The sequence below is a fragment of the Amblyomma mixtum genome, chromosome 2, assembly GCF_055824585.1.
Source record: "Amblyomma mixtum isolate Tamu chromosome 2, ASM5582458v1, whole genome shotgun sequence".
NCBI classification, from domain to species: Eukaryota; Metazoa; Arthropoda; class Arachnida; order Ixodida; family Ixodidae; genus Amblyomma; species Amblyomma mixtum.
In genome coordinates this window covers 235,598,408-235,742,586 of record NC_143013.1, presented here as the reverse complement: position 1 = coordinate 235,742,586, position 144,179 = coordinate 235,598,408, and the positions used below count along the sequence as shown (strand labels likewise).

Sequence of the window (144,179 nt, the reverse complement as noted above, 5' to 3'; positions counted from 1 at the left end):
GCTGGACGTGGAGGGGAAGGAAAGTCAGAGAGGTTAACCGGAAGAAGAAACTGATATGCAATCCTGTACGAGGGGAAAAGTATGAGGGGATCTAATGATTTAGGAGAAAATTCTTCACTAAATTTGTGTGTATTTGCCGTAAGCGAGTGCAAAATATGGCTTTTGTGTCGCTAACTAAATGCACGCAGCGTTTTATTTTTGTCGTAAACCACTGAGTCACCTCACTTGCCTGTCTTTTTAAGTACAAACCACGGGCGGTACGTTTCAGCAGGAATCTGAAATTCAACGGAGTTTCAAACCAAAAATTTTTTCACCCCTTCAGTAAGAGCCGGAAACGTGAAAAAGAAAAGAGGCTAGCTGCATTATTATGCTCTTCTCGTATCATTTCTGCGGCTCACAACTGATATATAGAAAGGCTTTGACACTAACATATATTGTATTACGGATTAGATGCCCGCAAGAGATAACGTGCCCTCGGTAATTTTCGCAACCAGCCAAAAATAAGAAAAACGGTTTAGAAAAGAGGCTCTAATCAGCGCACACCAAGATAACAATAGAACGAGCACACGAGCCTAGAACGTTTTGCTTAGCGAAACGAGTTTGAACATGAAAACACGGTCTTTTTCAATTTTTTGTAATTAAGGAGCGGTAGAAAGAAAGCAATGACTGCGAGAAAAACTCCAAAGCCAACATCGTTGTGTGGCGCCGACGGAAAGCAAAATTTTCAAGTTATGTAAAAGTCAGCAGTCGGTCACATTCCACGTGTAAGCCCGCAGTTCAGGGCCACTGGGCCCATTTTCTGCTTCACTTCAGCAAGCTTATTGCCCCGCGTTTGCTGCCGCAATAAATACGTTACAAATAAACCGTGGCCTTGGCAAGTGGTTCCCGACCTTTGCACTTTTCAGCTCAATGCCTGATTCGTACCAAATTTGGCAATAACTGAAAAACTAGACCGTTTTAAATTAAGCTCTTGCTGAGAGTACGAAAACTTGAATTAGTAAATGTTCTGCTGTCCGCTCTGTTAAACGAAGGTCTCTCGCAAACGATGCTTAGTTTCCGAGGGGTGTAGTTTATGCGGTATTAGGGCATCCGTGACGAACCCTGACCTTGAGGAACCGTTTCAAGTCGGGTCCAGTGATGATTGGACAGAATCTATGGGGCGCTGACACTGCGTCTGTCAGACGGACACGAGGCAAGAATCGAGAGAATTGCAAAACACATTTATTACTTTGGTAAACATGCCCAACTTCACATACACATAAGTTGGACTCCACAGACACAAGGATAGACGACAATGACGCACATTCGGTTGAACGAAATAATATAAAAACAAATAATGGCGCCTAGACCGCACACAGGACAAATACAGCCCAAAACTTCTTGTACATCCCAAAACTAAATCCGCGGAATGCGTGCTTGCTTAGCACCGCTTAATCAGTAGTTGCTTTCCGGAATGCTCACAATTTCTTCCAGGAAGGCGTCAGGTGGGGCCAGTGGGGAGAGCACAGAAGCCGGCATCCCATTTCCACCATCCATTTCAGTCTTTACATGAGAGGGAACTAATAAGCCTTCTACAAATTTTTATGCTCTTACAATGAAAAACAGAAACATGAAAAGAAACAACCCTCGCACGAACTGTCAGGCTATTACAATAGAAAAAACAAATTTATGGCGAAGAACGTCAGCGGAGGTATTTTGATCACTAATAGAGCGGCATTTCTGCGTTTGGACTATACGGGCCCAACAGCAGGATTACAACCACTCCAAAACACCTTAACACCAATGATATGTGTTCTGAGAGTGTCGGTTCACACATAAAACACCGCTCCACGCGTAGTTAAGCTAGTGCACCCCACCTACGAAAAAAACTGCTGACAGAAATAAAATAATCCCTATGCCTAAGTCATTTTGCGATTGCGGCTGCAAGTGATCTGCGGCCTTTGTCACTTTCGGTTCATTTCGGTCGCTTTAGGCTAATCGGTTCAATAACTGAAACATTAGTACGTTCGGATTAGAGCCGCCACTGAGAGCACGAAAAGTCAAATCTAAAAAAGCTCAGTTGTCGGCCCCGGTACACGTGGGAATCTCTAAATGATCCCCTATTTTCCAGCGGTGCAATTTCAGCACTTCAGGAAATCCATCGGAAACACGGTAAGAAATTCATCGCAAACAGGCAGGTCGGGTCCAGCCAGGAGGACAGGACCGAATCTGCGGGACGCGAACACTGCTTCTGTCAGACGTATGTGAGATACAAGGCAGGGAATGCCCGACTGGGCACACAAAAACTGACATCCAAAACGAGAAATGAACACGACAAGAACATTGCCTACATGAGATACAAGGCAGGGAATGCTCGAGTGGGCACACAAAACTGACATCCAAAACGCGAAATGAACACGACAAGCACATTGCCTACATGAGATACAAGGCAGGGAATGCTCGACTGGGCACACAAAAACTGACATCCAAAACGCGATATGAACACGACCAGAACGTTGCCTACATGAGATACAAGGCAGGGAATGCTCGACTGGGCACACAAAAACTGACATCCAAAACGCGATATGAACACGACCAGAACATTGCCTACATGAGATACAAGGCAGGGAAAGCCCGACTGGGCACACAAAAACTGACATCCAAAACACAAAAATAAGCACGACTAGAACATAGACATTGAAAGACACTCCAAAACTCCTTGACGGTCTCAAAACTTGCTCAGTGAAACGGGTGCTGGCTTAGCACTTCCTTTCACTCACAAGTCGCCCTCCGCAACGTAGAAAGTTTCGCCTAGGGAGGCGTCAGGTCAACTCAGTGGGGACTCCTGAACTGTCAGCATTCGTGTTCCATAGCCTTCAGCAGTTCGTCCATGAAGCCATCAGGTGAAGTCGTGGGGCACGGTTCGGCGCCGCTGTCCGGGCTAGGGGCGCTGGGGTCAGAGGGTGACTGGAGTGTTCCACACGAACGGGGATCGGTGGATACCAATGGCGCTTGTGTTATGGGTCCGGAGAGAAGGCTTTCTACGTTGATGGAGCGTATTCTCTTGAAGCGCCGGAGGGGGAAGCCTGCGAGAAAAAAGGGCGGAAAACTTCCGGTCAGTACTCTGAGCTTTCACTCTATGCTTGCTAACATTACTGGGCGAGGACAAGCACTGCATGAAAATAAACAGAAAAACTTACCGCCTTTGATGACCACCTTCTGTCGATCTCCCGGTTCTAGCACAGAGTTGTCGCCTTCTTCTACTCCGACGGCCCCTCCACATAGCCGGAGTTGGGGTTCACGCACGGCCACTTCCACTCTCCGCGGGCAGACGATATCGCCACTCGGGAGCGTGAACCGAACACGCCGGCGTCTCCGTGTCGTGGTGACATCAACGGGGCGAGGCTGGTTAGCGTCCGGGGCGGTCTTCATGACGATGGCTAGGCAGCAGGAATACGACCTCGCGAGCACGTCCGATTGATGTGACAGCTGAACGTCGTCTGGTGTCTGGTTAGCGCGCCGAGGTTGGCAACCCCCTCTCACTCGCGAAAACCTCCTCTCCCGGTAGTCCGGTCACTAGCTCCACAACCTGCTTCCGTCAGCTTTCCCTTCCCCTCCACCGCTGGCACAAAGACGCTATCGCCAGAATTGACTCATCGGTGTACAGATTAAGCCGCTCCCAGTAGAGTAGCTTCCAGACTTATTTCCGGCCATTGCTTACCGGTTTTCTGTCTTCTGTTACTTCCCCAGAAGCTAGCCCCCTTTTTGCCTCTCCCTAAACAAAGTGCAGCTCGGGAATAAACCTTCTAATGTCATTTTTCTAGGATCCATAAATGGCAGATTAAGCATGTTATTGTCTTCTTAATCTATTTTCTTTCCTCTTTTCAAGTATTCCTGACCGCGGGATCAAAGAAACATCACGTTCAAGTTCCCCTATACTTCAGATTCCAGTGGCACCCACATATTTTGAGGAATGTTCGCATCTCGTTTCTGCTGTTGTGTTCGACAATACTGATGCACAAAAAGTATACCACAACCTCCTACTATAAAATTTCCGCTTTCCTTCTCGACGTGGCCAAAACGTTATCACATTTTCTTGACCATTGTCCGAATTAAGCTTTCCTATGAACTTGTCCGACCAAGATGAAGGCTGGGCTGCGTTCCGGCTCCCAGGTCCTGCTCCTGGAACTCGCTCCCGCTTAACGCCCTACCCCACACACCCTATAGACACGTGCTGGCGGTGCTTCGTCTACTTCTAACCACGTGGAAAATATGTTATCACCACGTTCTTGCGACTGATGCCCTGAATACTCCGTTCCTCCTAACAGTTCTATGCTTCAATAATGACGAAGGGAGCACTGTTAATTGTGGTCAGAGCCTTTTTTTTTCTTCGTCGTTTTGGAATTTTCCTGAAGGCGATCAGACAATTTCCATGTTAACTTTGGTCTGCAACATGTCGGTATGTTGCCCACTTGCTGCTATTTGCTATCAGCAGTCTAAGTTCGACAACAAAACAAGCCGTACTTGTGTCGTGTGGTTTCGATCGCACCTGTGATGTCTGCACGCAGGTGGCCTGCACGGTTGCAAGCGGCACCGCGGATCGATGTGGTGCTGCTACGTAACATGGCTTCTAAAGAAAGCTTCCCAGTCTTTAGCGCCCCATTTGGTCTCAGTTGTATCATACTGCGGCATAACGAATGTCAGTTCTTGAGGGTACTTTTGTATTCCATTTATTTTCTCATTTCTTCGGACCCTACAGGGCGACAGGATTAGTGTCCCTGACACGTGCACTACATGCTGTTCGCAACATGTCATTTAAAATACCCGATGCAAGAAATGAAAGCGTTTCCGAACACATAAAGCTAAGTAACCCATAAATGCTAGCAGAACAGACCATGATATTTGCGGTAAACGCAAATACATGTACATAAACTTATAGTCAAAGAAAAAAAGAGAAACTCCTTATGAGAGTTGAGTCTCATGAATCCAATAAATTTTTTCCTCTCGTAGTATCAGAATAAAAAAATTGAATACAACAATCCTAAAAGAGCAGTGCTGTAAAATTTCAAAAATTTTCTCAAGGAAAAGAACTTAAATGCGTAAATATAAACCGAATTGTTTCAGCGCAAAAAATAACAATAAAACAGCACAAGTGAAGCAAATAATGCGCAAAATAGAATAGAAAAATATTCGATGAGTTAAATGTTTCTGCAGGTCAAAAACAGAGGTAATGGAGAGGTAGTTTTGATCAGGACGACTCCTTCCGCTTATAGTGGCAAAGTATTGCAATTTATTGCAGGATCAGGCAGCAGAACACAAGACAAGCCTAGCATGCTTGTGGTTCACTCTCGGGCAGCCATACTGAATTTTCATTGAAGCCCCCTGTAGACCTTGAATGTCGCAAGGTAAAAGGCGCGTTCACACTCACCCAAAAATCCGGCGAGTGAAGCGCAAAGCGGCGCGGCGAGGCCGATCGGTTCAGTCCGATTTCCGCCGCGCGGCGCCCTTCGATTGCGAGTTCCTCGCTTCAGACTGAATTCTCGTTGTTACTGCCTTTTTCAGCGCTTTCACTGGCCGTAAATGGAGCACTGGTCTTTAGCTTCGTCTGACCTCGCCTCTAACATAACGAATGAATGATATTGTATGCTTTCTTTCTTTTATTCAGAGAGGCGATTTTGCCGCTTCTCAACTTAATAAAAGGGTCGGTTTGTTGACAGTAATTGTTTCCGTCCTGACAACCAGATGGCGGCTCTATTGGCTGAGTTTATTTTTTGCGTCAACGCTAGCATACGCTGAACTAAAAGTGGCGATGCGCCTGCGTTTAACGTACGTAAGTATGCTGGCGCCTATTGTACGTAGACGGGGCAAATTTATGTTCTTTTCTCTTATATATGTGTATGCCGCCAACAGCGACGTGGGGTGGAAAAGCGAGAAACAGCAGCGGCACGGCAGTTCCGCCTCGGTCGTGCGTCAACAGATGGGAACAGGTCACAGTGTTTGCGGCGACCGCGTTCGCTTCCCTCGCCGGACTTTTGGGCTAGTGTGCATGCGCCTTGCGCCTCCTGCCCTCGACCCTCCTCCCCTCCCTACCCCCCGGGCTGCACCACCCATTCTCCCAACCCTTTTGCGGGCCCGTTTGGTTAGTCACAGTCGAGGGTCCAGTGAACTATAACTTGCTGCTATGTCAGCACGCAGCCGCGTTTCTAGAACGAACACCTTCCAGTCAGTTGCCTTGGCCGATTCTCCCGACCCTGCTTGTGTGACTAAGCAGGGAGTGGTAGTTGATTCGGGGTTATTCCTTGGTCAAGGTTAGACCTCTCCGGCTATTGTGGCGCCTATCCCTGCAGTCTAACATTATCAGGGCCACAGGAATCGCCCGACACCAATGGCTGGAAGGGGCACCCTTTGAAAGGAAAAAGCGGCGGCCTTTTTGATCAGCATCCTACTATAGTGGGCTTGGCATTTATCACATTGCCGTTTTCTGGTGGTTTCGCAGATCTTCGGGTTCGATAATGTACTGCTTCCTCCTTCGCCGCGTGTCAAAAATTCGAGTTGGGACTAAACCTGCTCTGGCTAGAAACGCTCCCCATAGTAACGAGTTGTTGGCCGGGGTGCCGGCGCCGCATTCGCTGGAACAGATGGCTAATCAGCTTTCGCGTTTCTGTCTCTTCGAAGGCCAGGTACGAAATACATATTCTGCAATGCATGAAGTGGGCGCACCGCCGGCGAAAGTTGCTACTTAATTGGTTGGCACCACTGAACTGAAGCCAAATATTTTTCAAAACTTCTCGGAGTAGAGCTACGGTAGTGAGTGTGGTAGAAAATTGCTATGGAATCGGGAACGAAAAAGAAATCACCGTCCAAAGCAGCGCGCGGGAACTCGCAGCTCTCTGAAGACAACCTCTTCTTGTGTGTATTCCTCCTCGCTCGAATAGGTTCTCTTTTATTTGCCAACAAGAGCAGTGTTTACGCAAGCCAAGCAGGATGATGATATTGCTGGCTGTCCGTCGTGCACTTTGCGTCTATATTACCGTCAACAGAAATTTGGAAACGACGCCTTTTTTTTTTGCAATGTTGACGAAGTTATAAAAATGAAGGAACATACGCAGCCGGCTGCTACACTGGCCAAGTATCCGCTGTTCATAAAGCGTCAGTGCGCACATGAGAGCAGATCATATGGTCATCAGGCGGCTAAAAATATGCCGATGTGAAAGGAAAGGGAAAACACATTTTCGAACAGTTTGTGTTCAGTGTCCAGTATTTCATTTCTGGCCTTACAAAATTAGCACACAAATAAATAAGTAAAGATAAAATAAACAAAAGCATTTTCTTTTGCCGCGAGGCGAGCGCATGTAGATCCACCCACTTGACAAGCGTGCAGAATTCAAATCAACTGTCGGTGCAGGTTCCCGTAAAAAGAAAAACACACTGGAGCCGCTGAGCTCACGCCCTTTCTTCATGTCTGCATTTTATCCTTCCACTTGTGCCGTAGCTTTGCATTTAGAAATAGTGATTTTTTAGTTTGGGGTAGCGACATTACTTGTTAACAACAAGCAGTACGCTTTTAAAGCGTCGCAGACTAATAAAGTATTGAAAGGCGTAAGCACTGAAAAGAAGCAGCTAATCCATAAAATTCATTCTTGTCGATATGCTGCTAAAGCGGTTCTTTCTGCAGATGCCAAACGCGTTTAAACGTACAGGCGCGGACAAAAGTAAACGGAGCACGTAACTGTCTTTTAATATGTTTCATGCGTCACCTAATTGAAATTTCCACAAGTGGTACGCGCATGCTAGTAGCGGAGGTTGGTGGGCTTTCTTGTAGACATACAGTGTTTCTTCATTTCCAATGGAGAAGGCGTGATTGCAATTTCAACGAAATAGCGTGCTCCGTTTACTTATGTCCGCGCCTGTACATTGTTGTCACGAGGCATGCCCTCAGGATGCCGCGCAAGACGGGACGGATGAGAAGACACGGACAAGCATTATCTTGAAACTCAAGGGAACTGAATCACTTTAACCCTTCAAGTGAAACTTGTCCGTGCCTCTCGTTCGTCCCATCTTCTTTTGTGCGCCACTATTTCTTTTTCAGTTCATATTGTTACTTGGCGGCCAGCAGAAGAATGAGACGAGGTGACTGATGGCAATATTTTTTAATGACCACTGGCCTAGTGCCAGCGCTCCGTACCGCGCAACTGCGAGCTTTGTCTTCTTCGTCACGTTACGAGGGGCCTGCGAGCGATCGTCCAGTTCGTAAATAGCAGAAGACATCGACGAAGGGACCGCGATATGGTGATGGGCTTCAAGGGCAGAACAGAAGTGGCGGGGTGGTGAAGTGCTGGCCGCCACGATGAGAGATATGAGCAAATGAAATCCCGGTCTACGAAGCATCCGGGCCGCAGGTTGCCAGGAGCCGACGACCGAGGCCCTTGGACGCGCAGATCATCGGCATGGACAGGGGAAAAGTGTATTTACTTGTCAGTGACGACTCAGGTCGGTCGGGTCACTGGTCCCCGGCGCGGCAGCGTCGTGAGTTCATCGTGTCTTGTGGTCGGGGCGGAGGACGGGGCTGTGATGAGGTTAACCGGAAAAAGAAATTGATATGCAATCCTGTAGGAGGGGAAAAGGTTGAGGGGATGCAATGATTTAGGAGAAAATGCTACTCCAAATTTGTGTGTATTTGCTTTAAACGACTGCAAAATATGGCGTCTGTTTCGCGAACTAAAAGCACGCATTGTTTTTTTTTTTTGTCGTAAACCATTGAGTCAACTCACTTGCCTTTTCAAGTACAAAAAAGGCGCGGTAAGTTTCGGCACGAATCTGAAATTCAACGGAGTTTGAAACCCAAAATTCTTTCACCCCTTCAGTAACAGCTGGAAACGAAAAAAGAAAAGAGGCTGGCTACAATATTATGCTCTCCTCGTATCATTTATGCCGCTATGCACCCTGGCCAATCCCCCGCCGTGGGTATGTGCTATTCAGCCCGAGGACATCATCATCATCATTTCTGCGGCTCACAACTGGCATATTGAAAGACTTTGACACAAACACATCTTGTATTACGGATTAGATGCCCGCGAGAGATAAAGTGCCCTTGGTAATTTTCTCAACCAGCCAAAAATAAGATAAACGGTTTCGAAAAGAGGCGGTAACCAGCACACCAAGATAAGCGTAGAACGAGCACACATGCCTACAAAGTTTTGTTTCGCGAAACGAGACTGAATAAGAAAACACGGCCTGTTTCATATTTTTTAAATAAGGAGCTGCTGAAAGAAAGCAATGACTGCGAGAAAAATTCCTAAGGCAACATCGGTCTGTGGCGCTGACGGAAAACAATATATCAAGGTATGTAAAAGTCAGCAGTCGGTCACATTCGACGTGTACGCCCACAGCCACTGGGCCCATTTTCTGTTTACCTCAGCAAGCATGTTGCCTCGGTTAGCTGCCACAATAAATAGGTAAGAAAAAACCGTGGCTTAGGCAAGTGGTTCCCGACCTTTGTACTTTTCAGCTCAAGGCCTGATTGGTACCGAATTTGGCAATGACTGAAAAACTGGACCGTTTGAAATAAAGCCCCCGCTGAGAGTACAAGAAGTTTGTCCATAAATGTTCAGTTGCCGCCTCTATTAAACGACCGTCTGTCGTAAAGGGTGCCCAGTTTCCAAGCGATGCAATTTCTGCGCTTTAGGGCATCCGTGACCAAGCCTGACCTTAAGGAACCGTTTGAAGTCGGGTCCAGTCGCCACTGAACAAAATCTATTTGACGGTGACACTGCGTCTGTCAAACGGACACGAGACAAAAATCGAGAGAACTGGAAAACACATTTATTACTTTGGTAAAAGTGCCCAACTTCACATACACATAAGTTCAACCCCACAGACACAAGGATAGACGACAATGACGCACATTCGGTTGAACGAAATAATATAAAAACAAATAATGCCGCCTTGACCGCACACAGGACAAAGAGTGCCCAAAAGTTCTTTTACATCCCAAAACAAAATCCGTGGACTGGATGCTTGCTTAGCACATCTTTTCAATCAGTTGTTGCTCTCCGCAATATTCAGAATTTCCTGCAGGAAGGCGTCAGGTGAGGCCAGCGGGGAGACCACAGACGCCGGCGTTCCATTTCAACCATCTATTTCGGTCTTTACATGAGAGAGAACTAATAAGCCTTCTACAAATTTCTATGCTCTTAATTGAAAAACAGAAACATGAAAAAAAAAACAACCCTCGCACGAACTGTCAGGCTGTTACAATAGAAAAAACACATTTATGGCGAAGAACGTCAGCGGAGGTATTTTGATCACTAATAGAGCGGCATTTCTGCGTTTGGACTATACGGGCCCAACAGCAGGATTAAATCCACTCCAAACCACCTTAACACCAATGATATGTGTTCTGAGAATGTCGGCTCACACATAAAACACCGCTCCACGTGTAGTTAAGCTAGTGCACCCCACCTACGAAAAAAACTGCTGACAGAAATAAAATAATCCCTATGCCTAAGTCATTTTGCGATTACGGCTGCAATTGATCTGCGGCCTTTGTCGCTTTCGGTTCATTTCGGTCGCTTTAGGCTCATCGGTTCAATAACTGAAACATTAGTACGTTCGGATTAGAGCCGCCACTGAGAGCACGAAAAGTCAAATCTATAAAAGCTCAGTTGTCGGTCCCGGTACACGTGGGAATCTCTAAATGATCCCCTATCTTCTAGCGGTGCAATTTCAGCACTTCAGGAAATCCATCGGAAACACGGTAAGAAATTCATCGCAAACAGGCAGGTCGGGTCCAGCCAGGAGGACAGGACCGAATCTGCGGGATATAACACTGCTTCTGTCAGACGTATGTGAGATACAAGGCAGGGAATGCCCAACTGGGCACACAAAAACTGACATCCAAAACGAGAAATGAACACGAGAAGAACATTGCCTACATGAGATACAAGGCAGGGAATGCTCGACTGGGCACACAAAAACTGACATCCAAAACACAAAAATAAGCACGACTAGAACATTGACATTGAAAGAGATTCCAAAACTCCTTGACGGTCTCAAAACTTGCTCAGTGAAACGGGTGCGAGCTTAGCACTTCCTTTCACCCACAAGTCGCTTTCCGCAACGTAGAAAGTTTCGCCTAGGGAGGCGTCAGGTCAACTCAGTGGGGACTCCTGAACTGTCAGCATTCGTGTTCCATAGCCTTCAGCACTTCGTCCATGAAGCCATCAGGTGAAGTCGTGGGGCACGGTTCGGCGCCGCTGTCCGGGCTAGGGGCGCTGGGATCAGAGGGCGACTGGAGTGTTCCACACGAACGGGGATCGGTGGATACCAATGGCGCTTGTGTTATGGGTCCGGAGAGAAGGCTTGCTACTTTGATGGAGCGTATTCTCTTGAAGCGCCGGAGGGGGAAGCCTGCAAGAAAAAAAAAGGGCGGAAAACTTCCGGTCAGTACTCTGAGCTTTCACTCTATGCTTGCTAACATTACTGGGCGAGGACAAGCACTGCATGAAAATAAACAGAAAAACTTACCGCCTTTGATGACCACCTTCTGTCGATCTCCCGGTTCTAACACAGAGTTGTCGCCTTCTTCTACTCCGACGGCCCCTCCACATAGCCGGAGTTGGGGTTCACGCACGGCCACTTCCACTCTCCGCGGGCAGACGATATCGCCACTCGGGAGCGTGAACCGAACACGCCGGCGTCTCCGTGTCGTGGTGACATCAACGGGGCGAGGCTGGTTAGCGTCCGGGGCGGTCTTCATGACGACGGCTAGGCAGCAGGAATACGACCTCGCGAGCACGTCCGATTGATGTGACAGCTTAACGTCGTCTGGTGTGTGGTTAGCGCGCCGAGGTTGTCAACCCCCTCTCACTCGCGAAAACCTCCTCTCCCGGTAGTCCGGTCACTAGCTCCACAACCTGCTTCCGTCAGCTTTCCCTTCCCCTCCACCGCTGGCACAAAGACACTATCGCCAGAATTGACTCATCGGTGTACAGATTAAGCCGCTCCCAGTAGAGTAGCTTCCAGACTTATTTCCGGCCATTGCTTACCGGTTTTCTGTCTTCTGTTACTTCCCCAGAAGCTAGCCCCCTTTTTGCCTCTCCCTAAACAAAGTGCAGCTCGGGAATAAACCTTCTAATGTCATTTTTCTCGGATCCATAAATGGCAGATTAAGCAGGTTATTGTCTTCTTAATCTATTTTCTTTCCTCTTTTCAAGTATTCCTGACTTCGGGATCAAAGAAACACCACTTTCAAGTTCCCCTATACTTCAGATTCCTGTGGCACCCACATATTTTGAGGAATGTTCGCATCTCGTTTCTGCTGTTGTGTTCGACAATACTGATGCACAAAAAGTATACCACAACCTCCTTCTGTAAAATTTCCGCTTCCCTTCTCGACGTGGCCAAAACGTTATCACATTTTTTTTACCATTGTCCGAATTAAGCTTTCCTAGGAACTTGTCCGACCAAGGTGAAGGCTGGGCTGCGCTCCGGCTCTCAGGCCCTGCTCCTGGAACTCGCTCCCGCTTAACCTACCCCACACACCCTATAGACACGTGCTGGCGGTGCTTCGTCTACTTCTAACCACGTGGAAGATATGTTATCACCACGTTCTTGCGACTGATGCCCTGAATACGCCGTTCCTCCTAACAGTTCTATGCGTCAATAATGAGGAAGGGAGCACTGTTAATTGCGGTGAGAGCCTTTTTTTTTCGTCCTTTTGGAAAGTTCCTGAAGGCGATCAGACAATTTCCATGTTAACTTTGGTCTGAAACATGTCGGTATGTTGCCCACTTGCTGCTATTCGCTATCAGCAGTCTAAGTTCGTCAACAAAACAAGCCGTACTTGTGTCGTGTGGTTTCGATCGCACCTGTGATGTCTGCACGCAGGTGGCCTGCACGGTTGCAAGCGGCACCGCGGATCGATGTGGTGCTGCTATGTAACAAGGCTTCTAAAGAAAGCTTCCCAGTCTTTAGCGCCCCATTTGGTCTCAGTTGTATCATACTGCGGCATAACGAATGTCAGTTCTTGAGGGTACTTTTGTATTCCACTTATTTTCTCATTTCTTCGGACCCTACAGGCCGACAGGATTAGTGTCCCTAACACGTGCACTACATGCTGTTCGCAACATGTCATTTAAAATACCCGATGCAAGAAATGAAGGCGTTTTCGAACACATAAAGCTAAGTAACCCTTGAATGCTAGCAGAACAGACCATGATATTTGCGGTAAACGCAAATACATGTACATAAACTTATAGTAGTCAAAGAAAAAAAGAGAAACTCCTTATCAGAGTTGAGTCTCATGAATCCAATAAATTTTTTCCTCTCGTAGTATCAGAATAAAAAAATTGAATACAACAATCCTAAAAGACCAGTGCTGTAAAATTTCAAAAATTTTCTCAAGGAAAAGAACTAAAATGCGTAAATATAAACCGAATTGTTTCAGCGCAAAAAATAACAATAAAACAGCACAAGTGAAGCAAATAATGCGCAAAATAGAATAGAAAAATATTCGATGAGTTAAATGTTTCTGCAGGTCAAAAACAGAGGTAATGGAGAGGTAGTTTTGATCAGGACGACTTCTTCCGCTTATAGTGGCAAAGTATTGCAATTTATTGCAGGATCAGGCAGAAGAACACAAGACAAGCCTAGCATGCTTGTGGTTCACTCTCGGGCCGCCATACTGAATTTTCATTGAAGCCCCCTGTAGACCTTGAATGTCGCAAGGTAAAAGGCGCGTTCACGCTCACAAAATAATCCGGCGAGTGAAGCGGAAAGCGGCGCGGCGAGGCCGATCGGTTCAGTCCGATTTCCGCCGTGCGGCGCCCTTCGATTGCGAGTTCCTCGCTTCAGACTGAATTCTCGTTGTTACTGCCTTTTTCAGCGCTTTCACTGGCCGTAAATGGAGCACTGGTCTTTAGATTCGTCTGACCTCGCCTCTAACATAACGAATGAATGATATTGTATGCTTTCTTTCTTTTATTCGGAGAGGCGATTTTGCCGCTTCTCAACTTAATAAAAGGGTCGGTTTGTTGACAGTACTGGTTTCCGTCCTGACAACCAGATGGCGCCTCTATTGGCTGAGTTTATTTTTTGCGTCTACGCTAGCATACGCTGAACTAAACGTGGGGATGCGCCTGCGTTTAACGTACGTAAGCATGCTGGCGCCTATTGTACGTAGACGCGGCAAATTTATGTTCTTTTCTCTTATATCTGTGTATGCCGCCAACAGCGACGTGGTGTGGAAAAGCGAGAAACAGCAGCGGCACGGCAGTTCCGCCTCGGTCGTGTGTCAACAGATGGGAACAGGTCACAGTGTTTGCGGCGACCGCGTTCGCTTCCCTCGCCGGATTTTTGGGCTAGTGTGAACGCGCCTTGCGCCTCCTGCCCTCGACCCTCCTCCCCTCCCTACCCCCCGTGCTGCACCACCCATTCTCCCAACCCTTTTGCGGGCCCGTTTGGTTAGTCACAGTCGAGGGTCCAGTGAACTATAACTTGCTGCTATGTCAGCACGCAGCCGCATTTCTCGAACGAACACCTTCCGGTCAGTTGCCTTGGCCGATTCTCCCGACCCTGCTTGTGTGACTAAGCAGGGAGTGGTAGTTGATTGGGGGTTATTCCTTGGTCAAGGATAGACCTCTCCCGCTATTGTGGCGCCTATCCCTGCATTCTAACATTATCAGGGCCACAGGAATCGCCCGACACCAATGGCTGAAAGGGGTACCCTTTGAAAAGAAAAAGCGGCGGCCTTTTTGATCAGCATCCTACTATAGTGGGCTTGGCATTTATCACATTGCCGTTTTCTGGTGGTTTCGCAGATCTTCGGATTCGATAATGTACTGCTTGCTCCTTCGCCGCGTTTCAAAAATTCGAGTTGGGACTAAACCTGCTCTGGATAGAAACGCTCCCCATAGTAACGACTTGTTGGCCGGGGTGCCGGCGCCGCATTCGCTGGCACAGGTGGCTAATCAGCTTTCGCGTTTCTGTCTCTTCGAAGGCCAGGTACGAAATACATATTCTGCAATGCATGAAGTGGGCGCAGCGCCGGCGAAAGTTGCTACTTAATTGGTTGGCACCACTGAACTGAAGCCAAAAATTTTTCAAAACTTCTCGGAGTGGAGCTACGGTAGAGAGTATGGTAGGAAATTGCTATGGAATCGGCAACGAAAAAGAAATCACCGTCCAAAGCGGCGCGCGGGAACTCGCAGCTCTCTGAAGACAACCTCTTCTTGTGTGTATGGCTCCTCGCTCGAATAGGTTCTCTTTTATTTGCCAACAAGAGCAGTGTTAGCGCAAGCCAAGCAGGATGATGATACTGCTGGCTGTCCGTCGTGCACTTTGCGTGTATATTACCGTCAACAGAAATTTGAAAACGACGCCTTTTTTTTGCGATGTTGACGAAGTTATAAAAATGAAGGAACATACGCAGCCGGCTGCTACACTGGCCAAGTATCCGCTGTTCATAAAGCGTCAGTGCGCACATGCGAGCAGATCATATGGTCATCAGGCGGTTAAAAATATGCCGATGTGAAAGGAAAGGGAAAACACATTTTCGAACAATTTGTGTTCAGTGTATTTCATTTCTGGCCTTACAAAATTAGCACACAAATAAATAAGTAAAGATAAAATAAACAAAAGCATTTTCTTTTGCCGCGAGGCGAGCGCATGTAGATCCACCCACTTGACAAGCGTGCAGAATTCAAATCAACTGTCGGTGCAGGTTCCCGTAAAAAGAAAAACACACTGGAGCCGCTGATCTCACGCCCTTTCTTCATGTCTGCATTTTATCCTTCCACTTGTGCCGTAGCTTTGCATTTAGAAATAGTGATTTTTTAGTTTGGGGTAGCGACATTACTTGTTAACAACAAGCAGTACGCTTTTAAAGCGTCGCAGACTAATAAAGTATTGAAAGGCGTTAGCACTGAAAAGAAGCATCTAATCCATAAAATTCATTCTTGTCGATATGCTGCTAAAGCGGTTCTTTCTGCAGATGCCAAACGCGTTTAAACGTACAGGCGCGGACAAAAGTAAACGGAGCACGCAACTGTCTTCGAATATGTTTCATGCGTCACCTAATTGAAATTTCCACAAGTGGTACGCGCATGCTGGTAGCGGAGGTTGGTGGGCTTTCTTGTAGACATATAGTGTTTCTTCATTTCCAATGGAGAAGGCGTGATTGCAATTTCAACGAAATAGCGTGCTCCGTTTACTTATGTCCGCGCCTGTACATTGTTGTCACGAGGCATGCCCTCAGGATGCCGCGCAAGACGGGACGGATGAGAAGACACGGACAAGCATTATTTTGAAACTCAAGGGAACTGAATCACTTTAACCCTTCAAGTGAAACTTGCCCGTGCCTCTCGTTTGTCCCATCTTCTTTTGTGCGCCACTATTTCTTTTTGAGTTCATATTGTTACTTGGCGGCCAGCAGAAGAATGAGACGAGGTGACTGATGGCAATATTTTTTAATGACCACTGGCCTAGTGCCAGCGCTCCGTCCCGCGCAACTGCCAGCTTCGTCTTCTTCGTCACGTTACGAGGGGCCTGCGAGCGATCGTCCAGTTCGTAAATAGCAGAAGACATCGACGAAGGGACCGCGATATGGTGATGGGCTTCAAGGGCAGAACAGAAGTGGCGAGGTGGTGAAGTGCTGGCCGCCACGATGAGAGATATGAGCAAATGAAATCCCGGTCTACGAAGCATCCGGGCCGCAGGTTGCCAGGAGCCGACGACCGAGGCCCTTGGACGCACTGGTCATCGGCATGGACAGGGGAACAGTGTATTTACTTGTCAGTGACGACTCAGGTCGGTCGGGTCACTGGTCGCCGGCGCGGCAGCGTCGTGAGTTCATCGTGTTTTGTGGTCGGGGCGGAGGACGGGGCTGGGATGAGCGGCGAGGGCGGTTCAGGTCTGGCGGGCAGTGCGGACCAGGTACACACGGCCGATGACCGCGGCAGGCGCAGGACGCCGACGCTCCGTGACCAGGGTGGCGATGATACCCCAGCACTTCCAACAAATGTTGCTTGCTGACCAGCAGAAGAATCAGACGTGATGACTTATGGCAATGAGATGATTTAATGGCCGCTGGCCTAGCGAGGGCGCTTCGTTCCGATCCACTGTCAGCTTCGTCTTCTTCGTCACAATATTATCTCTACCGCTATATTGGGGAACTCTTTGCAACTATTAAACGAGGCTGGAGGAGAAGGAAAGGCAAGGAGGTTAACCGGAAGAAGAAATTGATATGCAATTTGTATGAGGGGAAAAGGTTGAGGGGATGTAATGATTTAGGAGAAAATTCTACGCCAAATTTGTGTGTATTTGCTGTAAACGACTGCAAAATATGGCGTCTGTTTCGCGAACTAAAAGCACGCATTGTTTTTTTTTTGTCGTAAACCATTGAGTCAACTCACTTGCCTTTTCAAGTACAAAAAAGGCGCGGTACGTTTCGGCAGGAATCTGAAATTCAACGGAGTTTGAAACCGAAAATTCCTTCACCCCTTCAGTAACAGCCGGAAACGAAAAAAGAAAAGAGGCTGGCTACAATATTATGCTCTCCTCGTATCATTTCTGCGGCTCACAACTGCTATATTGAAAGACTTTGGCACAAACACATCTTGTATTACGGATTAGATGCCCGCGAGAGATAAAGTGCCCTTGGTAATTTTCTCAACCAGATTGATTGTAAAACATTTTATTCGCCGGGAAGAGCTTGGCAAGAGGTCGCGTTAAGTGGTCGAGAGTACATAGCCCTCGACGACTTTGTCAGCCCACTCCACCGCCAAAACTTGCGTTCTGGGGTCAGAGCTAGCCAGCACGGTCTCCCACCGCTCGAGAGAAGGAGCTGTAACTAGATCACCCGGAGGTGGCTCTATTTTGCAGTCCCACACGATGTGATCGTAGGTAGCACGGTGGCCACAGTGTTTGCAGTTTGGGTTGTAAAGATCTGGATAAATGTGCGCGAGGAGTGATGGGGTGCGTATCGATCTCGTCTGTAGACGAGGCCAAAAATAAGATAAACGGTTTCGAAAAGAGGCGGTAACCGGCACACCAAGATAAGCGTAGAACGAGCACACATGCCTACAAAGTTTTGTTTCGCGAAACGAGACTGAATAGGAAAACTCGGCCTGTTTCATTTTTTTTTAATTAAAGAGCTGCAGAAAGAAAGCAATGACTGCGAGAAAAATTCCAAAGGCAACATCGCTCTGTGGCGCTGACGGAAAATAATATTTCAAGGTATGTAAAAGTCAGCAGTCGGTCACATTCGACGTGTACGCCCACAGCCACTGGGCCCATTTTCTGGTGGTGGTGGTGGTGAAAAACTTTAATCAAGAGAGCTTGAGGGTTAAAAAATAAATAACCCTGCTGCATGGTCGGTATCCTTAGTCCGGGACACCGCATGACGAGGCCCCGTCTCGCGCCCGCTTGACCAGAGCCCTTTGGGACTCCAGTGTGGAGCAGTTGAGGAGGGCAGTCTCCCATGCCTCTCGGGTGGGGGTGGGGGAGGGGGGAAGGTGAGGATTCTGAGTACATGCCCACACCATGTGAAAGATATCGCAGATCTCTCCACAGTGCGGGCAGCGCCCATCTGTGTTCGGATCGAAGTGTTTTGCTATTGCAGGACAGAGAAGGGTTCCTGTCTGCAGGCGCCGCAGAGTTCGCTCCTCCGCCTTACTCAGCCCCTTGGCAGGTGCCGGGTAGAGACGGTGGCTGTCGCAATAATAAATTAGGATTTCGCGGAACCGCAGAAGCGGTTTATGAGCTTCTGAGCCATGAGAGCTAGGATGAGGAGCCCGGTGTGTGAGCGCTCGGGCGGCCGCATCAGCGGCCTCATTGCCTCGTAGACCCTGGTGGCCAGGAGCCCAGATCACTTTTGTGCGAGTTGGATCGGCGAGAGCGCGTCTTAGAATTTGCGAGGCCAGAGGTGATATTTCGCCTGCAAGATAATGTTCACAGGCCCGGCGAGAGTCCGTAATAACCGTTTTCGATTTTGGATCGGCGGCAGCGAGAGCTATTGCGACTTCCTCCGCTCGTGTTGAATTTGGGGCCCGAAAAGATAGCCCATCGACATTCATTCCCCGGTGGACTACGGCAGCCGTGAAGAATCCTGCGGGCGACGGCCCTGTGATGTCCACGTAATAGACGCCCTCTTTATACCCATATTGCCTCTCAAGCGTGCGAACCCGCGCTTGTCGTCTGCCTTCATGTGAAGCCATGTCCATGTTACGCGGGAGCGGAGCGACCAAGAGCATGTGGCGCCACAGCACCGGGATGTTCTCCGTCCCCTCTGGTATGCATGTGTGTTGGATGTGTAAGCGGTTTAGCAGGCGGCGCCCAGGCACCGTCTGAGATAGCCGCGTATATTGGTTCACGAGGTGGGCCTCCCGCAACTCCTGATAGGAGTTTACCACTCCCAACGCCTTCAGTTTGGCGTTGGAGGTAGCCACCGGAAGGTCCAGTGCTCGCTTTGTTGCCTTCCTGATGATGGCGTCAATGCGCTCGTCTTGTTGATTTTCTGTTTACCTCAGCAAGCATGTTGCCTCGGTTAGCTGCCACAATAAATAGGTAAGAAAAAACCGTGGCTTAGGCAAGTGGTTCCCGACCTTTGTACTTTTCAGCTCAATGCCTGATTGGTACCGAATTTGGCAATGACTGAAAAACTGGACCGTTTGAAATAAAGCTCCCGCTGAGAGTACAAGAAGTTGGTCCATAAATGTTCAGTTGTCGCCTCTATTAAACGACCGTCTGTCGTAAAGGGTGCCCAGTTTCTGAGCGATGCAATTTCTGCGCTTTAGGGCATCCGTGACCAAGCTTGACCTTAAGGAACCGTTTGAAGTCGGGTCCAGTCGCGCATTTCTCATTCACCTGATTTATAGTGTGAATATGGCCTATTGTCGAGTATCCTTTACGAAAGTATATCTGACTATTTGTCTGATTGAAGTCTAAGGTTGTCCCGATTCTGTTTGCGATTACTTTAGTAAATACCCTGTAGCCAACCGAGAGTATGCTGATCGGTCTTTTATTTTTCAAGCCCTGTACGTCTACGTTCTTATAAATTAACATAGTTTTAGCGCTTTGAGAGCTTCCCCTACGCTGGAGGTCATAAGGCATTGGTATACAGGGTGGCTTGTTGTTCACGCAGGATGTACCCTCCGTCCATCAGGAGATCTGCTGCTTACCTGATCCTCAGTCACTGCTTCCCCTTTAGCATTGCTCCTAAGGCTTTCTTCCTCTTTCGCTACAGGCAGGATTCCCAATTGCTGTGCGCTACTCTCTCTCTCTCTCTCTCATTAGTATTCTTATTACGTTGCCTACAGTAGATATTTGTGTAGAACTCTTCGGCTACATTAACTGTTCATCTGTATTGCTAATGTCATTGTCGTCTTTGTCTCTTTGCGCTTATATCAGGTTTTTACTTATGCCTACTTCTCTCTTCACTGCTTTTTAGGCTACCCCTGTTCTTTAGACCACATCTGATATTCTAAATATTAACATTCCTTGTGTCAGCTACTTTGCGTTTATGTTGTTGTTTTTTCATCTCCTTTTCTAATCAATTATCTTTAAGCGATAAAATATTCGCTAATATTCTCTAACGATTAATACCACAAAATAAATAAATAAAACATCCCCTGTGTTTCTTGGTTTCTGTGGCTGTTGACTTCTCTCATATGTATAACGAGCCCCCTATTTTCCCTTCCTTGTCTGCTTAATATATATCTATCTATCTATCTATATATATATATATATATATTGCCACGCGCCCAACGCACCGCGCGGCCTCCGCGCTGAGTCAAAAACGACGACGAAGTGGCGGTGGGCTCTCGAGGCACGCCTGTTCTGTTCTGTGTCCTGGAACCTGCCTCTCCAATTAAAAGAAGGCACGCGCTCCCGTCTAACCTCCTACTCAAGACACCACCGACGATGATAGCTTCCTTGGGGGTGGTGGTGGTGGTGAAAACATTTATTACGAATGAACAGGAGGTATGTTTGGATCAGCCCGTAAGGGACCGATCCTCACAAACACTAGGTGGAGGTCCCTAGTATGGGACCCCAGTGGCGGTTGCCGCCGCCCGGGCGCGCCCGACTAAGGCTTGTTGGGCCTGTAAGTCGTGGCAGCCGAGCAGGGTCGCCTCCCAGTCCTCCCGGGTTGGGTTGGGGATGGGGGGAATAGCGGGGTTGGAGGGGCAGGCCCACACCATGTGATAGGTGTCAGAAGACACTGCACTACAGTGTGGGCAGCTGCCGCTAAAGGAGGGGTCAAAATGTTTTAGCGCTGCCGGGCACAGCAAAGTATTGGTGAGAAGGCGGAGAAGGAGCCGCTCATCCGCCTTCTTCAAGCCTTTACATGGGCTAGGGTAAAGGCGATGACAATTTTGATAATATGTTGTAATATCTTTGAATGTATAGACCGGATTAAAATCGGGTTCCTGATCGGATGGGGAGGAGAAAACAGCCCGGTGAGAGAGCGCGCGGGCGGCTGCGTCTGCTGCCTCGTTTCCTGCCAACCCCTGGTGAGCAGGGGCCCATATGAGGTAACGGTGTGCGGGGTCCGTATCCCGTATGCAATTTTGGTATATTCGATAGGCTAGGAAGGGAGTGCAGCCTTGTTCGACGTTCCGACAGGCCCCTCGCGAGTCGGTAATTATGTATTTTGAATTGGAATGTGAGGCCGCGAGAGCAATCGCGACCTCTTCTGCTTGTGTTGCACTGCGGGCTCTGAAAGTTAGGCCGTTAACTGTGTTGCTGTTGTGAACTACCGCGGCCGTGTACCATCCCCCGTGGTGAGGGCCGGAGGCGTCCACGTAGTATACACCTGTTTTGTTGCCATAATATCGGGCTAGCGCTTCCGCTCGTGCCAGGCGCCGACCATTATGGTCTTCATGTGACATGTTTGCTGGAAGAGGCCGCACGTGGAGGGCACGTCTCCACAGTTCCGGGATGCGAAACCTGTCTTCCATTGGAGGGGTGTGTTGGATATGGAGTCGAGCAAGAAGGCGGCGACCCGACTCCGTTAGCGACAAGCGCGTGTACTGGTTTACTGGTGTACTTGTACTGGTGTACTGGTGTACTTGGGGCGGTCAGCACGCCTGAGCTCGTTTCCAGACAGCGTGCCGACGCCGAGCAACGTCTGCTCATCGAACATCGCGAAGGTGGGCGCCCTGAAATACCACAATACCTAGCTCGTGGACTATCATTGTTCTGCCTGCGGAGAGGGGTGCTTTATAAAAAGAGCTCTACTTCAAGTCCGACAACTTACCTGCTCGTCGTACCGTCTGATCTCCGGGATGAAGTCCTCCTTGCCTGCCATGATGAACCGACTTCTGGCCACCTTGGAGTTACAGGCAGCTTATACCGAATCCGGAAGAACTATTACTGGCCCAACCTAACTTCGAGTGTCAAGCATTATGTCCGGACATGCCGGCAATGCCAGCGGCGGAAAAAAACATGTGCTCAAGCCTCCCGGACTGCTTCAGTGCATCGAGCCGCCACAAATACCCTTCTACAAAGTCGGCATGAACCTCCTGGGGCCATATCCTCTCTCGTCGACCGGCCACAAGTGGATCGTAGTCGCCACAGACTACTTGAACCGCTACGCTGAAAGGAAGGCCCTTGCGCGAGGTACGGCCGCCGAAGTTGCCCACTTCTTTATGCACGACATCGTGTTTAGACACGGCGCCCCATCGGCCATCATTACTGACCGAGGCAAGACGTTTACAGCCCGACTACCACGTGACATCTTAACGCTTAGCCACACTGCTCATCGACCAACAACAGCGTATCATACCCAAACCAATGGTCTAACGGAACGGCTCAACGAAACATTGGCGGACAAGATCTCGATGTTCGTCGACGTTGAACACAAAACCTGAGATGAGGTCTTGCCGTACGTCACCTTCGCATATAATACCGTGACGCAGAAAACCCCCCAGTTCACCCCATTCCGTCTCGTGTATGGCAGAAAGGTCCGCATGATGTTAGACGCCATGCTGCCGTACGGCGACGCAGAGCTCCCCCCTGAAGCAAGCCAGTTCGTGGAACAAGCGGAGCAGGCCCGTCAGCTGGCCCGCTTGCACATCAAGGACCAGCAATCCGCCGATGCCCGACACCGTAACCTGCGGCACAGGCACGTGCACTGCGAGCCGGGCGGCCACATGAGGGTGTGGACACCCGTGCGCCTCAAGGGATTGTGCGAAAAGCTTATAAATAGGTATTTTGGCCCGTACACAGTCCTGCGCCGCCTGAACAGTGTCAACTACGAAGTTGTCCTCCATGTAACTGTGATAGTCGGCCCTCAGCATCAACGGCCTGAAATCGTGCATATAGTGCGTTTAAAGCCGTAATTTCCGCGTGATTGAGCCTGTGTTCACGCTGTGTTTCGTACCTTTTTCCCCTTACCCCACGTGTGAACTTGACTCTCCCCGCATCTCATCTAGGGCGCATTGTATAGTTCACCTCACCCCTATTCTTCACGTTTTTGCTCCTCCTCCTCCCCCTGTACATACATATCCCATTCCACATCGAGGCGATGTTTGCTTTCGCGGGGGGGGGGGGGGGGGGGAGGGGTTAATGCCACGCGCTTAACGCGCTGCGCTGCCTCCGCGCTGAGTACAAAACGACGACGAAGCGGTGGTGGACTATCGAGGCACGCCTGTTCTGTTCTGTGTCCTGGAACCTGGCTTTTCAATTAAAATAAGGCTCCCAGTCTTAGGTTCTTCCCGACGCCTACCTTCACGGCTCCTCTGGTAGTGACAATATATATCAAAAGCTAATGCGCTCATGCACATCCAGAATGGTGTGCCGTAAAAATAGAAATACAGAAAAATGGGAGATAACGCAGCATTATTAGAGTTCGGATCAATATGAAAGAGAAATACAGGTAGAACGAGCGTCTGCATGTGCGAACTGCGAATTACTTGGCACACAGAGAGCATTTTGTTGTTTCAGGCTTGGAGGTTAGCCGAAAACTTTCAGCAGCTTGATTCATGAACTATTGCAGCTTCCTATGAGCCACTGAGGAACAACTGAGATTGCATATGTAAAAGCGAAACTTTTGGCGTTTCGTCAGCATCATAAAAACTATACTCCAGGATAACTGCAACACAGTGATGACCACAGAAAAACAGGGCTATCATCACAGCAGACGACAAAGCGCACAATATAGGTACAGCAATTATACTACAGGCATTTTGAATCAAGCTAGCGGAAAAGCATCGCAAAGATACAAAAAAATGTAAAGAAATGACAATCGAGGGTTCATCTAAGCAATATGGAAGAAGAAAAACAAGACATGTGGCTTGTTTTGTGTTTTTTCTTCCTTTTATTGTAATGGTGTACTTCTTAACCTGAACCGGCACAGTTGTTTGTGCAACGATTCCTTGTGTGTTTACGCTATGAAAGGATTAGTCAGATGTCAATTAGCGGTACCACTGCTCCGCTTCTCGCATGTGATGGTCAATGTCTCCTTATGCCAGGAATATATGAGCCAGAGATCTCTGTGTGTTGCAAGAATTGCATGCTTTCCCAGTGAAGACGCAGGATATTGATGACACCTCCTGAGAGCCACCATGTAGCGGAGCCACTCTGTGGCTCCCAAACTCTATTTCAGTAATTAAAAGTTTTCACCACCACCACGACCGGCAAGAAGCTTCAGCGCACTTATTGTACAATTAGCTAGATATGACTGTAAGTATTACAGTTAGCAAAAAAGCGAAAACCGTTAAAAAGAGCAGTTTCGCTCAATAAGCAAAAAATTCTTCCAGTGACAGTGCTCGCCGTCTTTCAGTATGGGATACTGCTACACAAACCAGTCTGAAAAAACTTTCTGTTCTTGAAAATAGGGCCCTTAGAATTGTTCATAACCTGCCATATAGATACTGAACTAAAAAAATGGCCGAGGCTTAGCTAAGGTTAAGCCTAGTCAGATGCGAAGCATATTGGTGGCTAAGCTTGGTAATACATATCTTTCCTTGGTTGAATACTTGGTCATTTTAATACAACCACTAGAAGCCTTCGTCGTGGGGGAAGACAACGGCATGGCTACAGCGGAACGCCGACTAACCCCGAGACGCGCGTTGGGTGAGCGCCTGGATTGCCACGGAAGCCGCGTCTGCCTGCCCGGTGGAGCGAGCGTTTCACCTACACCGAGTGTGAACGCGCGTTCGAAATGCGCGGGAATGCCGCTCGAGGACATTCCGGCGTCTGTGCGATGGCATCGTTCTCCCTCTCCCAGCGCGTGACGGCGATCTGTCGTGACGTCATGTGTCACGTGGTATGTCACGTGGTGTGACGTCACTGTACCACGTGGTCTGCACGGCGTGCAACCACAGCGACGGCGCGAGGTGGACCCCCGTCTTCCTCTGTCGTGACGTCATGTATCACGTGGTATCTCACGTGGTGTGACGTCACTGCACCACGTGGTCTGCACGGCGTGCAACCACAGCGACGGCGCGAGGTGGCCCCCGTCTTCCTCTGTCGTGACGTCATGTGTCACGTGGTATGTCACGTGGTGTGACGTCACTGTACCACGTGGTCTGCACGGCGCGTAACCACGGCGAAGGGCTGTAGTGTACCTCCAGTAATATGCTTCGCATAAAACTGATTTTCCAAGCAAACAATAATAACTTTTTCAACCTGTATGCTTATAGACAATTGCGCACCTATAAAATAGAACAAAAAATTACGAGGAACTTTAGTGGCTAAAGTGGTGATAAGGCGAAAACTTGAGTGCTGCATTCTGCTACGCGATTGCTCACTTCACATTCTGTTGGTGCATTTATTAACTGCCAATTAATAACGCTTAATGTTTGCCTTTGGGAGTGGTACGTGACAGCGTGTTGTAGCGCTGCCAGGGAGTCCACGGAACTCCTCCACCTCCGCTTACGGAAACATGACGAAGATCACTTGGAGATTGTACTCCGCAAAATTTTCAAGAGAGCCCTCGACCTCCCGATATCCACTTCCAACGCGCGACTTCTCGCGTTGGGGGTAGTGAACACCTATCGAGAACTCCGCGAGGCGCATCTCGTTAACCAATACACGCGTCTCGCCGAGACCGTGTCGGGTCGCCGCCTCTTGGACCGGTTACATATCAGACATGATCACCATACCATGGAACGGGTTCGAGTGCCAGAACTGTGGAGAAGCGCCCTCTACGTTCGACCCCTTCCGACTAAGATGAACAAGGAAGACCATAATGGCCGGCGCCAGGCGCGGGCGAATGCCCTGCACCGCCACTATGGCTCAAAGAAACACGTCTTCTACGTCCACATTGCAGGCCCCTACCGCTCCAGGGGGGAATGGTACACGGCTGCAGTCATACACGAGAGAAAAAAATCTCTGCCTCTCCCGTAAACGAGAGTAGAGTAAGCATGAAATGTTTACGGGCCTAATGTCATCTCGGTGGACACCCGAACCGCACCGTACAGGAAGGGAGGAACGCCACCACCCGTTCAGCGCGATGCCTTGCCATTTGAACGCAAGGTTTTTTGAGGAAAGGAAATGGCGCAGTAATTCTCTGCCATCTCGGTGGACACCCGAACCGCACCGTAAAGGAAGGGAGGAACGCCACCACCCGTTCGGCGCGATGCCTTGCCCTTTGAACGCAGCGCTTCTCCCCCGGATCACGTATGAGAACGAAGTGTAACGTGGCATTTATGTGCTTTTTGCACGCGTTATTAGAAATCAGAAATTATAATTCCGTGCATTATCAAACCCACAGCTCCACTGATATCTTGATAAACATTGAGAAGGCACTGGCAGCAGTTATTTTTAGTCTCGTTTGGAGATCAACCGGCGCTTGCATGCCGGTCGCGTAGGAGGGCTTACAGAGTCTCGTTAAATCTGGCTAAGTCTCGTACGGTGCCCGGATGTTCTCGTTTGAGAGCCCGGATGACTGGAATTCAGTGCCCGGATGATGGCTCTCGGTCTCGGCGTGACGTCACCACACTGCCGACAACGGGGGCTAAAAGCATTTCATGCTTAAAACAGGTGGACGGCCTCTCGTTCAGAGCGCCCAACTCAACGCATGCGGAGGAGGTGGCGATCGCCCTCGCAGCCTCCCATCCCGACTCTAAATTCATCCGCACAGACTCTCGCGGAGCCTGTCGTAACTTTGAGTTCGGTGGGATCACTCCACTCGCTCAACAAATTTTACACCGCAGTACTCGCGACGGCGATCCAACTCATCGCTCAATCATATGGGTCCCCGGCCACCAAGGCATGCCAGGTAACGAAGCCGCCCATGAGGCAGCCCGCGCACTCACTCACCGGGCACCAGGCGTCCCTTGGGAGGAGCTTAACCCAGATCACAGCCCTCTCCTTTCTTTTAAAGAAATTACTGAGCACTATCGTGCCGAGCACCGGCGATACCCAGTTCCTATGAATGGACTGGGTAAAGCTGGCGAACGAATTCTCCTCAGGCTTTTTACAAACACCCTGCTGTGCCCGGCGGTTCTCAAGCACTTTAATCCTTCTTTTGACGGCCGCTGCTCATTCTGTGGAGAGGTGGCCGACACCTTCCACATGGTTTGGGCATGCACAAAAAATCCTTCTCTCCCCCCAATCACCCCTTCCCCTACCCGAGAGGACTGGGAGGCGGCCCTGCTCAGCTGCCAGGAACTATCGGCCCAACAGGCCCTAGTTCGGCGGACTTGTGTAGCGGTCTCGGCCAACGGGATCCCGGAATGAGGGACTCCGCCTAGTATTGTAAGGGGTGAGACCCATTAGGGGCCTCTCCCCGAGCACCTCTCTGTAAATAACTAAATAAATGCTCTTCACCACCACCACCACCCGTTCGGCGCGATGCGTTTCCCTTTTAACGCAACGCTTTTTTACCAAAAGAAAATGGCGCTGTAATTCTCTGTCATCTCGATGTACACCTGAACCGCACCGTACAGGAAGGGAGGAAGTGGACTGAAAGAAGAAACAGAAAGAGGGGCCGTAATAAAGAAAATGAAAATTGTATTATAGGAAAGGAAAATACGCAGTAACTGTCTCGCATATCTCGGTAGACACCAGTCGGAAATTTTATTTGAGGAAAGGAAATTGCGCAGTAACTGTCTCACCTATTTCGGTTGGTTTATAGGGTTTAACGTCCCAAAGCGATTAAGGCTGTGAGGGACGCCGTAGTGAAGGGCTCCGGAAATTTCGACCACCTGGGGTTCTTTAACGTGCACTGACATCGCACAGTACACGGGCCTCTAGAATTTCTCCTCCAAAGAAATTCTAGCGCCGCGGCCGGGTTCGAACCCGCGTGTACGCCCGTCAAAATTCACGCGAAGTGACGTCACGACCATTTCGACCAATCTGAAACACGGACAAATTTGCTAGCACGTCTTGGTCACGGCAGTATGAGCCATTAAAGGCTTTCGCCTTAATAAGAAGCATTGCAAACATATATGACTTAGCCCTGATTCAGTTAATTAAGTGCACATACCCACGCCGTCGCAAACCACACTGTGTAAAACCTGTAGAGAGAACAAACTATGGACGCCAAATGCTAACATTCCAACTTCCTTCACTCCTGAATAAATTGCTGCAAACATTGACATAAGAAACATTAGGTTCTCTGACCTGCTCGACAACTTTTTTTCTGAAGTGACATTTTCCTAGTACTCATACTTTAAACTTGTATTCATGTATTATTTGCTCTTGTTATAATCTTTATAACAGTGTTGTTTTATTGTTGCTTTTGTTGTTATTGCTTCAATCCGTATCAATTTGTCTAGACACGCTGGTGATTGTGTATTTATCTGTTGTCTCTCTTTTTTTCTCACACGTGCCGTCGCATGCCACTGCCCACTTGCTGTACAGAGGGTGGGAACCTTGCCAAGCGATAACCGCTTTATTCCCATCCCCTCCAACACTGTATGGTGATGGAAATCAATCATTATTTATTATTTTATAGTGGCGGTTCAGCTGAGGCTCTCAAGGCGGGCAACTCGAGTCGTTAAGGTGAGCTTTTTTATTTTTTTTTGTAATGCATCCCAGTAAGTTTGGAAGCTCTTATGAATTTTTCCAAAGAGACCCAAGAAGACAACTGCGGTCTTTTATTCTTCAATTTAAATATTCATTGTCTGCTTATTTGCGTATTTAACGTTGAGAAAATCGGATTTAAAAATCTTCCAGCCACTCGATTCATGCTCTCGGCAATTAAGGCGGAAAGCTGGGCTAGTTGGTGTGTCATCGTTAATTAAAAGACTAGCGCATGAAACTATGACAAAGACATAGAAGGGGGCAGGACGAGCGCTGAACATTAACTAGAGTTCATGTTTAGCGCTCGTCCTGTATCCTGGTATGTCTCTGCCCTAGTTTTATGCTCTAGTCTTTTAATTAACGAAGCTCTCGGCGTTTTTACCGAAAACCACTGGTTTCTATTATTTTGAAGTAAACGGCGGTTTACAGTCTCCTCTGAGAAGTAGTGCGTCCCCTGAGCATTTTGCTTACTGAACTTTCCTATGGTGCTCATACACGTGATGTTTTTTTTTTGTTTTTTCTTCTAGCTTTTTTTATGCTGCGGTTTCATCTAGAGTTGTCTGTATTCGATAAGAGTGCGGTTCAGTGGATACAGGCAAACTTCCGTTTGTCGTCTGTATCCCCTTAAAGTGCACTGGCATCGCACAGCGCACTGCCGTTTTAGCTACCATCGAAATTCAAGCCCTGAGAGCCGGTGTCCCACATGTATAGACTGCGCTAGAACTAGAAAGAACTGTATAGAGAGTAAGCCACTGATGATAGGCGCTCTAAAGTAGTTTTGCGTGGTCAGCTTTTCACATATTTTGTTCCGGTCAAGTCGCCAACTTATTGTTCCTCTAGAGGTCCCCCGCATGTAGAGAAACACCTCCGCAACGGGGACTCCTCTTGCCCTTAACGCTATTCATAGCGAAAGCAAGCGAGAAAGAATGCACGACAGAAAATTAAGATGGGCTGCGCAGGCTGGCGCTAGACGCCGAAGTTTTATTGCGGGTTGCAGGATTTTATACATTGTCGAAGATTGGTAGCGTACGGTTGACAAGGCAGAAGGGAAAACAACGAACAAAGAGCTTCCCCCGTGGAGATGTACCAACTCGCGCAGTACGCTGTGTTCCTGTCACTGAGCCCAAATATTCAGTAACCGCAATGTGTTGAGAACCATTAGAGCGAAAGCTCTCCCACTCTATCCCAAACCCGAGTTTCGCTGTGTGTTTCCGGAGCATCGAGCGGAGCAGCAGACGGTTAGCAACGGCGTCCCTAGCAGCAAATCTGAGTCCAGAAACACGTGGTTACTGCGCCGAGGTCCGCTGGATCACTAGAATAAAATACCATATTGGCATGTACCAGTTCGTGCATGTCCTTCAGTGAAGCTCCTTCAACATTCAGCCTCCGCGCACAGAATTCCTCCACGACGAAAATGTAGTCGGGTGGTTAAACGAGTCTTGTTACCTAAACAAGGAGCTTATGAGAAGAAAAAGATTATGAGCTCCAGAATTTTGATACGTGGATTGTTTGATATGGCAATCCTCGGAAATTTTTTTTTAAGTTGTATACTACTGTCGTAATGAGCATAAATAGTAGTAAGCGAAACAGCGTCCCCATGCAATGCATCACTGGAAAGGGGAAGTATAAGCTAATCATGTAAACCTTAACTAGACGTATTAATAACAGGAATTATTCAGCCTTGAAGGCACGAAAAGCAAATTTCCACCACCATTCTCACTACCAACGACCTGGTAAAAGAAGAAGTTCCAAAGAATAAGGGAAGAAAACGAAGCCTCTGTAGCACGAGACTTATCGAGTCTCCTCTCTCGGCTCCGAGGCACAATAATTTCTGCCATGGAACACGCAGGTGGCGGCGACGTTCCCGAGCCTTTTGCTGCTGCCAAGGGAACAACAGGCCGAGGCCGAGGCCGAGGGCGTGGCCGGGTCTTAAGCAAAGCAGCGCCCGTCTTCGGAGAGGCACCACGGCAAGAGCTCGTCCAGAAGCTGAGGCTGCCGCCAGCGCAAGCGTCTGCGGCTGCGACAGCCCACCAGGTACCCCAATAATCAGCCCGAACACCATGCAAATATGCTTGCCGAGCTTTGGGAAGTAGTTTCACGGACAGAAGTTTACAGTCACTTTCTGCACAGCATCGTCGTGTAATTCTGCTGAATTAGAGTTTGTAAAGTAGAAAAAGATCAATTCATTATTTTGCATTGTCAGCAAAATAAGTGATTGAAGTGATGGAGCATGCGTGTCGGACTTCAGATCTGTCGGACTTCAGCCAGCACCTAACAAATAGAACTTCGCCAGATCAGGTCATTCACGAGGAGCTCCTAAAAAATTTTGAAATATGAACGGTTAGGTTATTCAGACAGGTGTGGTAGCGGGATTAGGCAGCTTGAGCGGATAAGAGGGCCGCAGCTGGAACAGGACACGGTTGATAGGAGATCAGCGCTCGTGTTGTCTGGTTCGTTCCGTCTTCGTGTTACTCGGGCTGTTTTTGCTATGAATAACAGAAACCAACTCTCCCAGCTGACCCTCCTTCTATGTATGCAATCAATGGTTGCGGTCTTTTCCTTGCAGTGGACGTATTTGGGCACGTTACGATGTTGTCTATATATACACTTCGCCAGCCCGAAGCAAGACCACACACTTATGGTAGTCCCTAAGATGTCCGCGTTAACTTTTTACTGCTGGAGAATGACTAGCCACGACTTTTGATAGAAGCACATTTCTTCAAGGGCTTTTTCGTCTTTTGGGTTAAAAGATCGAAGATTGCTCATGAAAAACCGCAAAGAGCTGGGCCTACGCCTTGAGCGTTAGTGGCCGGCACTAGCCCTTTTATGCGTAATCCACGTAGGCGACTCACATGCTGTGTGGCACAGCAGGACTCACCTAGCATTCTTGAAGGGGCAACGCGCACCTAGTGACCGTGTCTCGGCATAGGCGTTGTGCAGCCTGAAGGGACAAGTGAAGAGTGAAGTCTTTGCGCTGCACACCATCGTCGCACCCACACACTCGCTCTTTGACTGCAGCCACTCACCAATTAGTGCGCTCTCTGTATGGAATCGAAAAATAAAGACAAATCAGGAATGAGTCGCAGCATGTTAATTAATGAGACAGTGTCCAATATTTTGAACGGACATAAGGGGGACGGAGTGCCCGGAGCTATGTATATATAAACAAAGATGTCTGTGAACGATTTCGATGCAGCAACGTAACTGTATCAAAATTAACTGGTCCCGTTTCTCAGAAATCTTAGTTTCTTGCTGTCGGAATATTACCTGCCATATGCATACCGTCGCGCCTTTTGACAAGCACTATCCTACATCCCAGCCTTTTATGACAGTTCGCTCGGCTGTCTAGGGACTCTCGACGCAACAGATATCCCAGCGTTCCTATTGGGCCATTGAAACAACCGTGTTGACAGAGAGCATAGTGATTCTACCGCCGGCTCGTTCGCTTTGCTCACGCAAGGTGGCGAGTCCCACGACTGCTAATTTTTGTTAGAAATACGAGAGGATGTTTCCAGGAAAACCACATGCTCTCTTGTATATTTCACGAAAAGATAAAACACGAACCATTCAAACATATTGCTCCGAGTCCGCACATTTAAAGAGGTGATCACATATACGGTCCTTACTGCTCGAAACATACGGGCCCCTGATAAATGCAACTATCAAAGGTGAACGCTGCTCTTATGCAAACTGACACATTTTATTCTTACACGATACCGAAGATACAGTAAATCCATTCGCCTTGAACGATCTGTAAGAAATCGGTGGAACGGTGGTTATGGTGCTCGGCTGCTGACCCGAAAGACGCGGGTTCGATCCCGGCCGCGGCGGTTGAATTTTTTTGGAGGAGAAATTCTAGAGGCCCGTGTACTGTGCGATGTCAGTGCACGTTAAAGAACCCCAGGTGGTCGAAATTTCCGGAGCCCTCCACTACGGCGTCTCTCATAGCCTTAGTCGCTTCGGGACATTAAACCCCATAAACCAAACCAAACCAAACCTTTTGGCAAAATGACTCGATATTTTTGGGAATGCAATGCGGATGGCGGAGAAACAATGAGAGCTGCAGTTCTCGCCGAACCATTTCAGCCCCGCTCATCATGCCTGGACGCCGCTGAAGACGTCCTGGAGCAGGAACGACAGTCAGAAGCGGGGCCGTCGTGCTCTGTTCCGGACCGGGGCCTCATCGCCGCCGTTAACCGAGGCCAACAAAATAATGACCGCCAAGTGAAGGTTCAGGACGTGAAGCCTACAGGCATCCTGCGGGCAGCCTTTGAAGGTACGGGCTAAAAAAATCATGAGCTATTTAAAGATCTCTCGCTTCGATGCGTATTGGTGTTGCGTGTTCAGTAATGACGCGCGCAGCGCATGCTACTCTGGAATAATTCTTCCGCTTACCTCGACACAATATATCAAGAGCTGTATTTTTTATGCCTCCACAAGACGTTGCTGGAAGGCTCTCAGTGTAAATCAACACGTCAGAAGGTATTACTGTTTTCATTGCGATATTTTCAAGCCTAATTCGTGCTGCGTAAGTACTTCAGCCCACTGCCTATATGCCACCAGAAGATGCGGTAGCGACCATAGTTAGCAAGGTAAGGATATGAATGCACAGTGCTCTCCAAGCTGGAATTATTTCTCTTGATCTTCATGCTGTGGTGGAGTAGTGGGCATGGTGTACCCGCGCATGACTTTGCAACACCGCCCCGAAAATGTGTGTGTCACTGGTGACGAAAAGTTGAACATTTAACACGACGGAAACTAATGTTTTTATTCACAGTTCGAAGTGTCAGCGTGCGTACTAAGAAATACATGTATATATTGAAGTGCGGAGACTGGTAGGTAGTCCACTGCATAGCAGGAAGTTGGAACAATTATTCCTGAGTATTGTCCAGTCAATTTGTACATTTTACGTGTGAACCCGAGCCAGAACAAACATGCAATATTTAGTAATTGATTGAATATGCTTAGAATTCATATTTAAATCATCTATACGTCTAACTTATAGGCTCGATGAATAGAAATTCCAAAATTAAAATTAGTGTTGAGGGCAGATAGATGGAAGTTCGCTGGTGTGTTCTGGCCCGCTAGCGCTAATTTAGGACACGCTGCGGCACTGCATCAGTTACACTGTTTTGCCGCGTTTTTATTTTCTCGTACAGAACTGGTATTTACGTTCCACATGGCCTTATGCACCCTAAAATGGACCGATGTGGGCATCATCCTAGCACGCCCAATTTCCAGCTCTGTTCAGAGTCCATGCGAGCTCTGTCAGAAGTCATACAGCAGCTTTCAGCGGGCAGCCCGATGAGGGTTAGCACAGGTATTTTTGTACTTATATCCCGCATTTTTGTTCCATTTTACCTCAAGTAACCGGCAAGAAACTGTCGTCGGCAACGAGCTGCCACGTACAGGCGCGGACAAAAGTAAACGGAGCACGCAACTGTCTTCGAATATTTTTCCCGCGTCACATAATTGAAATTTCTAGCAGTGGTACGCGCATGTTGATAGCGGAGGTTGATGGGCTTTCTTGTAGACAAACAATGCTTCTTCATTTCCAATGGAGAAGGCGTGATTTCACTCCGAACGCAATAGCGTGCTCCGTTTACTTATGGCCGCGCCTGTACGCTTTCTATTCCTGCCACGGTTATGTGGGACGTACATCAGTAGTGGGCGGGCAGTCCCATTTCGGTCTGCCCACCTTATACCTGCGTAGAGCCCACATGTGATTGCATCTACCCTCATGTGTCCGGAGGGGAACCCACGTGAGCAGCAGCAGGCATTCCCGCTTTCCAGCCCCGCGTCGGCCCTTCTGGTACCTTGAGTGGTTTTTTGCGGGCATCACAATTCGGGATATCCCAGGTTTGCTTGCGTGAGGGACCCATTTGTGTCGCATCCACCTTCAAGCACGCAACAACTTACTGACGTCAGCGGGTCTTGGAAATGTGGGCTCGGTTAGCACTTGCCTCATCGATATGAGACCCATAGAAGATGAACTTCTTTAAAGAGGGCCGACGAAGGCTTCCGAGTCAATGTCCCTGCCCCACTAGCCCGTTTGGGACGACATGGGCATCACGTTTTGTGCAACTTGGGTAGGTTATGCTTGATGCACGTTTTTTGCTAATAAGCGAGTTTTAGCCACTGCGTGAACAAAAAAAAAGGTGTTTATACATTCCCCACAAGGGAATTCAAAACAGACGGAGCGTGTGTAGGACTGCCAAATGTAGTGCGTTTCTCTTAAGGCGAAAGCCTCTAGTGGCTCATGCTCGCGGTGTCCGTCCTTGCGCTGGAATTGTGCCAACTGTGGCCTCTTCTCAGTGCAGCGGCGCAATCTCCTCCGCAATTTCCTTTCCTCAAATTCATTTTCTTCACTGCGCGCCTCTTTCTGTTCCTTCTTTCACTCCCTCGTCCTCCCTTCCTCTGCAAACGAATGACGGGTGTCCACCGAGATATGCGAGACAGTTACTGCGTAATTTCCTTTCCCCAAATAGAATTTTCATTTTCTTCACTACGGCCTCTCTTTGTCTTTCTTCTTTCACTCCCACTGCCTCCCTTCCTGCACGGTACGGTACGGGTGTCCACCGCGACGGTTGCTAGGCAACGGCTCTTGCAGCCGCAACAACAACACAAAAGCGCAATTCAGACGTCCACTGACCCAGGGAACCAGTTATGAGCGCTTCCTTTCCTTAAAATGATCGGAGTGTAAAACGTCAACGTCAACGCCACTGAACACAATGAACGCCGAACGGACAATGGCGACGGCGACGCCGCGTAACGGGTGCCAAATTGCTCGCTCTAAAACACTGGAACCAAAATGGAGACCGCAGCCACCAAAGCCAATAAAAGCCGCACATGCGCGAAGCCCGCCACGCGCAAAGCGGTTCGGGAAAGCGGCGGTGGGTTGACTACAAGGCTTTTGCTAAGCACTTTGGAATTTCCAAAGTGTCTTCGGTAATTTTTGTACTGTCTCGTCTCTCGAAATGTGAGTGGGCAGACATACTCTTGCAGCAGACTGGTTTGTGGCGTGTGTGCGCTATGCTTTCAAGCCCAGGCGCGGTTGCGCAAAGCCAGCCGCTATTCCGCCGCCCAACCAAACAAGACGAAATGATCCCCCCCCCCCCCCGTCACGCCATTCTTTTTTTTTTCTCGCCCATACGGCGCCCGTGATCAGACTGTCACTACCATGGCGCACTCTATTGTGCAGAGAGGGTGGCGTTTTAACGACCACAGAGCAAAGAGTATGTCTCTGAAACATGTGGAAACTGCATCCGCACTATAAATTGCTCCCTAAACCCAGTCCTGCTCGCTTCTTTCTAGACTGTGGCACTTCTTACCGCCCAATTTTGTAATAGGAAGATTAAATACAACATCTAGCTGCTACTCCCAATCCTAGCCAATAAGGTTGCTTCGAATTGCCAAAAACACTACCTGATTTTTTTAACAGCTATGTTTACGATTGAATAAACGAATTGTATAGACAGTAAGCAACTGGTGGTAGGCGCTCTAATGTAGTTTTTCGTGATCAGCTTTTCACATATTTTGTTCCTAGTCGCTAACTTATTGTTCATCTAGAGGTCCCCTGGAAACGGAGAAATACCTCCGCAACGGGGACTCCTCTTGCCCATAACAGTATTCATAGTAGAAGCAAGCGAGAAAGAATGCACGACAGAATATTAAGAAGGGCTGTACAGGCTGGCACCAGACGCCGAAGTTTTATTATGGGTTGCAGGATTTTATACATTGTAGACAATTGGTAGCCTACGGGTGGCAAGGGAAAAGAGAAACATAACGGGAAAAAAGCTTCCTCCGTGGAGATGTACCAACCTGCGCAGTAAGCTGTGTTCCTGTCAATGAGCCCAAATATTGAGTGACCGCAAAGTGTTGAGAACCATTAGAGCGAAAGCGCTCCCACTCTAGCCCAAACACGAGTTTCGCTGCGTGTTGCCGGAGCGTCGAGCGGAGTAGGAGACGGTTAGCACCAGCGTCCCTAGCAACAAATCTGAGTCCAGAAACATGTGGTTACTGCGCCTAGGTCCACAGGATCACTAGAATAATATAGCATATTGGCATGTACTAGTTCGTGCATGCCATGATGACGGCATAGTATATATTCGAATACAACTTAAGTCTGCAGTGAAGCTCCGCCAACATTGAGCCTCCGCGCACAAAATTCCTACTCGACGAAAAAGTAGTCGGCTGGTTAAACGCGTCTTGTTACCTAAACAAGGAGCTTATCACAAGAAAAATATTATGAGCTCCAGAATTTTGATACGTGGATTGTTTGATATGGCAATCCTCGGCAATTTTTTTAAGTTGTATACTACTGTCGTAATGAGCATAAATAGTAGTAAGCGTAACATTGTCCCCATGCAATGCGTCACTGGAAAGGGGAAGTATAAGCTAGTCATGTAAACCTTAACTAGACGCATTAATAACAGGAATTATTCAGCCTTCAAGGCACGAACACGAAAAGCAAATTTCCACCGCCATTGTCACTACCAACGACTTCGTAAAAGAAGAAGTTCCAAAGAATACGGGAAGAAGACGAAGCCTCTGCAGCACGTGACTTTTGGAGTCTCCTCTCTCGGTTCCGAGGCACAAGAATTTCTACCATGGAACACGCAGGTGGCGGCGACGTTCCCGAGCCTTTTGCTGCTGCCAAGGGAACAACAGGCCGAGGCCGAGGGCGTGGCCGGGTCTTAAGCAAAGCAGCGCCCGTCTTCGGAGAGGCACCACGGCAAGAGCTCGTCCAGAAGCTGAGGCTGCCGCCAGCGCAAGCGTCTACGGCTCCGACAGCCCACCAGGTACCCCAATCATCAGCCCGAACACCATGCAAATATGCTTTCCGAGCTTTCAGAAGTAGTTTCATGGACTGAAGTTTACAGTCACTTTCTGCACTGCATCGTCGTGTAATTCTGCTGAATTAGAGCTTGTAAAGTAGAAAAAAATCAATTCATTATTTTGCATTGTCAGCAAAATAAGTGATTGAAGTGATGGAGCATGCGTGGTTGTATCGTGATGCTGTGTACGCGCCCTGTCGTTTTGTTGCGCTTTACTTTTCGTTACTATTATTACTGCTTGATTTTGTCTCACCTTCTCACTTGAATTCTTGTGATGCTTTTTTGTTGTGCGCGTTTCCTTGAGGTATTATTGATATGCTCACACGTACACAAGACCTAAAAGTGAGGCCGGTAGTGTCTTGTAAATAAATAAATAAATAGCAAATAGCCGACGAGGCGGAACCAGTGGTTTTTGGAATTTCGGCTTTACTTGGCGTTACCCAGATCTGTCGGACTTCAGCCAGCACCTAGCAAATAGAACTTCACCAGATCAGGTCATTCACGAAGAGCCTCTTGCAAATTTTGAATTATGAACGGTCAGGTTATTCAGACAGGGGTGTAGCGGGATTAGGCTGTTTGAGCCGATAAGAGGGCCGCAGCTGGAACAGGACACGGCTGATAGGTGATCAGCGCTCGTGTTGTCTTGTTGGTTCCGTCTTCGTGTTACTCGGGCTGTTTTTCCTAAGAATAACAGAAACCAACTCTTTCAGCTTTCCCTCCTTCTATGTATGCAGTCAGTGGTTGCGGTCTTTTCCTTGCAGTGGACGTATTTGGGCACGTTACGATGTTGGCTTTATATACGCTTCGCCAGCCCGAAGCAAGACCACACACTTATGGTAGTCCCTAAGATGTCCGCGTGAACTTTTTACTGCTGGAGAATGACTGGCCACGACTTTTGATAGAAGCACATTTCTTCAAGGGCTTTTTCGTCTTTTGGGTTAAAATATCGAAGATTGCTCATGAAAAACCGCAAAGAACGGGGCCTACGTCTTGAGCGTTACTGGCCGGCACTGGTCCCTCTTATGCGTAATCCACGTAGGCGACTCACAGGCTGTGTGGCACAGCAGGACTCACCTAGCATTCTTGAAGGGGCAATGCGCAGTTAGTGACCGTGTCTCGGCATAGGCGTTGAGCAGCATGAAGGGACAGGTGCAGGGTGAAGTCGTTGCGCTGCACACCATCGTCGCTCCAACGCACTCGCCCTTTGACTTCGGCCACTCTCTAAGTAGTGCGCTCTCTGTGTGGAATGGAAAAAAAAACAGAAATCATTAATGAGTCGCAGCATGTTAATTAATGAGACATTGTCCAATGTTTTGAAGGGACATAAGGGGGACGGAGTGCCCGGTGCTGTGTAAACAAAGATGACCGGGATGATGATGCACGAAGAATGCGAGGCAAGTCTGACTGCGTCGTTGGCTCGCCAATAATATTTGTGAACGATTTCGATGCAGCAGCGTAACTATCAAAATTAAGTGGTGCCGTTTCTCAGAAATGTGATCGCTTCGTTCTCCTAAGTTTCTTGCTGTCGGAATATTACCTGCCATATGCATATCGTCGCGCCTTTTGACAAGCATTATCCTACATCCCAGCCTTTTATGGCAATTCGCTCGGCTGTCTAGGGAATCTCGACGCAACAGATATCCCAGCGTTCTTATTGGGCCATTGAAACAACCATGTTGACAGAGAGCACACTGATTCTACCGCCGGCTCGTTCGCTTTTCTCACGCAAGTGCCCAGTCCCACGACTGCTAATTTTTGTTAGAAATATGAGAGGATGTTTCCTTGAAAACCACATACACTCTTGTATATTTCACGAAAAGATAAAACACAAACCATTCAAACATATTGCTCCGAGTCCGCACATTTAAAGAGGTGATCAAATATGCGGTCCTTACTCCTCGAAACATACGGGCCCCTGATAAATGCAACTATCAAAGGTTAACGCTGCTCTTATGTAAACTGACACATTTTATTCTTACACGATACCGAAGATACAGTAAATCCATTCGCCTTGAACGAACTGTAAGAAATCTCTTTTGCAAAAAATGACTCTTTCGATATTTTTAGGAATGCAAAGCGGATGGCGGAGAAACAATGAGAGCTGCAGTTCTCGTCGAACCATTTCAGCCCTGCTCATCCTGCCTGGACGCCGCTGAAGACATCCTGGAGCAGGAACGACAGTCAGAAGCGGGGCCGTCGTGCTCTGTTCCGGACCGGGGCCTCATCGCCGCAGTTTACCGAGGCCAACAAAATAATGACCGCCAAGTGAATGTTCATGAAGTGAAGCCTACAGGCATCCTGCGGGCAGCCTTTGAAGGTACGGGCTAAAAAAATCTTATGAGCTATTTAAAGATCTCTCGCTTCGATGCGGATTAGTGCTGCGTGTTCGATAATGACACGCGCAGCGCATGCTACTCTGGAATAATTCCTGCGCTTACCTCGACACAATATATCAAGAGCTGTATTTTTTATGCCTCCACAAGACGTTGCTGGAAGGCTCTCAGTGTAAATCAACACGTCAGAAGGTATTACTGTTTTCATTGCGATATTTTCAAGCCTGATTCGTGCCGCGTGAGTACTTCAGCCCACTGCCTATATGCCACCACAAGATGCGGTAGCGACAATAGTTAGCAACGTAAGGGTATGAATGCACAGTGCTCTCCAAGCTGGCATTATTTCTTTTGATCTTCATGCCGTGGTGGAGTAATGGGCATGGTGTACCCGTGCATCACTTTGCAACACCGCAACGAAAATGTGTGTGTCACTGTTGACGAAAAGTCAACATTTAACGTGACGGAAACTAATGTATTTTGGCACAGTACGAAGTGTCAGCGTGCGTATTAAGAAATATATATTGAAGTGCGGAGACTGGTAGGTAGTCCAGTGCATAGTAGGAAGTTGGAACAATTATTCCTGTTTATTGTCCGGTCAATTTGCACATTTTACGTGTGAACCAGGGCCAGAACAAACATGTATTATTTAGTAATTGATTGGATATGCTTAGAATTCATATTTAAATCATCTATACGTCTAACTTATAGGATCGATGAATAGAAATTCCAAAATAAAAATTAGTGTTCAGGGCAGACTGATGGAAGTTTGCTGGTGTGTTCAGGCCCGCTAGCGCCAATTTAGGACACGGTGCGGCACTGCATCGGTTACACTGTTTTGCCGCGTTGTTATTTTCTCGGTCAGAACTGGTATTTACGTTCCACATGGCCTTATGCACCCTAAAATGGACTGATGTGGGCATCCTGCTAGAACGCCCAATTTCCAGCTCTGTTCAGAGCCCATGCGGGCTCTGTCAGAGGCCATACAGCAGCTTTCTGCGGGCAGCCCGATGAAGATTAGCACAGGTATTTTTCTACTTATATCCCGCATTTTTGTTCTATTTTACCTCAAGTAACCGACATGAAACTGTTGTCGGCAACGAGCTGCCACGTACGCTTTCTATTCCTGCCACGGTGATGTGGGACGTACATCAGTAGTGCGCTGGCAGGCCCATTTCGGCCTGCCCACCTTATACCTGCGTAGAGCTCACATGTGATTGCATCTACCCTCATGTGTCCGGCGGGGAACCCACGTGAGCAGCAGCAGGCATTCCCGCTTTCCAGCCCCGAGTCGGCCCTTCTGCTACCTTGAGTGGTTTATTGCGGGCAGCACAATTCGGGATAGGCGAGGTTTGCTTGCGTGAGGGATCCATTTGTGTCGCATTCACCTTCAAGTACGCAACAACTTACTGATGTCAGCAGGTCTTGGAAATGTGGGCTCGGTTAGCACTTGCCTCATCGATATAAGACCCACAGAAGATGAAATTGCCTAAAGGGGGCCGACGAAGGTCTCCGAGCCGATGTCCCAGCCCCACTAGCCCGTTTGGGACCACAGGGGCCCCACGTTTTGTGCAACTTGGGTAGGTTATGCTTGATGCACCTTTTTTGCTAATAAGCGAGTTTTAGCCACTGCGTGAACAAAAATAAAAGGTTTTTTGTACATTCCCCACTCGGAAATTCAAAACAGACGGAGCGTGTGTAGGACTGCCAAGTGTAGTGAGTTTCTTTTAAGGCGAAAGCCTTTAGTGGCTCATGCTCGCAGTGTCCGTCCTTGTGCTGGAATGGTGACCACTGTGGCCTCTTCTCAGTGCAGCGGCGCAACCTCCTCCGCAATTTCCTTTCCTCAAATTCATTTTCTTCACTGCGCGCCCTCTTTCTGTTCCTTCTTTCACTCCCACGTCCTCCCTTCCTCTGCAAACGGATGACGGGTGTCCACCGAGAGATGCGAGACAGTTACTGCGTAATTTCTTTTCCTCAAATATTTTTTTTTTATTTATACAATACTGCAGGCCGTTAAGGCCCAAGCAGGAGTGGGATAAACATACAGAGAACTCCGACGACCAGCAAAAGACGACGCCAACAGCAGAATGCAGTAGAAGCGATACGGAGCATGAAAATAAAACAAGTCGAAACAAACAACAAACAATAGTTAACGGTCAAGTACTTGTTCAATGGCGGAAAGCACATTTTCGGGTATAAACACATGAGGGGGTAGGTTGTTCCATTCTGCTATAGTTCGGGGAAAGAAAGAATATTTAAAGTTATTGGTGCGGGCAAACAAATGAGATAATTTATGCGGATGGCAATGCCTTGTTACTCTAGTTGTTGAAGGTTTCGCTTACAATGAAGGGTCAAGACGGAACTGAGAATGGTAGAGTTTAAAGAGGAATTTAATTCTTGCTAGCTTTCTCCGGTACTCTAAGGGTTTGATCTTGTTGATTCTCATTAATTCAGATGGGGAGTCATGTCGTCGGTACCGGTTATATATGAAGCGAACTGCTGATCTTTGAATCCGTTCAAGTTTGATAATGTCTTTTTTAGTGAAAGGGTCCCAAACCTCGCATGCGTACTGCAATCTAGATTTCATCAGTGTGTTGTAGGCCAGAAGCTTTACATGGGAGGGGCTATATTTGAGTCTGTGTCTTAACTGGCCGAGTTTGCGGCGCGCCGAGGAGCAGATATTGTCAATATGAGCGGACCAGCTTAAATATTCTGTAATCGTTACACCCAAATATTTAAAAGAGTCAGGTTGAGTTATGGGGATCTGCTTGATAGTGTACTGGTGAGCAAGAGCAGACTTTTTGTTTGTGATACGCATGAAAACAGTTTTATCAGGATTCAGTTTCATATCCCAGCGATCACACCAACTGGAAACAGCATTAAGACTTTCATTAAGCACAGCCTGATCATTGATATCTTTAACAGCCTTGAAGAGCAAGCAGTCATCCGCAAATAATCTAATACTGCCGCTTTCATGTATGACGGAGGTTAAGTCGTGTACATAAATTAAGAAAAGAAGAGGGCCTAGGACGCTGCCCTGCGGGACACCAGAATTGACAGAGAGGACGTCGGAATGGTGCCCTTCGAAATCAACAAATTGCTGTCGCTTATCAAGATATGACGATACCCAGTCAACTACAGTTCGTGGCAAACGCAGCTCGTCAAGTTTGAATAACAGACCGGAATGAGTAGCCTTATCGAATGCCTTGCTGAAGTCCAGGAATATAACGTCAATCTGACCGGAACTATCGAGAACGGAGGAAAACGAATGAATTGTGGAAACTAGTTGTGTGGTTGTCGACAGGCCTTTGCGGAAACCGTGCTGGAAAGGAGAGAGTATGTTTTTACTATCGAGGAAATCAGTGATGTAGTTGGAAATGATATGTTCCATGAGTTTGCATGAAGTGCTGATGAGAGATATCGGTCGGTAGTTGGTTAACTGAGAGCGGTCACCTTTCTTAAATACAGGCACGACACGTGCGAGCCTCCAGTCAGATGGGACATCGGCACTAGAAAAAGACAAACGAAAAATGACAACAAGAAACCGGGCAACCGATTCAGAGTAACGGCGCAAGAAGGCGTTTGGAATACCATCAGGGCCGCTCGATGATTTAGGATTAAGATTTAGGAGCATAAAAAAGATGCCCTCATAGGATATAAATTCAGGGCTGACACTGCTCGTGCCGTTAAAACAAGAGGGTCGGGGTCAGGAATCTGAAAAAAACTGACTGAAAGAAAAGATTAAATTCTGTGGCTATCTGCGGCTTGTCGCGTACAGTTTTTTTGCCGGTCTTGATGTGATCGATGGATTTGCGTGTATCAGAGGTAAGGTGGCGCCAGAATTTGGCAGGATCGCTCTTGATAAACTGCGGTAATGTGGAAGAATAATAAAACTGCTTACTAGAGCGAAGTTTTTCTGCAAGTAAAGGTCTTAAGTTTAGAAGCGCAGGGTTGTTCTTCGTGTGCTTTCTGAGCCGTTTTACTCTGCGTAATAAATGAATTATTTCGCGGCTGATCCATGGGTTTTTACGACGCACATTCTTAGTTTTGCTCGGAATGAAGTGTTGAATACAGAAATGGCAAGCAGATTTGAATTTATTCCATAGATTATTGACATCATTTCCCGTGAATTTTTCTAACGCCATTTCGAAATAATCAAGAACTGACTCATCGTTAGCCCTACTAAAATCTTTAACTGTGCTCCTGTTTCGAGTAGACGAGTTATTAGGTGCGTGTATTCTGTATGTGAAAACTACAAGCTTATGATCTGATATTCCGTCTTCAACTGCAACACTAACATCATCGAGAGATCTGGTATGAAAGATAATAGAAATTTCATTTTCTTCACTACGGCCTCTCTTTGTCTTTCTTCTTTCACTCCCACTGCCTCCCTTCCTGCACGGTGCGGTACGGGTGTCCACCGCGACGGTTGCTAGGCAACGGCTCTTGCAGCCGCAACAACAACACAAAAGCGTGATTCAGGGGTCCACTGACCCAGGGAACCAGTTATGAGCGCTTCCTTTCCTTAAAATGATCGGTGTGTAAAACGTCAACGCCAACGCCATTGAACACAATGAACGCCAAACGGACAACGGCGACGGCGACGCCGTGTAACGGGCGCCAAAGAGCCCGCTCTAAAACACTGCAATCAAAATGGAGACCGCAGCCACCAAAGACAATAAAAACCGCACATGCGGGAAGCCCGCCACGCGCAAAGCGGTTCGGGAAAGCAGCGGTGGGTTGACTACAGGGCTTTTATGCGAAGCATATTACAATAGGTAACCCAAGCCCTTCGTGACGGTTACACGCCGTGCACACCACGTGACACAATGACGTCACGACAGATGAGAGACGGGGCTCCAACTCGTGCCGTCGCTGCGGTTGCACGCCGTGCAGACCACGTGGTATGGTGACGTCACACTCCCGCGCATTTCGAATGCGCGTTCACACTCGGTGTAGGTGAAACGCTCGCTCCACTGGGCAGGCGGACGCGGCTTCCGTGGCAATCCAGGTGTTCACCCAACGCGCGTCTCGGGTTTAGTCGGCGTTCCGCTGTAGCCATGCCGTTGTCTTCCCCCACGACGAAGGCTTCTAGTGGTTGTATTAAAATGACCAAGTAATCAACCAAGGAAAGCCATGGGTATTATCAAGCCTAGCCATCAATATGCTTCGCATCTGACTAGGCTTAACCTTAGCTAAGCCTCAGCCATATTTTTTTGCAAAGCACTTTGGAAATTCCAAATTGTCTTCGGTAATTTTTCTACTGTCTCGTCTCTGGAAATGTGAGTGGGCAGACAAATTCTTGCAGCAGACTGGTTTGTGGCGTGTGTGCGCTGTCAGGGAGTCATGCTGGGTTGAGGTGCGCTAGGAGTGGATGAAAATAATTGGTTTTCAAGCCCAGGCGCGGTTGCGCAAAGCCAGCCGCTATTCTGCCGCACAATCAAACAAGACGAAACGAATCCCCCCCGTCACGCAACTCTTTTTTTTTCTCGCCCGTATGGCGCCCCTGATCAGACTTTCACTACCATGGCGCACTCTATTGTGCAGAGAGGGTGGCGTTCTATACGACCACAGAGCTAAGCGTATCTCTCTAACACAAGAGGAAACTGCCACTGCACTATAAATTGCTCGCTAAACCTAGTCCTGCTCGCTTCTTTCCAGACTGTGGCACTTCTTACCACCCAATTTTTCTATAGAAGGAACATCCCGCTGCTACTCCAAATCTTAGCCAATAAGTTTGCTTCGAATTGCCAAAAAACACAACCTGATGCTTTTAACGGCTATCCTTTCATAAAGCGTAGTAACATTTGTGCTGAACCAGCTTAATAAGAAATTAAATACCTAATACTAGAAGTGCGGCAGTTCCAACAGCACAGAGTAGTCCATGACTAAGTGCCACTGAGGCTCTGAACGTGTTTTCAGCACTTAGCCGCTCTTTTTTCGCAGCAATGGTTCGTTCATTACTTGAAATGGATTCAAGGCTGGTGTTCAGAAAATATTTGCTTTTAATTTGTTCTTTGTAAGTGTACTTTCCCAGCAGTAGTGAGTGCACGAAATCTGTTTAATTGGTTAGTTACGCACATGATTAGACACATTGTTACTGACCTTGGCTTCTGGGAGTTCTTGCATTTAATTAGCTTTGTCTCGACGTGTATCGTAACCAAGTGGTATGTTGGGCCAATTGGTATCGTAATCTCGAGATTACAAGCCCAGCAGAAGAAAAGTAACGAGGAGACAGGACAGGAAAGGCACTATAGAGAGCTCTTTTTTTTCCACTGTTGGCGTCCCTTTTCTTGCATTGCAAGTTGCATTTTCAGGCGTGAGCTATAATCACACCATACACTGCTTTCCACAGATCCGGATGCGTTGACAGATCAGCAGTTACACTTACTGGTCCCAGTGCTGTGGTCAAGGATCAAGGCTGATCCCCATATTCACCAACCCGCAACTTCCTTCTGCATTCACGTCATTATGGTAAGCGACGAATGGACGCAGTGCGCATGTTTCGCATGACTCAGGTCCTACTCAGATGCTAGAACTTCCTGCTAGGCCTCACTTGGTGAGGCCTAGGCGTGGTGCACTGCGCCCCTCGCAGTGCACCACGCCACTTCAAGAGGAGGGGCGTGAATGCGCTACAGGAAAGCGAAATGCATAGGTAGAAGCAAAGAAAGGTGGTTTTAAGGGCGAGAGAGGGTTAATGGAATATGACCTCACAGGACTCCTGATGTCTACAACACGCAAGATGCTGCATACACCGCTGAAGTGTTTGGACAAAAAAAATGGCGGGGCTTAGCTTTGGTTAAGCCTGGTAGGCTACGAAAGCGAGCGCAGCGCCTCTAACGGAAGGAACGCGGCGCCGCGTCCAAAGAAGGAACGCAGTGCGCCGCGTGTACAGGTCACGCGTGCCTCCCGGACGCCGCTCACCGACTCGACTTGGTAGCCCATCTCACACCTTAGTATGACGTCACGCTATGATGTCACTAGGCATGGCATGACGTCAGAGGTCCTTCTAAATGTCACGCGTGGCTACTGGCCGCCGCTTCACGACGACTCGACTTGGTAGCCCATCTGTCACCTTTGTATTACGTCACGCTATGACGTCACTGGACATGACATGACGTCATAGGTTATTCTAAACGTCACGCATGGCCACTGGCCTTCGCTGCACGATGGCTCGACTTGGTAGCTCATCTCTCGTTCTGGTATGACGTTAGAGGTCATTCTAAAGGTCAAACGTGGCTACCGGCCACCGCTACGGGAAAAGTCGTTCATGAGCATAGTATTGCTTTCGCATTAAAACAGTGCAGTGTCATTAGACAGCCGAACACAAGCTGACGGGATTTTCCTCCAAAGGCGGCAAGAGGACACGATCAATGAACGCGCGTGGAAAACGTAGCGGTCCGCGCCGGTTTTATTGCAAAAGCAATACTACGCTCATGAACGGCCTTTCGCTTAGCGGTGGCCGGTAGCTGCGTTTGACCTTTAGAATGACCTCTGACGTCAAACTAGGGTGAGAGATGGGCTACCAAGTCGAGTCGTCATGCAGCGACGGCCGGTAGCCACGCTTGACAGTTAGAATAACGTATAACGTCATGCCATGCCTAGTGACGTCATACAAGGGTGAGAGATGGGCTACCAAGTCGAGTCGTCGCGCAGCGGCGGCCGGTAGCCACGCGTGACATGTAGAAGGACCTCTGACGTCATGCCATGCCTAGTGACATTTTAGCCTGACGTCATACTAAGGTGTGAGATGGGCTACCAAGTCGAGTCGCGCAGCGGCGGCCGGTAGACACGCGTAACCTGTAGACGCGGCGCACTGCGTTCCTTCTTTAGACGCGGCGAGCCGCGTTCTTTCCGTTAGAGGCGCTGCGCTCGCTTTCGTAACCTATCAGGCTTAACCAATGTTAAGTCCCCGCCAAATTTTTTATTTCATGACGACTTTAATGAAGAAAGCGCTGCAGTCGGGAAGTGGATGGAAAGTATTGCGTTCAGAAGGAAAACCAAACAAGGCCAGTACTGTAGTGTGAAATCGTTGCTCAAGGATAAGACGATTATCGACTGAGTTCAGGCGCCAATGATTGTGGTCAAAAGCATGTGGTTTTAAAAGATGAACGCGTACAGTTTTGACGCAATGCAGTCCTGAAGTTAAATACAAGGAATTTCGCTAAAGACTTTACACAAGTTTTAAAATATGTTTTTTGAGTTGGAAGAGCGCTTTTTTCGCCATAGCATTGCCAGCGGTGTAGTCCATGAGAATACAGATAAGACGTGCTAACTAGCAGGATGTTTCACCAATATTGAATCGTTAACGGTTTAACTACTACTGAAAGGCTTCATAATTACTGAGGGGCGTATAGCCCACCGTAAGTAATGTCCATATTAGTTCTTAGAATTTCTAAAAGCGGTTACCCTCGGCGCTGTGGCCCAGCAATTTCGGCTATTTCGACAAATTAAGTGCACTGGAAACGTTTCTTTGCCTGCAACCTTCTCGAGAGCGCATGTATTTGGCGCCATGTAGCCAAAATTTGTTGCATTGCATTGTGGGGGAGGGGGGGGGGCGGACACGAGCAGACGAAGTAGTATGTTGAACGCAGCATCGCAAACGGGGCCATCGGCGAGAAGCTGTGTTAAAGGGGCGATGATATAGGCGAAATTTTGTATGAAGCGGCGAAAGTATGAGCACAAGCTTATAAAATGGCGCAGTTCGTTTGAGGTCGGCTTCAGGAAGTCAGTGACAGCGCGAAGTTTGCCAGGCTAAGGAAGAACGCCGTCCGTGGAGATTACATGACCAAATATTGTCACTGGACGCCGGTAGAGCGTTCTCACAGTACTTAGCAAGAGCACTGAGCAGAGCACAGCTGACTGACCCTAGAGCTGAGCGGAAGACGATGAAGTCCGGCACGCGACAAAGGGCGAAGACAGACCGCACGGAGGCGCCGGTAGAGTGTCTAAACTAAGTGCGGCAATATTATCCTCCTCGTAGCACCGAAGTGACATTTTTTTCAAGTTGAGTTGTAGCCCAGCTTCAGTAAAACACGTGAATACTCATCGAAGGCGCTTTATATAGGATGGAAAATATTGAGAAAAAAATAGATTGTCATCCAGAGAACCTAGACGCGTTTCCCATTTGAGCCCGATGGGTATATTATCTATCATTCACTCGAATGTGGCTGGGGCATTGCTTAGCCAGAATGGCATCACCTTGAATTGATAAAATCTGTCCGGGGCGATGAAGGTGGTTTTTGGTCGGTCAGCGGCAGCCATCGGGACCTGCCAGTAGCCGGAGCGTGAGTGGAGGGAAGAAAAATACTCCGCTCCCTGCAAGTAGGCCAGTGCATCGTCGATTCGGGGTAGAGGATAAACATCCTTGCGAGTGATTTGTTGAGACGGCTGTAGTCCACACAGAGCCTGATGGAGCCGTCTTTTTTCGTCACCAGGAGAAGAGAAAAGGCAGAAGGGCTGTGAGAGGGCTGTGTAATGCCGCACTCAAGCATGTCGTCGACATCGTCAGATGACGCGGCGCTCAGTGGGCAAGACGCGATACGGACGCTGGCACAAGGTGGCGTGCGTACTGGTGTCACTTTCCATGTCTTCTTAGAGCTGCTGGAACTGCTGCCGGTCGGTCCCAGGTCCGAATACAGTAGTAATGCTCTTAGAGCAACCACCATGCCTCATTACCTCACCGACTAAATGTGCGGAAACATAAATGAGTGTAAAATCCAAGGCGCCAGTGAGTTAACCGATTGCATAATACAGGTCAATAAAGAATCCTTTCCATCTCATGTCATGCAATATTCTATGTACTTTCATTATATCTGTACACAGACTGTGGTCCAAAATTGCTTAAATACATTAACCACCGCCACAGAGCTTAAAGCCTGTCAGGTCTGGAAGCGTTCAAATAGATTGCCATTATATACAGAAAAGTAATCATGAATGCTGACATTGCTAGTTCTGCTGGCGTTCTTTCCTGGGTTCTCCCGTCCCGCATTATTTCGAATGTTGTCGTTAGAAGCTCCTTGTGGGTCTAGATACTTCCACTGAGATGAATTCTACAGGTACTGCTAGGAAACTGGCTGAGCGGATCACAAAGGACAAACTGCTAAAATCGATGGGTGTCTGCAAATGATTGCCAAGAGAAGCTTAAGAAATGATTATCAAGGAAGGAAATGGTAAGAAAAGCGCAGACTGTCGCAAGCATCAAGCGCTTTTTCCATCTTCCCCTCCGAAGAAACGAGCTGGTGACGGTGTTTTTCAAGCAATCCTAGCTGACTTTGCACGAGTGGACTGCAGTTGACGACAGGATGGGAGAAAGGAGGAGGAAAAATTTTTGTTTTGCTTGATATGTTAGAAACCTCCATCAACTTTGTAGCATTACTGCAGCGGGATACGATGCGTAATTACAGCACGGAGCCTAAAATAGAACAAATAAAAAACAAAAATAGCTGCGAAAACACGAAGTGAATAATCGCTGAATGTGCAAAAAATCCACAATTTAATATATTATAAATGGTTGCCGGGTCCATAAAAATTCACTGGTGAGACGATCGAGGTAGGGGGCTCGTAGAGATGACTAATAGGCATTGGTATTTTTCATGGCAGCTGGCCCTGCCTAGCAGCGAGGTTGTCGTGTGTGCTCAGTGGGCGATAAGTATCGGAGTCAGAAGGGAGTTTGCGCTTATAAAGGCATAAGTCTTACTTGCCTCATTCAGCGCAAACCCTTCCTTGTGTGTTGACACTCCATGACACAAAAAAGATGGCGTCCGCATGCACATGGAAGAGGACGAATAAATTAATGGTTGGTCGCGCGAGGTTATTCGAGTAGAGAACCTGGATCGCACAAGTCCGACAGGTGGCAGCACCTGCCATCCCAGGACCATGGCGATCCGCTTAACCGCTGCACTACAGCGCCAGGAGAGGTATGCGGACTTCCAGGCATCTATGAATGTTAACTAGACGAAGACCAATTCTGCACAGATGGGTATTAATTGATTAGCTGAGGCGTCATACCCTGACGGCGGAGCGTGGGCCGCGGTACGGCGGCGACTTCCCTCATATTTTTGGCACACGCAAGCAGTCTGAAGTGTCTTATGCGCAAACATATCCGTGTCCCTGTCTCCGGTCGAGCGCCACCCAGCAGCAGCTCGACTCGATGCGTCGAAAGCGGGTAGAAGACCGAGAATTCCGGCAGCTGCGTGGCGTCGGGTTATATCACGCCGCACTGCGCACCCAGGAGCAGCTCGAGTTGATGCACGGCGACTGCGTCCACGAGGTGACCAGGCGGGCTTACGCCTTTTCCCTCTGCCGACTTTTAGATGGAAGCGAACAGAGTCTAAAGGTAATCCTGTCAGCCTTAACCCACTAGAATAAACTCCTCCACCAAAACGCACTTTTCAAAAACTAAGGTTTCACTGAATGAGGAAATATTTTGCATAGATACTTTGACCAGCAGTCAATAAACTTTGTCAACGGGGTAATACAGTCATTAACGTAATTGGTCAGTCGATATAGGCACAATGTGAAGGAATTAATGTTGCAACCATGGCTTCATTTCAAGAAAAAGTAGCTTCCAGATAAGTTATAAAGACATATCCTGTTTTCATTCAGCCGCTAACGACCGCCAAATTTTTCCTCCGGTAACACCAATTTATTTTTCTGCTTATATAATGCGATTCAGAGTAAGATTGAAAATCTAATTTCAGGCAGGGCTGGTATTACGCACGGGTATACAAAACGCAAATAGAGGTAGGGGGTAGTTGGTAAATACAGTAGTGTTAATAACGACGTGTACCTTATAGTCATGTAAAGATGCAAATGGTGTTACTTCACATACACCGAAGACGTTATTGCTAGAACTATCCGAGTAGGAGACTGCATGGTTGCCAGAACAAGATTGATAACTTAGTCAGCGCTGATAAAAATATACTGTATGTTACCCTCCGTGACTCACTGAAGTCAATAGATAGCTGTGACAATGGAAAAACAAATAATCGAAGAAGAATGCGGTAAAACCGCCAGCTCGCCTCCGCCAAAAGTAAAATAAGCGTAAGCAATCTTTGTGCAGGCAACATATACCTGTTGACACCAAATGAAACGTAATCAAATATATTCCCCAACTATATGAGGGAAAATCAATTAATGCCATTATTTTCAATACAGAAATAACAAATTAGCTTTAAGCGATAACATATCCAGTAATATTCTAAATTGATCAACACCACAAAATAATTAAATAAACTAAAAAATCCCCTGTGCCCCTTGGTTTCTGTGGCTGTTGGCTTCTGTCATATTTATAACGAGACCCTCATTCCACTTCCCTTGTTTGCTTAATTGCTTAGCGAGGGCATCGGTTCTGGCAGCCTTGACGCCATAGGAAGCATAAGAGGGTTCTCACGCAGCTTCCACCCTCTCCGTTCGATGACGTTCTACGTCACACCTGCGGTAACTCAGGACTTTCTACGTCCGCCGCTTATGAACGTGGGTGACGCTGATGAACACTCTCAAGGTTAGGTTACTTGTAAACATAAATACCCCGAAAGCAGAAGATTTGACAGCCGTCGCCGTAGCTTAGAGGTAGAGCACCGGACGCGTAATTCGGAGGTCGTGGGTTCGGATCCCACCGGCGGCATGTGGTTGTTTTTTCTTCTGCTTTTCTAATCAATTAGCTTTAAGCGATAACATATCCAGTAATATTCTAAATTGATCAACACCACAAAATAATTAAATAAACTAAAAAATCCCCTGTGCCCCTTGGTTTCTGTGGCTGTTGGCTTCTGTCATATTTATAACGAGCCCCTCATTTCACTTCCCTTGTTTGCTTAATTGCTTAGCGAGGGCATCGGTTCTGGCAGCATTGACGCCATAGGAAGCATAAGAGGGTTCTCACGCAGCTTCCACCCTCTCCGTTCGATGACGTTCTACGTCACACCTGCGGTAACTCAGGACTTTCTACGTCCGCCGCTTATGAACGTGGGTGACGGTGATGAACACTCTCAAGGTTAGGTTACTTGTAAACATAAATACTCCCGAAAGCAGAAGATTTGACAGCCGTCGCCGTAGCTCAGAGGTAGAGCACCGGACGCGTAATTCGGAGGTCGTGGGTTCGAATCCCACCGGCGGCATGTGGTTGTTTTTTCTTCTGCTTTTCTAATCAATTAGCTTTAAGCGATAACATATCCAGTAATATTCTAAATTGATCAACACCACAAAATAAATAAATTAATTAAAAAATCCCCTGTGCCCCTTGGTTTCTGTCACTAAATGAATAATATTATGGCAGTAATAATGCAGGATAAACACGTTTTGAATAAAAAAATAATATAATTGTTTTTTTTGTTTGTTCAACGTAAGTGGTTGTACCAGATCATATGAAAAAAAGTTAATGTTGAATATTTATCACTTTTTATTAGCTACACGCAGCAGAATTTGAGAGCACTCTTGTACTTCGGGGAGGCAAAAAGAAGAATATGAGGTCTCAAAACGGAGCGTTGTGGTACAGTAGATGTAACTTATTTTAATATCTTTATTTTGAATTTCTTAAAGGCCACTTAGGGCTGTATTGGCGACAGGGAAGTTCTAAAGTACTAAACAGCGCTGTTTTCTTTTCTTTTATTACAATACAACCAGAAAACTGTTAAAAGACTTCAGGATATCTACAAAAATATCATTTGCACTGCTATCAGCCTGAAGATTACATAAAATAGGCTCTTATAGACTGAATACAGCCGTGCACGTTGATCTGTTACAGACAGCGCCAGTGCGCTGAGGACAATAAAGTTGCAGAGGTCAAGAAACATTTTAAGTTTAGCAGGAATCATTCTACAACATTTAGCATATCAGTGTCAGACGTAAAATACTAAGCATGATTCGGTATTGTGCGTAACAGAACACTAGTAATATCAGTGTTGTGCTGAATTACCTAGATCTGTGTCTTGCAAGAAAGCCCAACAAATTACGTCACCACACCATGCGCCTTGGTCCCGGCAATTTTTGCGGTCTATTTTAACGAGGCGCAGGGGATTGTTACGAAAACGCACGTAATGGTAGTATTCGGCCAAAATGAATTGTATCATCCGGTGTTCGGAGAGAACTGGGAATAAACAGGATCCAGCTGTGAAGCTTAAAAGGGTGGAACTGATTAGAATGACGGAAGTCTTACAATGTATGGTGGAACTACGTAATGATTTTGAAGCAGCCATAATATCATTAAGCAGTCTGGCAAAGAAAAATTGAAGGGAAGTGCAAATATTCCAAGATTCAGATATTATGCGAATAACATTTGCTGTTAGATTCGCCCCGCACTTTTACCGTTCTTTTAATTCGAACTTCGTAAACACTGATAAATTACGAAATATTATTTTCACTTGCAGTTGTGGAAAAAACACCGTGGAGTTTGCAGGCACGTTCACAGCTTATCATCTTGCACATAACAGATGAGGTTTGTTCTAATCCGTTAGGTGCGAGAAACGCAGGCACTTTTCGGGACAGAGGTGCCACAGATCTACAGCCGCTGACCTACATCACTCGCCGTGTCTCCAGAGCCACCTATTGCTCCCAAAATGGCGTCTCAATCCCACGCGCCGAAGTGTGGAAGCGTTTGCTCTGTCTGCTTTCGGTTTGGGGCGAGAAGGACCTCACACGATGAGTCGACAAGCTGACGTATGCTTCCCGCCACAAACTTTGAGACATAGGCTGCTACTCTGATAATGCATCAGCAGACGGCATTTATTTTTGGATTTTTGCTGCAAGCTGGATGCTGCCGTTGCGTTGCCTCGCGTATCAAGCTAAAGCGTTGGAACGCCGTTCCTGGGACAATCTCAAACGACTACCCCTTATAACAGGAATGAACTAGGTGATACACAGTTACAGCGCCACTGGCGGTGAATTGTTTGCTGACACTCGCACGTACTGGAGACTTCAATCTCTCATAGGACGTTAATGCGTTAAACCAACGCCTTGACGGTCATCAAAACTCGCTGCGGTGCACTCGACCAGCAAGCGCCAAACGAGCCATTAGTGCATCATGCTACGACGCACGATAGCTTAGCTGTGAATGCGCTAGCGAAGAAAGTGACGATGACGTAATAGTCTTGTCACGAACGGGCAAGGGGATTCGGGACGACAGAGCAAACTGGGAAGAAGCGGCCCGTGCATGAGTTGTTTTGCGGCCATCGCTTTTCTCGCACGCAATTTTCTCTTGTTAAAACCCATAACGTACGTATTCGAAGAGAAAGACAGAGGAAAACTCCTCTGAGTCAATATCTGATGGTCTGGCATAGCGTGGTTTGCGTGCTGTCTCTCACGGCTTAGTTTCGATTGCTCTTCTTTCGGTAGGAACAGCATATATGCCCTGCACAGGCATCGAAGTTTCGACACGCGCTGGATTCATTCATCGGAGAACGCTGCGGTTGGTCTGGCATATACAGCGCTTTGCCGTCATGGAGGGGAGGAGGCTTGAAAGACTGTGCCCCGGTCGCGTTGTAGCATGAGCTGCCGCTCTTCGTCCCCTTCGTGGGCTGTCTTTTTCGTCACTTTGCCTATAAAGAGGGGTATGGCCGCCCTACATTTCTTCACGAAAAGATTTAGTGAGTTTGGGCGCCGTATGAGCAGTAAGCCAAACCGTCATACTGTCACATGTTATAAGACCACGAAAGAGTTTATTGCTGTACTGCTGCTGAATAATTATTCTTCCACTATTCATTACCTTCTAGGTCGTATGACAGGAATGAGACATGGCGACTATGAGTGATATAAAACTTATGCCTTTTAAATGTTGGTTTTTTCAAGAAGTGCATGTTGTTAATTTACCCTCTCTGCGTTACTGTGTGAATTTATTTGAAAATATTCCATTCGCAGCCAAACGTTTGATAGGCAAATCCCTATGAATTTCTAGTCGCAGGATTTATTTAAAGCCACAGGCACAGCTGAATACTTCCCCTCCGTATGCCAATGAACAAGGGGGCTTACCTCGCCGCTGACATTGGATATCCAACCATTCCTATTGCAGAAAAGGACCAAAGGTTGGTTCCAGCGCGGCCTCCTGTGTGAAGTCTACGAGTTGATTGACGTCATTCAGCGGCGCACCGCCAACGGGACTCGGCGTCGTCTGCACCGCAGTGAGGCAAACTGCCTCTCCTTCGTCTCCAAACTGCTCCTTGCAATGACGACAGGAGAGGCAGCTCGACAACCGGAGCTCTCAGAAGTCTCCTCCGCTCTCGGGGAGGTTCTGTGCTGCTGCTGCTGCAAGATGCTGCCCTCGTCCGGAATTCACAGCGGCACCATGGTCAGTGGCAGCAGAAAGTCTTCGCTATTATTATCTCAACTATCCTAACTATAGGAGTACTTGAAGCTGGGCTTGTTGGTGCATATTCGTGAAAGACATGAGAGCGCAAAACGGGGACACGGACGAGGAAGGGAGCAGCGCTCGTCCTGTTCCCTTCCTCGTCCGTGTCCCCGTTTTGCGCTCTCATATCCTAACTATTATTCCAGTATTCCAGGACTCAATGAGAAATGCATGCGTGACAAATCATTGCGAGGCGTCAGTTATATCAAACAAACATCTTTTTTTCCCGGATAGACAGGTAGGCCAGTGACCATCGGGTGACTATTCTTCCATCTCAGAACTTACTTAAGCAAGAACGCTATTCCTGATTCCAGCGTGATTCGTTGCTTGTTTTCTTTGCATTCTGGTTAAAAAAACCTCACGGATTTCAGCTTCTGCCCTTAACATCGTCCAGAGTAGAGGTCTGAAACAGTCCTGACTAGGCTAGCCGCATTGGGAGCAGCTTAAAATTGCCTAACGCTAGTAGCCTACCGGCGGAGAGGAGATAATAGAAACCAAGGTTAAAGGTTTTTAACAAGCAAATAGAACTACAGGAGAATTATTCAGAAACCAATGCGCATATTTGAAAACGACCGATGAAAACAAGCACTCGTCGCCCTAAACTTCCTTTCTTTTATAGAGAAGTGTTCTTTCGTGTGTTTTTTTTTCTCGAGTAGATTTATATCTTTAGGTGGTAAGACAGCCAACAAGAAGCGAGTAATCCGTGTCTGGAACAGTCTAAAATGCTCAATATCAGCGGGCCACAAAGCAAAGCCCGGCTGGTCGTGTGTTTTTGACCCCTGCTGGAGTGCTATTGATCGTATAAGTTTTTTTTTCGGCACTGCCAAACCCGCACGCTTTCTGTGCATGCTTTGGACTCGTTCTTTTCCTTAAGCGCATGTAGCGCTCTGGCGTGTACAGATCCATCACCTGGGAACGCCATATGTCACCAGGGGAAACAGTGTTTGCAACGCTAAGTAATGTATACAGCCAGCGCACGAAGACAACTCAAAAATATAAAACATGGTACAAGCAGCAAACCTTTTGGCTCTCTTTTATAAAAGGTAGAAAAAACCGCAAAGGCGTGCGACGAAATTCGCAGATTTCTCTAATTAGAACTGCGCACATGAAAAGAGCGCGAGTCAAGAAAATTTAGAGGCGATTGCACAGCTCACGTTCATTTACAAGAGCCATGAGGTGTAACATTAGGCGTAGCTAAGTGTAGCTAAGCGCGAATGGAATTGGGCCATTCTGGTTTTTGGTCCTAGGAGGCGAATGAGGATCCCGACTTAAAAATCGGTTCTAGAAGAGAGCAGAAACGCTGACCTAGTGCTACTTTTCACCACCTCTAGACGCCCATGCTCATCGAATTCAAATTGCTGATAATGACAGCTTGTGAACGTCATTTAGACTACTGAAGAACCTACTTAGCAGGATATCAACAGTAAGCAGGATATCAACTGACGCAGTTAACCTGACCACTGGAGTGATCACAAACATTCTCGTTGGAATTGAAACTAGGCCTCCCAAACGAACAGCATAAAACCGCTTTTGTCCGCTGCCAATGGTTGCGAATAGCATTGGTGATAATGGCAGTAAGTCACTACTGAAATGCTCAGTGGTCGGTGTTACCAGAAGAGCTATTTCGTTTGCAGATGCAGTGCATCTACCAGACCCTTCTTACAGCGGGGAAGAGTATCGAGCACGTCGCCCCCTTCTGCCTGGATGCGCTGATAAAGCGCCTCACGTTCAGGTTTCTTTATGAACAACTGGTGCCTCCAGATGAGCGGAAAATGCTGCTGGAGCTCATCGAGCTGCGGGCTAGCGGCTGGGTTTTCAGACCTTCTCAGACGGACTATTACCACCCTGGCAACACCGATGAAGGAAACCAGTCGCAAGAAGTGCTCCACAAGACCCGATGAACAGTTTTCGGTTCTGGTCTGGCGGAGTGGGGCACAGCCGGGCGATGCGGAACAGGAGAACCGACCACCATGGCAGACGAAGGACATCCAAGCTACAAGTGTAGGATGTCGATGATAACTCGCACCTCTCAGTGAATCATGTTCATCACCATATTTCATGTTCTGTCGTTATCGGCTTGGCGTCACCTAAGAATATTTATAAGTAATGCTCTTATCAAAACTGCATTATTTGCGATAGATTGTCTTCGATGCGTTAAATTAGCAAGAGACAGATATAATTTTATAATCATGCGGATATAATTTTATAATCATGCGGGTCATGAACAAATTGCTGCTCCTGAGTTTGTTAAAGACGTTATCAAGATCGGGCCAGTAGGAAAGAACTATCACTCTAATATATATTGTGCACATGCGCTGGGCTCACTAGAGCTTGCGCTTCTCTAAAGTCAAGGTACCGAAAGATTTGGCTAGCTTATCAAACTATAAATGATATAACGATTAACACTTCTCCAGCAAGCCTAATGAGCATCACCTTGATGAAGCTTCCTACCTTTGCCAACAAGGCGAAGAAATACGAACGAGTGAGAGCACTTAGAAAGCATCTCTGACAGAACCTCGCATTTCGCTTACCATGCCTCTCTGCCACTGAATGCGGCCCTTCTCCGATAATCATTTTTAGATCTTTGACTTGGTCTCCACCGTTAAGCTGACTATCACAGGTGCAGCAATAGCACTTCGTGTCCTACCTCTTTTGCTCTCCCTCAGGGATGAGGCTAAAATTATTCTTGCTGTAAGCTTATTTCGGTCAGGCCTTTTATTAGAAGAGCTAAACGTTTATGTAGGGCTTACTTCATTGGAAATATTGTGAATGGACATTAAAATAACAAGAGAAACAGGACAGACCTCTAACCCACATAAAATTTTTGTCAAAAGCATACAGCTCACGGAGTGTGTTCCTATGTAGCTTGTTGAGCATCACCAGCGTTACACATTTCGCGAAAGTACGCGGAGCTTTCTTACTCATCCTTCCGACAGTTTGGATCCCCGTGGATGCCACAAAATCTCCACCACAGTGCCAGCAAGCAAACAACATGAGCTTTATATTTTGAGAAAGGCTGTACGTTTTATTTTACAGTAGTTGGTAATAATAATGCCTAGCGAGGTAATAAAATTTTCAGTCTATGTTGAAAATTTCACAGTATATTTAGTACGTTATTGTATTAAGGTTCGCGCCTGTATTTAGGAAAAATTGACGCGAAAGCTTATACAAAGCTGTGGGAAAGCTGAGAAAGATATGTTCGATAAGTGAATACGTGCATCTGCATGGCGCTTCAACACACATATTTTTGAGCATCTAACGAAGCCAATGTGGTCAACTTTAAGTGGTCTTCCGACCCCGCATGCTTGGGAGTAGAAGCGAGCGCACGTTTTCCTTTTTTCGTTTCACTGCTGCTGGGATATTTTGGTCCCTGTCTCCCCAGCAAAGCCATCGAAAGCGAGACACTCTACAGGCTGTTTGAGATATGAATGCGCCTGCTGAGACGATTGAGTAGATCAGTTTCTCATGTAATTTCTTTCTTCTTCTAGTATGTTCATAGATATTATCTTTCTGACTGGCTCATATGTTACTTAATCGTAGAGAGAGGATGATGAGCTGTAGGCTGTGGAGCTCTACAGCCCATGCCCATTTTTATTCATTTAAACTGTATTCTGTCTCCCATTCATCTAGGTGGGTACGGGTGCATCGCAACTGCGCATGACTGACCTGCTGCTCGCGGTATGTGGCATGTGATCGCCTGGAGACTAGGGCGGCGGAAGCAGCGTGCGGGGGATCCCAATAGGAGCGCTGTTGGGGCGCGGTCACGCTATTCATGGCCAGCATGATCCGTTTGGATGTTCAGGGTTGTCAACTTCCATCTTTAACCCGGCTCCGTGCTGCCGGCGCTCCGAGAAGCGCCTCTCGCGGGCACCTGGGCGCTGTGAGAGTCGTAGGCGGGCTCTCCGCCTTTGCCTGCTGCAGCACGTCCCTGCTCTTGCGTAGGCAACTAGAAACTTTAGCCGGCGCACTTTACCAGACGAGAAACCTGGAACACCCGGATGGGGCCCCCACTGTGCCGTCGCAGTGGCTCTTCAAGAGCCCGCGAGAAGCGCTCCGCGCAATGCCAGCGGCACCGTGCCACGGTCAAGCTGGTAGTAGATGCATCTCCACACGACCGTAGGGGCGGCAACTTACCAAGAAGACAAAAGATGGAAACGGCGTCTACGAATATTGAATAGCTGTTTGTCTTGAGTGGCTGGTACGCAAGCAGCCTGGTTTCTTGTACCGCTTCAAGCCCCCTTTATCTGCGGCGTTCCGTCCAAATCACGCCTCAGTGTGCTTGTTTAGTAGCACTAAGCGGCTAGCGCTCATTTTGCTGTAGTACGAGTATTACGCTCTGGAGAACCCAGAACACAAGCTCTTCTCAGCGCTGCTGCGTTATTGGTTGTGCTTTTGTTAAGGTGTTGGATTTGTGCGGAATAAATTGATATCTTATGTGCTGACTATGGGTGTGTCACTCGCCGAGGGAGACCATGGCTCGCAAGCCTCGTTCTCTAGAAGGCCAGGCCTTCAAGGTCTGGTCATAATTCTGCCGATAGTCACTTGCACAGCACCTGAATATTTCGTTAGAGGGCACTGATGAACTAACGCGTTTCGAGTGACATGGTCAGCGCAAGCTTCTCTTCGTCGTGGCTAGGCCTAACAGAGACAAGTATTTTGCACGACGAGACCTATCGAGCGAAGTCACACATGAAAGAAATGTGTCATGCAGAAGAATCTATGACAGTAGCTTCTTTCTTGAGTGAGAAGTAGCGCAAGAAGTGCACTCCGAAAAAGTACCATAAACAAACACTCCTGTCTGCACACCTGTCGCTCGACAGACCAACGATAGCAACCTTTGTCGAGACACATATCCCGTGACAGAAGTCTGTCGCACGGGAGAATGCATGACTGGAATCCGTGTCGCACATCAGGAAAGTCGATCGAGCGAAAGGAACTTTCGTCGCGTTTTTTTATCAGGGAATATATTCAGCAATAAAAGCTGAATATAATTAGTAAAACGAAGACAAAGTGAAATGGCTGGTACACTTGGCTTTGAGCCGTCCCTTGTTGCCTCTCAGCATTTTGATGTGTAGTTGGGCAGCAGGCAAGCTCCGTCCGGAGCAATGACATTGGCGTGTACATAAACATTGCGCTACGGCTTTGGACATTTCTAAAGTTTGTTGAGTAATACCATTAGAAGCAGATTTCAACAGCGCTGCAACGTTCACTGTGAGAATAAAAGGATGGCACCATCTAGCTATCTGTAATAGTGCTAAAATAGCGTCTGCTAAACAGCGATATTGACCCAATGTCAAGATGACCATCTTCCTATCGACCTCAAAACTTGGATCCTGAAGTTTTTAATCGCAATGTTATTTAGTTGAAGAGCTTATATGTGCTTTACGCTACAACAGAGCAACCATTCTAAAGCTCAGTACCAGCACAATAGCAGCTGGGACAAAGCACTTTCCCTCACGACATCTGGCATGCTGGATATTGCATAAATCTTAAAGCTTATAGATGGGACAAGCCACAGTGAATTAAACCGCATGATTATTTCATGTGATGATCCTATTCAACCTCAATTACTATGCATTGAGATTAAAACATGCAAATTTCAACTTTTTCATAACTTCTAAGCAGTGGAGAAAAATGTGCGAAATTTTTTAATTCACTCTGAAAGCTGCGAGACCTAGTCGACGTCTTCCGGAGTTCTGTGGTTGGCCCAGGAGCCTTGAGAGGAGGTACTAGTGGTAACCGTCACCTGGGGCTCGTAGCGTCATATCCCTGCGAGCAAGATTTAAGAGAAAACATTAATGCACTTGGAGCATTTCTCTACCGACTAGGCTCTACATTTCCATACTTTTGCGCGGTCCGCTAATGGTCGCCATGACATGTGCATGAAGCAGGACCATGAAGGTATTTCTGTGGACTTTTTACACTAAGATCCGAGCAATGAAAGAACAAACAGGAAAGTTGAATATAATTTCTTGTTCGGTGTACTATCCTCGTTGTCTTCATTTTCACCCTTTCGGAGCTCGCGACGGAGAAGGCATGGATTCCAAGCATTTGGAAGATAGCGAAAATTATTTTATTGAGGAAAGATGCAGGTAAAGGGTACGTCTTAGATAATATTCGACCAATTGCGCTAATTTCAAATTTAGTCAAATTAATTGAAAGGGTAGTGCACAGTCGTCTCACAAAACATGTTCAGGATGTTAATGGCCTTAGCTCAGCACAGATTGGCTTTCGTCGCGGATGCTCTATATGGACCGCGCATGTGGATCTAGAGAGAAGAATCCGGCTCTCGATACGCAGAAGAGAAGTTTCAGCTTTGGTGAATCTTGATGTAGCAAAGGCCTATGATAGTGTAGAACATACTATTTTACTTGACAGACTTGCGCAGTTACATCCTCCAACCTACATTTATGCATGGATATCTGAATTTCTAAAGGACAGATACTTTTACTGCGCAGAGGGTCCCTTATGTTCTAATACTTATCATCAATCAAGAGGAGTGCAGCAAGGTTCGGTACTATCACAGCTGCTTTTTAATATTTTGGCCAGTTACATCCCCATCCGTCCTGATATAACAGTTTTTGTGTATGCAGATAACAGCTTTTTTCGCCTCGGCCACGGATATCCATTCCCTTTACCAGATTCTGCAGGGATATTTGGATGCTCTTAGAGTTTGGTTGCACCGTATTAATTTATCCCTTAATGTTAACAAATGTGGCATACTGGTATTTCCTCCAGACACGCCCTTGCACATTTCATTAGCCCATCACTATAATCTGATTCGACAAGTGGAATCTGTTACACATGTAGGTGTTACTTACCATCCAACCTTAGATTGGAGCCTTCATATAAAGAACAACGTGCGTAAAAGGAGAACGCGCTCTAGGCCGGCTGACACGAATCGCCAATAAAAGGTTTGGGATGTGCCGCGACACATTATTGTTGCTATACAAAGCTTATGTAAGACCTATACTTGAATTCGGTTGCATTTTGTTCTCTGGTAGCGCAAACTACAAGGTTCAACCCTTAATCTTACTGGAAAGGCGTGCTCTACGTCTCTGCCTTGGTCTCCCAAAATCAGTTTCAAACGCCCTGCTTTATCTCGAAGCCAGTATGCCCGATTTAATTTCCCGCTTTCAAATACTCACGGTGCGAACTTTCCTCAGGTCGTTGGACCCGATGACTAATGTCAGTACTCCTATTTTTGTGTCTCAGCAGGCCTTATTTTTTTACCATCTTTGGCCACGATATCAAATGCCACAAATTACCTTAACGCAGAAACTTTTAACACCAATTGGTGTTGATCTCAGTTCTTTGCAGTGGGTTGACGACACGCCGGCAGCAGTGGAATTCCATTTTAAAAAAATCTTCCCATCTCATGCGAAACACATGCCCACAAACATTTTAAACGGCATTCTTTATGGTCATAAAGCGGAATTCCCCCATCATGTGGTGCTTTCTACCGATGCCTCCGTCAGCTGCCAAAAAACTGCAATTGACATCTTTTCGCAGGATTTGGCATGGAGCTATTCTGTCCGCATCCCAGATTATATCCCTATATTCTTTGCGGAATTTTTGGCTCTTGGAATGATCCTGCACAAAATTCCGTGTCATATATCTCACGTTATCATCCTGGCTGATTGTTTGTCAGTTTTAGTCGCCCTTGAAACTTCCCAAAAATTTTTTTCTGCCGCTTCCTGCGATTTTTTGTCCCGTCCACTTTAAAGGAGGTCCGTTTTGTCTTGGTTCCTGGTCATGCAGGCATTCATTCCAACGAGGTGGCTGATTATTTAGCAAGGTCAGCTCTTGACGGGCCAGTAACGCATCCCGTCCCGAATTTCAGTCTGCTGGCGATCTCAAGGTTTCAGCGGTTCCAACTCATATCAGCCAGGTTACGCGATCCCTTAGTAAATACTACTGATTATCAGCACTTAGCGTATAAATGGAGTGGTATACATAAGGAAATTTTCATAGGATTACGACAAAATATCGGAGCCAAACGTGAATTTTGAAAAATGTATTCATGAAAAACGACAGAAGAAGATTTGAAGTGAAATAACAAAGAACATTTTGGCTATAATAATAATAAAAAAACTCCGAGACTTTTAAAGGAGTTAGCAAATCAACCTACCAGTTGCAATTATGCAATCATGGAGATTCCCACAAATTGAACCCAATGCAAATCCTTTGGCGCTCGCTCCGAACGATAACAACACTGGCAGAGATAACGGGAGCCCTAACCTGGAGAGAGGGACCTCCAGGTAAATCTTTCTCTGAAGTGCGAACTTTGGACAGTAGAGCAGGAAATGGTCCACAGATTCAAATTCCCCGCATGAGTCACATAGGTTTGTCGGAGACCACCCACATCTGCATAGGTATAAATTTAAACTGGGAACCCTGCACCGCAGTCGCGTCATTTATACCTCACACTGGCTGGTTTTACACGAACGGACGTCCTTGGCCAATCCCCCCACGTGGGTATGTGCCATTATAAAGAGGTGAAGAAGAAGAAGTGTGCTTCAGCCTCGTTTGGTTCTCGTCCGGCGCCATCATGGAATCTCCGAAGGCCCATGTGATCAAGCCTTATAATGTGCACAAAGGCCACCCTCTGCATCCCCGCAAGCGGTGAGTGCCAGATGTAGTCAGCGTAGAGTACGCAGACTGACTTCGTAATAATTACGGGGAGGCAGCCCGAGAGCTGCGCTTCTTCTAAGGTAACAAGGTAACCGCTTGCGCTTAAGGGTAACGGAGTGGATACCAAGAGAAGGCAATCGTAGCAGGGGGCGGCAGAAAATTAGGTGGTCGGAGGATATTAAGAAGTTTGCGGGCATTGTGTGGCCGCAACTGGCTAAGGACAGGGTTGATTGGAGAGACATGGGAGAGGCCTTTGCCCTGCAGTGGTCATAGTCAGGCTGATGATGATGGTGATCATGGGATGGATTTATCTGGTAACAGGGAAAAGAACATAGCGACTGCTTGACACAGTGAAAAAGGTCAGTGCAAGTATGTTTTTCAGGTCTTCAGTTGATCCCTTCACAACTAGGGGCCTGCTAGCAGAGTTGCAGGCAGCATTACTGGAAAATTCGGAAGCTAATACATGACAGTTTATCTGCGGAACGCACTTACGTAATACGATGGCAGTTTTCAACTTTAAAGGTTTGCGTTAGCTTTGATCGTAAAACCTTTGTCTACGAAGGATTGCTTAAAAACAAGTAATAGCGCTTCAAAGAAGACAGGACGAACGAGAAAATATCGAGAAAAAGAGACTTACTATTATTATTTCTTAGCGCTATTATTTCTTTTTAAGGACGAACCACCGACATTCCCGAACTTATTCCCTTCTGCGCAGGATTGGATGTCGTCGAAATATTTTGCGAAATCCACGATTTTTGTTCGCAAGTGATATGTACTATCGGGGACAAACGTGCTATACTCCACGCAGTGGGAGTCGGAGCAACGGAAAACTGCGGCATTTTGGCGAGCTAAGGCACGAAATACTTAAACGACCAAGCGACATGTGTGCTGATAATAAAGGTCACGCATTGGCTGTATCAATTCCAGATGCCGCCTGTAGATGGCGTTGCAAGGCGGTTTTCCGTGGCTCCGGCTCCCGCCGCGTGGAGTGTAGCACTTTTTTCCCCGATTGTACATACATGATACATGTGAGTGGCTCGTTCTTATAGTTCTGTTCTGACGCAGGCTTGTTCTGATAGCAGCTCCGGAAACAAAATACCGGACGGAAAAACATGGCAGTCACATTTTCTTTCCATGCGCTGTGGAAAAAAAGACCAAAAAGCAAGGAAAAGAACCTACGATCGGAATAAAAAGAATGTGGGGACCACAAGGTCTCGCATTTCTTCCTCTAACAAGACTAGATTCCTACCAAATGAAGTGAACAAAGTGAAATTTACAGCATCAGCAACAATTATTTTCCCGAATCGAAGCGTCTAATAGCGGATAAAGTGATTAAAAATTTCCGTGCATTTACTTCGGTTTATTCCTTCCCTCCATGTCGTTAGACCCACAACTATAGCTCAGACAGCGACTAAGAAGTCTAGTATTGGAACGTATTCAAAGAATGTATCTTTTTCAAAGAATGTATTCAATGAACCTGTTTTTTTTTTTTTAAGGAACGCTCAGCAGAAAGCGCATATTTTTGTAGAGGCGATCATTCACCCTGACACATCTTGTTTTAGCGTACTGCCTCGCACACTGCTTTCACCCGGTGCCTCTCACAAGAGGAGGTAGGAAGCCTGCAACTGGTATACTTAACATGAGGTTGTGTCCCAGAGTACTGCTAAATATTTAACAAAGTCCTCAATGCAACCAATTGAATGGTGCGGAAGAAATTCCTTTCGATACCTTTATACGTGACGGAGGACATCACAAGAGACCGGTTTGTGTGCAGAAAAGGTGATAGATGATCTGCACAAGTATTTAAGCGATTACTCAACACAGAAAGAACGCATTGTGGGCGGGGGTGGGGGGGAGAGTGTGTTCAGTCTTTCTGTACCGTAACAAGATGTCGCTGTGAGTAGGTTTCTATTATGGTTTGGTTTGGTTTTTTAGTGTTTAACGTCCCAATGCGACTCAGGCTATGAGGGGCGCCGTAGTGAAGGGCTCCGGAAATTTCGACCACCTGGGGTTCTTTAATGTGCCCTGACATCACACAGTACACGGGCCTGAAGAATTTCGCCTGCATCGAAATTCGACCGCTGTGGCTGGGAGTTTCTATTACGGTATGGAACAAGGGTGGGGCTCTGGCGGTGCTTTGTACGAGGCTTCAGAAGGTGAGGTTTCGTTCCCAACTGCGCCGTTATTCTCAGGCTGCTGTCGTCATCTGCCGCTCCTGTAGAGATCCTAAGATAGTTGCTTGTAGAGGCGAAATCCTCAATCAGCAGACTTCCTTCCCGAGTCCCTATCAAGGCGGTCGATTCGTTGTGTCTGGCTTCTTCACGCGGGGCGCCATGCAAGATGGTATCTGAATGGGACGGCAGTATGGGGTTCGGAACACCGTAATGATGCGAGAGTTGCAGCATGTCGGTGCTGATGGGCTAACGTCTTCATTTCAGCTTAAAAAAACACCTTACATTGTCCTTCTTCTCGTGGACGGCGTCTGCCCTATAGGCGCGGTAAAGATAGACGGAAGCCAGGTTGCCCGAGTTCGCGATCCGCGAACTTGTTCTATTTTGCAGCACAATGTTCCCGTGCGATATTTATTGTAGTGAACAGCCGAGACACTGGCGACGTGCAATAGGGGCGCATCGATAAGTTTATCATGCGTTCTCATTCTGGGGAGCACAAATACACGTATACCCTGGAGCAATACTGCAAAATAATGCGTGCGGAGCATCTTCTTCGAGACACAACCATGTCTACACTATCGCGAATGGTGTTCCTCATTATAAATAATTCCATTATTTTCCATCATTGAATACTATCGTCTTAAGACTTTGTAGGCCGCACTACTATCACCGCAGTCTTAAGCAATTATTTTATGTTATTTTATTCAAGCAGAATACTTCACCTCTGTTTTGGAACCCCATTTTTAATGCGATGCCATTGGTCAGTCGTTAAAGAGAAAATCCCCCTTTTCTCCCTGCGTGTTTCAAGAAAGCAGGCAGCCTGTCTGCCTCGCTGCAGAGGGGGCAACCTCTCCCCAATGACAGGTGGAAATAAAGTAAATTCAAATAAATAAAACCACGCCTCCTTAGCGTGGCGCTGTGCATCAGCTCGTTGTAGGGTGCCTCGGTGGCCAGCGCCGCTAACGATTATCAGGGCACCCTGGCTCGTTGGTCGAGTGATAGCATCCCGACTAATCATCAGAGCAAAGGCGAGCCTCATGAGAGCTTGGAAAGATCAACCGAGGTCTCACCAGCCGCAACGGTGGCTGTGAGACCTCGCGCCAGTAGCGCTATGTGAACTCGCCGGCGATCTATTATTCTAAGAATGAAAAGGAGTAAGTAAGCAGGAAGGACCTCTCATGATATTGCGTTCAACTAGCAACCGTAGTTTAAGCGTCGCTCAATTTTTTCTATCCTCCATGATTCATTTGTTTCAAATAACTGGAGAAGGGAGATGTCGCTGCGTCGTTGTGTGCTCAGTAAACATGCGTTTTCAAGACTGTATTTGAACTTAGTAAGTTCCCGAACTCTTCCACAGCCTTCCTTTGAGGCTAACGGTAAATGCAGACAAATAAATAACAAATAATAAATAACTAAATCAATGAATGAATCAACCAATCTGTGCCACACCGTAGTTGTAATTACAGAAGTCGCGAACATCCGACCTAGGCTTTGCTCAGCAGCTCTCTACGTTTGCACTAGGAACTGTAGCTACCGTCCCAGCACAGGCGAGCAGCTAGCTCCGGCCTGTCTAGGGTCGTTCATATAGAGGATTTTCTCTCACAGATCACCACCGAAAGAGCGTAGTGCGGGACTTCGGGCTCACGAGAGTGACCAGAGCACGCCGTCGTCGAGCGAAACGAAGGACAGCGCCTACATCACCGGCGGAAGCTATGCCTTCACTCTCTGCCTTGTCGTCGTCACCCTAGCCTTGTTGATAGGCACAGTGATCCTGTATCTCGACTACTGACCGAAGCTGGTGCGCATGTCTAGACGTTGATGAAAAAAGTGTCAACAGCGAGCGCCAGCAGCATGCGCTGGAAATCGGAGCCCTTTATTTTCTACCTGCAGACGGTCTCGCGGTTTTTCGTTCTATTTATCAGTATTACTGAGAAGCTTTTTATTGTTACACCACAATTTCGCCCATTGCACCGAACTTGCATGTTAATATTAAAGTTTTTCAATACACGACTGCTAACTGTGACAATCGGCCATGACTCCTTTTAATTAAAAAGATTTACTTGAGCAGAGTACATAGAGATAGACAGAGTAGATAGATTAGATGGAGTAGATTGAGTAGAGTAGATAGAGTAGAGGTATAGATAGAGAGAATAGAGAGAATAGATAGAGTAGATAGAGAGTAGATAGAGCAGAGTAGATAGAGAGGCCTGACGAAGACCTCTGTCCATCTGCAGTCGACGAAGGGGCAATAATATTTCGGCATATCAAGAAGATTTGTATTATACGTGTTGTATCGGTCACGACGCTTAGCAATAGACCACACAATCTCTTTGCATATTTTTGCTTCGTTTAAAGAAGTATGACCACCAAAAGGCATTACGTACTTTAGCATACAACCCAAGAATAATATGGACTCCATTGCTTATATTTTACCCGCAGTGTGACGAAGTAGACCTGATGGACGTGACGCTTTTCCCTGTTTTACATAGTACCAGTCAGCCATATCTCTAGTCTTCGTTGTAAGCACATATTTCCGCCAAAAATGCTTAATATCTTGAATAGCTCAGGCTAAGCTCCATGGTTTAAGGAGCACCGTAAGGCATGCAGTTGTTCCTAAAGCTTCTACTCGTGTTATGGGGCATTACAAATGCGCTTCCTCAAAAGAAAACAAATTAAGGCTCGAATTAGTTGTTTCAACCGTTCATTCATGTCAGCAACGTTCCTTTTGTGCGTTACGTTGGGCGCCCGGTTAGCGCGTGATAGAGTTAATGTGATGGGATTTCTGAATACATGCTGGCAAGAAGCAATGAACTCGACCAACCTTTAAAAAGGTTTGCTCGCTTCGATGTTATTCGCTGTATTTAAGAAAGTATAGTGTTCGGAAATGCATTGGGCGAGTAAATTATTTAAAACTGTTCATTTTCCAGTAAATAAAAAGACGTGTTATTTGGAGAAATTATCAGGACGATAGAATCCTATAAACATTGTTCTAGGTTCTTTGTTACAGGCACAGACCAGCACCCCGGTACTTCCGAAATTTCATGACTTCGAGATTCCTGAGAGTTTGAGGAACAGAACCTCGGTAAGGCTTTTACACGATAGAGAAAATTGTCGTCGTCAACCATATATAGTACCCGCTGAATGGCTTTAAACTGAAGCGTAGGATGAATGAACGAAGGGAAAAAATAACTGCTCTTCGTTAGATATCAAAGAATTAAATGACAATGGCACCTCTCACGTGACCATTATTAGGGTGTTCTGATTACGACTTACCGAGGCAACCATGTTTATTCGAGACATCACTGGCGGGCACACTCTGGTTACCTCGTAGTGACGGCATTATTGAAGGAGCCATAAAAAATCTCAGTCCCACAAAAAGCATTCTGTCGCAAGATCTCGGTGTATTTTTTATAAACCTTGCTTTTTTGCTGGCTGAGACGTAAGTTTCCTTGTACAAAAGTTGTGCAAGTGGTGTTTAATCAAGCGTACACGTTTGAAAAGTTTCAAGTTCAGTGCGTTTTACTAAACTTTCGTATCTTCCATTACACATCCAATGCACCCATTGCCTCCAAATGGACTCTCCATGACATTCGCTTCAAAATGAGCATAGAAGCGCCATGCGATAGGATGTGTTTGTCACATATCCTTTAGGAGCGCAAAAAGAGGAAAACTGCTAGAAAAGTTTGAAAAGCTGTTTTGAAATCCACTTTTGATTCAACCCATTTTGTGCCTTGCATTTCTCAACGTCAATAATGTTTGCTAAACGCGGTAAGTCTGTACAGACTCCGTTAGCAAATTATCTGACGGCATGAAAGAGAACTGCGGCGATTTTGACACCGCGAACCGCAGTTGCGTCAAGCCTTTGGCCAACGATGAGACAGCGCCTGTCCCGTCGTCTTCTTTTCTTGTGTCCCTGTTCCTGCGCTGTTTTGTCTCACGATGAGAGCTCGCACACATAATAAAACCTCGTCGTTAAGGGTGGAAGATGCGACCTATGGTCGCTGAAAAAAAGAGTCTGATGAAATTATATCGCACGGAATAACACTTAGAGGCCGACCTGGAGCCGTTCCTTAGAAAATCAGAGTTATCTAGCTTGCTATAGCAATGGTGACTGTAACTCATGCACTGTTTTGATTCTCAGACAGTTTTCTAACAGAAGAATCCTAGGGCAGATTTAAAGGTGTCACACAAAGAGGCGAACGCTTAAACTGTGCCTTAATATCGTATTCCCGAAATATTAGACGGATGCCTGGCTAATAAAGAGAAAAAATTGAAATCTGTCCTCCTGCGCTCACTTATTCAGGCGTAATGTCCTTCTCCATTCCGTTTCAATTCAAGGTGTGTCAGTAATAAGACAGGTGGTCAACATATGATTGGAACATCGTTGCCATTCGCGGTAAAATGAGGCACGTGTCTCAACATGCACTTTTTGCGCTCGCATTTATTTTTTTTTTGCTATGTACTCGTCGGGCGCATAACGAATAATAGGGGCATGACGCATAAAGTGGGTAAATAAAAATGTGTAGACATTTGGCCAAGCTTGAAGCTGCGCTATTCTCATCGGTAAATAAAGCTAGTCGTCACAGCTGCCTTGTGTTCTCTCGAAATGCGCAATTACCTTGCCTGGCTGTTTCGCACATTGTTTTCAATAAAATTGCTCGCGATATCTCGCGAGGGTCATCTACTTTGTGTCGGTCCTTACGCTGCGCGCAGCGGCCGATCGTGTCCCCGGAGAACGAAGATGGCCTCACGACCAAACCTCCAGGGACCACGTACCGGGTGCGGTTCCAGCAGCGCCCCAGTGCAGACCACTTCCCGTGGATGGAAGGCTGCTCCACTCCGTCGTGCCTCGCCATTCGTCAAAGGCTCCTAACTGCCATCAGGCCGCAGATGAACCCTTGCAGCGACCTCAACATCTTCTCCTGTAACTCTCGACCATCAGCAGCTGTCGTCGCCAGGCAGGCCAGCGATGATGAGCATCATTATGTAAGTGTGCCTCATCGCGAATAGGTGCCACTTAAAAATCCGCTCTATAACTCGCGCAGTAAGATTTCTTCACTACTTCACTTTGTGAGGTGAAGGCTTTTGTTTCAGAACCCGTCAGCAAGCTTGTACACTGTTGACGAAAAACTGTGCAGACAGTCGTGCCTACGCCACGGTAGGCGTGCGAACCTATGTACAAATGACAACAACGGCATGTGACGGATTTTTTTCTTCACTTCGGTATCTTGCACTTCTTTTTATGTAAATAGGCATTAAAACACTGGTGAATGGGTACTTATCCTTAGCGTGTTCTGGATAAGACTGCGTAACATGACGCAAGTCGTTGAAAACACAGTGATATTGTAGCATACTTGCTGACGAAGGGGGCTTTATTAGCAGGCACGAAAGGGAAGGCCAGGCAAGCTGGGGCAACAAAAGCGACAGATCCACACGGCGCGAGCCCTACTTCGTATGCGCCACCTGGCAATATTAGGTGGCATTATTCCCCCTTATGAAGAAAAAAAAACAGCGCTGTCGCTGTCGATGTAAGGGTGAAACAAAAAATAAACAAAAATAGAAAAGAAAAGTGTCGCAACTGAAGCGCGCGAAAACATCAGCACGGTTGCATTACCGTGTATAGTACGGCTTAAGCCGCACAACGTGCACAATGTCAGAGTCGGGCTGTCGGCGTCGCGGTTGCGCAGCACCGTCCGGAACCACTTCATAGTTAACCTAACTCACACGCCGTACCACTCTGTAAGGGCCAAAATAGCGGCAGAGCAGTTTCTCACACAAGCCTTGGCGACGAACAGGAGTCCACACCCAGACTTGGTCACCGGGTTTGTAGTCAACCTGTCGGTGGCGAAGGTTGTAACGGCGCGCATCCGAGCTCTGCTGTTGCCCGATGTGCACGCGGGCCAGCTGACGGGCTTCTTCAGCACGTTGGGCAAACTGTTGGGCGTCTGGGGCGAGTTGGTCATCCTCTGGGCACGGGAGCATGGCATCAAGCATGCTCTGGACTTCGCGTCCGTACACAAGGCGGAACGGGGAGGAGCGCGTAGTTTCCTGCAGGGCGGTGTTGTAGGCAAAGGTGACATACGGCAGGACCTCATCCCAAGTTTTGTGTTGGACATCTACGTATATGAACAACATGTCCGCAAGGGTCCTGTTTAATCGTTCGGTCAAGCCATTGCTCTGCGGATGGTAGGCCGTGGTCTTGCGGTGCGTTGTGCAGCTCAGCCGAAAGATGTGGTCGATTAGCTGAGCTGTAAACGCCGTCCCTTTGTCTGTAATCACGTGCGAAGGAGCGCCATGTCGCAGGACGATGTTGTGCATGAAAAACTCTGCGAGTTCTGAAGCTGTGCCACGAGGTATCGCCTTGGTCTCGGCGTAGCGAGTTAAATAGTCGGTAGCAACTATGATCCACTTATTGCCCCCTGCGACAAAGGGAAAGGGCCGAGGAGGTCCATGCCGATCTGGTCCAACGGAGCGCGAGGGGTAGTAACGGGCTTGAGAAAACCCGCCGGCTTAAGTGGTGGCGTTTTCCGGCGCTGGCATTCTCGGCAGCTTTTAACGTATCGTTTGACATCAGCAGAAAGTCAAGGCCAGTAGTACATGTTCCGCACTCTGGCGAGCGTACGTGAAAAGCCCAAGTGGCCAGACGTGGGCTCATCGTGGCAGGCGAAAAGAACGTCAGATCAGAGGTCGGCTGGAATGACGAGAAGGTAAAGTCTATCGTTGCCTCTCGAGTTCTTTTTGTACAAGAGACTTTGCCGCAAACAGAAGGAGCCAGGACGTCGAGAGAAGTGGCGAGGTATAGCCGTATCACTACCTTGAAGGGTGTCAGTGAGAGGGCGAAGGTCCGAGTTCGCCCTCTCCCGAGTCAGTAGGTCGGAGGCGGGGAGAGTACCAAGGAAGCCGCTGTCGTCATCGGGTGCTGCGTCGGCAGGATCAACTGGTGCACGCGACAGTGTGTCGGCGTCTTCGTGTCTGTGGCCGGACTTGTGGACAATAGTAATGTCAAATTCCTGGAGCCGTAAGCTCCAGCGTGCCAGGCGTCCAGATGGGCCTCGCAAATTTGCCAGCCAGCATAGGCAGTGGTGATCGGTGACCACTTTGAATGGGCGGCCGTATAGATCAGGGCGAAACTTCATGGTGGCCCACACGACCGCAAGACATTCTTTTTCAAACGTGGAGTAATTGCTCTCGGCGCGGGAGAGAGTACGGCTAGCATAGGCGATAACCCTCTCAAGGCCCTCTTGGTGTTAAACAAGGACAGCGCCAAGACCGATGTTACTGGCGTCGGTGTGGACCTCGGTATCGGCATCTTCGTCGAAGTGCGCAAGAACGGGAGGTGTTTGAAGGCGCTGGCGGAGCGTAGAGAAAGCGGTCTGTTGCTCAGTGGTCCAGACAAAGGAGGTGGTATTCCTGGTGAGGTGCGTCAACGGCTCAGCAATCGTGGAAAAGTCCGCAATAAAGCGCCGATAATACGCACAGAGACCCAGGAAGCGCTGGACAGCTTTCTGGTCGGTCGGAACGGGAAAACGTGCGACGGCGGCAGTCTTTTCGGGGTCCGGCCGCACTCCCTCAGCGCTCACAACGTGAGCAAGAAATTTGAGCTCTTCGTATCCGAAATGACACTTCTGGGGCTTAAGGGTAAGGTCTTCCGGGCGGAGGGCTTCGAAGACAGCCCGCAGGCGCTGGAGATGTTGGTCAAATGTTTCCGAAAAAACTACGACGTCGTCCAAGTAAACAAGACAGCTTTGCCACTTGAGGCTTGTGAGGACGGTGTCCATCATCCGTTGGAACGTAGCCGGGGCGGAGCACAAACCGAAAGGAAGCACTTTAAATTCATAGAGGTGATCTGGAGTCACAAAGGCAGTTTTTTTGCGGTCCCGTTCGTCCACTTCAATTTGCCAATAGCTGCTCTTTAAAGGGCAGCTGCATCACTTTTTTGAGAATTTTGCGATATTCAAGGATTAAAATCTATGTAGGCTGTAGGTAAAGCATGCCAAGTGTTTTTGCACTAGCATTTAAAATAGTGACGTAATCGACGATTGAAAATTGTGCTTCTCCTCAGTGCACTTGAGAAGTGCAGGAAAACTCAGCGTGACATCAGGGAAGGTATTATTTCAAATTACCGCGGTCGTCATCCACAGCCTGCCCTGACGCGTTAGACGCTGCCAAACAACTCTCGGCAGGGTTCGCCTTCGGTGGCGTTGGTTTTTTTTCCTTGAAAGCAGGCGTTTGTGCGTTGGAAATGTACCGATACCTTCGATGACGTCATCATGCGCCCCCCACTTGGCGTTGTGCGCTGCGGAGAAGCTTGAAGGGCACCCGAATTTTAATCGGCAATTACTTCACTATTTCAAGCGCTAGCCCAAAAAGACTTCGCATGCTTTACCTCCAAGTTACACACATTCGACCCTCTTAAGCTCGTTGATTTCTAAAACCTATGCAGTTTCCCTTTAAGTCAATGGACGAGAAGTACTTAGCGCGCCGTAATCTATCCAGCGAGTCGTCAATGCGCGGCAACGGGTAGACGTCCTTTTTGGTCACACTGTTCAGTTTGCGATAGTCGACACAAATCCGGAGAGTGCCGTCCTTCTTCTTAACAAGGACTACAGGTGAAGACCACGGGTTTTGAGAAGGTTGAACAACGCCATCGTCAAGCATTTCCTGAACCTGAGTTTGGATAACCGCCCGTTCTTTAGCAGAAACACGATAAAGCTGCTGTCGTATAGGGCGAGCGTCGTCATAGGTGATGATGCGGTGCTGCGTGATGGGTGTCTGACGAACCTTCGAGGAGGAAACGAAGCACGACTTGCATTCCTTCAGCAGCTGTTCCAAAGCCAGTCGTTGCTCCCGAGACAGGTGGCAGTTTATGTCGACGTTTTCAAGGGAAGGTTCGTCAGTGCCGGCTGCCGCGGACGCAAAACAAACGGGAATATCGATAACAGGTTCGGCAGAAGCGATAGCGGTTCCTGCAAAAAGGTGCCGGTACTCATTCGAAAAATTAGTGACCAGGACCGCAGACCGGCCACCACGAAGCGTTAGTAGACTGCGAGCGGCGCAGATGCCTTGAGTAAGCAGGAGTGAACGGTTAGCCTCGGCGACTGCTTCTGCGTCATGCAAGTCGTTGCAGGTGACTTTAACCAAAACACTGCTCCGTGGCGGAAGCGTGACACTGTCTGCAGAAACACGAAGGGTGGCACTGCGGTGGCAAGATTCGGCGAGGTGGGTCGCTTTACTGGTCGAAAAGGTGATGATTCGTTGGCGGAGGTCGATGACAGCACCATACTCCCGCAGAAAGTCAATGCCGATAATGAGATCGCGGGAGCAATTGCACAGAACTACACAACTGACGACGAACGTAGATCCCTGAATCTGAACGCGAGCCGCGCAAGTACCCTTTGGAGTAACGAGATGACCACCGGCAGCGCGGAGATGCGTTACAGAACAAGGCGTAAGCACTTTTTTTAGAAGAGTCGCCAATTTATCACTCATAATTGAATAGTCGGCCCCGGTGTCCACTAATGCACTGACTCTGTGACCGTCGAGAAGAACAGGTATGTCCAAGGAAACGCAGCTGTCTTGGTCAGATGACGGTGCTATCTGTTCACGGTCGGAGCGTAGCGGCGGCGGCGCGAGGTCTTCAGCGCAGCGACTCCCAGCGACCTCGCCCCCGAAGGTCGCTGGTCTCAGTTTTCCCGGCGAGGGCTCTGCGAGCGACCCTGTGCTGCTCGCGAGGAGCTGTGCGGGTTTGGGGAAGAGCGCCTCGGAGAAGATGAGCGCGGCTGATGCGGAGCACGGGATGAAAGTCGCTGTTCCGCGAGGAAGTCTTCAATAGCTGCAGGCCGGTGGCCAAACCGGGGTCTGGGCGAATTAGCTCGAAAGCCCTGCAGACCGAGGCGTCGATAAGAGAATTGCGGTAGAGATGGCCTGGTTCTCCGCAGTGAAAGCAGAGCGGCCGGTTGTCAGGTGTGCGCCAGTCATAGGCCTTCCGCAAGTGCGCTCGGCGACCGTCGAAATACGCGACTGGTGGAACTGGGGACAGCGGTGCAGGAGGCGTTACTGGAATCGGCGGTGGCGAAGCTGCAGCCGCGAGTCTCGCAACTTCGGCATAGGTGGGGCGGCTGTAGTCTCCCGGCAGAGGTGGTGTTTCGACGGTAGGACCCCTGAACGCCTGTTGCACCTCCTCGCGAACAAGAGCGGAAATCGAACCAAGTGCAGACTGCGAAAGGCTGCAAAACTTGAGGACCTCTTCACGCACGACGGTGCGAATCAGTTCGCGCAAATCGTCAGGGTGGCTCCCGGCGGTGGCAAACGATTCGCTGACTGCAGCAGCATGCACGGGCCGGTTGTAAGTCTCAGAACGTTGTTGAAGAACCTTTTTCATCGTCGCGGCCTCGGCAAGGAATGCAGCGACGGTCGGTGGTGGGCTGCGCACGGGGCCTGCAAAGAGCGGTTCTTTGACGCCACGCATCAAATGCCGGAGTTTCTTTGGCCTGATCAGCTCTTCTAATGGGGCGCGTCTTGTCCTCGACGTGCATCTGAACGCTTTCGTTCGGCAGCTGGATGCGGGATTGTAGCGCACGCTCAGCTCGTTCGCGACGATCAGCGCTTATGTAGGCCTCCAGCAGCCGACGACGGAACTCATGCCACGAGATTAAAACGTCCTCTCGGTTCTCAAACCAGGTGCGAGCACCATCCTCGAGGCTGAAGTAAACGTTCCGGAGTTTGGCTGCGTCGTCCCATTGATTAAACGCAGCTACGCGTTCAAAGTGAAGGAGCCAGTCCTCCACATCCTCAAAAAGTTCCCTACGGAACGTCTTGAGAATCCGCGGAGTCTGCAAGGTGTAGTGGGATGGCGCGGCAGCAGCGGTTTGCAGAGGAGGAGGAGCGGCTGTCGCCATGGCGCCGCTCTCTAATGGTCCAACCTCCGATGGCAGTCCCTGGATCCTCCGGCCGAAGCGATGTACCGGGGTGTCAAGCGGTACAGGGCTGGCTCGACGGCTGCCTGGAGGGGTCTCTTGCATAGGCTCACGGGTACCCGGCACACTCCACTAGACTGTAGCGTACTTGCTGACGAAGGGGGCTTTATTAGCAGGCACGAAAGGGAAGGCCAGGCAAGCTGGGGCAACAAAAGCGACAGATTCCACACGGCGCGAGCCCTACTTCGTATGCGCCACCTGGCAATACTAGGTGGCAATATTTAGGCTGTGGATGTTGTCATTTACTTTCATTTTCGCCTTTGTGAACCCCTTCTTTTGCTCTGTAAGTAAACATATCCTGTTACTTCAAATTTCTAAGTATCTAATAGACGTGGTTGTAAGGCTTACGGTTGTAGTAGTTTCCTAGTGGTCCGAGCCTGGAAGCTTATAAGGGTTCGGCTTATAGGATAGCAACCAGGCCGTCGTTGCCGCTAATGTAGTAGTGAAACAATGAAAATTCGTAAGATTGCTGTGCCCTGCACTGGCTAAATCGCAGGAGGCGTGGAGCCACATTGGGAAAACGTGACAGTGTCGTTTTGGTGATGTGGTCCTTTCAACTGTTATCTGTTTAAGAATGAGTTACGTGGCCAATCACAGTTCAGAGCCACCGTATGTTTGAAAAGGTACACCCATGGGGTTAGTAGCTGTAATGCTGTCAATTTTATGACCTTGACGAGCCGCCTGAATTGATCATATATAGCGGCGTTATGGAGGAGTAACCTAGCCAGAACCCCACTTTTTTTTTTTAAAGTCTGATATTAAACTTGTGCTTGTGGGTCGAAGGTGGCAATCTCGTGCTATCCAAACAATCTGTTTTCTCTTGAGCACGTTTGAAAGAAATAAAAGAGAAATAAAAATCGTTTTTGGCATTGGAAAAATGGCTGGTGTCAAAGCGGAACCCTAGGCGGCGGACGCTCGCATTGGGAGGCTATTGAACAAAAAATGAATGATACAATTGAAAGGCCAGGTTAGCTCTACTAAGCTATTATCGTGTTTTTATGCTGCTTTGTTGAAAACAAACCATAAAATTTTCGCCCGGCCCTGTCACTTGGACGAGCTTTAATTTTTAATTCATTAAGGTAGGCCCTTTTCCGCTTTTCCGTGCTCATAAGATTTATTATCCATGTGCTACTTTAAATATGCTTAAAGGTTTACAGTCTTGTGTACAGGTAGAAACTAAGAACAATGAGGTCACCTTTTTCGGGCACTACTCTTCTTGAAGAGATTTACTACCATTTGTGGTCGCTGTTTGTCCCTAAACTTGCATGGAAAGGGTATAATGAAGAAAGGACTGTGTTATAAAATGTTTTCCAACTAATTTTAACCATTCTTTCCATCGGCCGTGCACTTTATCGATTCCTGCGACAGCAAGGCATAGGGCAAATAAAGGACAAAAATGATTTGAATGAAGAATTCAAATGCTGTCGCTGTATCCCTTCCCCATTTCGTCGTGGACAGGAAAGCACCATATCACAGTGTAGGCTTGCCGTTACATGTCCAGCACTTAACGAGAGAGACGTGCACAAAACTGTTCCCGCTTGAACTGGGCTCATTAGTCACGTGTTGAGCGACGTTCAGTGACAAACCATACTGCAGCCGCATATAGGACCCTCTAGAGCACGGAAAGCTCTCGGAAAATATATTCTGCTTGCCTGGTAAGAACTATCCTGTCATGGTCGTGCAAGCGTTCGACTACAGCGTGTAAACATACTGTTCCCGTCGTCTCTCTGTATTGATGGCAGCAGAAAACTCTCACAGCGGCACGTGGCTGCACCTCTCTCACGTTAACATGCATAGATCCGTCGAACAAGTCCACAACTAAACTTTGGAAACAGCATGCGAATAAGCCAGCGAACCGCTTGAGCAACTTAGAAAGCGATACTAATCTGCGCGGATATTCTCCTTCGACTAGCTGGCAATGCCACCGCGGCATGGTATCAATTTAGTGTGAGTTGCCATTACGACGAAAAAAAAAATTCAGCGAGGAACGTGACACTAATGGCGTATTCCAACTGCCGATTTCATGGAGCTGTCCGAGTCCGCGAAGGAGCAAGATAGCCGTCGCGCTCAGGTACAAAATGAGGATCAGAATACCAACTGCCCACTAAAACGCGCTGTTCAGTTCTGCGGACCACTAAACATTGTCCCAGATCTCCGACTGGCATATGCTATAAATTGAAGCAAGACATCATATTGGGCTAGCCTTTTAAAGCGAAAGCTTTACTACTTGCACTTTCAGCCTTTGCCGTGGCGCGGCGGTGCCACCATTGTACTTTAGTTGACCTCTGTGTGACGTCATGAGTGACATCACGCCGAAGAGAAGGGCGACCGACTCGCGCCGTCGCAAGCCGCGGCGGTGCCACCACCGGCGCGTAACTCCTGCGCTCTCCGCTCGGAGCGCCATTGTGGCGTTACGCTGAAGAGATTAGGCTCGACTCACGTCGCTAGAAAGCAGTAGCTGTGCCAACCACCAGCGGCTTAGCATTACTTCGCGTCTCGCGCCGTCCGTGTGCGACAGCGGTGCACATGAACGGCGGCCTGACTGGACTAAATTGGATTGCATTGCATTGCAAAGGATTGCATTAGAATAGAATAGATTAGATTAGATTACATTAAATTACATTGGATTGGATTGGATTGCATTGGATTGGATTGGATTGTATAACAGATGCATCGCTACAAGTCTAACCACAAGCACCACCACCAGCTACACTACAAGCTGAACCATGGCGTAGGTACGGATATTGCTTTCGCAATTACCGGGCTTAACCAAGCTAAGCCACAGCGAATTTTCGTCGGTTTATTTATAGTGATTGCCAAAAAGACTGCGCGAAGACGACGGGACAAAAAGAGGCACAAAGATGCAAACACAAAGCGCAGAGCTCTAAGCTTGTTAATACGAAGGTGAGTGACCAACACCGAAAGCTTGTTCATACGAAGGAGGATTTTGAGCTTTCAGGTCTTCGCTGAGAAGCCTTTGCACTTTCGCTGGGGATCTCCGGCAGACACCATTGCCAGTCAGGAGTAGAAACTTTGCAAAAAAAACGAGACAGCCGAGAATTTGAACAACTGGTTCGTCATACGCGGAAGCAGCGATGATGTGGACTTATCTGGCACTCTAAGCAACCGAGTAATAAGTGTATAGGAGACAGGTTCTGCTTTTTAATTGCAAACGTACTCCTGCCCCCCGTGGGGGATGAGTACACTACTGTAAAGGTACAAATTACATCAAATCATGGACTCTACCGTTGACCGTTGTGGTTGACTGGGTTTTCGTATTTTTAGGAAGGGAAGAATGCATACGTGCTTTTTGCCTCTGGGAACGAATATAATGACTCCTGTAGCTCACTATACCTAGCTATTTCGCTTTTCGCCGCAGCCTGTGTTAGTTAATGTGAACTTATTCCTTCATGTTCGTGCTCTCACCACAGGACGAGGAAGGGGCCCGATACCTCCACGCACCGTACGTCATGGCGCACAACCTTGCCCGGGCTCAGCCGCAGGAGTTGCCGCTGAAATCAGTGATGCCCTTTTTGTGCGTCAAGTACGGATATAAAGCTAGTACTAGCTTAGAGGAAGTGAAGGCATTCACGGGGTACTTCAAGCTCAACTTGTGGCAGCTACGGGAGGAACCGACGGAAGACGTTCTGGCTAGGATGCTGCAGCTGTCGCTCGAGTACGGGCTGCATCCCATCGTGTCCTTCGTCCGCCACTTCCGCTACGCCAGGGACCCGTCCGAACCCTTCGAGCTGCAGGTAAGTCTGACGCTTCATCTCACTGCAGTTACTCAGAAAAACAGTGGGTTCCGCATTCTCCAGGGCTAGTTCTGCGTTCACGCTGGAAAGTGTGTTAATGTTTCGGTGTTTGGGGTGCTTTCTACAAAAAGAAAAAACTTCTTTACGTCGCAGCCATGTTAGATCAGTGCTCTTCTGATCTGACTAGCTGCAAAACTTGCAATAGGTTTTCTGTATGAAAAAAAAAAACTGCAGTCTCGTTAAACCGAAATTCGGTAGGTTTATGGAAAGCTTTGACGGCCGTGTAGGCTGTGTTCTGACAGCTGATTTCGAGATTGTCGATAAACGCGAAAACTCCGGACAAAAAAAGAAACACTGATACGGACGCATTAAACAACTAAATATGTGCAACAGTCTGAGAGGTAAAGAAAATAAACAAAAGACGTCAAATAAAAAGCGCTTTTCAAAACATACAACGACATATGGCGACAGCTTTTTTGAACGCTTCTAGATGGTGCCGTTTGAAAGTACCTTGAAATCGGCCCCTTAGAACGAGTTACTTTTTGAAGCTGAGTTTCCAAATTGGCGCGATCTAAGTGCTCTGGTTGACAATTAAGCTTAATGATCACCCTTACTGCGGCATTGTGGTATCTTCAGAACTGCGTGCAACAGAGCAAACAGTAGAAAGTGTGCGTAGCAGTCCGTGTGATGCTTAGTGTGGCAAAGGTGGCACCGTGACCACAGCTGTTCCTTCCCGCACGCGTGGAGCTTTATCTTGATTCGGTAACTGTTTACAACGCAGCATTTTTCTTGCTCAGCTGCTCGGAAATGGCAGATATCTGTCAGCTAGATGATAAGACATGTCTGAAATGTGTGCGATGTGGCATTGCGATCGAAATGAGCCGGTAGTATGGATAGGTGAGCGTATATTCTGACTGTAAAATGTTTGTTTCTCAGTGTACAGGATGCTTGATCTAAGACTTTAAACAATTTCTTACAATAGGCTTTTTGAGTTAGATGAGCTGTTTTTTGACATAATATTGTAAGCGGTATTGTGCTCATAATAGAGTTAAGACATGCTACAGCAGGCTGGTTAACTAATATTCAGTAGTTAGCTTTCTAAGTACTACAGTTTGATTCATTGATTACTTAGAGGCGTGTAGCTGACCGTTAATAATATCTATATCATTATTTAGAATTAAGAAAATGCGGTTACCCTCAGCGCTGTGGCCCATCAATTTTTGGCCATTTGTGCGCGTTGCGTGTAGTGGAGATGTTGCTTTGCCTGAAAGCTTCTAGAAAGCGGATGTATCTTGGAGTGATGTAGGCAAAATTTGTTGGGCCGCAGCGCCGACGGTAACCGCGTTTTCAAAATTCAGCAAACTGATATGGATATTACTTACGGTGGGCTACACGCCGCTCGACAATTAAGGAGCCTAACAATAACAGTTAAGAAGTTAACTATTCAATATTAGTTAACCACCCTTCTAGTTAGCACGTCATAGCTGAATTCTGATTAACTACACCGCTGTGAATGGTACGCCGAAGATAAGCGCTGTTCTAACTCAAAAAGCTCATTTTTAAAGAAGTGTAAAGTCTGAGGTGCAGCGCTCTGTTTTTGCATTTTTTGGAACGTTTTATAGTTCGTTGTGCGGCGCAGAATCGACACCGGCTTTAAGGGTATGTGGACCCCGGGTGAGGCAAAGCTCTCACCGTTCTATTTCACACTCGGAGGAAGTTTGTAGTAGGAATTGTTGTTCTTCTTTCCCTTTCTTCAACAGTATAGACCGGTTTCGCCTTATGCAATGCCAAGGCCGCTACTCAAAGCATTCATTCAAGCTGCCATGGCAGGAACTGGAACACGGTTGTAAATGACGTTCCGACTGCGAAATGTTCTTTTTTCTATTTTTGCCTAGAAGAATGTACTCCTGCAGGATAGAGTGGGCAGGCCCACTTGTGGGGCTGAAATCACCCGCGACGACGAGCAACATTTCTTTCCCATGTTGTCTTTTGCGTTCCGTTTATATATTTATATGGAGGAATCCAAGTGATGGAGTCGAAGTGGCTGCGCTTGTGCCATGGAAGCAAATATGCTAGACTGAGTTCGTCTAAGAACCCAACGTATCTACAGTTATTAGCCCCGCAATTCAGACAACACTGCGGATGTACAGTTGAGGCTTAGTTCTACTATGGCCAACAGTTTCGCCAAAACTGGCGCAGAATCGCGTATTTCGTGGCGCGTATGTCAAATCTATTCATTTGATGATTGCAATGTTACTCTTAAAGTGCCTATCCGTAACTGTAATATCTGAACCATATCCAGAGCGACGCAAATACGCTATTTGTTTACTCAATTTCACTCAAGAGTCCAGAAAACAGTCTGCGTAGATGCTTATGATCTTTCAGATTTTTTAAACCACTGATGAATTGGAGGGGCATGACGGCGATAACTGTCCGGAGTCTGCGTCCTGCTTCGGCGCCTGTCTGAAGCCTTCACGTCCTATAAGACCAGCTAGAACTAAGCTCTGGCTGTAATGACACAAAAGCAATAATGAAATGCCGGCTCTAATGAAACACCGGCGAGTGCAACTTGGTAAGGACACTGCAGTCACTGCAGGTGATAGTGATCGGGCTCGTCGCTTAATGAATTTACGAGTTGCGGTAAGGGTCGAAGTGGTATTTTGTCCTGCTGGGTTGTGAACAATAGCACTAGGAGAGACAACGTATTGAAGAATGCTCTCGCATTGCCTCCGCATTAATATAATCGAACGCCGTAGATGTTGCCACTTTGCTAGATTTGCGTCGATAACCTTTTGGCCATCGACGCACATGCTAGCTGCAGGTGACACTTGGCTTGACTGACTGACACCTGGCTTGACTGAGTGGCTTCGGTGTATTTACAGCTGAAAAATGCGAGTCTTTCTGTTTGAGGCATTTCGGGCTGTGTGTGTGTTTTTGTTTTGTTTTTACGCGTGCCTTTCACGCTGCCCTCGTCGAGTCGTCATGTTGCAATATTCCATTGTTTTTTAAAATCTCAATCAGAGTATAGAATCGGCAAACTCACCAAACCTTGTAAAATAAATTTCTTAAACATATCGCTTATGGAAGCTAGACCCGAGGAATCAAAAATATTTATATGAAATTGTTTCGCTGGTAAAAAATGCCTGTGTTATGCCCGTCATTGCGACTTCTGTGCAGCTAAAATCAGTACGTCATTTTTTATTGTCCCAGGAAATGCCTTTATTGATGCCATACTTCACGGGGGACAAGAAACCTTTTCCATATTGATCTTTATGTTGCCATCTTTACGCATTCCGGCCTCACCCGTATTCTCCTCCTTAATCTAGGAAACTTTAGCGACACGACTGCAGCCGCTGCGGTAGCCCTGTGGTTGTGATGCTCGCTTGCTGACCCGAAAGGCGCAGCTTCGATTCCGGCCGGAGCGGTTGCATTTGTTAAGAGGAGAAATAGTAGAGGCCTGTATACTCTGCCATTTCAATGCACTGTAAAGGGCACACGGTGGTTGAAATTATCGGGAGCCCTCCACAACGCGTCCTTCAAATTGAGTCGCTTTGGTATGTTAAACCTCCTAAACTGAACCAAACCTAAATCAGCGCTTGGAATAGCTACAGCCTAGAATTCTTTTCAATCAAACGAATAGCTGTATGGCATGTGATCGCCACTGCGGTCATCTGCTGGATTAAGTGGTGTCTTAAGCGGGTGAAATTGCCCTCTTGAAAATGAAACAAACAAGCTAAGTTGGCTGTTACGTGCTTAGGACGAAATTATATTGTTACCGTCAACATTTTTTGCAGATTGACATCTCTCAGCGAGCAAGAGAGTTCTTCCAGGAGTGGGAGGCACAGGGATGGAGGCAATTTTATGCACAATCGGAACAGTTTGGTGTGCATGACTCCAGGCCTATGTATTACGGCGATAAAGAAATTATGGATAATTTTAAAACCTCCGCTGACATGAAACGTAGTGTTCAGCAGTGAGTTCCTTTTTAATGATGTTCGCTGGAAAGGAAGTAGACCGTTTTTATCTGTGCCTGACGTCTTCACCGGCAGTCAGCAGGTGTATTTACTGAAAGTGCACTTTGGGTTCGTCAAGAGAGCAAAGCTGACATCTGCGAATGTCTCAACCGGTCTGTGGCATATCCCCAAACGGCATGAGCACATTGAAATACTTCTCTCGCATTCAGGTATCTAAGTTTCCAGCATGACCAAATATTAGAGTTTTCAACTTGTTAATGCGGCCGCATTATTAGTTCCATTACGAGAATAGCCGGATGCATGTATTTGTGTGTGGACCACCTGTTCAGACAGTTATATAGCTGTCATTTGCCTATATACACTCCCCACTGACCGAGATCAATGCCAGCATTCTGTCAGCAATAACAGCATTCGTACCGAAATTGTTATGTGACCGTTGGTCGTACAGCATTCCGAGTCATATCGTACGATTTCTCTTTGTGTATAACTTACATACGCTAGTCAAGCTGGCGGCTAGCTTGCGGCAGGGATTTCAACTGACGACGCTTGAACCTTCAGTTGCATGCCTTGCCTGACTACCTCTTCCCTTAAGGCGCAGTTAAGGTGTCCACCGAGATGCGGGACAGTTACTGCGCCGTTTCCTTTCCTAAAACAACAATTTTCCCATCAAAATTTTGACGCCACCATTTCGTCGTACAACATTCTGGGTGGTGTCATACGTGCGCGTGTACGTGTGGGTGTCAATGCACCCAGTTAGAGTAATGCTTTCGCATTCCCACACGTAAGCAGTCTTGAGTGTATGTGCCGAATTTCTTTTTTAAGCGAAAGCTTCACTACGGGACCTTAGGCTTCAATCGCGGGCCGTGTAAAGTTGACCTTGAGCTGAGTTAGAGGTCAAACCACAGAAAAGAGAAAAAGAAATTAAATCAATATTAATAACTGGGAGTCGAACCCGCGGCTGCGCGAACAGATCTCCTTTAAAGGGACTCCTAGGCTAGCGCCGCAGCCAACACGCCCCGCGTTCAACTGCACCACACTCTGGCGCTCTGCGTAGGAGATCGTCGTCTTCATCAACTACCATGTGCGCCGTCCTGCGGCACTGCCTGCTCACGGTCGTCTTCTGCGTAGCACATATCCGCGCTTGCGCTCCGATTCGAATGTAGTAAGCATTTTCTGTAGTATTTCTTTATTTATCTATATACAAAAAACAGTTGGTACTGTCTGGCCCGGATTAAGGTGGCAAAGTTCAAGTGGCGTCATTTCAATCATTGTTGCCCAATCAAAATGACAGGGATCACGTTTTCCTTACTTATGGGCGGTGTCAGTCAGTGAGGTAGGTGCTTTTTGCACAGCTTCATTTTTTAGTGCTTGTGTTCGCGTGGGTTGCTAAAGGAAACATAGCGAGTGCCTTAAAGAAAGGCTACGACACTTTCAAAGGCTCTACGGTAGTTGGGTACCTTAAGAAATGACTATTATGAAGCCATGCACACATGCGCAGTAGATACACAGGGAGATAAAAAGAAAAACGCATATGATGCCGCATGAACAATGAGCGCCTAATGAAAAAAGAACAAGCTGAATGTAATGCAAACATATGAAAATCTACATATTACCTCCAGGAGAAGAGCAACAGGCTAGGTCGAATAGCTCTGCCACGCATATGCATTCGCAAAATCGGTGAAAACTAAGCACTCTAGTATTCTCTCTTTCTCACCAAAACCTCATTAACTTACTGTTTTCAAGTAGAGATCGTTATGTGTCTAGCCGCGGTGTGTTTGGATATTGTCGTCGTCATTAAAATTCATTCGTTCGTTCTGTACCGCGCATGTTTTGTAAGGCCGGTAAGAAAAATTGCCTTCAAGAAAACGCAACGCAAAGAAAATTCCTCGCTTTTCCGCGTTCACCTCAAAATACACTGTAGACGCCATCCACGGTGGAGCGCCCTACGCGCTCGTTGAACGGAGAAGTGGCGAAATCGGCACCAACGCTAATTATCTAAGTTAAAAGAGAGAAAATACAGGAGCGAAAATGCAGGAGCGAATGACAAAAGCGAACTTGCAAACGCCCATTTTGCGCACATTAGTGCATCACCGGCGGTCATTGTTTTTAACCCTGATGTTTTTTTTTCTTTTTGCTGCTGCGATGTGCAACTCTTTTATTGGCATGTATTTATTTTTTTGCCAAGGCGTAGCGCATAAGAAAACAAGGCGGAGAGGCAGACATGAACGGAACCGGTATATGGAAAACGCTCATATTTAAAAAAAATTACTGCCGCTACGAAACAATAACCAACGTGATTTCTATAAGAATTGCAGGTCCGCAACCTTTTTGTTTTCTTAGAGATGGGATGCTGCTCCAAGCACATCTGTCTATTTTCGCTGCTTCGATTATTATGGGGGTGCGCTTATTACTGTTTATACCGATACTGCTGATTTGGCTCACAGGAGATTTATGTGGCAGAAGCATGTTTAAGAAAAATTGACCATTATTAGAAATCTCCTTCCTTGTCAGGCGTTCTATTGTCTTAGGAGTGCTACCATACTGATGTACTGAGAGTCCCACTATACTGATACATTAGTAACACATAAGGAATGAGCGAAAACTAGAAGTGATGCGATAGACTAATATCATCTCCCAGACCCTAAACCTCCTTCCTAGGCAGAAAATTATGCGACATATTTTTGAAGCATCTGAGAACATCGGCAGGCTATACAATGCATAGATAGACTTCAGGAGCGTAGCAGGCGCAGCAAATAAACGGGAAGAAATTATTTTTCTTTTACAATAAAAAAAAAGTTATTCTGTACCAAGATCGACGCATAAAGGCGCAGGAAAGTAGCCCTAATAATGCTCAGTGGTACCACCTCCCACAATTTAAAGCGAATAGGACAGAAAAAAAAAACAATGTATCAGTTGTTTTTTCAGTGCTTTTGCGCAATAATTTGTTAACTTAGAAAAACCTGCGTATTAAACAGCCCATCTCAGCAAAAAGAGCAACGAATAGTGATTCGCTGATCGCGGGCATCAGAATTTTACTTCATTTTGGTGTGCCCAATTGGATACATTCCCCCTTACGTTGTGAAGGATGCAGTGAGCGCAGTATAAGTGGCCCGCAGTAAAGTTTTACACCAGCTACTGTGTATACGTATAGTTCTGGTCATTTACCCGATGCCGTAGCTCAGCGGCTGTGGCTTGCGGCAGCTGAGCCCAAAGTCACGGTTCGATATTTTGTTGAGGAAGCCGCAAAATGAAAGGAACGAAATGAAAAAAAAACACCCCGGTCTGAGCAATGCCAGTGCGCAATAAGAAAAACCAGATTTGGAAACCAGTACGCGAATTTCAGATATATCTTCTTTTCAACCCATGAGCATGTTAGCAACTTCAAACTCTGCGTACTGTTTAAGCAACCCACTTTTACCGCTCGTCTGTCTAAGACCACTTATTCATTTAATGCACCACCTGCTGTGAATGAGATGATTAATATGATAGGATCCCTGTGGACGTTAAGCAAATACTGATAATATTCCTGGAATTGAGTGAAATCGCATGTCCCACGATTTTGCTCTTTCGCGTTAGCAAAATTATGAATAAACTGAGTTCTGCTTCATAAGCATGCACACAGTTTGAAGCCATGATGGCGTTTAATCTTTGTCTTGTCTTTCAGTCGCCGAAATTATTAACCAAGATTTTGATCCTATTTCGAATGAGACCTTCCAAGATACCTTCGAGCCGATAAAGATTGCGGAAATAGAGTTTTTTAGGGATGGCAACTTAACAGCAGGTGAGTGGCATAGTAAAGGAAAGTGCATCGGATGTTTGGAGTTTGGGGTAAATAAACGAAGTGCGTAATTCCTTAGCTCTAATGCGACCGTTTCTTTTCCTGTATTTTTTGCATTTCCTAGAGCGATAATAAAAGGCGGCATAATATTCAGCTCTCGTGCAATATTCAGGCGGTGAAGAGCACTTGGCGGTTGTCGTGGCATTGCCTTAGAGCAACAGCTTATAGTGTCATAATACCAGTTTACGCACCTTCCATGTCGTTAAGACAAGTGACGCAGTGAGAACACGTAACTTTCATTGGTCAGAACGTTGTGGCGTCACGTATGACGATACGACAGCATTCCAGGATCATTGGCCAGAGCGCGAGCCACTGATTTCTTTGAACACAATCAACTGCTCGATACGTTACACGTTACCTCTTTCGCTCCTTTCACGCGTGTTCCTCGCTGTGTCCTACACGCCTTAAGCTTGGTTTTTGTGGATGGATAAGGATGGATGGATAAGAGGCAATGTGGGACGCGTGGTCGAGTGTTCGACCCGCCTGGCCTTCACCATACATATACTTCCTATCTCTACCTCCACATACAGTGCCGTGCTGCAGCTCCCTGCTACTCAACTCATCCATAGCCGCCGCGGTGGCTTAACGGTTACGGTTCTCAACTGCTGCCCGAAAGGCGGGGGTTCGATCTCGGTCACCGTGGTTGTATTTTGATGGAGGAGCAACGCCAGAGAATCGTGTATTGTGCGATATCACTGCACGTTAAGGAACTCCAGGTGGTTGAAATTATCCGGAGCCCTCCACTACGGCGTCTCTCATACCCTTAGTCGCTTTGGGACATTAAACCCCATAAAACGAAATCGTTCGATTCTAAGCCACAGATACCCCAATGAAGAAAGAGTATCTACTCCCTCTGATTGGTAACGACATTGTCCACCATTCCAGCTGAGGCATAAATCTTGATTACTAAGAAGAGACAGAATAGCTGGTTAGCTTTTCATTGAAACCTTCGCCTTTGGCAATGATTACAACAAGCGGCTATGCGGGTACCGCGGGGGTTATAATTTTGTAACAAGAACGCGAGGCATTCGAGCGTTCATGACTTCATGAAAATTTTGTATTACACCGTGAGGAATACGATAACACGACATTACGGAAAGGAAGAATGGTCGTAGTGTAGAGAAAGTACCTTAGAGGTACTATTCCAAAATAGCGAACAAGAATACTTGAAAATAAGCAATTTTCCAGCAGTTGTAATCAGTCGACGATGTTCTGGTACAAATGTCAAATGAATTCCCACTGGCAGATTTTCGTCACACAATTCTGCGCTCTTCCATTTTTCTGGAAGAATGAGGGTGCTATTTCATTTTTCTTTTCTCAGTCTAAAATACCCTAGCCCGAGGCTGCAAACGGCTTTTTTCTCTTTCTGATGGAGCTGACAAAGATTCTGCAATACGCGTGTTGTTATGCTCCGGTGCCAAGTCGTTTTGTGCAAATATCCACTAACTTGCTAACTCCCTGTACGATTTATTTAGAACCGAGTGGATGCCCGCTCTATGCACTTTTCGCTTTGATCAACCTTGCTTCTGAGCTTCCAGCCAGAGATAAAAGTGCAAGTTAAATTGAATTCAGCGCAAAAAAACAGTGTGTCTCTCTTTGTCCCTTGTCTGTATTTTTGCGCTGAATTCAATTTAACATGCTTCACCAACTAGCCCGGCAGCTTGCTCTCCTGAAATAAAAGTGCAAGTGTGCGCCTATGTTTCACTAAGCCAGCGAAAGAGGGGGTTGCAGGCAAGTCGCTGATGACCATGTAGATTGCATCATAGAAAAGCTCAAGAGCACGTAGAAGACGGTAAAGAGAAGCAGATGGGGAGACCGAAATCAAACGTTTCTGTAGCATTGTGTTGAGCATTTTATAGGACAAAACTTCAATGCAATTGAACTACCTTCAAGCCCTTTAGCACGAAATGCAGCAATGGCAAGTGCACTGACCTCAGCAATGCGGTGTCGTGCATTCTTTCTTGATAACAGCCTGTGAACACGGCACCGTTTCCTTGCAGACCACCCTCTTGCGACGCTCCAGGCACACGCAGGCGCCCTTAAAAACGATGTGCTTGCATACCCGGCTTCCAGAGAAAGATCTTGTGAGTTAAAGCAGGAAACATTTTCAGATAAAGTGAACACTGCTCAGATTGATAGTGTGTGAGAGTTAGGACGAACTTGTATGCAACTTTGTGGCAGGATCTCATCGCTAAACTAGAATTCTTTATTTTAGACTTTCTCCTGGATCTGAAACGTTACAACTTTCCACAAGCAACTCCCTCTTTACAGTAACTCTTCACCTCTTAGTTAATTTACATATGGCGTTCTTCAAGGAAGTGTTCTTGGTCCTTTATTATTTTCGGTATACTTAATGACGCATAAGTTCAGAATATATCTTCAATCGTACTGTTCACTATAGGCTGCAAAATAGCAAAATCTATTGAACGCTGATAGCTGGCGGGCATAATAGAACATCACTCTTATTACAGCTGGTTATTGTCTTAAAGAAACAGATTTAAAAACTACTGGTGCGAACAAAAAAAATGATAAGCACTACGCACGCAATGAAAATTCGCTCTTTCTACCACACTGCTGATAAGGGAGGGTTGGGCTGGCAGGTTCCGTTCCAAAGAAGGCACTCTGGCTTAATTCTCAGCATCGGAACAAAGTAAGCAGTTCCAGCGAACGCAGCAACGTTACCCTGTGCCGTACACAACAAGAGTGGCCGCTCAATTTGAGCATGGGACAGACCAAAGCGGGCCACATTGCCCCACCTGTCCTATTATACAGATCGCCTATTACCGGACACATCCAGATAATAATGTGAATGACGACGAGGTGAACGCATTTTTCGCCAGCGGCATACGAGTGCGACGGCAACGGTGATGTTGCTTATAGCGGAGAAACTCCTGTGAGCGGTCGTCGTAAAATGATCAAGCGTAGAAACAGCATCTGCTTCAGAGTTCACGACTTTAATGATCATGCAAATCTTCAAGCTAATGGACAAAATTTAAAGACAAAAACGTTTATTACTTCGGGAACACAGCCAGCAAGGAAGGAGAGAAGGGGACCTGTTCTTTCGTCCGTGCGTTGTATACGTACATCATTGCAAAATTCAGTCCCGTCTGCTTTTTAAAATTGGAGGCGATGTGCTGCTAGGAGATTCTCATTTAACCCCCTCTTTCCTGCAGATCGTTGGAAAACGCTGTTGGTGGAATATGGCCGGTCACCTTTTGAGCTATATGACGAGGTGCACGCCAACCGGCGTGCCCTGGCGTTGATTGGGAACTTCTCCAGCGGCGATCCCTTAGTGATGAGACGCCAACTGTCGTGGCACCTTACTCTCCTCCTGCTCGCTCCTAAGAGGGCTGTGATAGGTGTGATGAACCGGGTACTGAACGGAACAAAGGACTTTCGTGAGGTGAGTTAAGCGTAAGAAATGTATACTATAACTGACAACGCTGTTTTGTAGCGTGACCGCAGCACCATATGCTATGACTTTTAAGGCATCGCGTTTTCTCAGCTCTGAGGTGTGAGATTCACGTACCAGCTGCTATGAGCGCCCTCCTGTACCACAAAAAAAAGGAAGGTTCGTGGAGCCGCCACATGATACACCGGTTGTGCCTCCACGTCATAGCGACTTCAGAGATGGTTACACCTGGACCCGTTGCCGCACGGGTTGCCTTTGTCTCCTAACACAGAAGGAGGCGATGCTACTCTGCTGCATAACGCTCCTGTTCCCCGCTTGCGGTCAAGAGCGCGACTGTATAGGCCGCACTGAATACCGAACGACGTGCGAACAACGGTGCGCAGCACATTTGCGTTCACGCACGTGCTGTAAAGGTTGCGCTGATTACGCGCATTACGAAGAAAGAGTAAGCGCTATGAATTTTTGCGTGAACGCTGTGTGAAAAATATTAACTGCTAAGAAAGGGACATGAACTTTTCGCTTTCGACGACGGGCATATTCTTTGCGTCGTTGTAATAGCACAACGTAATTGCAGTAATTCGATCGTCGTTTTGCGTTCCCCGTATTGCCTGTCGTAGCAGGAATGTTGCCTTTATGAAGATACCACTCATTCTGTGTGCCTTGGTCGATGATCAACTACGGCTTAGAAAGTGCATCTTATTCTTCCTTCCCACTTCATGTATGCTTCTCACGGCAGCATGATTGTTTTTGCACATTTGCTACCTGAATTATACTCTAAGTTACGCAGTTTTCGAACACATGTAGGCTATCAAAGGTCTTTGCGGTAGGGAAATTTTCAGAAGCTTTTTAATTATGAAGTTGAGAAACATTCGATGTGTGCTACAAGGCGGGTGCTAGTTTATAGGCGAGTTAAGTGTGATGTCTCAAAACAAATAGACGCCACTTTTAACTGCTGAGCTTCCGCGCAACGGAACTTATGCTTTTCACAAATGTCGAGTTGTCTTTATAGAGATCATACATTGAATGTAGCCACTCCTTTATAGACATTGAAAACAGACGCCCATCTTTGTCGCGAATAGTTTTAAGCACTTATTTACACGACTGCTTATTGATCAGCACACTTCAATCACTCGAGTTAAAATTCAGTGCAGACGCCATGATGGAAGTGGGCGGAGAAGGCTTTAAAGTTGGTCTATATAGTCTTGTCGAGAGCCCAAAACGCGCCGGACCAAGAAGGAGAATTACAGTAGCGCCGTGTCTATGGAATTCTTTTTTTTTTTGCGTCCCCCTTTTGTCATATAGTCTAGATTACCAAAGATGCCTTGCTGTTTATCAGTAGGTCGAATGCTTACTTAATACAGTTTTCAGCCTCACAAATTCCTGCGTTTGCGCTGATGCTTTCAACTAAACATTATGCGCTTCCTATCTTTCAGAGAATACAGACGCTTAGACGGGTAGTTTTACCGTAAACGAGCCAAGACGCCTTGCGTTTCGATTTTTCTCCTTGCATTCCGGTGCAGTGCATCCGCACATAAGCCACAAAGGCCCCCTTGAATGCCTGCCGTGAGCTTTGAGATCTAGTTTGTGCAACCAGCTGGTACCAGCGGTGCTGCTCTATACAGGCATGAGAAATCAATCATTTTTACCCTGCATTAATTTATCGGGATGTGTATTATGAATAAGCGATTACATTTTCGCTCGCGAAGGATGTCGTAGGAATCCTTCTTTCTTGGACGATTTACATAATTGTCGCTAGCTCACAATATTTGTATGTTTCAGATTACCGGGGAGGAAGTGTGTCAGAAAATAGGTGACCAGGCTCTACTTTTTCCTGGTGGCGTGATGAACATCGATGATCGTGAGTGTCCACTTTGGCATCTGAAAACAGTGCGCCCCTAAGCAAAAGCGCATTCAAAGAACGCATATCGGTACTGGAAAACGACCATATTTTGCGCGCTAAAACCACTTTGATGGCGTTCCTTAGAAGGAAATTCCAACAGGGCTTTGGTCGACTTCACTATACCGGCTTCAGGTCTGCCATTCCTGAGAGCATTCTATTTAACTCTTTCCTTGCAGCGCGAAAACAGGCAGGGTCTACTGAAGTGTCAATAAGTTTTTATCAGCCATTATTAAAACAAATTTCTCTACTGCCGCAGATCATAACGCATCTGGTACAATTATATTTTGAATTATAGCCAGGCAAAACGTAATATATGTTGCTTACAAAACAAAAAATCTGACTCAAAAGTTTGAGAATCGGACTAAATACCTCAAAAAGAAACGTATCCAGTATGAAAATAGGTTAATAAACAACCTGAAACATAGTTGTACCATTTTACTTATTATACCAACATCACTATTCTAAGTTACGGAAGTGGTCACGCTGATCTTTAGATGAGCAATAAAAAATTGGCTGTGGCATAGCTTGGTTAAGCCTGGTAATTGCGAAGCAATACGTGGTTCTGCTGCCGGTTTTCTCGTTCTTCTTCTGTCTCCGTAGCGCGCTGATGCTTTCTCTTTACAACATGCCGAAGCGTATAGGCTGGAGGCGGCATCTCATGGGCTTGGCGAGAAGAGCGCAGTCAGGCCGCGGCCGTGGCTAGGCGCCACGCAAGGCAACGGCGTGAGATGGGGCCCCGTTTATAAGCATATGGTATGACGTAACATAGCGCGCAGCGCCCCTGGTGAGAGGAGCGGGAGTCAGGCCGTGGCTATGCCCCGCGCAAGGCGACGGCGTGAGATGGGGCCCCGTTTTTACACAGATGGTATGACGTCACGCAGCGAGGTCACGCGAAAGGTCAAGCGTGGCTATGCGGCCGCGGCACGGCACGGGCTGAGGTGGTAGCGAAAGTAGTATTGCTTCGCAACAAAAAATTCATTGCTCCCTTACGGTGTTCTGGGCTATTCAGCAGTGCCGTGCCGAGGTGGAAACTGCCCGGTCCTGCAGATAGTTGTGTCCGCTGCACTACTGGCTGCACGGAATCATTCAGAACATGTCCCCGCGGTACCTTCAGACAGACCCTGAAGGCAGTGATTTCCAGCGGCGATGGCAGAGATTCAATGAAAGGTACAGACGGGCACCTGCCAATAGTCCGGGCTGGGAGGAGGAGTCACCCTATGTCCGAACTAAAATAAGACGAATGGGTGTCATCTTTTCGAACGATGCTATCGCTTGCACCTACAGGGTTAAATGTCGTTGTTATGAAACCGCGAGAACCCTCGCAGGGGAGCAAAGTCATTTCGAGAAGAGGACGCCAACTTGGGCGCAATGCTTGCGCAAATGCTCCGTATTGGCAGCTTTGGCGTGAAGTTTAAAAATACTCCCATATGCGAGTGAAAAAATACTCCATTAAAAAACTGTAGTAGTACTTTTGCAATGTACTGAATGGCGTTTCTGCTCCAAAGGCACCCTGATCGCTCAGAATGGAGCAGTTTGTGCCAGTATGGAGGATTACCGAAATATGCTACTGCTCTCTGCAACTGTTTAGAATGTTCCGTGATTTGATGATATTTTTGCTCATATCGCCTTTTATATTTACTCCATGAAGCAGCCATCAGTTCCTACTTTTTGTTAACCCTGAAGCCTCAGCTGTGTAAAAATATTTTTAAAAAATTTAAGAGCAAGCACCAAAGCACACAGTGGCTGACTGTCAGGGCAACAGCGAGTTGCAAATGCTTCCTCGGTCCAGCAACATTAAAAAAGAAAAACAAAACAAGCTTCAAGCAAGGTCCATTAAAAAGCTTTTCGACTTCTTAACAGCTGAGAGAAAATTATGGTGTTCGTGCGAAACTCGTTCCACACTTTCATTAATGCCTAGCATTAAGATTTCTAAAATGAGGTCTAATACAAGCGGTTAAACAAAGAACGAAGGAGATTCCACATTATGCTCCGTTTCAAGGGCTCAGCTGTGTCGCCGTCAACTTCGCGTTTGAGCCCCAATTATTGCCCGTTCAGAGCAAAGCGACGGTAAGGAGAAAGGCTCATCCTAGATGTGCATGCTACTCTCCCGTCACAGCGGAGTACAGAGTTCCGGTCGAGCGGCTTCTCAAGGTGGCCGCCATGGTCGCCACTATCATGGGGACTCTGTCGTCCATCACGAAACCCGCACCGTTTAAGAACAGAACAGGACGACCCTGGGCCCAGCTGTAGAGTATCCCCCATCGGCCCGGTCGGGAGAATCGATCTACTACTACGCCGGTGCGGATGTCCTGAATCAAGGCTTCCTTTACGTTTGGCTCACCGAGCTCCGGATCCGCCACGTCCAGCCTCCGCTGGTGCAGGCCGCCTTTGAAGCTTTGAAGCGCGCCGGGGACAGTCCCAGCAGGTTGTTCCGCCGCTTCCGGCCGCCGTATCTCTACGACGATGGCGTCGAGCTGTACAACTGCGCCACGCTCGGGCAGGTGAGCAATGAGGCGAGACGCTCAACGAAACAGCCAGAGGTGGTCGCAATGAAAATTTCAGGCAGAATTTACACCGCAATACTATTACTAATGCGCAGGGCTATTCATTAGTAAGAAATGGGTTTTGCAATCTTAAATGTGCAATGCTCATGTGGGCATTGCGGCCGTGGAATCTTCGTCCGAATTCAGAAATTTAGCTGCAGCTTGTCGTGCAGGCTACGCCAAGGCACGTTCAAAGTTCATATCAATCAAGTCGCTGACGTTGTCTTCTGGCTCACGGTGTGCGTTTTTCTCCACCGGGGAGGTCCCCAACTGTCCACTTCTGGATCTTATTAACTTCGCTGTGTGCGAGACACTTGGGAGTCGCTACATTTGTAAATAAAATTAACGCTCGCTTCCCATGCAGTAGTGACTTTGTCGGCTATGACGTGCACATGCAGTAGTGACTTTGTCGGCTATGACGTGCACATTAACGGAAACACGTAATAAAGAGAAAATCTGAAAACGTCGCTTCTGAATTTTTAACGACGACTTTGCTTATGAACGCCGTGCAGACTGTATTACTTGCAGTTTGTTGCATTATTCAGTATCGCGCAATTTATATCACCGAAACGTTCCCTAAAAGCCGGACAAAAATATCGTGACTCCGGGCTTGATTCTGCTCTGAGTATCCGTAGCCTTCCGATAGCGGCTTACGTATTCGTTGTGGTATGCCATGACGCGAAACCAACGAAAGCGTGCTACTTCGCACGTCTGTTTCTAGGCATGTGTGTACGTGTGCATGAAAGTATATGCAAGCGAATCCTAGAAAACGTTAAAGAGGCACTGCGGACAACGCTATCAAATTTTTTTACTAATAAGATCTGGGAGCTCGACATTTCGTGACTTTGTTGTCGCTTGTCCGGCTGCAAAAGGTGCATTTATTGCTAGGAGATTTGGATTCCAAGTTGAAAAACTTTTTCCTCCGCTACGATTCAAACTAGAGAATCTCTGATAATGAAATAGGAGAAGAGCGACGTAAAGCATGCAAAACAGAAACGAGGACTCTGCTGGCGACGAGTGCTTCGCTTCCGCCCAGCAGCACCTGAAATGAAAACTACTGCCGGCACCCGGCGTCGAAGGCCTCAATCAGCCGTCGTCGCTTTGTTTACGTTAGCTCCAGCGTTACAATGGATCCCGATCCTGATTCTGCCAACGAAGTTCTCACAATGAACTGCGGCCTACATTCAGCAACATCAACCCCAAAGAGCGTGTGACGCTTTTCGGAGCTGAGGCAGCGAGTCTGGGAAGAAAGTCTTAGCGCCGAAGAGTCGGCAGCGTTGCTGTCTCTGCCGAGCCACCGTCAGGACTGATGTATAGCGATTGGTACATGCGGTCATATTTAAACTGTGTAATAATAGGCCTCGTAGGTCTGGTGATGCAGGCCAGCGTCTGGGTAGTTGACGATGCGAACACACCGATCGGCGCGTTTGTGAACGTGTAGGCGCGTTTAGCATAGGCTATACACAGATATTTTTCCTTGTCGCATTTGCGTGCCGATGCACGAACTTCGTCCGAAGAGCACTTACCAAGGCACTTGGCACTTGGAAGTCCTGTGCTGCTCCTCCCTTGTAAATTGAGGCGCCCGACAAAACTATGCGGGCACGCAGAACGCGTATTCGCGAAGCGCCCCAAATCATACCGAAACTCAGCTGGCTGCCTGTTGCGCCGACAATTGCAAGTTTTCTATGATTTCTAACATTCAGGGTTTCTGTTTCCGTCTTCCTCTTGTGATAAAATTGCACTAGGGCTTTCAAAAAAAAAAAAAACTTATATGCCTCAATATCGATCAAACGCGTAACCTTCATGAACCTTTTGAAGTCTCAGAGATCTGGGGTGTCTTTTCTCCTATTTCACCTTCACGCTTATACTTGCGAGATTGGCCAGTGGCGTCCTTGCTTGGATCTTAGTTTTTACTGTTTTCTACCTTAACAGAGGTTTGTTTTCAGAACAAGTGACGTTTTTGTGTTTAGGAGCGGGTATTTTTTCGATACCAGCCAACTTCAATTTGTCCTCAGTGTCCCTTTAACGCAAAAGCCGCACCACTTGTCGGGAAAGCCGATAGTGTAGAATGTGGCACTGCGATTGAAAACTGGAATGGAAAACTTACCTGAGGAAAAATTAGAAGAGATATCTGCACGTCTCAGAGAGACATTAAACCAGCTAGAAAGCAAACAGAATAAGCGAAAGGCAGACGCAGGCAGCAGAGGAGAACAAATGTATAGCACGAGAAATTAGGTTGGGGCATACTCTCTTGTACTTAATGGTGAAACAGCTCCCCGGATTGTCAACATCTTATGTAATATGGACGAGGGCGAGGATCAGCTCGCGGGCTGTCGACGTCTGTAAGCGGCGAACGCGCTGTAAGAAGCAAGCAGTTTGGTACGGCCTGGTTGAGGTATGGCCGTGCAATCTATCGCTTGTCGTCCGCCCTTAACTTTGTCCAGTTGCTAGTGTCTCGAGATAAGCACTGCGAACTAGCTTCTCGGCTGTATACTCGAAAGTGGCGCCGACAAAACTATCTTACTCTCAAGGGGCAACTCTGAGTATTCCATAGCTTCTGTGGTTTTCTGGCACCGCACCTGTGCGGGTGGCATCCAATGACGCAATTCCTTTCCTGTGCTGGTAGTTGTTGTGAAGTTCGTAGTACAGTGGATTTTGAAGCTAAAAACTTCACTACGAGGGTCGGAGCCGAGCTTCGCGTATTCCGGGTATGCTGCAAAAGCCATATTCTGCGCATGCGCGAAACCGAGTGAAGTCACGCGCAGCGCAGGAGGCCGCCGACTCCGTAATAAAAAAGGAATAAAAATAAGCATTAAGCATAAAAATGAAAAAATAAAATATCTGAAATAAAAATAAATAAAAGACAAACCGTGCGCGAGGAAACTCTCATATCGCGGTGAACACCCGAACCATGCCGTAAGTGAAGGAAAATGAAAAGAAAATTGGTTTTAATGAAAGGAAACGATGCGTGTCCATTTCATATCTCGGTGGATACCCGAACCGCGCCGTAAGGGCCCTAAGGGAAATGAAATGAAATGAAAATTGGTTTTAAGGAAAAGAAATGCCTGTCTCTCATATCTTCGTGTACATCCGAAAGGAATGGACACCACAGTGCATGTTTCCAAAGCAACCTTCTAAGACAACACCCTATTCACTACAGGCGCGTCTCCTCCTCCGCCTCCGTACAAGCAGTATGTGGACGGCCGAACGCCTCCACTGTGATCGTGGTGCTCCCAGTGCATTGTGCGCCAACTGCGACAGCCATCACGTTAAACCAAGCGTAACTGAAACTTTTCGCTTGTATATCCAGGCTTAACCACCGCTGAGCCAGTGTCAAATTTTTTTACATTTTATAATTCCAGAAACCCATAAAAGGTTTCATTAGGACGGTATTTGAGGTGGGAAAAATGCGAACATGACAGGGAGTATCATAACAAATTGATCAGTGAACAAAACTAGGAAAACAGAAATAACAGACAACAAGTATCAGAGTGTGGCGGAAAAACAGCACGCAAAATGAACATAACGGCTACATAATAACTATACGAAAAACAAATCAAAGGCATTACGGTGAACAAAACAGAACTGATGAAAATTACACATCGATTTCATTTTTTTAATTAATGAAATAACGAAGGGTTGATTTTAGTTGCGATTGAACAAAGCAGTCGATTTCAGTCAATAATAATTTTGGGAATGAAAGACTTAGCCGAAGTTGAAGTGTGAGATGTAATGCGTTGCATATTGCAAGCATGGTCACGGCGTCAGAAAACTGCTGAGGGTGAGTGAAAAAAATCGTCATGAAGCAATGGATGGTGATAAGTTTTCGAAAAAAGTTTTAATCGAGCACGTCTACGACGATAGGAAAGGTTATCAAGTCGAACACGCACTTTAAGACGTCACGGTAGTGGAACGTGAGTAATCTGGAAAAAAAAATAAAGGAGCAGCTTGGTTTCGGAGGATTTTGATGTTATCTATGACGTGGGCTAGATCCGTGTTCCATATGGCTCAAGCCTGCTCGATTTTATAGTGCAAGTAGTCGTCTGCTCTGCTGACAACGCTTTTCATGGTTCTTCGGACGTAGCATTGTTCCTTGAGTATCTCCGACACAGGAACTGGCTACTGTCGTTTGAAAACTATACGCGTCTTGGTAAACTTTTACTCTTTTTTCACTATTGTAACAAAACTAAATCACTACAGCCTTCAACTCGCGCCCAGGGGAGTTCGTTTGAATGCGCGTATGCTCACTTTCCTTTGGTCTGTATTAGATGTATATTTATGTTTCTCAATATTGCGTACGGAGGAACAAGTCTTCTGCGTGCCTGTTTCAGTAGCATGAAGCATGCCAGGGCCGAAGTTCTAAACGCCTTTCTAGATTAAATGTTATGCGAGCAGGAAACGGCGATGTCAACACATTGTCCCCGAACAAGTTTTGGAAGTGGTGAGAGGGACTAGTCGCTTATAGAGGACTGATCGAAAACGATCAATAATCCCGGTTAACAAGTTTAGTTTCATCATGAAAATCTCATATAGAGGTAATTGATTTTGTGAAGACCTGCTGTATTGCCGTGTTTGTTCAAGGTACGCCCAGCGCGCTGATTTCTTTGAGAAAACTTGGCAGCAAGTGTGCGCCTGCTCAGTTTCACTACAAACTTCGTGGCCCTCAGCCAATGCTTTTGGAGAAGTGTTTTGAGCTAAATAAACACTAAAATGCCTAAACACTACTATTGCGGTAAAAAATGCTAACGACCACTAACATTCTACCTCCCTGCGTCAGTTACTGGCTCAAGGCGCCGTGCAAGAACTGGCATCGGGAGGAAGCTACGAGGCAGAAAGTGAGAGGCGCAGGTGGATCGCCTTCTGGGAGACGCAGGTCGCTGCCGACTTCAACACCGCCTACTGCGTCCAGGCGTCCGCACAAAAGGTGACAATGGGGCTGTCGGTTCGGAACAATGAATCAAAATAATGAAAGCCACACGCATGAAAGTGAGTGAGAGTGAGCTTGAAAAAAGGTATGAGCGACAGTTTCCTGAACTTGAAGTTCAATTCAGTTCACTTCAGTTCGAGCTTGAAAAAAGGTATGAGCGATAGTTTCTTGAACAAGAAGTTCAATTCAATTCAGTTCAGTTTATTTTTCTCATGTACACATTGTGAAATCGAGGGGAAGAATCCAGGAATAGTAGCTTGACATTCCCCTTGGCTCCTACATTGCAGGGCAGCAGGCAAGATGCAAGTAACACGTGCAAGCATAATCGCGAGATGCATACAAACAATGGCTGCCAAAAACGGCTCCCCAAAAGGTATTGACCCGTTGCCCTGTACTGGCCCTTCAACGAACGTGGTATTTAGCAACAAAATGCAAGAAACAATGCAAAGAAAACTAACGTCACTAAACGCAGAAATATATTTCTCCGACGTGGCGTCTTGCGATTATCTTAGCGTCTGAAAGATGACGCATTTCGCCCCTTCTGCGTGAGGGCAACATCCCCTTACGGCGAGCAGAATATCGTTGGATGTTATCTTGATCGCTGTCTGTTCAGTTTTTCTTCTCAAACTGTTTTAAGGAGTGTAATATTGCTCTTACGCTACTACGCAGGAGAACAGCGTACGTTGTGAAGTGGGCCCAGAACAAAACAAATTTTACGAAAGCGTCCTTTTTGAAGATGAATAATTTTTTCAGGGACTAACTAAAATGTAAGTTCTTGACTTTATTTCTGTTTACTGTGTCTTCGCGAGAAATTTGTATCCAAGGGGAGCACGTGCGATTATATCTGACACGCACTCTTTGTCAAAGGTATACAGCCCAAGCGGTCTGCTTCCGAGCTCTGCGGCTCGGCTCCACTTGCATACTCAGGGATTCTAATCTCACAAATACGGGAGGAACTTAAGTACTCAACCCTCCCAAGCTTAGGTCTGTCAAAGTGCTTAAGAGCACCGCTACACGGCTTGGAAGCAAACCTCTTGGGCTGTATATTTCTGACAAAGACTGTACAGGCGCAGTCTGAAGATACGTAACCCTACGTGCACATAATTTAAGCTCGCGAGATTCCTAAGTAATCTACATAGGTTTAACCTTTCTTTTCCAGAGGTCGTTTAATGTCGTCAACTATTTCCCGAAGGTTGCACCTTGACCCTTACCCTCTTCATTTTGCCCGCATCTTTCAGTTCTCCCATGAACGTCCCGTGGCACCACTGGATGAGTCATCGATGACCGGCCTGTCGCTCACGCGCTCAATGGCAGCCCGGCTTGCCTACCTCACCTGGCAGCGGCTACCGGGCAGCAGCAAGGAGCGCCTTCCGGGGCTCCTCCTTGCACCCAGGCTGCTCTTATTCCTCCAGCACTGCGACTTGGGCTGTGCGCGCGGAGGACCCATGGGCACCGGCAACCCTGACGACCGCTGTGCAATACTCATGCGTGTCTGGGGAGCCATCGGAGACCACATTCCGTGCCGGCACGAAGAGCTGCATGAGGACCTGAATAGATGTCGCCACTTGTGACTACCATTATCGTCATGCTCTCAATAACGCCGCGGGAGCATTACGGAGGCGCTCTTTTGGCCTCTATAATAGAAACGAATGATATGTGAACATGCGCGCGAAACGAAATTTCTTCAGAACGCCAACGTTAGTGACTTGATTTATTAAGAGTTCTAGGTTATCCCCTTGTTTCGTATTCTTTCCTTGCAACGATTCAACCTGCAAAACACTCTACAAGCGGCCTGCACTGAACTGAAACGGAACTAAATATTTAAATATTTCATATTTACATCGATTACGGTGCGATGTCAGTGCACGTTAAAGAACCCCAGGTGGTCGAAGTTTCCGGAGCCCTCCACTACGGCGTCTCTCATAGCCTCAGTCGCTTTGGGACGTTAAACCCCATAGACAAACCAACCAACAAGTTAATATTTTTTGCTGCATTTTTGGGGCAAGTCCAACAGATTTTCATGCGCTTGCTTCGATTCCTTGCTGTGGTGGTCATCTTTGCCTCTTGTATGTTTATTCAATTCTTTTCGTTTTCACAGCGGTGTCCTGGATTCCAAACGCATTTACTGTTTTTGATGAACCCTCGTCGCTCAATCTACGTTAATTTGTTCACTCTATACTTTTCACCCTGGACAATCTGCCATAACCCTTTGCAACCTCTTCCTGGGTGGTCATTAGTCTGGCGTAAATATTGCGCAACCTCGTTTAGCTCGAATGATTAAGGTTCCCATTTTCTATAAATCAGAGAAACGAGCAGCAACAGAGCGCTCAACCTAGATAAGTACTTTCTAGTATGCAGTGTGAATTCCCTTTTCAAATTTCCTCTGAAGTAATACGTTGTGTCCCGCTCTTGTTTAGTGCTGTCGTTGCGCTGTAATAATGAATGAATTGCTCTCTAGGCATCCTCAAGAAATGAGGCGTTGCGCTGACTAATGTCAAAATTTGGTTCTACACGCAGCCATAGTGGAGACATTGAAACTCTCGTATGCTGAATTTTCTTTCGACTTAACGTTAATAGATCCATGTCCACCGAAACCAATCTTGCTCTTTTCAACGTTAAGCTTTTGGTGTCCAATATACTCAACTCTTAAAAGCAAAGATTGTTAAAAGGTGCTGGAATGAAACAAGAAATTCTTTTCTCAGGTCTCTAAAGTATCTAATGTTTCTTGCCTCCCTCCTGCTCGCTTTTACACATGCTTGTTATTTTCTTATCCTTCCGCTTCCACCCATTGTGACCTCATGATGCATCACACGGCTTGTGGTGTCTTTTAATTTCTTTTGAGAAATGGACCTACTTCAGCGCATTCGTCAGACTAGGTGGCGTGGTAGTTCGCCGAGCGAATGATAGCCCCTTTGACTATTTACATCATTGCTTGAAGTTTTACATTTATTACTATCGTGTCGTTAAGTAGAAGGAAACCTTCGCAGTGTTTCACAAAAGCAAAACATCAACCGCCATCTTAGTCCATGTCCTCTGCATAGACAAGGTTTGACCAATAGGTAGGGCACTCGCAATCACGTGAAAGAAAATGAGGAATAGAACGCAGAAACTCTTATCCCTGTACTATGCTTTCATTAAGTCACCTTAATTATTGCCTATCATCATGGGGTAATACCTATTCATGCCATATGTCATGTATTTCTGTACATAGGTCAAATCGCTTCCTGCCTGCCTCCTCCTCTGAAGGCATCATTTTTGCTATTCCCCATATTTGTTGTAAACTAACAAATATATACGGTTTACAAAATAATTTAAATATTCTTATTTTTATGAAATTTAAAGGTGTTGCTTTCAGGATCAGAAGTGAATAGTTTGGTATTTCTGCAATTTTGGCGTTTCAAAGAGCAATGCCGTAAAGTGCCTTTATTGATCGCTATTGTGACAACCGAGCATGTTGTAATTTGTTCACATGGTACAAGTACCTTACCCTCTGCTCAGGTATTCAATACTATATCTATGGTACGGAGCACGAGCCTTAGGTGATCCCCCTTAGAATGAAGTGGTATCACTCACTGAGCGCTACATTCGCATATGAAGCTTATGACCGCACTGAATTATTTTCGTGCGTGTGATGTGCTCATGTTCCTCCTTATTCCCTTTGCAGTTGAGGGGGTGGGTTGAATTCCAAATTTTCAAGCTGCTCAGATTTGCAAATTTGGCGCTGGCCTCGCATTTCGCATTCAGAGATAGCGGGGAGTAATCATACCACTGCTGGTGTATAATACAACGAATCATCAATGGAGCACAGCACCAGCAAGTGGCTGTCTCTAACACCGCCAGCAGTAGCCCTTGTGAGACCAAGGCTGCTCTTACCGACCTGAAATACAACTCAAGCACAGCGTCACGTTGGGAAGGTGGCAATTTTATGGACCTTGTGTGACTTTCTTTCTTTCTGATGTGAAACGAATATGAGGAGGACCATAATGTCCAACATTCTTGAAAAAAAATTTTGAATATTAGGAGACTGTAAGGTACCGGTATAAAATTTTCAAGGTAATAATTCAATCTACCGAATTGTAGCAGTAACTTTCTTTTTACTATATCGATCGATCGCATCGAGCAGATAAGACTGGGATAGAAAAGCAATGAGAAGCCTCTTTACGATAGAAAAAAAAACGTTAATGATAAAAATGCTAGCCTGCCGATGGAGATCTCTGGATATAAGAATTATTATAGCAAAGGCTTAAAATTTTTGGTAGAATTGAACTCATAAACTTTTTCCGTTGTAAAATGCTGTTGTCCAGAATGGTTGGGTATACGCACAAAGTAGGTAAGCGTTCTGTTCTAACAACTTCGCACGCACATTCCCCGACACTCGGGACATCGCTAAAGTAAGAACTTGAGGTCGAGGGTACGGGTTTCAGTGGTACAAAAATACACGAAATTCCAGTCAACTGCTGACTTCCTTTTTTCCTGTAGACCCGTGGCAGCGGACATGGAAACAACGAGATTTTCGGTAGCGCCCCTGTAACAAAGACGGCATTCAGGCATAGAAGTGCAAGGACCGACTCCTCGCACAAATGTTGTATATTCAAAACGCACTAAATAAGAGGGAAATAAAATTATACAGTGACATTTTAAGTGAGCGGGTTTTATTCTCTGTCGCCATTGCGCTAACATCCTGGGACGATGCCCTTTTGCAGATGGTGTGGCCGCGGAGCAACATCCATGGGTAATATGTGAAGCGGCGCGTGTAGTATGGTGAATTTCGGTGGTTGAGATGAACACTAAATTCCGCACTTACTTTAGAATGTATATGAATTTCGTGCAGCCCGACGTTAACCAGCGCCATACCGGGCCGTAACCGGGAACGTACGTGGAATGTCCTCTAATAACTGAAATGCCAAGTGGTATTCATGAAATAGGGCCAGAAGCAGCGCTGAAGCGTCAAATACTACGCGCATAGAAGTGTGCCAGAGTCGGGACTCGGATTAGCAGGGTCTCAGGCTGGAAAAGAAAAGACTTTCCAGCCGCTTGCTGAAGTTTACCCAAACTTCAAGTAAGCATTGATTTCATTGTCAGCGTTAATGACTATATCAATGAAATGTATGTGGACTGTAGTTCAGTCACTGTTCTCGGCTCCTTTTTGACCTTTTTGATCCTAGTTGCCACCAATCGACATTGTGTTTTAGCTGAACGGCACAGTTAAATGGAAAACTTTTTGCAGATTTGAGGGCTTCACCCTGTGGCTGGATATTTATTTACTGCTATTTACCGCGTCTTTAACTGGTAACATAACATTTTACTGGACGCGTATAGCAAGATATTAATTTTCGTCTTTTTTATGGCTAACACATGCTGCGAGCTAAGAAACAAATTTGCGAAACAGTTATTTCTCGTCGATAATATTCATGTTTTGGAACACCTAGACAGAAGAGAGAGAATTTAAGATTGATGGCCCTGTGCAGTGTTCCCGTAAGCTAACATGGGCACTGCTCACTCTTCAATGCTTGATAAAGATGGAAAAAGGAAGGCTGGTGGATATTAGCCCTCCAGCGAACACGCCTTCATTCTTCCGCTGAAGTGCATGGCCAAGTCGAGTACCACTATTCAAAGAACCGCAGCGCCTAAAGTGAGTTTTCATGAAGCGATGCACGAAATGTGGAGTTTAAAATTCAGTAATATAATTATAACGCCTTGACGACAAAACTATCTGTGTCATGCAAAGAGGAATGTAACTACCGACGTAGTAGCGCTGCAACTGCCCACGTTCTCAGGAATTTTTGTAGCTAATTGGGAGCTATACAAGATTATGTGGGAGTACATGCTTCGAGCCACAAGTACGATTAGTGAAGAAGTTTCGTTTTCTTAGCCCCCTCAGCGCAGGCCTAAAAAAATCCAACCTAGCTGCATGAGAATTTTGTACCAGGAAGACATTTTGCACCTGTAGTAACCGTGTTTATTTACTTCAGTATTCATCATCACGAGTTTTCAGAGCCCTGACGTTGAACATGCTATTAGAAAGATCTCTGGTTGGCGCACGTATGTTAAGAGAAGAGCTGGTACAAGTTCGGTGCTGCTTGCAGTGTGTACAGGGAGGTCCTGAACGCGCTAACCCATTGTGCCACCGCAGAGTGTAGCAACGCAGTTCGAGCCAATTCTTCCTTCCGCCTCCTGCGGTCCTTCGTCAACGCGTTGGGCTTCTTCCGCTTCTGCCCTTGCGTTCGGCTCAGCTTCGGCAGCGGTGGGCACTGCCTCTGTAAATATGAAAGAAAAAATTTGTTGCACAGCGCCGACCACTTAGAGTGATACATTGCTCCTCGATGGTTTCAATGCTAGACGGTCGCCGTGTCCTTCCTCTTTATCATATTGATAGTCAATGATGCTGTTGGGGACGGCCTTAACAGTTATTGTATTCATAACTATTTTCATAATTTCGCAAACTGAACAAAAGGGCTTTGCTTTTTGAATCCTCGTCCAAGGCCAATGTCGCAGTCATTGTTCTCTTCTATTTTTAGCTTGACTGCGTGCTGTCTAAAGTAGTGAACACTTCATGATCATTCCGCATTTTCACAATTTAAATCAGGTACTGCCAGCTCGTACGTCAAGGTCATCTCGCCGTTTTCAAAAAATCCTGGTAGGACTACGCATGCATAGTTATCTGGAGTGTATTAGAGTTCGTTCTGCATAGTTGTACCAAAAACCAGAAAGTAATTTGTACTGTCAAACCCCTGTGTGGGTTCTTTGATGATGAATACAGAATATGCGTCTGCTTTCTAGGTTTTAGTGCCTTCAGAGTAACTACAGCGGCTGCTTCAAACAAGAGTGAATCCATGAAGGGTAATATTTGCTCAAAATCTAGAAACTTTTGTAAACCATGCAGAGGAAGCAACTTGTGGACGGAGTTGAAAGCTAAATAAAAAGTTTAGCTATTTGTACGGTTTACCTGACAGCACCAAGGCAAAAATGGTGAAGCCGATGAGAATAGTCTTCAAATTCATAGCTGTCTTGTAAAGCACCTGCAAAAGAAAAGAGAAAAACTTTTTTATCATCTTCCCACGGGCTTTTAAAAATTACTTCCTTGTTCTGCCCAATACAATACCAAAAACTCTTTAAACTGCACATGAGCATAACTTCAAAAGCCTCAGTTGATAAAAACTCATTATATATATATATATATATATATATATATATATATATATATATATATATATATATATATATATATATATATATATATATATATATCACTTTAAAGTCAACCGCCAAGAAAAGCAGCTAGCAGGTGCTAGAAAAATACTGTTACATATGCAGTCACATTGAAGACAAAGTAGTCTGTACGCTGGTTCCCTTGCAAGTACCCGAGCTGTCTCAATGACGGCACTTCGAGGTTTGCACCAGTGTTTCCTTCGACTTAGAGAAAAGCATACGCCTGCCAAAAAATACCTTATTTCTGTGTCTGCTGTAGGGTGAAAAATATGTGGCTAAGTTCCTGCACGTTGTAACCTTTCTTAAACCGTATCCTTAAAGATTGAATGCCACACATGTGCAAGATTTTTCTTTAAATCTGACTCTAGTTGATTTCAACTAGGAAGTTCTCGCTCACGCACACAAAAAAAAATGTGGCTCCAATCATCAGTGCTACACGCATTCTTTACACTGCCCTCATGACTGAAATGCGCTTTTAATGCGTCCCTCATTTTATGTCATATTCACGAGCGTCACGAAAGTTTACACTGCAAAATCCGTAATTTCGGCACTTCTGCCGACAAAATCGCACGACAGACCAATACTTTTAAATATAGAGCAATCGAAAGAATGTGGAAATCGTCTACTGATGAGACCAGTCGAAGGGAAGTCGCATTGCAGAACAACATCTTTGATTCGTACGCGGCAGTTCATAGTGATTAACTTCTGTGTAGTTAGATAATTCAGAGACGTCTAATATATTCAGTTCCCCAAACAGAAATCCGTGCAATGTTCAAAAAGCACGTTTAAGAAAGGAGAAGCCATAGAGCTGCTATTTGTTTAGTCTCTAAGGCATGATTGCTACGGTAAAAGAACAGAACGGCAGTTTCGGAAGCACCGCCAGCTTAGGGGCCGTGACCACTCATAATGTAAGTTTCACACCTACTCACTGTTTGGGAGCTAAATGATGCTGCCAGGAGGAAGACCTGCAGTTCCTCGCAGAGCGCGATGGCTGAATCGAGGACTCTGTTTCCTTATATAAGTCGCAAGTGCCTGTCTGTGCAGACGAGCTATGCAGCTGCGTCTTTTCGTGAGTTGCACCGTCCTTGTTTTCTGATTCTCTATACCGAAGAGCTCGCAAATAAATTCTTCAAAATGACACCGTATCGTCCAGAGACATCAGCTTATAAATGCCTGGAAGAAAATTAGGTTTAGAGCCTTATCTTAGCGCACCGAAAAGCAATGTGACATGCAATTATCCCGGACGCAAAGAAAATTATTGAACAGGATAGTCGTCGGAATCCTTTGCACCTGCGGAGTTGCTGACCCGCAGTGCTTTCCTTTTCAGTGAACACACGTGGCGCGAAATAGATACTAAGTTAGTTCTGCACAAGCATTTAAAGAACGAAAGGCATTCAATAGGGGAGAAGAAAAAAAAAGACCCGGCACGTAGGGCTCCATTACAGACTCTAACTGAACTCTTTATTATATTATTAGATTATTTCGAGAAAGTCTATCAAAACACTGAAGACTAGGTGTATCGGGATGAATATCGTCTTGAGATTGAGTTCACTTTGTGACTTCATCCATTGGAGGTGCTTTGGAAGTGCTATAAGCTTCGCTTTGAACCAAATTTGTTTATTTTTCTTTTAATTTGGACCAGTACTGAGCACAGCACTAAAGCATGAAATTTTTAAAGTTTGAGAAAAGATTGCACACGGTTCCGTTTACTGCCAGACATGTCATGTCTGGTTAAGCCAGCGCTTACAAAACAAGTTTCTACCCAGTGTAATACTCACTCCGCGCAGCTGGTCCTAATTTCACGCAATAACCGCTCGTCAATTCAGAGTGTACCAGTGTTATTAGCCACTCAACAGCGTGTGACCTAGCGACGTGTTGTAACTGTTTCTTCGCATTTGGGTGCTTGATCACTCTGAACTCTGTCGATTCGACCAATGACTCTATCTCGGTGGGTGAAAATGATGAATTTTACAAAGCTGCAACAGCGCCCGAAGACGAAAAATATCTTTACTCGGTCGCAAAATAATCACGCAAAAAGGGAACAGGCCAAAGGCATTTAATCCCGTTATAACCATCATCATCATCATCAGCCTGACTACGCCCACTCCAGGCAAAGACATCTACAATGTGCTTCGAATTAACCCTGTCTTTTGCCAGTTGAGGCCCCCCTATCCCCGCCATCTTCTTAATCTGATTCGCCCACCTAACTTTCTGCCGCTCCCTGCTAGGCTCACCTTCTCTTGTAATCCACTCCGTCACCCTCAAGGACCAGCAGTTATCTTGCCTTCACATTACATGCACTAGAAGAGCCAATTTCTTCCTCTTGATTTCAACTAACATGTAATTAAGTCGCGTTTGTTCACTTACCCACTCTGCCCGATTGCGGTGTCTTAACGTTACAGTTAACATTTTTCTTTGTATATGCTGCTGCGTTATCCTTAACTTAATCTGAGCCCTTTTCGTTAATTATCAGGAAATAAAATGATTCGCAGTTATGGCAAAATTTTCACTGTTTGCCTCAGGCACCATATATTTGTTTGCTTAAACCATGATGCAAGATCGATGGGACATGTAGCATGCGCTATAATTGATATGCTTTCAAGGAGCGTAGTGATAAGTTATATTCATTGGACACTTGCTTAATGTAGTATTCCTAACCATGTGTGACTTAAACCTAGCGGTTGCGTGTCTTTCAAAAGGGCACTGTATTCTGCTCTGCAATAATTATTGAATGATCTTTCTCATCCAGTTACTGCAAACTGACAGCTTCTCTACCATTCCCGTAGGAATGCCGGGATGACGATGAACCGAGAAACCCGTAAATGAAGTTTACTAAAACAAAATATTGGCCTTTATACTTGCCGTGGGTTTGGTCTTTGATGTTTCCGTATACTGTAGAAAATGTGACAAAGGTTAATTAGGTTTCTGTTGAAGAATCCGTTCTGATATCTTTCAACGTTTCTCACACAGTTATGGCGAGCATTTTAATTCAGTTCAGCTCCAAGATTTCGCGTTTCAATAGTTCAGGTTATACAAATGGAATTTTCTTGCTGATATAACAACCAATGGAGGCCGATACAAATATTCAGAGGGTACCTGTAGCCCGTTCCTAAGTTGCCAACAGAAATCGACGAGATATTCTGGAATTATTGACCCTTTTATTAGCATATCTTTTTATCATAGCTTCGTGTGTGAACGTGAGCAGCATTTTCTTCATGGACAGCCGGGCCGTGTAAGCAAGCCACTTCGTTCTTTTGCCTGGATTGGTCTTCTTTTTTTTACCGATCTCACAGATCAGTGCTTCGCACGCATGTAGAGTACGATGAGCGTCATGACTGGACGTTTGAATGTGTAAAAAATGCATTTCCCTCCTATTCTACGAGAGTCTCAGCGTTATCAAGGCAGGATGTTTCAGTGGAGACGGAGCAGTTTAAAATGAAATAGGTTTTTCGAAGTATAATTTTCTGCTTGCGTGACTGCCGCCTTGTTCGTAGCGGACGTTCTAAAACAGGTTCCATGTGATAATTTGCGGCTTTATTGGCCGGTATCAGTTAATAACTTCTTCGGCATTGCAGTGAGGTGTTTACTTCCAACACTGAAATTGTAGGGAATCATCATTACATCCGACAAGCATCATTTGTTCTTGGAGCATGTAATTTTCCGCGGCAAGCCGGCTGTAGAAAGCTACCAGGGTGGCGATGTGACGAAAAGTACTAAAAATGCCACTAATGCTAAGTGCGCCACGTTAAAATGCCTCACTTTGTGCTATTTTTTTCGGCCGTGGCATGAAGCAAACGTGTGACATGACGAACCCTCTGTAGAATATCGCAAACTAATTTGAATAACGCTGTGGCAGACACGCGCGACAGCTTATGAATATATCTGGCTGATATTGATTGTTTTGCTCTGCCAAAACATCTCTAGTTTATTTTTTTGCAAAAGAAAACAGTGGGCGCGCACGATGTTTTAGTCGCAAACGCAACACTTTTATCCATGACGGCATGATAACGTGTGGTATGTACTGTTCGGATGAATTTGTCTTAAGGGTATTTGCTACATCGTTCTAGAGCAATATGCGTCTATAGTACATTTGGCGAAGCACGCTTTAACGAGTGTAGAAAAGCTAATACGGTGATTCAAATTACTTGACCGCCTACGAAATAAGGGCTACGTTTTTTCAAAAACTCTCAGCGAAAACGAGCAAGCACAGTGCGACTTCCTGGAAAATTTAATTGCCGCTCAGCCCTCGTAAGAGAGAACGGAGAATGCGTGCAGCTCTGAAAACTCCAACGTCTTCGCGAAAGCTGAACTTCTTGTTCGGTAGTCGTTCTTAAAAGCTCACTTGTGCTCCATTATATCGCACACAATCCCGAATGAGTCATTTAGCGTGTACAAATCGTCTGACTGTGTAATTCCCTAAGATGTGCAGTAGGCGTTCTTTTATGGGACTGATTGGAAGCAACATACGTGTGTAGTGAAACGGCTTTATATCGGGTGCAACTGTCCTTCTCTATTCGACAAGTTTTGCTTATGCATGTCTGGGCTTTTCAAAACTGTTTTTTTTTTTTGCTTTTCCAATGAAAGCATTTTCTGGTCCACTCTGCTTTGAGTGCGTCGCCTTTTCTGCTTCACCATCCCCGAAAACTTTTTAGCGGCCGATAAATCTGTACCAAGGATACGAACTAGCTTGTGCTGCCTTCGACAGAACATTCACGCTCTCTTCGGCGCCGTTTCCCGGTTTTCTCTGGAACATACTGTGCCCTATCGAACACATGTATTCGCAGTAGCCGGGCTGGTTGTCTAATGTTGTTGTTACTATATCGTTATTGCAGCGAAAGAACATGCTGGCTGCGCACGCGCTTATCATGAAAAAGTATCGACCATTTAACAGCTTTGTCACCTCCCAGTCAGTGCAGGATAATTAGGCTTCGCATAGGGAGACTGTCCGGTGAGGGTTTGACACAGGCCTCATCACGGTAGTACAAGTCTACCCAGAGTCAGAAGCTTAGGGAATAACTGGGAAGAGAACGTAGCCAACAGTTCTTCGCCGTGACGGCTTTTCGATTGGTTTAATGGAGGCCGCTCAGAGCCTCCAGACAATAAGAGAAGTTTGTGTCAGCTTGTAAAGTATCAGCCTAGCAAACGCTATAATGCGAGTTTTAGACCTGCAATGAAAACATTGATGTCATCATTAAGCAAATCAGTCTTGAGGACACTGAAGATAAACATCAACTTTTTTTACTCGATTGACTGGAAGAATTCTGCTCCATATTTTGTCGGCATCTTCAGAGGTTTGTTGTGCGATATATAACACCAATATGACCGAAAGCGGTTTCGTTGTGTCCTCAGAATAAACGAAACATAAGTCGTTTTTGTGCCAAAAGTGTGAGATCAGGGTGTTGCCTTCCCGTGTCCGGAATTTTTATTTTTGTCTCTCTGGCAAAAATAGCGTGTTGTTGTGGACTATCAGCCGTATGCTATGAGCTCATTAGTCGATGGAGAGTTCATTGCTGTTCTAGCCGCGATAATATACCGTGTGCATGTGTGAGAGAAGCGTGGATCGGTGTGCCTGTGAAAAAAAAATAATAAAAAGGTGCAAAATTTTATCCTGTTTTGTCCGCTGTCACTTTGATCTGAAAAAAAAAAACAACAACCTTGTACTGAGAGCAGACCACAGAGGTTAAAATTGTGCCACTGCTTTGTATGTTTCTTTTACATGCACACAATTGTACGCTTGTCTCGCACGTGCGCCTGCGTTACTGACGTGGCAGAAAGAGCACTGAAGTATCGTTCCACGAAAGCAGATCAGAGCATAGCGCTGCTAGTTCGAAACTGCCGCTTAGGTGACATAGCGGTTTCAGCATCCGCTTCGCATGAGGATGATGCGGAGTTTGATGCCCAGTGCCTCCGGGTACCAACCGGTTTCCGATACTTAGAAGCTGTCCCCTGGCCTAGAGTTCGTTTCTGTTCTATGAAAAGCTTGAAAATGGGCTTTCGATTTCACCTTGTGCAAAAAAATAGATACCTTGCACCGTCACGCTCTCCAAGCAATATTATTCAGCCCCATTAAAAGTTCTCGTATTAATGACAAGTCTTACAACCTTTATTAAAGCGGAGGCATAAGGATACGATGCCTCGAATAAATGCAGCTGAATATAGCGGTTATAGCAAGCAACGGTATTCTGTGGGGAGGTATCACCGCATATAAGTTTATCTTCTTTTTCCTGTCGAATATGTACACTTTTCTAATAAAAATTAAGTGCGGCTTCTTCTCAGCGTGATAATAGGCTGTTTGTGTGAAACTGAAGGGCGTTTTACTAGTGAACGACGAAAAAAAAGTAATGTTTTGGTTCATTTTTGGTCACAAGCGAACCGCCGGTATAGGTTGAAGCAGCTTAAGCAGTTGCTTCGAAACTGTTGGATCTCATGACATCTTAGTTTTCATGGCAGTCTTAGTGTCACCCGGCTCCATTATAATCACGGCGATTGCAGGCCATCTACTATATCAGACATGGCGAACAGTATGTTCCTTTTCCAATTGAGTACTTAAACGTAAAGACATGCAAAAGCAATGTCCCAATGCACCCACCCTCATGACTCAGGGGCTTTAGTGCTCGAGAGCCCAAGAGAATTCCAGAGCGTCTGAAGCGACCATAGAGAAACAGTGCTTTGTTTAAATAACTTAGAGCCCTGAACGGCTGCAGGCTGCGTGAAAATGTTAGTGACCTCAGTAAGAAACCCCAGAGTGAGTGGGTCCGTACCGCTTCTTCGCATTTGTCCAAATCCTTATAACAGAGCGGCTGGGGTCTCTGCACGGTTTTTCGTGCATTACATTTCGATAAACTGATATGACAGTTGTTTCAGCTGCTGGTCTATGCTCGTGGTGTGGACCTCAAATTTCGGAAGTTTGCCTTCGAACAATGTGATTTAGCTCAGGACAATGCGGTGAGCTATGCAAAATAAAACTGTAGGTGTAATGTTGAGAGACCGGAAGCGGGCTGAGTGGGTCAGGAAACAAACGCGGGTTCAAGACACTCTAGTCGAAATCAAGAGGAAGAAATGGGTTTGGGTAGGGCATGTAATGCGGAGGAAAGGAAACCGCTGGTCCTTAAGGGTCACGGTGTGGGTATCAAGAGAAGGCAAACGTAGCAGGGGGTGGAAGAAAGTTAGGTTGGCGGATGAGGTCAAGGAAGCCATTGCATTTTTTCTGCCTTCTTGGCAGTCAGTGTATTTTTACTGCAATGTGGTGAAATGCTCTGCGGTTTTCGGTTTGAAACGTGGACACGTGTTTGAGTAGCAGCGTTAAAGCCTGAAGTTGCAGCAGTGTCGCAGAAAACTCATATGAGTGGTTAGGCAGGGTTTTTCGCTAGTTGAAGATATGACTTCAAGTTATTTGAGACTATCTTGTGTTGCGACAATCCTAGGCTGTCCACTTCTCTGGCTTTGAAACCAGAAAAGAGGTGAAAAAGCATGAATGATGTCCAGTGTTTAACTGTATATTCGCATATCAGGTGGAAACAATGGGTGCATAATCGATGGGGTGCAAGGTTCTTAGATATGCGGATATTTATTTATATGCTAACTTAAAAAAAATTGGCAGAGGCTCAGCTTGGTTAAGCCCGGAAATTGCGAAAGCAGCTTCATCCGTTTCTTCAGCCCGCCGTCGTTTCCTAGCTTGAGCGAATCGTTGCCGCCTTGCCTTGTGCATGTCGGACGACATTGAAACGCACAGCGTGGTTACGCCGGGACGACTGCCACGAGCCGCCGCCGGGTCGGAGCCCGATATATCTCCGTCTGGCTTGACGTCATCATAGGGAGCGTCTCCTCGCGGCAGCGCCGTGCAGCTGCTGCTCGGCGCACCGTGGTTACGCTGGGACGACCGCGATGAGACGAGTTGAGGCTCTGTCTCCCCCCCGTCTGGCGTGACGTCATCGCAGCGAGCGCCTCCTCGCGGCAGCAGCGCGCAGCTGCTGCTCGGCGCACCGTGGTTACGCTGGGACGACCGCGACGCGACGAGTTGGGGCTCTGTCTCTCTCTCCGTCTGGCGTGACGTCATCACAGCGAGTACCTCCTCGCGGCAGCGCCCCGCAGCTGCTGCTCGGCGCACCGTGGTTACGCTGGGACGACCCCGACGAGACGAGTTGGGGCTCTGTCTCTTTCCGTCTGGCGTGATGTCACAGCGGAGGTCATGCTAAAGGTCAAACGTGGTTACACCGCCGAGATGACGCTGAAGGGCTCAAACTGCGAGCAGTATTGCTATCGCAATAATATACGAGTAGCATATATCCATGCCCTGAACGTAATTTATTCAGGAAGTCGTTTTCTTCCCACTCAACCAAATGCTTTATTCGATCACGGAAACTCAACGATATATTGATCGGGGGACTGCTGTAAGAACACAAACCGAAAAGAGAAATACTCTACATTGGATGCCTAAAAATTAAACTAATCACGATGCAACGAAATTAGGAGACACTTAAATACACCTTGGATTAAGAATGCGGTATTTCAGAACTCTGTAGCCCGCTAGACCTGGTCCTCCGCCGCCGACGTTGCCGCTTGTGGCAGGAACAACCTGTGTAGCCACCGTTCTTCATCTCCATCTCTGTGTTTATGCTCACGAAACTCATTCGTGGTCACCTATCTGGTTACGGCGATTTTCAGCTTGCGTACACACGCACTGCTTTCATTCTGGCTCCTTTCCAAACCCACACACGGAGCGGCCTAAATGCATCTGTCCGCATTCAAGTACTTCAGAAAACTGACACGAAGTTCGCCGAGGAGTTCGGTGATCACGTGACGAGGACATCCGCCATCTCCGCCACGTCATATGTTCTCGTGAGGACATACACCAGCACGACGACTGAGCGAATTTTTTGATCTCGATACAATGCCACACGTCACCAGGATATTTCTGGGATGAGACCATCATTGCTGTCGCAAAACAACAGCTGAAGGTAATTCATGACAAAAGGTAATTAAAAATCTTAGCAACGAACAGCTCTCAAGTGTGAATGGCTTGTGGGGTTTCGATGACGTCACGCTACCCGATGGTGATAATGAAACCTTATGCAAGAAAGATTCGATAGCAGATGGATTCACTCTCGGTAAGTAATCTGATGGTTTTACCCCTATGAATGCTTCTGATGTGAGTCGAGGTTTGTAGACTCGACAGGAGTCTTCTTCAGGGTGAAATTGGACTTAGCAGCGTGGGTAGCGTATGCTGGATACCCTAGGGTCACTGGTTAAGCTGTCAGAGTGGCGCCTTTCTTTTCCCCGCGCCTCCGGGGTGTCGAAGATATATGGCTGCCAAGTGTTAATGTTGCCATAACAGCAAGCACTACGCCTTCGAAAGAAATCCCATAGAGCGAAGATTGTTGCTTTTGTTACGCTTTCGAAAGAAATCCCATAGAGCGAATGTTGTCGCTGTTGTTGTTGCGACTGAGAGAAGAGTGAAAAGGAGAGTGCACGAGCCGAGCCACCACCGCTGCCACGCGCAGATAGAGGAGAGTTAAAAAATAAAAGGAAAGAGTGAAAGAAGAGACGCGTGTCGCAACAACCGCGTCCGCCGAAGCGAAGACTTTCTTTCGTTCGAAAGCGGAGACGCTGGCTGGAACTACATATACCCCAAGATCTCCCCCAACTCTCAGTCCTAGAGCAAAGGACGTTCATAGCCTTTCATAGCCTCTACGATTTCCTCTAAGACCCGCAAACGTGCACAAGATGCTGCTTCAAGAAGTTACAAAAATAATTGTTTCCGTTTATTGTGAGCGTCCGTTCACCTTATCTCCGAAGTTAGCTGTGCCAAATAAGCATAAGTTAAATTTTTTTTTTCACTTATAATACGATGACTTAAAAGCTGGCACGCAGGGTACACGGATGCGATTGCACTGCTAGGAGCATTTGCCAGGGCCACCCAAGGAAATTCCCAAGCCTGTGGCGGTAAGAGAAGTTTCGCGGTACTCTGAAAACTTATCCAGTGACTCTAGTGCATGGCACTTCTCTGCTGTAAGTAGTCTAGAGTAGTGGCTCGTGGGTGGTACTTCTGGGGTGCTCCTAGCTGTCCCTTTGAATTCGACGCCGCCGGAACTGTTTCGTTCAGATGCTGCGTGGGGTTCTCTGAGTGGGGGCATTTAGGATACTCCTGATAGATTGGCTTTTTGAGGTCTGCGCTTCCAGAGGGGCGTGTGAGCGCAGGATGGCTTTTCTAGGGGGTGAAGGCGAGTGGGAGTTGAGGCGTTGGATTCAGCGTCGCGTTTAGTGGCTTGGCAGCTTGCCAGCTAGGGGAGCGCACCGGGATGTGGCTGGTGTGCAGTGCTTCTCGATGGTGAGCACTACTCGTCGAAAGCTTCACACAGAAAAGGGACATATTTTCGTCATGTGCCACGGACACTCGTATCGCAGCGAACGTTTTACAGCTGCAATCGATTAGCATATGTGACCCCAAGAATTAGGAACTAACAGTAAAATAACGTCTGTTAACAACCGCCATCCTCGAAACTAAGTCCCGAGGACTGCTTCGCAATATGTATTGCCAGTTTAGAGCTTTATGCTGGGTTACTTATTGTTGTAGCGATCTCTCGTGGTCGGTTGCATCGAATCTTGGGCCGTTAGCTGGACATTGGGCGCGCTGAGAATTTAATTTTATGATTATCAGGGTTGTATTTAATGGTTCTGCAAAATTACGCGCGAGATTTTAAAGAAAAAATATAAATCAAACAACATTTACTCAAGCTTTGTCGGTTTAATTCGGGGCAAAGCATAATTAAACATTGAAACCACTTTCGGTATAACGTTGACATTAGAGGTTGTTCCGATTTCAACTTTTATACATACACCCTTCTATGTTTCAAAGATTGGACTCCATAACAGACTTTCATGGACGTGGCTGATTACAGCAAATAATGCGGCTCTTAGCTAAACTTGGAGCTCTGAAGCGATCGAATATTTTAGCAACATCCATAAGACCATGTTTGTGCGGACGAAGGAATGGTCTTATACACTTCAGAAACGACTAAACTAGAAAATTAGAAGAAGGGCAATGGCTAGTGAACAATCTTTGCTAGGTTTTAGGCTTCGCCAGTTACAATGCGGATCAATGCTAGAAACGTCACAACAGTGCGATCTTAAAAATAACTGCGCTTAATAACTAAACAGTGAACTCGACATGCCCCGGAATATACCGTACTGGTTGTATTGCGGAAGACACTGAAAGAGCGAACGGGAGGCGAAGAAAGTCTTCATCAGTAGCAAAGCAAACGTACATTGTCTTTGTTCATAGAGTCATTGTGTCCCCAAAATTTTATCACGTTATTGCCAACACTCTGGGAGTTTTATCATCCCTGCTGAAAAAAAGTTCTATGATGCAATAACCTCATAGATCATTCATCATAGAATATCATACAATCTGTATGACATATCATACAGTCTGTATGATATATCATAAGAATTGTATGATATATCATACAGACTGTATGATATGTCATACAGATTGTATGATATTCTATGATAAATGATCTATGAGGTTATTGCATCACAGAGCTTTTTTTCAGCAGAGCAGCGTCAACTCTCAGCATGGTTGCTGTAGAATAGCGGGAAGCGACACCGGAAGCAGCGGATGGCACAAATGTTCCGCTTGAGAGGAGTCGCCCATCTTCAGGGCATTGCCGGCCCTCACGGAAGATGCGCTTAAAGGGTTCTCGTGCTCTTTGCAGTACAGCCGAAATATAGTTGCGATACGCATGTCACGGCTATCAGGAGAATTTTCCTTTTCCAGGAGAATTTTCCTTTGTGTCAACTCTCCAGCAATGACTCGAAGGGCTTCCTGATAGTCTAACAAAGAAGGTCAGGCTTAATGGCGTGTGAATGAGGGGGGATATACAGAACCACAGAAACTGGAAATTTATAGCGTGATTGGCAGGTAAACACAGCAAATTTCTGCCACGTTAAGGTAGCAATACTATCAGATAAAACTTGTCTGAAGCCTCACCGTTGTCAAGTGAATTCTTCCATTTAAACCATGCGCAGAGTCGTAGTGTGGAGTTTTAAAAATGCGTTTGCGTAAGATTTGTGGGCGATTCCTCTGCTCGGGGACGCACAGGCAGTGACTCGAGGCAGGTCTTTGTAACAAAAGGGTTTAATCTCACATTGTGTTGCGGCAGGGGGGTCGGGCGTCGTTGAGGCAGCAGAGGTGGTCCTCGGGAAGGTGTCCAGAGAGGGAGCCTCGGCGGTCGCGCCTTCCTTAAGTACGCTCCCCCGCGTAGCCTTGTTCCCCTCGCCCCACCACTCAGGAGGAAGGGTTGTCGTGGCTACCCGCGGTGAGCGGCGCGGAATTTGAGTGGGCCCGCGAGCGGACCCTATAGATTGTATGTACTTCTGCTGAACTCGGGTCAACACACAAGAATCTATAACCTCTATGAAAGTCTAGCGGTACATGGATGGAGAAAACAGACAGGCTGAGTATATTTGTATTCTACCTTCTTGAAACACCGAACAAAGGCTGTAACAGCGAACAGCGAGGGAATAAAATTCACAGCAACCTCGCTCAGTAAGCTGCACAAGGCCCTCCCCAGCCATTACCAGTCGGCGGAAACAGACAAGGCACACGACCACTCGTAGAATTTTAAGAAAAAGAATTAGGAAGAAACCTACGCATTGCGCCCTGCCAGTGAAGCTGCCAGCCTCTAGTGCTCTATTTTTAATGTCGTGGTCTTCATCAATTTCCATCCACGAGAAAGTCAATGCAAAAGCAAGAGAACTCAATGCCGTTGCTTACACAGAGAGAGGCAGGTTTGTTCGAAGAAGTGCAATCATTATTGGTGTGATTGAACTCCGGCAAATGATCTAATGGTGATGGTAAATAAATGCCTTCAACTTTTTTGCAACTCTCCTGTCTCTTTAGGTGCACCAAGCATCTACTGTTTAGAGTTTAGCTGTCAATTACTGTTCTCTATCTTGTGGAAAAGTGTAAACCGGCGAATTTTTGTAGTTTTGTATTATGCTTTCTCAGCCGGTATGCAGGTGTGTAAATGAAGCAACACTTTGTTTGCATGCAACAGAGTGAAAATGATGTCGAAGCCTTGCGCTGCACTGACTGTGATCAGAAAGTATCGACAATGGGGGTAAAGGGGCAAGTGGTAGTGAAAAAATCACAAAAATAGTTTTGAGAAACAACTCTATTATTAGCTGCTGTAAGGAAGCGAATATATGGTTTGTTCCCAGCTTTAAAAAAATCACATTCTTGTTCTCTTTCAACATCTACAGGAAAGCGTACACAAAACTGGCATCACCTGCAGCAAGTTGATGGTGAACACACTGCCATGGGAACTGAGTTTCAGGCTCTCTGGGGTGTGCAAGCGGAATAAAAGCATTTTGGTGAGCAACATAAAACGCCATTTTCGCAGCAAACAATAGGAAGACACATATTTTTTTGCAAAGCCTTAATGTGTGTCAGATTTTCAATGATGTCGATAAAGAGACTAAAGGCCAGCGAAACATAAAACCTCGCGTTACTCTAAACCTCGCATGATAATGCTACGTCACTTCTTCTGAAGCAGAATAGCTTTAGATCTTGGCCGCCAGAACATTTTTAGGAATCATATTTGGCTATGCTGGTATAACTGTGGCTTGTACTTGGACAACAGTTGCGCGCAAATTATGCTTGGGGTCCTATTCTCAGTATAGAGCATCTGGAACTGTCACTTACTTGTTTCGCGTAGTAACAATGAGAAACTTCTACCAGGTAGAAAATCAGTAAAGAGCAAGCACAGATTAGAAGTGGAGCACTGCTGCGGAATACAGTAATTGAAATAATTGTTTCCGTAATTGCTAATAAAATGATCCACATTTCTGATCAAGTAGTTTAGTATGGAGTGAAAATAGTATAAGCCTGTTTTTCGCAGTTATAATAATTATTATTTAATTCCAAAACTACCTTAACTAAAACGGACAACTGCTCTTTGTGCCGGGAAAGCTTTGTTCAATAATAAGCTAATAAGGCATTTTAAAGGCAGGAACTTCGCGCGTCAAGCCTGGTACGGTGTATCGGGAACTGTGCACGTTCCGCAAGGATCAAAAGCAGCTAACACATTTCGGAGACTAAGACGCTGCTCTTCCATGCTTCTGCCAAACCTGCTTGACACCACTGTTTTTCGCTAAGGATGCTGGCTGGCTCATTTTTTCTATGGGAGTCCACATCGTAACTGTGCTACAGCCCTTCCGCGCGCACTGACCGCCGAAACTACGAGTGTCGGCATAAGCTGGCGGAAAAGGCCTGCTTTTTGAAGCCACTCTTTCTGTCAGCATTTCGGTAGCATACTCCTACCACCACTGCGGAAAAGACAGCGAGTTCGAGATGAAAGACGCCATCGACTAACGGGAGATAAGGATCCAGCGTGTTGCACTGCTATTGTTCTTGGTCGAATGGTACGGGTGATCCAAAGACGTTGTTAGCGGTCCGCTTCAAAATGGGCCTTCCTCGAATAGGCTGCAGAAGATTTGTGACACTATAGCTGTGGGGCTTGCCGCTGATCCATGCTGGCAGTGAGGGGGAGGGTGAGCCTAAGACAAGGGTGCCGCGGACAACGGACAACCAAGCTGCATTCGGACCGGGTGGACAAGCATCTCGACCAGAGGGGCCTTTGTTCTTAACAGCCGCCGACCCTTCTGACGTAGTGTAACAACACTTAAATGCAGTGTAAAAAGTATTTTCTTATTTTCCTGGTGAAAAATGGCAGGAGACACATCGTTTCAGTTGCATGCTTTCTTCTCTGCTAGGATGTGCAAGACGTTAGAATACATGAATATCGTCGTAATACTGCCTGTGATCGTTTACTAACTTCGAAATAAATTTTTTTCCAGGCTATTTCTGTTTCGGTTTCACCAACCGAACGTGAGCTGTGACAATCACGAAGTGTTTAGGGAATGTGAGACCTTAAAAAAAGAATAAAATACTCCCGCTGATGCGTCCTTTCTTGTCATTCCAGCTCTCGAAACGACCTGTCATAAGTGTTGTAAGGAACAAAACTTTGTAATAATGATTATATTTCAGTTTGTTTTACTCCTCACGTCACCTGAACACCTTATAAACGTGACAGCCATTGCACGGTTTAATGAAGCAGGAACTGCATCCAGAAGAAACTCGGTGATTTGTTATTTGGCTGTTTTAGAGAAACACGTACAACTAAATGATTAATATGTACAGATGCTTATTGCATCGTTTAAACAAAGAAAAGACGGATACACGTTCCGAAGGCTTTTTGGCCGTGTCTATCGCTTCGTTTACACAAAGGAAAGACGCATACACGTTACGAAGGTTTTTATCGCCAAGGGCACGCGCCTGTGTGTGGTAACACTCGTCGTTAAAAGGTGCGCAGGAAGATGTGGAATTGAGCAGTGCCCCAACATTCCGCAACGCAAGCTGCTAGGTTGAATACTTCCGCTGAAGTATTGCATGTGAGCGGTTTGTGTGCTGCAATAATGTAAACAATACACAAAATAATTGAGGAAGAATTTTCTTCTCTTCTGTTTCGGATGTTTTGTAGTATCGGCTGGTCAGTGGCGGCGAAAAAAACGACGAAACTCTCTTCTTATGTATGATATTCATGGCTAAGCTATCTCTCTTTGACTCGAGCCAGATCACAGCTCCTACACAATTGCAGCTGTAATTGCTGTTTTGAAGCCGACGTTGCCTGAAGCAATCAAATACCACATACGACTAAGTTACCGCCTTGGTCAATTGGTTTCCATTGAATATCAGGTAATAATTTGAATATGCACACAGCGTGCAGAACAAAAAGAAATGAAATGGTCCTACGAAAAAAATGATCAGGGATAGAGGGAACAGTGTGTGCGAGCACCTCGATGCTGGACAACTTAAGAAATATTTTCAAACAAAAATTTTTAAAAGGCGTATCCTGCTGCCTGAAAATGTTCGAGCACACCAAGGAAAACCTGTCACATTGCTTGGCATAAAGACGTACAAGGACAGCAGGCTGATGGGATAGGTGATGAGATTGGTAACTGATCTTCGCAGACGACTTTGTTCCCGACGCCGGTGTCCAAGCGAAGAGGCTAGCTACCAAACAGGTGAACGAAACTTTGTTGAGTCTGGACCACATCTTGATTGAGCATGCATATGTGTGTACATATCAAGAAAGCGAAAAACGACTAACGTAAAATATTAGAGAAGAGTGCGTTTTTCTTTATATTTCTGTTGGGTTAAGAGCGCATAAATATTGTCGTAATGATTCTTATATCACATATATACTAAAATCATGCAACACAAACGTGGAGAACTTTCTGTTCGGGCGACTTGAGCGCACGAAATGCACGTCTCGCGAAAGGTGCCTATCGATATTACCCAGGGGGGGGATTGTCCTTTCTGTACCAGAGGCCTTCAACGTTTTTACTGCTGACGGAGGTCTGTACAAAGTTATCACAGGGTCAGCGCCTGTACAACGAGGCGCCTTGTTTGTGGGGGTGTATCAAGCCACCGTTGTTACTATTTTGGGTGAAATATCCGCCTGATTGTTAGGAATTTTCGCGCGATAGCTTTTATAGCTTACCTTCGAACCTGCGCAACCAATATTTTTTTATTAGAATTTATACCTTAGATATGAAAAACACTGGAAAGATGGGGACAAATCAAAGGACATCACAATGCCTAGATGCTATAGGAAATTGGCTTAAAATTAAAGACAGAGTGTAATAACTGCAAATTTCTGAGCAATTAACTGCTCAGGTTAGAGGGCAAATGAGGGCAAAGAGAAAAATGACATAGAGGGCAAAGGAAAAATCACATGGAAATTAAGGCCATTTGCTCGTCTTTTGCCTTCGTTTGGTTTCATACAATCTACAGCAGGGTCACAGCAGTCCATCTTTAACCCCTGTTCTAGAAGGAAGCGGCTCAAAATCACTACGCTAGCGGATAGTATTCACAACTCTCCGCGGCTCGCTGTGCAACGTGGTTTCTTTCGACCTTCCTGTGCCAGAAGTTCGTATTAAGCTTTAATCAACAAAGACTAGCACAAGTAGAAGAGAGAGGAGGGTTTTTACTCGATTGTTGGTCTGTTACACTCCCAAATGAAAGAGCTGACCACAGCGGAGTCTTCAACTGACGCGAAAAGTGAGGAAATGTGTGATAGGTATCTTTTTTCTGGGGAGGAAGTGATGAGCGGGGGTCGATAGTAGCACGAGGGAATGAAAAATCACTAGCGGCTAGTTATAGCAGAATAAATGAGGTTTACCGATAAGCTTTTGGTAAATTCACATTTCTCTCAGTAGGCCCTGTTTCAACCCACAACAGCTACCCGCAATTCGAGAGCTTCGAGAGTACTACAAGAGAATTTGTACGAGGAAGACGTTTTGCACTTCTAGTAGCCTTGTTTATTTCCTTTAGTATGCATCCATCCACGTTTTCAGAACCCTGGATTTAACATGCTATCAGAAAGATCTGTAGTTGGCGCACATATGTTAAGAAAAGGTGGTAAAAGTTCGCTGCTGCTTGCGGTGCGTCCAGAGAGGTCCGGAACGCCCTAACCCATTGTGCCACCGCAGAGTGTGGCAACGCAGTTTGAGCCAATTCTTCCTTCCACCTCCTGCGGTCCTTCTTCAACGCGTTGGGCTTCTTCCGATGATGCCCTAGCGTCCGGCTCAGCTTCAGCCGCGATGGGCACTGCTTCTGTAAATGTAAAAGAAAAATTCTGTTGCACAACACCGACCACTTAGAATGATACATTGTTTCTCGATGGTTACAATGCTAGATTGTCGCCGTGTCCTTCCTCCCTGCATGATAATGGGGGACGGTGCTGTTAAGGATGCACTTATTAGTGGGTATATTTATTGGTACTTTGATAATTTCGACAACTGAAGAAGAAAGCTTCTCTTTCTGAATTATCCCTCAAGGCTTATGTAGCGGAATTGTTGTTCGCCTCTGTTTTTAGTTTACTGCGTGCTGTCTATACCAGTGACCACTTCATTGTCATGCAGCTTTTACACAGCTTAACTTAAGCATTGTCAGCACATACGTCATGGTCCCCTCGCGTTGAAGTGTTCGCTGCATTTCAAACCTGCCTGGTGAGAGGCTTATATGCGCATCGTTATGCGGTGTGTATTAGCGTCCGTTTTGTATAGTTATACCTAATAGACAGAAAGTAATTTGAACTGTCAAGCCCTTGTGTGTGTTCTCCATTAAGGTCCTCTATTAAGGTGCATTCATAAAAAGCAACATTTACTTAAAAGGGTCAAGCTTTTGTAAGTCATGTGGAGGACGAATCCTGCAGATTGTTTAGAAAGCTAAATGAAAATGTTTGGTAATATTTGTGGTTTACCTGACAGTACCAAGGCGAAAATGGTCAAACCGATGAGAACAGCCTTGAAATTCATAGCTGTCAGGTAAAGTACCTGCAAGAAATAGTGAAATAAACTTTTCTGTCATCTACTTATAGACTTTAACCATTTGTTATGTGTTCGTTGCGCTGAGTAGCATGAAATCTTTCAACTACATATCACCAAAGCGCCTTCAAGGCTGACATTTAGAAAAAAACGCGCGCGCACGCACACATGCACGCACGAAGAGCGCGCGCGCGCACACACACACGCACACACACACACACACACACACACACACGCACACACACACACACGCACGCACGCACACACGCACACACACACACGCGCGCGCGCGCACACACACGCACACAGCGAGACAACAGCTAGCAGGTTTAAGAAAAATGCTGTTATGCCTGTAGTCGCATTCGAGACATTATGTGCTGCACGCTGGTTGTCTTGCGAGTACTCGGGCTGTCTCACTGACGGCGCTTTCATGTTTGCATCAATGTTTCGTTCAACTTGGACAAAATCATACGCGTGCCAAAAATCACCTTAACATTGTTTCTGCTCTGTGCTGCAAAATATGAAGCTCTGTCCTCCATGTTGGAAGCTTTCTTACGTTGTAGCCGCTAAGACAGAATGCGACACAAATGCAAGATTTTTCTTCAAATGTGATTCTAGGGGATTTCAAACGAGAAAGTTCTCGCGCCTGCAAAGTTCGCAATTAGCAGAGTTCCACAAAGAGAATTCCGCTCCAATCATCAGCGCTGTACGCGCGCTCTGCACAGGCCTCATAACTGAAATGCGCTGTTAATGCGTCTGCCGTTTTATATTATATTCACAAGCGCCACGAAAGTGTACTCCACAACAACCCGTAATTTAGCTACATCTGTACCGAAAATGCACCGCAGACCAATGATTATAGAATACAGAAGCGAAACAACGTGCAAATCTTTGAGTGATGGGAGTAGTCGATGGGCAGTCGCAGTGAAGAATAATTTCTTTGATTAGTACGCGGCAATTCATACTGATCACATTATTTGTCGTTATATAATTCAGAGAGACCTCTAATATATTCAGTTCTTCAAACGGAACTCGATGCAATGTCCAAAAGGAGAAGCCATAGAGCTGCTTCTTATTTGGTCGCTAAGACAGGATTAGTACTGGATAAGTTCTGAACAGCAGTTTCAGAAGTACCACCAGCTGAGTGCTCGAGAAGGTTCATAATGTTTCATATCTACTCACTGTTGTGGAATCTAGAGGCCGCTGCCAAGGGAAGACCTGCAGTTCTTCGCAGAGTTTGATGAGTGAATTGGGGACAGTGCTTGCCTTATATAAGTCGCATGTGCCTGTTTGTGCAGGCGAGCGTTGCAGCTGCTTATTTTTCTGAGCTGTGACATCCTTGTTTTTTTTTACTACACCAGACAGCTAGAAAATAAATTCATCAAAATGGCGCCGTATCATTCAGACAGGGAAAGATGGACACCAAATTATAAATGCTATGTACAAAAATAGCTTTAAAGTCTTATCTCAGCCCACGGCAAAAGCAATGGTGATATGCAATTATTCCGGACGAAAAGAAAAAATTATCATTATATTTGGCTGAGTCCTTTGCAGCTCCGAAGTTGCTGACCCCTAGTGTTTCCCTTTGCAGTGAATATAAATGGCGCGAAAGGGATTCCATTTTAAATTCTACACAAGCATTTAAACAAAGAACGGCATTTAAAAGGGGAAATAAAAACAGTGGGCACGTAGAGCTCCATGTCAGTCTAATTGAAATTTTTGGTATATTATTAGATTCTTTCAGGAAAGTCGATCAAAACACTGTGCAGACTAGCCGTATCAAGATGAATAGTTGTTTTCAGGTTCAATAAACTTTGTGACTTTTCCCTTGGAAGTGCTGTAAGCCTTACTTTCCACCATATATCTTTTTAAGCTGCGCCACTACTGAGTACATCACCAAAACACGAACTTTTAAGCATTTGAGGAAAGGTTGTATGTACTCTGCTGCTTTTACTACAGGACATGTCGTGACTGAGGTGGATGTACATATCTTTATTCTCGATTAAACCAGCGCTCACAATAAAGTTTCTAGCCAGTGCAATTTTAACTTCGCGCAGCTATTGCTAATTCCGCGCAATAACCGCTCTTCTACTCAGTGTGTACTTGTGCTAGGAGCAATTTACCCGCTTGTGACCTGGCGATGTGTTTTAAAACTTTCTCCGCATTCGAGTGCTTGATCCGGCTGAACCCTGTCGGTTCGACCAATGACTATCTATGCAGGTGGAAATTAGGAATTTATAAAGAACTGCAACAGCTCAAGTTGTCGAAAAATATCTTTGCGTTCTCAAAAAGGGTACAGGCTGCAGGCATTTTAAGTGGTGTGATCATCATCATCATTATGTTGACTGTACCCACTGCAGCGCAAGAGTCTTTCCCATGCCTCTTGAATTAATCCTCTCCTTTGCCAGCTGTGGCCACCGTATCCCCACAAACTTCTTGGTCTCATTCGCCCACCAAACTTTCTGCAGCTTGCTTCTACGCTTTCCTTCTCTGGAAATCTAGTCAGTTACCCATAAGGATCAGCGGACGTCTTTCCTTCGCAATACATGCCTTGCCAAAGTCCATTCCTTTTAATTTCGACTAGGATGTAACTGCCCGTCTTTGTTCCCTTACCCACTCTTCCCACTTCCTTTCTCTTAACGTTACACCTATCGTTTTTCTTTGCGAATCTCGTTGCGTTGCCCTTAACTTAATTTGAACTCTTTTCGTTAATTATGAGCGGATAAAATATTTCGCAACATTTGCACTGTGGCCTCAGGCAGCGTATATTTGTTGACTTAAAAATATGACACCAAATCGATGAGACTAAAGCATGTGCTCTAACTCATGTGCGAACATTGAGCGTGGTGATAAGTGATATTCAATAGAAACTTTCTCAATGCAGCATCTCTAGCCAAGTGTGGCTTGAATCGAGCGTTTGCGTGTCACTCAAAAGAGCAGAGCACTCTGCAATATAGTAATTATTGCACGATATTTCGCGTCCAATGACCGCAAATATAGGGCTGCTCTTAAATGCCCGTCGGAATGCCGGAATGATGATGCTAACAGAAACACCTATATGAAGTAAAAGGGAATACTGGCCTCTTTGCGTGCCTTAGGTTTGCTCTTTGAATTTTCGCTATACTGTTGAAAACGTGACAAAGGTTAATTGGCTTTCTGTGGGCGAGTCTGGTCCGATGTACTTTAACGTCTCTGACCACACTCATGTGCAGAATTTTAATTACCCACAACTGCCAGTTGTAGTATCCAGTTCTTGCGCAGCTTTCGACTTTGAGTGGTTCAGATTTTCCAAGTGGCATTTTCCTGCTGATATAGCCACAAATGATAGCCAACACACATATTCTGAAAATACCACTTCTTCGATGTCTGAGTGAGTGGTTCTTAAGCTATCAACCGAAATCCACGACATATTCAGTCCCCTTGAAATTTTATTAAAAATATTTTTTTTTTCATAGCATCATTTGTGAACGTGAGCGGTATTTCCCCCGTGGACAGCCGTCACAAATAAGCTAGCAACTTGCTTGAGCCTGTGTTCCGCTCATGTAGAGTGGGATGAGCGTTATGTATAGGCATTTTAATGCGCAACAAATGCATTTTCCCCTAATTCGACGAAATACTCAGTGTAATTTATGTAAGGTGTTTCAGGGAAGACTAAGTAGTAAAAATTGAAAGAGATAATATGAAATATATTTTTTCTTCTCGCGTCATTGCCGTCTTGTTCGTAGCAGACATTCTAAAAACAGATGCCTTGTGATAATTTGCGGATTTATTGACCAGAACCTGATAACTTAATTCGTTTAGCAGATATGCGTTTCCTTGCAACGTTGAAATTGTAGGGAATAATTACAGCATCCGACGCGCACCATTTCCTCTGCGAGTATGTAATTATCTGCGGCATTACGTTGCTCATAATTGTACAGCCTTTGTCAAAAGTTTAGAGCCCAGGGGGTTTGCTTCTGAACACTATTGTGGCGCTCCTGTAGGACTCATGGAAGTCCTACGCATTGCAGGGAGCAGGACCGAAAATCTTCTTACCTTCACGAGACTTGGGACGCTGAGGACGCATTACGAGCAAAGCAGTGTGGCCCAGAAGTAAACCCCCTGGACTCTAAGCTTTTGCAAAGGCTGTACTTCTCCAAATGCAAGCATCTGGTACACGGCGGCCGCAGTGGACCATGGGTGGACGTCTGGAGGTGGTAAATACAACCCGGCCTGAAATGCTCTGTGAGCGAACACCTGTAGTCTCTAAGTGCGTCTTCACCGTGCTGACGCATATTCTTCGAAGCTCCTTTTGTAGCAGCCGCTGACGCTGAAACACAGACCAGTGCCTACAGGACTTGCCAAGAAGTACAAATACTTTTTCCCTGACGCAAAAAAACAGTGTGTTTGTTTACTGCGATGACTAAATCAGGGAGGTGAAGTTGTGGCTTCTTTGATCAATTTTACAGAACTTTCTTTGTGCTGAATTTCTTGAAACAACAAAGGACGCTTAAGCTACCACTTGAAAGCTTTAGAGTAGACAAAGACCTCTGGAAATGGTCGACTAAGCGACTGCAGAACCGGTGACTTTGACGTAGAACCTCCGCCTCACGCACGGGAAGTGCTGGGTTCAATCTCCAGAGCCAGCGGGCACCCAACAGTTTTTTAATCGGTAGAAGTTTTCCCGCGGTCTGGTGTTCTATTCTCATGCGAAACGCTTGAAAGAGTGCCTTTATCATCTCACCCATCACTGGATGGAAAATCTATCCGCGAGGGACCGAAGCTGGCCCTCTACTGTAATGCTTATAGCGACCCTTTCTTAGCGAAAGTTGCGTTCCGTGAGGTTCCAGCTGCACGTGGCAAGAGTTCGATGCGGGTTCTACCGCCCTAGTGTCGATTTCTGCCCATATTCCACACGAATTCTGCGGCACAGGTAACTTCTAACGCGGTGCACCTCAATAGAGCCAAGCGCTTGTTTTTGTTTTGTCATTCTCGTGATCAGCGTGTTTGCGCAATAACCTTTTTATCAGCAAATATTGAATTTGTGAATAATAAAATTGAATTAAAACTTTATTCCTCGCCACTTGATCTGCACGAACACGTACTGTTTCCCGTCCTTTTTAGTGGGAGAGAGTTGTAGTATACCCTCTGTTATACACGCTCCAAAATCGTTGTCGCACAAGCAGTGCATGTGGTGGCGAAAGTGCTTGATTGATCACCTCTCGCCCATAAAAGCTTCATTTTCGAATACAGCGCCTTGTTTCTTTAGAGTGGTACATTCTATAGATACAGGCAAGTGTTAAATTGGTTCTCAGCACATGCTTGAAAGCTACTAAGGAGGTGTCTGACCACGAATGAATAAAACAATAATGCCATAAGATATGTTAATCGGCAACTGGATTGTGAATATGAATAAAAAGAACCTGATGAACGGACCAAGGGATCTTCGACGAATAAAAAGAACCTGATGAGCGGTCAAAGAGATCTTCTTCCGCGAAGAAGATTTCTCTCATAAGTAAAAATTTCAGGGAGCGGTGGTTTCATTTTATAACTCTGAATACTGCAATTTTTTAGCCTAAACTTGTGGACCGCCAGCTCTCTCTGGAGGTCGAATGGAGGCATTTTATTTCGGAGTAAGGTCAGGTTGTCGACCTATAGTTTAACTAATAAAAGCTGTCTGAATACATGACGACGGCCGATGCCCCTAAATCTGTTCACCCCTTTCCAAGAAAACGAAAATTCTCGAAGAGCTTTACAACCCTTGAGGCACACACAGGGCACTGTCGGAAAGGTGTTTAAATCACTGCAGATAAACAACCTTTTCCACGCAAGCATCCCAGTGTTATGACCGTATTTATAACAACAGGGGACGGTGCGCGCGACATCCGTGAGCTGTGAACAAAGGCGTCATTCTCGCGACGGCTGCAATCCGGGTCTCTCTTGTCTGAGGAAAAAGCTTTCGTCTCAACCTCGCCTGCAGGCAACTTCGACGGGGCGCTGGAAAAATCGGAAGACCGAGTTAACCGCACGACAACGGAGAGACAAAGGCCCCAGTACCCCTTGTACTGAGAGCAGTGACGGCAGGGAGAAGCAGCCGATTTTCCAAAACTACCTGAGGATAGAAGAGCTTAACTTCCTCGGGGGTGGTCGCCTGCCGGCAAATGGATCTCGAGGCTCGGTTTCAATGATTTCTTCTAGGCATGTGGTGGATCATCGTCGCTGCAAAATGAGTTGCGTCACGGTGGCAACATCCTCATCACCACCGGATGCCCTGCGAGGGAGGATACTCTGAGGCGGGCGGCAACCCAAATTTGTTCGAGGGATCCCTGACAGGACAGTGCTGAGATTCTCCTATTGGGGAGCTAGGGAAACAGGAGGACATAAAACCCACCGGATGGCTATGTGACGCGTGGCCTCATCGAGAACTGTAAATATGTAAAATAGACAGTTTTTAAGGCGAAAGCCTTTAATGCCTCATACTGTCGTTAGCAGACGCGTCGGCAGCCGTGTCGACAGACGCGTCGGCAGGAGTGTCGACAGACGCGTCGGCAGCCGTGTCGACAGACGCGTCGGCAGCCGTGTCGACAGACGCGTCGGCAGGAATGTCGACAGACGCGTCGGTAGCCGTGTCGACAGACGCGACGGCAGATTCGTCCGCCTTTCGGCGTCACTGCTTAAAAGGCTCAAGGTTCCAGCGTGAACAAAGGCGCATGTAGTGAATGTATCGGCTTCATAAATAAAATAAAAGGAGTAAAGTCAAGAAAAGGAGAATAAAAAATAAAAATAAGAATATAAACAAAATAAAAACAAAATAAAAATAAGATGTGAAAATAAAATACAAAACAATAAAAGTAAGAAAAGGAGCAAAAAACAAACAGTGGCCAGGAAACCCTTTCGCCTTGCAGCACTTTAGAGAGCCAAAGGGCCCCCTGAATTTTTTCCTCTTCAGCGCGCTCCGGCTCTCTCGAGTCCTTCAACGGGCGGTGGGTTCCTGACCGACCTCTTCCACTCAAAATGGCGCATGGTACGCAACCTAGGCCACAACACCAGAGCCTCTCGTAACCCTGCGATTACTCTAGTTGGCCCACTGTAAGACAGCCTTAAGACGGCGGCCTTTTTGTGCGGCCATTCACTCAACGTTAAGCTGAAAAGTGCGTAAGGTGTTTTACAGTAGCTTCTCGCTACAGATAAAACTAAGTCGCTTTCTTTCTTATTTTCGACATTCGCGTCTTTCTGTGATGCCGCCTACAGCAAAGTCCCTGCTGTGCCTAAAGTACGATGTGCAAGGTGCTTTCTTTCTGTGTCCGGAGTTATTTCTTTCACTCTGTCTGATACAAATAGCCTGTTGTGGTGGACTATCAGCCGTATGCTATTAGCTTATTTTCCGATAGACAGTTCTCTGCTGTTCCTGCCACGATAATATACGATGCACGTGTGAGACAAGCGTAGATCGGACTGCCTGAGAAAAAGATAATAAAAAGCTGCAAAATTTTATCCAATATCGTCCGCTGTCATTTTGGTTCGAAAAAAAAAAACCTTGGACTGACAGCATGGGATAGACGTTAAAACTGTGCCACGGCTTTTTATGTTTCATTTATATGCATACAATTGTACGCTTGTCTCGCACGTTCGTCTAGGTTAATAACGTAGCAGAAAGAGCACTGAACCATCTTTCCACTAAAGCAGCTCGGAGCATTGGGGTGATAGTTCGGAACTGCCGTAGAGGTGGCCTAGCAGCTTTAGCATCCACTTCGCATGCTTTTATGGTCCACAGTGCTTCCGTGCGCCAACCGGCTTCTAAAAGCTACAGGCTTTCCCCTGGTCTGACGTTCGTTTTCTGTTGTATGAAAAGCTTGAAATTGGACCTTTGCTTGTGCAGGAAATAGTGACCTTGCGCCTTCACGCTGTTAAGCAAATTATATTTGCCTCATTGGAAGTTCTCGTAGTAACGACAAATCCAATGACCTTTCTGAAAGCCGAGGCATAAACGTACGGAATGCCTCAAGTAAGTGCAACTGAATATAGCGATTACGGCAAGCAGCCCAATGATGTGCTGAGGTATCACCGCTTTGAAGTTGCTCTTCTATTCTCTGTAGTCTATATTGATTTATCTAATAAAAAGTTATGCTTGATTTCTTCTCAGTGTGATAATAGGCTGGCTGTGTGAAACTAAGACTTCTTAGGCTACTGCACGGCGAAAAAAATGAGTTTTTGTTCATTTTCGGTCACAAGCAAACCGCCTATATAGACTCAAGTGACTTAAGCAGTTGCTCCCAAATTGTTCGGTCTCATGAAATCTTAGTTATGACGGGAGTCTGAATATCGCCCTGAACTATTATTATCGTGGCGAGAATAGGCTAAATACTATATCACCCGTGTCAAACAACGTGTTCCATTTCCAGTTCAGCGCTCAAACGTAGAGACATGCAAAAACAATGTTCCTATGCACCCGCCCTCGTGAATCAGTGGCTTGAGTGCTGGACAGCCCAACGTAAGTTCACAGGATTCGATAGCATCTGAAGCAACTATCGAGAAGCAGTGCTCGGTTCAAATAACTTATGGCCCAGAACGGTTCCTGGCCGCGTGAAAACGTTGGTGACCTCGGAAACGGGCCCCAAAACCAGTGAGTCCGTCCTGCTGTTTCGCACCTCTGTCGAAGTCTTCATAACAGGTCGGCTCGGGGTCTGGGTCTTGGCGTTCTTTCGTGCTTCACCTTCCACAATTGTTATTACAGTTGCCTCAGCTGCTGTTTTGTGCTTGCAATGCGAACACCAACGTACAGCAAATTGTGATGTTTGCATTTGAGCAATGTGCTTAAGCTGAGGACAACGCAGCCAGCTATCTAAAGGAAAATGACAGGTGTAACGTTATGAGACCGCAAGCGGGTGGAGAGTGTGAGGGATCAAACGCGGGTTAATGGCATCCTAGTCCAAATCAAGAAGAAGATATAGGCCTTGGCAGGGCATGTAACGCGGAGATAAGATCATGGCTGGCCCTTAGAGGTAACGTACCGGATTCCAAGAGAAGGGAAGCGTAGCAGGGGGTGGCAGAAGGTTAGGTGGGCGGATAAGATCAAGAAATTTGCGGGGTTACTTTGGGCGCAGCTGGCAGAGGACAGGAATAATTGTAGATACATCGCAGAGGCAGAGGGTGTAGTTAGGCTGGTAATGATGATGATGATTAATGCGCCTAAAGAAATGCATATTTAATTGAACGAGGGTGGTACGAAATGCATTCCCAAGGCAAATCTTTGATTGTGCTCTTTTTGAAAGAAACTGACACCTTCACGGTTACAAGTGGAATTCACATCGTCACACGTATGTTTGCAGTTAAATAAAGGAAAGAGAAATTTTTTTTTCCTCCTAATAGCGGTGGTCATGATGTTCAGAGAAGGCTCAATGCCATCTTCCTTCTTTGTGAGACGCTGTTTTTCCAGGGTAAATCACGCGGGAAGGAGTTTTGATACTGAACACGCGCGCGCGTATAGGCGTTAATCAGCGGTGAGAAAGGGAAGATGACTGTGCTAATTTGTTATTGTGAGTGTGAAATATGCTCATATCACTACTCTTCATCGCTGGCATGTCACACGAGAGCAAATAATTGCTATTATGCGCTAATTTATTTGTCCACTTTTAGCTATATGGGATCAGGCAAGTAGTGTGAATACGCTAGAAATATTGTCTACTTTCCACGGCGTCCCCTTCATTTTACTGCTGCCGTCTCGTGTATAGGTAAATTTATGATATTTTTGGGGCAATTTTGTTTACGGGCGACAGTTTTCTGCACTTCCTGGGAGTGTGTGGTGCCTAGTGTGTGAACCGAATAGCGTTGTTATTAGCATTCGAAGTGCTACCTATTTAATGACGCTCTTACTACTGGTGTAGAATTTGTGTGCCTATGCGGCGCCACGATCGACTGTCGCATGGGCAAGTTCAGCGCCGGAGGTTGCCAGCGCCGGACCCCGTGTATGTGTGGCATAGAAGCAACCTCCTGGCGTGGCCGGTCCGCTGGAGGTTACTTTGGAAGGAGGAAGGTTACTTTGGCCAAGGGCATTCTGCCGTGTCTTATAAGACTCGTCGCTAAGAGGAGCGGAAGAAGATGTGGAAACGTGCAGTGCGCCAACATTCCACAACGCAAGCTGCTAAGTTCAACAGTTCCACTGAAGTGTTGCATATGAGTGGTTTGTGCGCTGCCATAATGTACGCAATGGGCAACAATAATTGAGCACGAATTTTCTTCAGTTCTATTATGGACCTTTTGTAGCGCCGGCTGGCCAAATGCGGCAAAAACGAGGCCGAAACGCTGTTCTTATATGAAAATTGTGCTGTCATGTTCATGGCTAAGCAATCCCGCTTCGCCCAGCCGCGGTGGCTCAGTGGTTTCGGCGCTCGACTGCTGACCCGAAAGACACGAGTTCGATCCTGGCCGTGGAGGCCGAATTTTGATGACGGCGAAATTCTAGAGGCCCGTGTGCTGTGCGATATCAGTGCACGTTAAAGAACCTCGGTGGTCGAAATTTCCGGAGCCCTTCACTACGGCGTCCCACATAGCCTGAGTTGCTTTGGGACGTTAAACCCCAATAAACCAAACCAAACCAAACCAACCATCTCGCTTCGTCTTGCGTAAAATCAAGGCTCCTACGCAAGTGCAGCTCTATTCGCGGTTATGAAACCAACGTCGTCTGTAGGAATTAAATACGACATCAGGCAAAGTTACTTTCTTGGGCAATTAGCTTGCATTCGATTGCAACTAATAATGGGAATATGCACACAGCTTGAAGAACAAAAAGAAATGAAATGCCCCCTTGAAATAAATGATCTGAAATAGAGAGAACAGTGTGTGCGAACAACAAAAGTTTAAGAAAAATTATTTTTTAGAGGCATACCGTGCCCTGTAAAAATGTTCCAATACAACAAGGAAAAACTAGCACATGGCGTCGCATGGAGGTGCAAAAAGGCAGGCTGATGGGATGGGTGATGGGATTTGGAACTCATGCTCGCTGACGGCCCGGTTACCGACGGTGGTGCCCTTGCGAAGAGGTTAGCTAACAAACACGTGAACGATTGTTTAGTTTTTGGCCCACAACCTTAATGTGCGTGTATATGCATGTATATATTAAGGAAGCTGAAGACTAATAACGTCGATGAACGGAGAAGAGAATGTTTTTTTTATATTTATGTTTGGTGATGATCAGCGGAAAATTGTTCGTGTAATCATTCTCATCTTCAAAAGCAAATTAAAGAATGCAAAAGAAAGCTGAAGAACATGCCTTTTGTGCGATCTGAACGCACGATCTGCGCGCCTCGTGAAGGGTTCTCGTTGAAGCTACCAAAGGCGGCGATTTTCCTTTTTAATTCCAGGGACCTTCAATGTTTTTCCCTGGTACCAGGTGTGTGTTTGCTGTAACCCTGTGGCTGGATATGTATTTTGCTATTTACCACTGTTCAACTGGTAAGAAAACTTTTTGTGGAGGCTTGGAGCGGGATCTTACTTTCTTCATGTTATATGCCTAACAGATGTTGCGAGCTAAAAAAAAAAAAAAAAGTTTAGAGGCAAAATTGACAGCCTGATGTCCACATTGTTGAGTTTTCTCTTATTTCTCGTTCAGAATTTTCAGGGTTTGGATCCTTATGCAAGTAACGCAGAATTTCAGAGTGATAGAACTGTTCGGTGTTCGCGTAAACTAATATGGACAATGTTCACACTTCCAGGCTTGATAAAGATAGAAAAATGGAGGACTGGTAAATAATAGCCCACTACTGAACATATCTTGAATTCTTCTGCTGAAGTTTATGGCAGAATCGCGCACCCAATATCCGAAAAAAAGCCGCGCCTCAAATGAGTTTTACATAAAGGAATGCCAGAAATGTGTTGTTACTAATTCGGCTATATCATTACAACACACTGACGGCAAAAATATACGTCTCATTTCAAGAGAAATGTAACTACCCATGCAGTAGCGCTGCAACTGCCGACATCGATGGAATGTTTCCAGTGAATTGAGCGCTGTACAACTTCCTGTGGGCGTACTAAACACGTTCAATTATTCGACAAGTTTTGTTTCTTAAGCACCGTCAGCGCAGGTGGCTACTAAAAATCTCTCCAAACTAGACGAGAATTCGTACAAGAGAATACATTTTTCACCTGCAAAAGCCGTTTTTATTAAATTTAGTATGCATCAACCCAACGTTTTCAGAACCCTGGCGTTGAACATGCAATCAGATCTCTGGTTGGTGCACGAATTTTAAGAAGACCTGGTCAAAGTTCAGCGCTGGTTGCGATGTGTCAGAGAAGTTCTGAACGCGTTAACCCATTGTGCCGCCGCAGAGTGTGGCAACGCTTTTCGAGCCAATTCTTCCTTCCGCCTCCTGCGGTCCTTTTTCAACGCGCTGGGCTTCTGCCGCTGCTGCCCTAGCCTCTGGCTCAGCTTCAGCAGCGGTGGGCACTGCCTCTGTAAATGTAAAAGAAAGATTGTGCAGCACAATTCCAAACAATTTTAGTGATACATCGTTTCTCGAAGTTTTCAGCGCTAGATGGTCACCGTCTCCATCCTCCCTATCATGTTGATGGTCTATTGAAATGTTGGGGATGCCCTTAACAGTTATTATATTCATAGCTATTTTGGTAATTTCGCAAACTGAAGCAAAAAGCTGAAAGCTTCCTCCAAGGCTCACGTTGCGCAATCGTTGTTCGGCTCTGTTTTTAGTTTGACTGCGCGCTGTTTATACTAGTGACCACTTCATTGTCGCGCATTCCACAGTTTAAATTAAGCATTGCCAGCTCGTACGTCATGGTCACCTCGCCGTTGAGGCAATCGCCGAATTTCAAAAGCGCCTGGTGAGGGGCTTACATGCGTATTGTTAAGCGGTGTGCATTAGCGTCTGTTTTCAATAGTTATATCCAATAAACAAAAAGTAATTTTTTTTGTCAAGCCTTGTGTGTTTTCTTTCATGATGAATATCGGAATATACTTATGCCCCTTAGGGTTTACTGTCCTAGATATGATAACAACGGCTGCCTTCAGATAAGCGTGAATCGATGAAGGGCAATATTAGCTCAAATTGGTCAAGCTTTTCTAAATCATGCGGAGGAAGCAACTTGTTGGACGGAGTTGAAAGCTACATAAAAATGTTTGATTATTTGTATGGTTTACCTGACAGCACCAAGGCAAAAATGACCAAGCCGATGAGAGTAGCCTTGAAATTCATAGCTGTGTTGTAAAGCGGCTGCAAATAAAAAGAGTGAAAAACTTTTTTATCGCCTACTTATTGCCATTAACAAATAGATAGACACCGAAATTACAGGCTGTACGCTGCTTGTCTTGCCAGTTCCCGTGCTGCCTCACTGACAGCACTTTGACCTTCGCATCAACGCTTCGTTAAACTTGGACTAAAGAAAACTCGTGCTAAAAAATACCTTGTTTTTTTTTTCTGCTGTTGTGAAACATATGCGGCTATGTTCCTGAACGTTGAAAACTTTTTTACCCTGTAGCCGTTAAGATATAATGCCCCACAAGTCCAGGTTGTTCACTAAGCTGATTATAGTTTGTTTAGAATGGGAAAGTTCTCGCACACGCAGAGTTCACAATTAGCAGCGTTACACAAAAGAATTGGGCACCACTCATCAGCGCTACACGCGTTCTCTACAGAGACCTCGTTACAGAAATGCGCTTGTAATGCGTCTTCTGCTCTCATATTATATCATATTCACGAGTCTCGAAAGAGTACACCACAAAACCCGCAATTTAGGTACTTCTGCTCTCAACATATAACCGCAAACCTATACTTTTTGACACAGAAGTTCGAATCAGTGTGCAAATCTGCAACTGCCGGGATTCGTAGATGAGACGTCGAAGTGAAAAATAATTGCTTTGATTCGTATGCGGAAATTCATGCAGACTACATACTGGGGTGTTATATATTTCAGAGAGACCTCTAATATATTTTGTTCCTGAAAGAGAACTCGATACAAAGTCCAATTCTCATGCTTTACAAAAGAAGCTATAGAGCTGCTTCTTATTTTGGTCTCTAAGACATGATTAGTACGGGATAAGTACCGAACAGCAGTTTCAAAAGTACCAGCAGCTAATTGCTCGAAAAGACTGATCATGCATATTTCACATCTACTCACTGTTGTGGAATCTAGACGACGCTGCCAGGGGGAAGACCTGCAGTTCCTCACAGAGTTTGATGATTGAATTGAGGGCAGTGCTTTCCTTATATAAGTCGCATGTGGCTGTTTGTGCAGGCGAGCTTTGCAGCTGCTTGTTTTCGTGAGCTGTGACATACTTGTTTTTTTTTTTCTCTACACCGGACAGCTAGCAAATAAATTCATCAAAATGACTCCGTATCATTCAGACAGGGAGAGGTGGACACCAAATTATAAATGCTATGTACAAAAAAAGCTTTAAATTCTTATCTCACCCCACGGGAAAACAATGGTGACATGCAATTATGCCGGGCGAAAAGAAAAAAATTGATCAGGATATTTGCCAGAATCCTTTGCAGCTCCGAAGTTTCTGACCCCTAATGTTTTCCTTTGCAGTGAATACAAATGACGCGAAAGGGATTCCATTTTAAGTTCTACACAAGCATTTAAGTAAAGAAATGCATTCAAAAGGAGGCAATTAAAATCACTGGGCACGTAGAGTTTCATGTCAATCTAATTGAAGTTTTTAGTACATTATTGAATTGTTTCAGGAAAGTCGATCAAAACTATGTGCAGACTAGTGTTTCAGGATGAGTTGTCTTCATACGGAGTCAACTTTGTGACTTCTTCCATTTTAAGTGCTATAAGGCTCGCTTTTCTTTATATGTATATAAAATGTTTTAAGCTCGGTCACTACTGAGCACAACACCAAGACACGAGTCTTTAAAGGTTTGAGAAAAGTTTATACTGGGTTGCTTTTACTACCAGACATGTCGTGACTCGTGCCGTTCTAAAAAAGTTTATTCATGGTTAAGCCAGCGCTTAAAATACAGTTGTATACCCAGTGCAAATTCACACCGCGCAGCGGGCACTAACTCCGCCCAATAACCACTCTTGTACTGAGTGTGTACCTGTTTTAAGAGCCATTCAAGAGCGTGGGACCTGGCGATATGTTGTAAAGCTTTCTCCTTAATTTTGGATAACTGTCTTCTTTGTGCCGCATTTTTTAAAGCAACACAGGCCGCTTAAGTTTTCGCCTAAAAGCTTTAGAACAGACAAAGACCAAGGGAAGTAGGACACGAAGCAGTGGTCAACTAAGCGACCACAGAAGCGGTAACCTTGTTGTAGAGACTCCGACTCACGCGCGGCTGGTGCAGGGTTCGATCTCTAGAGTCACCGGGAACCGAAAAGTTTTTTCAATGGGTACAAGATTTTTCGTGGTTCTTCTGTGGCAAAACGCTTGAAAGAGAGCGTTTGATCACCTCACCCGTCCCTCGATGGAAAATCTATCCGCGAGGGACCGAAATTCGCCTTCTGCGGTAAAGCTTATATTGACTGTCTCTGCGAATCTAGCTCTCCGTGGGTCTCTACCTGCACGTGGCAAGAGTTTGATACGAGTTTCACCGCCGTAGTGTTGTTTAATGCCCACATTTGATGCTAATTTTGAGAAACAGGCTACCTTCTAACGCTGAGAACCTCCTGCGATTCAAGCGCCTGTGTGCATGTATCTTTCCCGTGGTCTCTCTGTTTGCTGTGAAGCCTTTTTTAAAAAAAAATAACCAATTTATCCGAGGAAAATTTACTTTAAACTTCGTTCCTCGTCATTTCATCTGCACTGACACGTAGAGACCAAGATGCACTTTTTCCCGCAGTTGTTTAGCGCAGGGAGTTGTAGGATACCCTCTGAGATATACGCCTCTAAATGCGGTGTCGACGCAACCAGCTTAGTTTCAAAACCGCTCGGTGATGGCGACAACTTCGTCTCATTATTGATCACCTAGAGTCCATGAAACCTTCATTTTCGAAAACGGAGGTCTCTTTGTCTTAGTGGTGCATTCTATAGGTACACTTAAATATTAAC

The 144,179-nt window shown here is 46.4% G+C and overlaps 1 protein-coding gene, 1 non-coding gene and 1 pseudogene across 3 annotated transcripts; all 3 read left to right on the top strand.

Moving 5' to 3' along the window:
• Positions 1 to 30,786: 30,786 nt before the first annotated feature.
• Positions 30,787 to 60,424, top strand: LOC149363000 (MIF4G domain-containing protein B-like). The gene is made up of 6 exons (XM_089569851.1): positions 30,787 to 30,984; positions 39,855 to 40,104; positions 46,473 to 46,591; positions 56,124 to 56,399; positions 58,094 to 58,460; positions 60,090 to 60,424. The coding sequence occupies exons 1-5, from the start codon at positions 30,787 to 30,789 to the stop codon at positions 58,358 to 58,360; spliced, it is 1,110 nt and encodes a 369-aa protein (XP_089425977.1). The 3' UTR covers positions 58,361 to 58,460; positions 60,090 to 60,424.
• Positions 53,167 to 53,238, top strand: TRNAT-CGU (transfer RNA threonine (anticodon CGU)). Its single transcript has one exon. It is a non-coding gene; the product is annotated as a tRNA-Thr (tRNA).
• A 33-nt stretch (positions 60,425 to 60,457) lies between the features above and the next one.
• LOC149362999 (uncharacterized) lies at positions 60,458 to 104,160 on the top strand (annotated as a pseudogene). The gene is made up of 10 exons (XR_016288216.1): positions 60,458 to 60,550; positions 71,978 to 72,250; positions 81,672 to 81,995; positions 85,790 to 85,917; positions 89,632 to 89,750; positions 92,981 to 93,210; positions 94,999 to 95,077; positions 97,236 to 97,620; positions 102,440 to 102,586; positions 103,828 to 104,160. The product of XR_016288216.1 is annotated as an uncharacterized LOC149362999 (transcript).
• The last annotated feature ends 40,019 nt before the right edge of the window (positions 104,161 to 144,179 follow it).

What these genes read in the sequence shown, in the direction of transcription:
- LOC149363000 (XM_089569851.1), top strand. Translation starts at nt 30,787, where the DNA reads ATGGAACACGCAGGTGGCGGCGACGTTCCCGAGCCTTTTGCTGCTGCC. An exon ending in CCTGCGGGCAGCCTTTGAAG is followed by an intron (nt 40,105 to 46,472) that starts GTACGGGCTAAA and finishes TGCTTTCCACAG; the next exon opens with ATCCGGATGCGTTGACAGAT. An exon ending in GAATTCACAGCGGCACCATG is followed by an intron (nt 56,400 to 58,093) that starts GTCAGTGGCAGC and finishes TTTCGTTTGCAG; the next exon opens with ATGCAGTGCATCTACCAGAC.